This window comes from Microcaecilia unicolor, chromosome 3 (assembly GCF_901765095.1).
Source record: "Microcaecilia unicolor chromosome 3, aMicUni1.1, whole genome shotgun sequence".
In the NCBI taxonomy this organism is placed as follows: domain Eukaryota; kingdom Metazoa; phylum Chordata; class Amphibia; order Gymnophiona; family Siphonopidae; genus Microcaecilia; species Microcaecilia unicolor.
The window spans coordinates 402,523-546,701 of NC_044033.1; the positions used below are offsets into that span (position 1 = coordinate 402,523).

The 144,179-nt window shown below is 44.5% G+C and overlaps 2 protein-coding genes across 2 annotated transcripts in view; one reads left to right on the plus strand and one right to left on the minus strand.

The window, feature by feature from the left end:
* Window positions 1-34,830: 34,830 nt before the first annotated feature.
* Window positions 34,831-107,978, plus strand: GNMT (glycine N-methyltransferase). Its single transcript, XM_030195681.1, has 6 exons — window positions 34,831-35,097; window positions 46,257-46,384; window positions 51,765-51,878; window positions 58,487-58,629; window positions 86,793-86,914; window positions 107,571-107,978. Exons 1-6 carry the CDS (start codon window positions 34,892-34,894, stop codon window positions 107,740-107,742), a joined length of 885 nt encoding a protein of 294 aa, XP_030051541.1. The 5' UTR covers window positions 34,831-34,891; the 3' UTR covers window positions 107,743-107,978.
* Window positions 107,979-129,789: 21,811 nt separating this feature from the next.
* The window catches only part of PEX6 (peroxisomal biogenesis factor 6), a 314,233-nt gene continuing 299,843 nt past the window's right edge, over window positions 129,790-144,179 (minus strand). The window contains exons 18-19 of the mRNA XM_030195683.1: window positions 140,955-141,094; window positions 129,790-130,857 (exon numbers count right to left, since the gene is read on the minus strand). Of these exons, the coding sequence (XP_030051543.1) occupies window positions 130,721-130,857; window positions 140,955-141,094 (277 nt within the window). The 3' untranslated portion in view covers window positions 129,790-130,720. The remainder of the gene's footprint in view (window positions 130,858-140,954; window positions 141,095-144,179) is intronic.

A 144,179-nucleotide genomic window follows, 5' to 3' on the forward strand; every position in this document is an offset into this window, starting at 1 on the left:
GAACTCCCATTTCTCCCGAGGACAAGCAGGCTTATTCTCACAAGTGGTGGATGACGCCAACACACATTACCCGGTCCGGAACTTATAACAAGTATCAGTAGATCTTTGTGGAGCATGAGCCACACTCCACCACACATGCGTGAGTGCCTTCCCACCCGCCCCGAGAACACTGTTTCAGTTCTTTTTCTACCGCATTGAGGAGAGGGCATGTTTTCTTACCATCTCCTTACAACACTCAGTCCTTAAAGAGCTTTTTTTCTTGCCTTTTGGCAATTTTTTCATCCTTAAATTGTGTTCCTAGTTGTTGAACCCCCTTTAGTTTATTTTGCCCAGTTTTAAGTTTCCTCTCTTTTTCATTGTTGTTTGGCCACTTTTAGGCCTTGACTTCGGCCGGGAATTTGCCCTTCATTTTTCTTGCCATGCCTTGTACCTTTTTCAGGCACCATCGCTTCATTTAATTTAACCGAGGAAGTTTTTCCTTCCATGTCCACGAAGGTTCCCGGTGGCTTTAAGTGCTGTACCCAGTGCAGTCAGACAATCTCTGGGAAGAACACCCATTTGTGTGTTCAGTGTCTTGAGTCCGACCATAGCCCCACTAACTATGTTCTTTGTCTTCGCAGGAAGAAGGACCCAGGTTTCCAGAGTCGCTCAATGAGAGAGGATTTTTGGAGCCAAGTCCAGTTCCTTGGCGTCGGCATCAACGTCGAGCTTCGCATCGGTAGTGTCGGTAAGCATGGCTGCTGTTAGACCCTGGGAGCAGTGAAGCATTGAGTTGGTCTCCACCTGCCTCAAGGCCTCCTGCTGTGCCTTGCCCCTGGGACCGTCCATCGTTGGACCTGGCCCAGGGGCAACATGTGTATTCCATGTTGTCCTCGTCTGCACCAAGGAGCCTTGGTGACATGCTTTAGGCGAAGGTCAAGAAATGTCATCGATTGCCCTAGACCCGGGAGCTCCGGGGCATCGAAGGATTCAGCGCCGGGAGGACCTATTCCCCCCCTCCATACAGGAGGTGCTGATGCGTCGGTCTCTCAGCAAAGACCCAGCTCCTGCATCAACCCCGCCAACTCTGCAACCTGCAACTGAACCGGCACCCCAGGTTTTTCCGGTGTCTGCCCTCGAGCGCATCCAGGCCTTGTTCCCTGAGCTGCTGGATAGTGTAATGCAACAAAGTGCATCAGGGGTGCTTGCCTACCGTTGTGGCCCCGCTTGGCCCTCAGCCTGCAGTGCGGCCTCCGACACCAATGCGGCTCCAGTGTTGACTGCCACCCAAGCTGGCACTCCCTCGACATCAGTTGAGGAAGCTTCACCGGAGTCAAGGCGGGAACTGACTTCTGGATGCCATTCTCAAGGGCATGGTTCCTCCACTTTGAGGCAGGTTCGGTCTCGACACTCCCATCAGGTGATATTGTCTGACACCAAAGAGGAGTACTCATGGGATTTGGAGGAGGATCCAAGTTACTTTTCCTTGGATGAGTCCTGTGGAATTGCCTCTGAACCCTCCCTTCCACCTGAAAGGAGGAGGAGACTTTCATTCTCTTCTTTTGTTAAGTCCATAGACCGTTAGTAAATGGACTTGGGGAAAATCCACTATTTCTGGGATAAGCAGTATAAAATGTTTTGTACATATTTGGGATCTTGCCAGGTATTTGTGACCTGGATTGGCCACTGTTGGAAACAGGATGCTGGGCTCGATGGACCTTTGGTCTTTCCCAGTATGGCAGTACTTATGTACTTATGGGAATGGCAGAGTCCTTTGGAAGTGGATGACAAGCCCAGGGCCAAGATGCTCGAGGTCCCTGGACTACATGTCTCCTCCTAGGGAGGCTGTGACTGTCCCTCTTCACAAGGTACTCCAGGAAGCCCTCATTAGAAACTGGGAGTCCCCTCTGTCAGTCCCGGTCATGCCCAAGAAGATTGACACCCAGTTTCGGATCCACATCGCACCTGGTTTTGATAGGCCTCAGTTGCCTCACAATTCCTTGGTGGTGGAATCCGCTCTCAAAAGAGCCAGGAGTTCCAGGGACTATGCATCAGCGCCCCCAGGTAGAGAAGCTAGAACCCCAGATTCTTTTGGGAGGAAGATGTACCAGGCTTCAACGCTCATCTCCCAAATACAGTCATACCAGCTCTTCACGAGCATCCACTTGTGAAACTCGGTGAGCAAGTTGTCATACCTGGCTGAGACGCTCCCTCCGGAGCAGTTGGTCAAGCAGCAGAAGGCATGTCAAAAGTTCTTAGCCAGGGGCACTTACAACACTTTTGATGTGGCATCCAGGATCTCTGTTTAGAGTATAGCAATGCGCAGACTTTCATGGCTGTGTGTTTCTGATTTGGAACATTCTGTTCAGCAGAGGTTGGCAGATGCACCATGCCGGGGGGGATAACCTTTTTGGAGAGAAGGTTGAGAAGGGAGCAGACCAAATCAAAAAACACAGATACCATCTCTCCTCTTTCCTGCTGGGCGCCTTCTGCATCTATCTCCTCAGCTAGGAGGACTTTTGGCAAATCAAGGAGTGCCTATTACTATCAGAGGCATAGGAACATCCCCTTGGCTCGCCAGCCTGTTAAGGCTCATCCCCAATGTACTCATTCACGTCAACAGCGTGCGCCAAAGGCCCCTACTACTCCCTAGGCAATGCATGGGATAAACTTTTGACTGGCTGCAGCAGAGCATAACCACAGTAAAAGTGTCCATCCCGGAAGACTTGCCGGTCTGGGGAAGGCTGAAGTGTTTTCACAAAAGTTGTGGCCCCTTATAACCTCCAACCGAGGGTTCTTCAAATAGTCCATCTCAGATACACACTCAATTGGTATCTAAAACCTCCAAATTGCCCACCAAGAACTCATTCCTTCAGCTCTCAGCAGTTGCAGAGGAACTCTCTGCCCTTCTGAAGGCCCATGTGGTTGAACCTACTACTACTACTTAGCATTTCTATAGCGCTACTAGATGTACGCAGCGCTGTACACGTAAACATGAAGAGACAGTCCCTGCTCAACAGAGCTTGCAGTCTAATTGAACCAGGGAAGGAAGGGTAGGGATTCTGTTTCAGGTACTTCCTTGTACAAAAGAAAATGGGGTATGCGTCCCATCCTAGACCTAAGGACCCTGATCAAATTCCTAGTCTGAGAAAAGTTCTGGATGGTTTCCCTGGGCACCCTTCTCCCAGTGATTCAGGAAAATGATTAGCTATGCTCTCTGGACTTAAAGGATGCATATACTCACATCCCAATACTTCCAGCCCATCGCAAGTATCTTTCATTTTGGCTGGGAACATATCACTTTCAGTACCACGTGTGCCTTTTGGCTTCGCGTCAGCTTCCAGGGTCTTCACCAAATGTTTAGTAGTAGTTGTAGCATCGCTGCACAGACTGGGAGTCCATGTTTTCTCATATCTTGACAATTGGCTGGTAAAGAGCACCACTTCGGCTGGTGCTCAGGAGTCCAAGCGAATGACTATTTGGGTGCTCAAGCTACTAGTGTTTGTTTTAAACTACCCCAAGTCCCATCTTTGCCCTGTCCAGCAATTGGAGTTCATAGGAGCCTTGCTTGATACACAGAAGGTTCAAGCCTACCTTCCATACACGAGAGCAGATACTCTTGTTTCACTCGCCTACAAGGTTCAAGCCTCTCAGCAGGTCGCAGCTTGGCAGAAGTTGAGATTTTTGGGCCACGTGGCTTCCACAGTGTATGTTACACCCTTGACATGTCTTCACATGAGATCAGTTCAATGGACCCTGACTTCTCAGTGGTATCAAGCCACGGGAATTCTGGAAAATGTCATCCAAGTGTCCCCAGAGATTGTAAGCTCCCTTCAGTGGTGGACTATTCGATCCAATTTGACTATGGGACCCATTCCAAATTCCTCAGCTACAGTGCTGATGATGGATGCATCTCTCCTGGGATTGGGGGTCTTATATAGATTGGCTTCACACCCAGGGTCTTTGGTCCACCCAGGAAACGAATCTTCAGATCAATCTGGAGCTCCGGGCAATCTGGAACAGTCCATGCGTTCAGAGATTGGCTGTCTCATCAAATTGTACTCATTCAAATGGACATTCAGGTTGCAGTGTATTACACCAACAAGCAGGGGTGCACTAGATCAAGCCCTCTGTGTCAGGAGGCCGTCTGGAAGTGGCATTAGGTTTGCCAATATGGCATGTTCCTTCAGACTGTTTATCTGTTGGGCAAAAACAATACCCTGGTTGACAGACTGAGCAGGGTAATGCAACCATATGAGTGGTCTCTCAATACGGGCATAGCCCTCGGTGGATCTTTTTGCCACTCAGATCAACCACAAGGTCCCTCATTTTTGTTCCAGGTTTCAGGCCCACGACAGACTAGTGTCAGATGCCTTCCTCCTCAGTTGGGGAACAGGCCTTCTATATATGTATCTTCCCATACCTCTAGTGGGGGAAACTTTGTTTAAACTCAAGCAAGACCACGGAACCATAATTCTGGTCACGCCATGGTTCCCTCCTCTTCTGGAGTTATCCTCCAAAGAACCATGGGGATTGTAGTGTTTTCTGACCCTTATCATGTAGAATGAGGGATCTCTTCTACATCCTAATCTTCAGTCTCTGGCTGTCACAGCTTGGTTGTTGAGAGCCTAGAATTCGCTTCCTTGGGTCTTTTGGCGAGTGTCTCCCTGGTCTTGTTGGCTTTCAGGAAAGACTCCACTAGGAGACTCCACTGTGTATGGCAAGCTAGATCCCTTTGCTTGCCATACACAGACCCTGCTTGAATACCTTCTACACCTTTCAGAATCTGGTCTCAAGGGTTTACCTTATTGCAATTAGTACTTATTAATGTGTAGAAGGCAAGCCCATCTCTGGACAGCATCTAGTTGTTCGCTTCATGAGTTGTTTGCTTTTGTCAAAGCCCCCTATCAACATCGTTCTCACCCAGCTGATGAAAGCTCCTTCTGAGGCACTGAATTCCTGCCATCTGAAGTATTTGACCTGGAAGGTCGTTTTCTTGGTGGCTGTTACTTCAGCTCTTAGAGTCAGTGAGCTTCAGGCATTAGTGGTGGATGCACCTTATAATAAGTTTCATCACAATAGAGTAGTTCTCTGCACTCAACCTAAGTTCCTGCCGAAAGTGGTGTTGGAATTTGTTGGAATTCCATCTGAACCAGTGGATTGTCTTGCCAACATTCTTTCCCCGACTTCATGCCCATCCTGGTAAAAGCACCTTGGATTGCAAGAGAGCATTGGCTTACTACATGAAGTGGACCAGGCCCCACAGACAGTCCGCCCAGCTTTTTATTTCTTTTGATCCCAACAGTATGGGGGTTGCCATCAATGAAATGCACCATTTCTAATTGTTTGGCAGATTGCATTTCCTTCACTTATGCCCAGGCTAGGCTGGCCCTAGAGGGTCATGTCATGGTTCATAATGCCAGAGCCATGGTTGTGTCGGTAGCCTACTTGAGGTTAGCCTCCATTGAAGAAATGTTCAAGGCTGCAATGTGGTCTTCAGTCCATACATTCACATCACACTCCTGCCTTGAGCAGGATACCTGACTTGACAGTCGTCTCGGGCAGACACTGTTGCAGAATTTGTTTAGGGTCTAGAATCCATCTCCACCCTTTTAGGCCCATTTTGTTCTGTTCCAGGCTGCACTCTCACTAAGTTTGTATATAGTTTCAGGTTGATCCGAATTATGTCGTTACCTTTGCGAGGCCCAATTGTCCAATGTTTGTTGTCTTCTGTGAGCCTGGATGCTAAGGATTGCCCACTTGTGAGAATACATAAGCCTGCTTGTCCTCAGAGAAAGCAAAGGTACTTACCTGTAGCAGTGTTCTCGCAATGACAGCAGGCTTTATATTATCACAGTCTTTCCCACCTCCCCTTGGAGTTGCCTTCTCTATTGTTTTTGCTTTATTTTTGCTGTACTATTAAACTGAGGAGACCACGTTCTTGCATCGGGCAGGAAGGCACTCACGTGTGAGCGATGGAACATGTCTCGCACTCCATAAAGCTCTACTTATACTTGTTATAAATTGCGGACCAGGCGACGGTCAGCGTCACCCACCACTTGTGAGACTATAAAGCCTGATGTCCTTGGAGAACACCTGCTACAGGCAAGTATCTTCGCTTTCTCTACTTATAGCCACGCCCCTTTTGAACAGCACACTTTAGAATTTAGGTGTAGTTAATTACAGAATCCGCTTATCAAGTTGTGTGTAAATTCTAATTATTGCCAATTAGTGCTTATTGTTTAAGTACTGTTATCAACACTGATTAGCTTGTTAAGCTATTTAAGTTACACGCGTTGTTATAGAATATGCCTGGATTTTGGCACAGATCTCTAAGCGTGCTATATATAATCCGGCAGTATAGGGTTAAAATGAGTCTTGGCATCCACCATGTGGAGTCCCACAGGGTTCTCCACTGTCACCTGTTTTGTTTAATGTCTATATGACATTGATGGATTTTGGCTTTTCTTTTTTAGGTGTGAAATATTCTTATGCAGATGACATGCTATTGTTAATTCCAGTTGAGAACGGATTGAGTAATATTTCTTCTAAGATTACATTATTAAAAAGTCTTTTATCCATGAACGCTGACAAGACTAATTACTTTGATTAGATAGAAATACTGATTCTGTTCCAGACTCTTTAATCATTTCCAATAGCCTTTCTTTAAAGGTAGAAAGAACTTCTAAGGTTCTTGGTGTTATTCCTGACACCAGTCTCTCTGTTGAACCTCAGGTAAATCATATTACATAAGTTGTATTTCTTAAACTTCGACAGTTACGGAGAATTTATTTTTTTTCCATGTTCAGCATTTTACTGTTTTGGTGCCAGCTCATTGTGATCACTGTAACATTTTATATTTCGCCTACTGATAAACTTCATTCAGAGTTACAAATTTTGCAAAATACAGCAGCCAAACTTATATTGAGACAAAAAATCAGATGGTGCATCTGCTACTCTTATCTCTTCATTGGCTGCCAATTCATGCCCCCGGTTTGTTTAAATTGGCTTGCATAATATTCAAAATGTTTGATGGCTTTGTTCCGGCTTATATTCTTATTTTTTTTTTTCATGTTCTACAGCTAACAGTATTAACAGAACTAGAGATCCATTTTGTTCTTTCCTTCTTTTTCAGGAGTTAGGTATAAATGCTATCTTGAGGATTCTTTCACTTATCGCTCTTCCATCTGTTCTTCATTCTCTGGGGTCTTTATTATTCTTTTCGTAAAAATTTGAAAACTTACCTGTTCATTCTTAGGCTAATTTTGTTATATTATTTCTCTTAGTTGTTACCTGCTTTGAACCACTTTTGTTGGAGTTGGTGGGATACAATAGCTATATTGCATTCAATAAATGAACCATTGGAATATAATTGCAAATAGAAAATACAAAAAAGTTTGACTCATTTCCCAGTGTGTCTATTAGAAATCCGGCTATGCTTTGTTCTGAAAGGGAAGCTAATGATGAGAAGTTTCTTTCAAGTTAAGATAGCTGATGAGTACTGGGTGAGAGGAAGGGTAGAAGTCAGCAGCTTATTTTAGAGGGAACACCGGGGGGGGGGGGGGGGGGGGTCAGCCTCCAAAGCTAGTCCCAGGCTTCCAGCTTAGCACAACCAGCTTCCCCTAGTTCCTTTTATACAGTGTTTAAGCTTTATATCATTTTTCCAGTCAGGTCTGGGCATACAGATAGCCTTCCCTCCTGATTACCAGAAAGCGCCAACAACCCTGGACTGAGAGATCACTCCACCCCAGGACAGATAGGTAAGGGGGGGAGGCCTCCTGCTGAGTGCTCTGGTCCTTCTTAGGGCCCTGTTGCAACCCACCACTCCAGTTGTTTTCTTTTTTCTTTCTGAGCCTTATCTTAGGGTTCTTATCATTAATTCCCAGAAACTTATCTCATGTTTGTCCATTAACACTGTAAGTAAATGAGCAGGTGGTACATTCCATTTAAAAGAATAAAACTTGTCACTTCACTGCCTATACTGTTTAATTATACCAATAAATTAAAAATCTACCTCAATACCTGTCCATACAAAGCTCCAGAACTGCACACACTGCTCAATAATTTCCTCCATTTTATTTTCTATCCTTCTCCAAATACTCGTTAAAATTTGATTTGGTGCTACAGTGAGCTAAGGATTTCAACTTACTGTCCACACTCACTTCAAAATTCTTTTCTTGGGTGATGCCTCCTAAGAAGGAATGTAGCATTGTGTACCTGTATTTAGGATTAAGACACACATTTATTCCCAATTACAGAAGGGGAATTAATGTCGATGACAGATCAGCATCAGCAGTTACATCTGCTATGATTTGGGTGTCTGCCGGGGTACTTGTGACCTGGATTGGCCACTGTTGGAAGCAGGATACCAGTCCATAGCTAGATGGACCATTGGTCTGACCCAGTACTACACTGGAGTTATTAGGGGAAGTTTACCCCTTAATCCCCAGTGGTTTCTGCCTTCCCAGAAAGTCAAACTGGCAAAGGGATACTGGTCTCAGTGACAGTGCTGGGAAAATACACGTTTATATTAATATACTGGAAAAGATAACAGATATGTGCCGGCACATACTGGTTTAAAACTTGTTGAAATTTTCAACATTTATATTTCTAAAATATTTGTCGCATATACATCCATTTGTCCTGTATTTTAGAACCGGCTCTATGTCGGCAGATTCTGTTCTGTAGGCCTGGGAAAGCTTCCGATGTCCTTACCTGGATGTCTCAGTTCTGACTTCTGCATCCTTGCTTAAATGGGTCTGTACGTGTAATTGTTTTGTAACATTTAAATAACTTTGCTGGGATGAGAGGCCACTTTCCTCTCAGTGATTTAGACTTTGATAAACTGTGAAACTTCCAGATCAATCCTGCTAAGGTACATATCTTTAATTATTAAACCTTGGATGGCACTTTTCTGGTTGCTGTAGCTCTCTTTAAATGATTTAACTGCTTTGCAGTGTCCTGTATGTCTCATACTGTTCATATGAAAAGCAGGACTAGATCTTTTATATTCAACAAAGAAGGATTTTAAATGATAATAAAAATTTTCTGTCCTATAAACCTGAACTTGTTATGATTTATCTGTACAATTCCTTGATGTCCTTTACGTGTCCGAGTACAACCTGATCCACTTCTAGTAATGCCCCCATCAGCTTCTTAACCTTTTCTGTCTCCCAGCACTCGTTCCCTCTCCTTTACCCTCACTTATATGCAGCCTTACTCTAGGTTAGGTGACTTAGGACTTAATTAAATGAAGGAAGCTCTGAGATGTTTTAGGCCAGTGGTTCCCAAAGCTGGCCCTGGAGCCACCCCAGCCAGTTAGCTTTTCAGGATATCCACAATGAATATTCATGAGAGAGATTTGCAAACAGTGGACATAATGCATGCAAATATTCATTGTGGATATTATGAAAACCTGATTGGCTGGGGTGCTTCTAGGACCAGCTTTGGGAACCAGTGTTGTACGCTGAAACGAAGGCCACAGTGAACAACTATTTGGGAGCATGGTGGCATATGAATTTGAAAAAAACATATATATTGAGTGGAACAGAGGCTGCACAGAAGGCTGCATTTAACAGCCTATATTTCTTACAGGCCATATGTGCAAACATATTCATTGTTATAGTACATACACAGGGAATCATGTTAAAGGCTGCCTAGATGAAAAGTCCAAAAAGGTGCCTATCAGAGCCAGCACTGACATTGTGCAGATTCATAAGCAAAAACTTTACCCCTTTTTCTGTACTTGTAGCCATGTATTTTATAAACTGTGTGCATACAGATATCATGGAAACACCTACACACAGTCCAGCATGTGTACATTTTATGTGTATCCTGGAAACAGCTACACATGGTCCAGCAAGTGTACATTTTATGTGTATATACCCTGTGTGAATCGTGTGTGTCTGTAAAGCCTCCATCCAACCCTCATACCTGGAAACACCTACACACGGTCCAGCACATGTACATTTTGTGTATCCTGGAAACACCTACACACAGTCCAGCATGTGTACATTTTATGTCTATATACCCTGTGTGAGTCTTTTGTGTGTAAAGCCTCCACTACATCCAAACCTCATACCTGGAAACACCTACACATGGTCTAGCACATGTACGTTTTATGTGTATGCTGGAAACACCTACACATGGTCTAGCACATGTACGTTTTATGTGTATGCTGGAAACACCTACACATGGTCTAGCACATGTACGTTTTATGTGTATGCTGGAAACACCTACACATGGTCTAGCACATGTACGTTTTATGTGTATGCTGGAAACACACACTGTTTAGCACATGTACATTTTGTGTACGCTGGAAACATACACAGTCTAGCATGTGTTCATTTTATGTGTATACACCCCATTTGATTCTTTTGTGTGTGAAGCCTCCACTACTTCCAAACCTAAAGCCTGGAAACACACACAATCTAGCACATGTACATTTTATGCTGAAGTTCCTGGAATCCAATAGGTTACAAGATCCGAGACAACATTATTGTATCAAAAGTAAATTGTGCCAAATGAATATGATTGAATTCTTTGACTGGATGACCAGAGAACTGGGTCGAGGATGTGCTCTCTAGATGTAATCTACATTGATTTCAGCAAAGCCTTTTGCACTGTTGCTCATAGGAAGCTCTTGAATAAACTTGACAGGCTGAAGTTAGGACCTAAAGTGGTGAACTGGATTAGGAACTGGTTGACAGACAGATTCCAGAGGGAGGGTGGGGGTTAATGGAATTCACTCGGAGGAAGGAAAGATGAGTAGTGGAGTGCCTCAAGGATCGGTGCTGGGGTCGATTCTGTTGAATATATGTGTCGGCGACATTGCCGAAGGGTTAGAAGGTTTGCCTTTTGCGGATATCATCAAGATTTGTAACAGAGTGGACACTTCGGAGGGAGTGGGAAACATGAAAAAGGATCTCAAAAGTTAGAAGAGTGGTCTAATGTTTGGCAATTTAAATTCAGTGCAAAGAAGTGCACAGTGATGCACTTAGGGAGTAGAAATCCAAGGGAGACATATGTGTTAGGTAGTGAGAGGCTGATATGCACATACAGGGAGAGGAATATGAGAGTGATAGTATCTGAGGATCTGAAGGTGATGAAACGTGTGATAAGGCAGTGGCTATAGCCAGAAGTATGCTAAGCTGTATAGAGAGAGGTGTAACCAGCAGAAGAAAGGAGGCATTGATGCCCCTGTTCAAGTTGTTGGTGAGACCTCACCTGGAGTATTGTGTTTAGTTTTGGAGGCCTTATCTTGCTAAAGATGGAAGAAGATGTGAAATGGTCCAGAAGAAGGTGGCAAAAATGATATGGGGCTTGCGCCAAAGGAAGATTGGGGTGGGATACCGGTGTCGGAAATGGTATTTCAAGCGGACGAGTCGGAGAAACTTACTGACTTCACGGTAAACCTGGAGGACGTAATGGGGCAGTTCGGCAAACTGAAGAGTAGCAAATCTCCTGGACCGGTTAGTATTCACCCTAGAGTACTGATAGAACTGAAAAATGAGCTTGCGGAGCTACTGCTAGTGATATGCAACTTATCCTTAAAATCGAGCATGGTACCGGAAGATTGGAGGGTGGCCAATGTAACGCCCATTTTTAAAAAAGGCTCCAGGGGAGATCCGGGAAATTATAGACCGGTGAGTCTGACGTCGGTGCCGGGGAAAATGGTAGAGGCTATTATTAAAAACAAAATTACAGAGCACGTCCGAGGACATGGATTACTGAGACCGAGTCAGCACGGCTTTTGTGTGGGGAAATCTTGCCTGACCAATTTACTTCAATTTTTTGAAGGAGTAAACAAACGTGGACAAAGGGGAGCTGGTTGATATTGTGTATCTGGATTTTCAAAAGGCATTTGACAAGGTACCTCATGAAAGGCTACAGAGGAAATTGGAGGGTCATGGGATAGGAGGAAATGTCCTGTTGTGGATTAAAAACTGGTTAAAGGATAGGAAACAGAGAGTGGGGTTAAATGGGCAGTATTCACAATGGAGAAGGGTAGTTAGTGGGGTTCCTCAGGGGTCTGTGCTAGGACCGCTGCTTTTTAATATATTTATAAATGATTTAGAGATGGGAGTAACTAGCGAGGTAATTAAATTTGCTGATGACACAAAGTTATTCAAAGTCGTTAACTCGCGACAGGATTGTGAAAAATTACAAGAGGACCTTACGAGACTGGGAGACTGGGCGGCTAAATGGCAGATGACGTTTAATTTGAGCAAGTGCAAGGTGATGCATGTGGGAAAAAAGAACCCGAATTATAGCTACGTCATGCAAGGTTCCACGTTAGGAGTTACAGACCAAGAAAGGGATCTGGGTGTCGTCATCGATAACACACTGAAACCTTCTGCTCAGTGTGCTGCTGCGGCTAGGAAAGCGAATAGAATGTTGGGTATTATTAGGAAAGGTATGGAAAACAGGTGTGAGGATGTTATAATGCCTTTGTATCGCTCCATGGTGCGACCGCACCTTGAGTACTGTGTTCAATTCTGGTCGCCGCATCTCAAGAAAGATATAGTAGAATTGGAAAAGGTGCAGCGAAGGGCGACTAAAATGATAGCGGGGATGGGACGACTTCCCTATGAAGAAAGACTAAGGAGGCTAGGGCTATTCAGCTTGGAGAAGAGACAGCTGAGGGGAGACATGATAGAGGTATATAAAATAATGAGTGGAGTGGAACAGGTGGATGTGAAGTGTCTGTTCACGCTTTCCAAAAATACTAGGACTAGGGGGCATGCGATGAAACTACAGTGTAGTAAATTTAAAACAAATCGGAGAAAATTTTTCTTCACCAACGTGTAATTAAACTCTGGAATTCATTGCCGGAAAATGTGGTGAAGGCGGTTAGCTTAGCAGAGTTTAAAAAGGGGTTGGACGGTTTCCTAAAGGACAAGTCCATAAACCGCTACTAAACGGACTTGGAAAAATCCAAAATTCCAGGAATAACATGTATAGAATGTTTGTACGTTTGGGAAGCTTGCCAGGTGCCCTTGGCCTGGATTGGCCGCTGTCGTGGACAAGATGCTGGGCTCGATGGACCCTTGGTCTTTTCCCAGTATGGCATTACTTATGTACTTATGCGCCAAAGGACATACGAGAAGAGAATGGAAGGCCTGAATATGTATTACCCTAGAGGAGAGGAGGGATAGGGGAGATATGATACAGACATTTAAATGCTTGAAAGGTATTAATGTAGAAACAAATCTTTTCCAGAGAAGGGAAAATGGTAAAACTAGAGGACATAAATTGAAGTTTCAGGGTGGTAGACTCAGGAGTAATTTCAGAAAATTCTTTTTCAGGGAGCGGGTGGTTGATGCCTGGAATGCCCACCTGAGGGGGGAGGTGGAGAAAAAAAACTGTGGTGGAATTCAAAAAGGTGTGGGATGAACACAGAGGATCTGTAATTAGAAAATGAATGGTATAAAAACAAAACTTAAAGGGTTGCATATGTGTTTGTATGTCAAGTGATACTTAGATGGCAACTCTTGCTGTATCATCTAAGGCTGGTGCTGGGCTGGCTTGTACAATCTGAGTCCTGCATATTGCAGTCTGGTTGTAGGATGGGCTGAACAGAGCTTCATCGCAAACTGCAGTAATTTGGAACGTGAGGACAGGGCCGGGCAGACTTTTATGGTCTATGTCCCGCAAATTTGCAAAATAGATACTTTTGTTCAGTTTTCACAGAGGAAAATCCTGGAGAAGGACCGCAATGGACTGGAAATAGTACAATTGAGGGGGGGCGGTGACGTCACACTGCAAGATGGCGGCGTGAGCAAAGAGCTCCGCATTCCCAGCGAGAAACAACGCATTCTTAAACAGCCGTGGTTTATTCCCCCCAGGTCACATTCATAAAAGCGTCGGAAGCCTTGGTGAGTGCACTCATGGCCGGCAAAGAGTCATCTGGGCCTCGTAAAACTTTAAAAGCTTTTGCTTACCAGCCACAGTCGGAGGGAGGCAATATGGCGGCTGGGTCGAGATCGGCGCAGGCGCTACCCGGGAGGCAGATAAGAGTGGACTGGCGGGAGACGCGGACCTCTCGGTGAGCGATTTTCATGCCCTCCTCATGGAGATTCGAGAGGAAGTGAAAGGCGGGCGCGAAGACATCACAAAATTAGCTGCGGAACTTTGCGGCGAAATAGCAGATATGGGTCGGCGCGTGGCAGAGGTGGACGACTGAGTAGATGAGCAGCAAGAGGCTTTAAGCACAATGAATACAGCTTTTAAGGAACAACAGGAAATCTACAATGCACTATTAGATCGAGTAGAAGATTTAGAGAATCGAGGCAGACGCTCGAACATCCGGGTCCGAGGTATCCCTGAACAGGCAGAGTATTTGAACTGTGAAAAAATTGTTCAACAGATAGCGAGCATGCTTCTGTCGGACGAACAGCATGCGGTGGCCCCGGAGGATATAAAGATAGAGCACACAGAGTGTTGTCACGCGCTCGTGCAAATGTACCTCGAGACATCATAGCCTGCCTCTCGGACTATAAGATCAAGGAGGCCATTATGAGGGAAGCACGAAAAGCAGACGATCTCAAGTGGGATACGCTCCCGATTGAAATATACCAGGACTTGGCGCCTTCGACCTTGCAACGACGGGCGGCCTTAAGGAGCTTCACCAGATACCTGCGTGATCAACATGTACCCTACAAATGGCAATACCCATTCGCTCTGGCCTACAGCATGGATGGAAAATGGCACCGTGTCCGGACCGTGGAGGAAGCTAGAGCTACTTGGCCAGAGGTCGAGACAGTGCCGGAAAGAGTGGATAATACTGCGGATGCTGTGTTGCGATCGATCTGCCAAGGCTGGACACGGGTGACCAGAGGCAAGGGGCGACTCACCAGGCATCAACCCAACCAGCAGCAGAGTCCTACAGCTAAAGACGGACCTTGAGTAATAATATGTGGCAGGGGTTGTGCTAATCTAATTTGTTGGAGGAATATGTTAGGCTATACTTACGCAGAAGTTGATTTGGGGGTGTTATAATTGTATTTCTATATATATATATATATATTCTTATCATAGTGCTGGGTGGGCATGCGGGGGATCACCGTTCTCTCAACTAATGGGTGGGAATAGATTGTCCCACTGGATGCAAAGGGGTAGGGGTGCTGGGGTAACTCATAAGGGAAAGGATCCTAAAGCTTTCGGGAGGGGGACTCATTGTAGGAAAGGATTAAAAGCGCTGTTCATCTGGCTAGACCAATGACCGCACCGATAAAATTGATGTCATTCAACGCCCGCGGCCTAAACTCTCCACAAAAACGGAAGAGTTTTTTTAAAGAGGCCAGTAGGGTAGGAGCAGATATTATACTGGTACAAGAAACGCACCTATTGGAGAGACATGAATATTTGTTGGGTAATCCATGCTACCCGTTACAATACCTGGCATCCAATAGGTTGCAGAGAAAGACAGCAGGTGTGGGGATATTGTTGAAGCAGGGGTTGGCCTGGGACACTATTGATGTGACAAGGGACAATGGGGGATGTTTTGTGATGTTGGTGGGCAAACTGGAGGGCCAATATACAATAGTGAACATTTATGCTCCTAACCAAGCACAGGGTGAATTTTTTGAAAGGGTTAGCTCTCGATTGGTAAAGGTCATTCAGGGAGAGGTATTGTTGGGAGGTGATTTCAATACCACTATGGACCCTAGGGTAGATAATACAGGGGAGGCAACGCACTACGCACAGGCGGAGAGTAGCCGACTAATCCATTTCTTGAATATCTGGGGACTGGTTGATATATGGCGGGCTCTACATGATGCAGAAAGAGATTACACATGTTACTCAGCCTCTCACAATACACATTCCAGAATTGATATGTGGATGGGTAGCGCGGGTTTAATGTTATAGGTTATATCTACAGAAATAGAGACCCGTACATGGTCTGACCATGCTCCAGTGGTTCTTTCTTTGCGAGGTAGACGGGTGATGGATGGGAGGAGAATTTGGCAATTTCCGGACAGCTTGCTAAATGAACCTAAACAGGTGAAAGTAACTGAAGGGGAATTAAAAGAATTTCTTAGCATAAATGATACACCTGATGTCACACCCGAGATATTGTGGGAAACCCTAAAAGTAGTGATACATGGCAAAATGATATCCTTACAAACGTCCTTAAATAAAGATGTTAAACAGCAGGAAATAGCACTGCGAGACACAATACATCGTCTTGATACTAAGGTGAAGCAGCAGCAGGCTGCACCGAATATCCAAGAGGATTTACATAGAGCTCGAGTGCAATTGGCAGCCTTGGAAAATAGGAGCATTCAGGAACAGCTGCAAAGGGTTCAGCAAGAGTACTATGAGTTTAACAACAAAGCTAGTAAGCTATTGGCATACAAATTAAAACAGTTAACCGCAATAATGTTAATAGTATAAAAGATGAGGAAGGTCGGGTTTGGGATCAGGTGGAGGATGTTCAAAGAGAATTTGTGAATTATTATAAGCGGCTATACCAGCCAGAAACCCTCCCAGAAGAGGGATCAATACACACATTGTTGCAGAAGGTAGATTTCCCCACTTTGACGGAAACGGAACGGAACATGTTATCGGCCCCTATTGAGAAGGAGGAAATTGAAACAGTTATAAGGGGATTGCCGGGAGGGAAGGCACCAGGGCTAGATGGCTTTGGCAATCGGTTTTATAAGTGCTTCCGAGCCATTTTATCACCGGTGCTACTACGTGTGTTTAATCATATCACGACGGGGACTGCACTCCCCTACTCGTGGAGGTTGGCGAGTGTGGTGTTGTTACTCAAACCCAATAAGAATCCTCAGAATTGTGGATCTTACCGCCCAATTTCCCTGTTGGGAACTGACTATAAAATTTTCACCACTATCCTGGCGACGCGACTACAAAAAGTGCTCCCACGCCTGGTACATGAGGACCAGGCAGGTTTTGTCGCAACTAGGCAGACTTTTGATAATACTAGAAAAGCACAATATTTATTGGACAGAATACAGCAGATAGGGCAGCCAGCGGTTTTCCTGTCACTGGATGCAGAAAAAGCATTCGATAGAGTGCTGTGGCCCTTTCTTTTTAAGTTGCTAGATTGCGCAGGATTCAGCGGGCAGTTTCTGCATTGGGTCATGGCGCTCTATTGAAAACCACTGGCTCAATTAAAAATTAATGGTAGGAGTACAGCTCCAAGTTGTTCCGGGGCACGCAGCAAGGGTGTGCGCTGTCCCCTTTGCTGTTTGTCTTGTCTATGGAACCGCTGGCACGGATGATTCGACAAGAGCCATGGATTCAGGGCATAAACATAGGGAGCCAGGACACTAAAATCATGCTTTATGCGGACGATGTCCTTCTAACAAGCAAATCCTGAAGAGTCTATGCGCGCAGTGATGGATATTCTTAAAAGATATGAGGAGGTAGCAGGCCTAAAAATTAATATACAGAAATCAGAACTCTTATCTCTGCAGTTCCCAGCAGGATTACAGGAGAGCTTGCAGCTGCTATTCCCATTTAAATGGGCATCAAAGGCCATACGCTATTTAGGGGTTAATTTAACCCCGAACACGATGGATTTGTTTCAGGCAAATTTTGTCCCTAAAACACAAGCTCTATTCACGGAATTAGAAAGGTGGGGTGGGCTGGGGATGTCCTGGATGGGTAGAATCACGGGGGTGAAAATGTCCATACTCCCCAAGCTCCTTTACCTGTTCATGGCAATTCCCATCCAAATCCCGAAACCTTTTTTTAAGATGTTACATCGAAAGGTCTTCGCCTTTATCTGGCGGAAAAGACCCCCGCGTGTTGCTAGGAATGTATTGTATCAATCTAGAAAGGACGGAGGTATGGGGGTACTGAATTTTTGGTTATATTATAGGGCATCATTATTCCAAATGTTAGCTATAGGTCAGAAAGGACTCACCAGACCGTGGTCACATGCGGCACAATGGGGTTTAAAAGGGATCCCCCTATGGGCGGCTCCTTGGCTCCCTATATCGTCATTGAAGAGTCTTATACAGGGAGTTCAGGGCCAAATGGGGGTGGCTCTGAGAGAGTGGATCAGTTGCAGAACAACTTGGTTTCCGGGACGGAAGTATTTAAATACCCCCATAATCTTTGCATTGGATTTCTCAGCGGGTCGGGAGGAGCGTGTATATGGGCAGTGGTCGGCAGCATCATTGCGAGTACTAGACCAGTTTTGGGAGGAGGGATACTGCTGCACATTTGACACTTTGAAGGAGGAATATGGGTTGGTGGACAGGGATAACTTTCACTATATGCAGGTCCAAGATTTTATACAACGGAAAGCCAAGGATGACCTGTCCTTACAAATTACTGAATTAGAACGGGCTATGGACTCTGGGGCAGGGAAAGGCGGAATATCTAGAATTTATAAAGCACTACTGCACCACTCGTTCCCCCTGACTCCTTATATTAAAAAATGGGAAGCTTTACTAGTGGTACAATATCCGCGGGAAAAATGGCTAAAGATCTTTAAAACATTACTGTCCTTTACGGTGTCGACACCACTGGTGGAAAATGGCTATAAGATGCTCTATCAGTGGTATCTTACGCCATACAGGCTGTCCCGTATATTTAAATCAGGGACGTCGACTTGCTGGCGGGGATGTGGGGCACAGGGTACATTTTGGCATATATGGTGGGAGTGCCCGGTAATCCACAAGTTTTGGACGAATTTAATAGCCCAAGTACAAGATAAATTGGGGATTCGGGTTACACTGTCCCCAGGTTTATGCCTGCTCAACATTCCTGAGGCAGGTATCCGTAAGGCACAACATTGTTTGCTGATATATATAGTTACAGCGGCTCGGAACGTGATAGCCAGGATGTGGAAGCAGGTGATGGCTCCTACGGTGGAGCAGGTGCTGGCAAAATTAGACTTTTGCTGTATAATGGACAAAATGACAGCTTCCAGAAGAGGAACAATGGTTCGTTTCCTTAAAACATGGAACACATATATGGAGACGAGAGGTTTGGTGTTGTAATTTATTAGTAAGTCCGGACCTCACGAGTTTGAGATGTATATGTTGAGTTACCTCAGGGGGGGAGGGGGGAGGACAGGGTGGAATGGGAGGCTGGGGGGTAGGGGGTTTGATTCTATTTTCTATAATTAACAGAAGAAGATGGCTTATTGTATTATTTGAATGCTATGTTTGCTGTATTCTGTTGAGTGAAAATTAATAAATATACTGTTAAAAAAAAAAAAAAAAAAATAGTACAATTGAGAATGAAGTGGATAGAGCACCGTTCACGAAAGAAAGTGTGTATCAACAACTTGAAAAGCTAAAGGTGGACAAAGCCATGGGACCGGACAGGATCCACCCCAGGATATTGAGGGAGCTCAGAGAGGTTTTGGCGGGTCCTCTTAAAGATTTGTTTAATATATCCTTGCAGACGGGAAAGGTTCCGAGGGATTGGAGAACAGCAGAGGTGGTCCCTCTTCACAAAAGTGGTGATAGGGAAGAAGCTGGAAACTACAGGCCGGTAAGCCTCACTTCGGTTATTGGAAAAGTAATGGAAGCGATGCTGAAGAAAAGGATAGTGAATTTCCTGGAAGCCAATAAGTTGCAAGATCCGAGACAACATGGTTTTACAAAAGGGAAATCGTGCTAAACGAATCTCATTGAGTTCTTTGATTGGGTGACAGGAGAATTGAATCAGGGACAAGCTATGGACGTAATCTACTTAGATTTCAGCAAAGCTTTTGACACAGTTCCCCACAGGAGGCTCTTAAATAAACTGGAGGGGCTGAAGATAGGACCTGAAGTGGTGAACTGGATTAGGAACTGGTTGATGGACAGACGCCAGAGGGTGGTGGTGAATGGAATTCACTCGGAGGAGGGAAAGGTGAGTAGTGGAGTGCCTCAGGGATCGGTGCTGGGGCCGATTCTGTTCAATATATTTGTGAGTGACATTGCCGAAGGGTTAAAAGGTAAAGTTTGCCTATTTGCGGATGATACTAAGATCTGTAACAGAGTGGACACCTGGGAGGGACTGGAAAACATGAAAAAGGATCTGAGAAAGCTAGAAGAATGGTCTAAGGTTTGGCAATTAAAATTCAATGTGAAGAAATGCAAAGTGATGCACTTAGGGAATAGAAATCCACGGGAGACGTATGTGTTAGGCGGGCAGAGTCTGATAGATACTATCACCCCAAGATCCCTCTCTCCGCCTGTACCTGAGGATTTGAAGGTGACGAAACAGTGTGACAAGACGGTGGCCGTAGCTAGAAGGTTGTTAGGCTGTATAGAGAGAGGTGTGACTAGCAGAAGAAAGGGGGTGTTGATGCCCCTGTATAAGTCATTGGTGAGGCCCCACCTGGAGTATTGTGTTCAGTTTTGGAGGCTGTATCTTGTTAAGGATGTAAAAAGAATTGAAGCGGTGCAAAGAAAAGCTACGAGAATGGTATGGGATTTGCGTTACAAGACATATGAGGAGAGACTTGCTGAACTAAACATGTATACTCTGGAGGAAAGGAGAAACAGGGGTGATATGATACAGACGTTCAAATATTTGAAAGGTATTAATCCGCAAACGAACCTTTTCCGGAGATGGGAAGATGGTAGAACGAGAGGACATGAAATGAGATTGAAGGGGGGCAGACTCAAGAAAAATGTCAGGAAGTATTTTTTGACGGAGAGAGTAGTGGATGCTTGGAATGCCCTCCCGCGGGAGGTGGTGGAAATGAAAACGGTAACTGAATTCAAACATGCGTGGGATAAGCATAAAGGAATCCTGTGCCGAAGGAATGGATCCTCAGGAGCTTAGTCAAGATCGGGAGGCGTGGCTGGTGGTTGGGAGGCGGGGATAGTGCTGAGCAGACTTATATGGTCTGTGCCAGAGCCGGTGGTTGGGAGGAGGAGCTGGTGGTTGGGAGGCGGGGATAGTGCTGGGCAGACTTATACAATCTGTGCCCTGAAGAGCACAGGTATAAATCAAAGTAGGGTATACACAAAAAGCAGCAAATATGAGTTATCTTGTTGGGCAGACTGGATGGACCGTGCAGGTCTTTTTCTGCCGTCATCTGCTATGTTACTATGTCCCGCAAATAACGACCAGTGGTTCCCAAACCTGGTCCTGGAGCACCCCAGCCAGTGAGGTTTTCAGGATATCCACAATGAATATTCATGAGTGAGATCTGCATGCAGTGGAGGCATTGTATGCAAATCTCACTCATTAATATTCATTGTGGGTATCCTGAAAACCTGACTGGCTGGGGTGCCTCCAGGACCAGGTTTGGGAACCACTGAACAAGAAGGATACGGATAGGCTGGAGTGGGCTTTAACAGCAACTTCAGTAGTTGGAACATAAGGCCAGAGGAAGCGGACTTCTACAGTCTGTGTCCCAGAAACACCAAAGAAAGACCATGTTCAAGTATATCACATCACACTCGTTGATTTAGTCTTGAATTGATAATTAAGACGACTGTTGGGCAGACTGGAAGGACCATTCTGGTCTTTATCTGCCGTCACTTACCATGTTACTTTGTAAGTTCCTTCAAATCAGGCCAGGCCACAATATTACTGATGCCTTTTAACTGGGTCTGCAGGTATTGATCAAAAGAATCGGTCTGAAACACTTGACTTCCTTATAGCAAAGAATGCTTTATCATCATCATCGTCGTCGTCATTATCATCTGCATTAGTAGTAGTGCTAATTCATCACTTGCGTCTTAATGTTCATCTTTGTTATCACTGTCATGCTGTCCAATTACAGAGACTGCTTTCACACAGTTGAAATCAGTCTGTTGTTGTCCTAACTATTTTTTGTCTGATGGCAAACTCTGAATATTTTCAAGAACTAATGCAAGAATGTCATGTGTATGGAAACTCTTCAGTGTTAAGGCCAGACAGTGGACTGTTGTGCAAATGTAAAATTGTCCATGGGCTGTCCAACAGTCTCTTGTAATAGAGACATATGTCTGTTCACCAAGAATTGCAATCAGCGTCATCTCCGCTTCAAAGTGACCGAGCTCATCACTGTTCTGTTTGGCTGGAGACTAGTAACCAGTTCAACAAACACAGACAACTCTACTGTTCTCATAGTCTGTAATCCCTGAACACCAAAATTTAAGATGAGATGATCCCAGTGCTTTTTTTGTGCAGTACCGGCACTTCTTTTTCCCAGGGCCGGCTTACCTGCCTGCCCTCATCTCCCCCATAAGAACAGAAAGGAGGGCTGCCACCGCCCTGCATTTAAATCTTTTATTTTACTGCAAGTCGTGGTGGCAGCAGTGAAAGCAGCAGGCTTGCCTCCAGCCTTCTCTTCCCTCTCAGTATCCTGTCCTGCCTTCTTCTGGTGTATTTCCTGTTTCCGCGAGGGTGGAACAGTACACTGAGAGGGAAGGCAAGGCTGGAGGCGAGCCTGCTGCTTTCACTGCCGTGACTTGAGGTAAAATAAAAGATTTAAACGCAGGGCGGCGGCAGGAACGGAAAAGAGGGCTGTCAGGGATGGGGTGGGGATGGGTTGGAACTGGAACTTGGGGGCTAAAAAGGGGGGTGCAGGTGGAGGTTGTGGCAAGTCACTGGACATGGATGGGAGGATAAGGGGGCAAAGGAGAATCGCTGGACATGGAAGGGAGGGGAGGATAGGGGCAAAGGAGAATTGCTGGATATGGAAGGGAGGGAAGAGGAGAATTGCTGGACATGGATGAGAGAAGAGGAGCGAGGAGAACTGCTGGACATGGAGGGGAGGGTAGGGGCAGAGGAGAATCTCTGGACATGGATGAGGGGAGGACAGGGTAGAGAGGAGAGTTGCTGGACATGGATGGATGGAGGGGAGAGAGGAGGAATGCTGGACATGAATGGAGGGGTAGGGAAAACAGGAGGAGATGCACATGGATGGAGGGGAGAGAGTTGAAATGCAGGACATGGATGGAGGGTAGGGAAGAGAGGAAGTGAGATAAACATGAATGGAGGGGAGGGGGAAGAGGAGAAATGCTGGACATGGAGGGGAGGGAAGACAGAAGAGGACATACACATAGATTTAGAGGAAGGAGAAATTCTGGCCATGGGTGAAGGAGAGAGGAGAAATGCTGGAAATGGAGGGGGGACAGAAAAAGCTGGTCATGGATGGATGAGAGGGAAGAGAGAGGAAGGAGATGCATATGGATGGAGGGGAGGGAAGAAAGAGGAAGGAGATGCATACTGATGGAGATTTATTTATTTATTTGTTTGTTTGTTACATTTGTACCCCACATTTTCCCACCTATTTGCAGGCTCAATGTGGCTTACATAGGGATGAGGGAAAGGGAAAAGAGGAGACAAACTGCACATGGATGGAGAAAATAGGCAAAAGCTGGATCCACTCTGTACCTCCTCCAGTCAAGTCCGTGGAGGACCCAGCTTTTACCTATGCATGTAGGGCAAGAAATGAAGAAGAAAGGAGGAAAGTAAAGAAATAACTAACTCCATTTCCAGGGCTTCCTTTCCATATAAGGGAACAGATAACAACAGCAGAATCATAAGTACATAAGTAATGCCATACTGGGAAAAGACCAAGGGTCCATCGAGCCCAGCATCTTGTCCACGACAGCAGCCAATCCAGGCCAAGGGCACCTGGCAAGCTTCCCAAACGTACAAACATTCTATACATGTTATTCCTGGGATTTTGGATTTTTCCAAGTCCGTTTAGTAGCAGTTTATGGACTTGTCCTTTAGGAAACCGTCCAACCCCTTTTTAAACTCTGCTAAGCTAACCGCCTTCACCACATTTTCCGGCAATGAATTCCAGAGTTTAATTACACGTTGGGTGAAGAAAATGTTTCTCCGATTTGTTTTAAATTTACTACACTGTAGTTTAATCGCATGCCCCCTAGTCCTAGTATTTTTGGAAAGCGTGAACAGACGCTTCACATCCACCTGTTCCACTCCACTCATTATTTTATATACCTCTATCATGTCTCCCCTCAGCCGTCTCTTCTCCAAGCTGAATAGCCCTAGCCTCCTTAGTCTTTCTTCATAGGGAAGTCGTCCCATCCCCGCTATCATTTTAGTCGCCCTTCGCTGCACCTTTTCCAATTGTAATATATCTTTTTTGAGATGCGGCGACCAGAATTGAACACAATACTCAAGGTGCGTTCGCACCATGGAGCGATACAATGGCATTATAACATCCTCACACCTGTTTTCCATACCTTTCCTAATAATACCCAACATTCTATTCGCTTTCCTAGCCGCAGCAGCACACTGAGCAGAAGGTTTCAGTGTGTTATCGACGACGACACCCAGATCCCTTTCTTGGTCCGTAAGTCCTAATGTGGAACCTTGCATGACGTAGCTATAATTCGGGTTCTTTTTTCCCACATGCATCACCTTGCACTTGCTCACATTAAACGTAATCTGCCATTTAGCCGCCCAGTCTCCCAGTCTCGTAAGGTCCTCTTGTAATTTTTCACAATCCTGTCGCGAGTTAACGACTTTGAATAACTTTGTGTCATCAGCAAATTTAATTACCTCACTAGTTACTCCCATCTCTAAATCATTTATAAATATATTAAAAAGCAGCGGTCCTAGCACAGACCCCTGAGGAACCCCACTAACTACCCTTCTCCATTGTGAATACTGCCCATTTAACCCCACTCTCTGTTTCCTATCCTTCAACCAGTTTTTAATCCACAATAGGACATTTCCTCCTATCCCATGACCCTCCAATTTCCTCTGTAGCCTTTCATGAGGTACCTTGTCAAACGCCTTTTGAAAATCCAGATACACAATATCAACCGGCTCCCCTTTGTCCACATGCTTGTTTACTCCTTCAAAGAATTGAAGTAAATTGGTCAGGCAAGATTTCCCCACACAAAAGCCGTGCTGACTCGGTCTCAGTAATCCATGTCCTCGGATGTGCTCTGTAATTTTGTTTTTAATAATAGCCTCTACCATTTTCCCCGGCACTGACGTCAGACTCACCGGTCTATAATTTCCCGGATCTCCCCTGGAGCCTTTTTTAAAAATGGGCGTTACATTGGCCACCTTCCAATCTTCCGGTACCACGCTCAATTTTAAGGATAAGTTGCATATCACTAGCAGTAGCTCCGCAGGCTCATTTTTCAGTTCTATCAGTACTCTAGGATGAATACCCATCCGGTCCAGGAGATTTGCCACTCTTCAGTTTACCGAACTGCCCCATCAGAGACTGGGACCAGCATAATCAGACAAACAAAGTCGCCACACCTTAAAAAAGATATAGTGGAACTGGAAAAGGTGCAGAGAAGGGCGCCAAAGATGATTCAGGGGATGGGATGACTTCCTTATGAGGAAAGGCTAAAGCAGCTAGGGCTTTTCAGCTTGGAGAAAAGGCAGCTGAGGGGAGTTATGATAGAGGTCTATAAGATAATGAGTGGAATGGAGCGGGTTGATGTGGAGCATCTGTTTATGCTTTCCAAAAATACTAGGACAAAGGGGCATGCGATGAAGCTGCAGTGTAGTGAATTTAAAACGAATCGGAGGAAGTTTTTCTTCACTCAACGCGTGGTTAGACTCTGGAATTCATTGCCGGATAAGGTGGTTGGGGCGGTTGTCTTAGCGGAGTAAAAAAAAAAAAAAAGTTAGACGGCTTCCTGGAGGAAAAGGACATAGAATGTTATTGACTGGATGTAGGAATAATCCACTATTTCTGGGATGGGCGAGATGAAATGCTTGTTCTTTTGGCCGCTGTTGCAGATAGAGTGCTGGGCTCGATGGACCCTTGGTCAGTCCCAGCATGGCGATGCTTATGTCTTATGCTTAATATGTCCAATTTGAGAATTTACATCTTCTGTCTTATTTTGCACTGGGTATACTGGAGCTGTAACAGCTTATAGAAATTATTTATAATGAAAAAAAAATCACGTTATTTTTTTTCTCCTATACTGGCATAGTATTTTCAATAGAATAAAAAGTGGGAGTGGGAGGGTGACCAAGGATACCAAAGGCTGGAAGATGTGTGTTCATAAAGGATTTTATTTAAGTTTGGAGACTCGACACAGCGTTGTGTTTCGGCCGTTAGGCCTGCATCAGGAGTCTTGTCCACAGAATGCTGTATGACAAGGTTTGCAATTGCAAACTCCTGTTCCAGGTTTTGTTGTTTCATGTGGTTTACCAAGGAATCATCATTTAGGTGTCTCTGCCACTTTTACTTTCAACTGCAACCATCAGAAGTAACTAGGTAAAAGTAAAAATTTGTTTAAAATTATTACTTTAGTAAAACTAAAAATTTTCCTATACTTCTTTACAAGTAAAACAACAAAACTTTAACTTAAGTACAGTAACTAGTTACTTTTCCTTAGTTACCATTCAACATGGGTAAAGAGTAGATGGATTAGACAATGAGTGGTTAACTTATAAAAAGAATACGACTGTTTCTAACCCTGCAATGTACATGCAAGGATTGCTGTGCATTGATTGGCTGTAGGGTCCCTCCTGAGAGAAGGACAAGGCTTGGGCAGAGCAAACCTTTTGTTTACTGCATCAGTTTATACCTGAAACAAGGCAGAATTAAGTGATTTACCTGAGATCTCAAGGAGCTACAGTGAGATTTGAGCTGGGCTTCATGCTCCACTGCTCTAATCATTAGGCTATCCCTCCACTCCAAGTCTTGATTACTGTAAGTGATGGATCTTTTGAAGTGGTCGCAGGGCCCCAGCCTGCTCATCTGCCTAGAAGTGAGGTCTTGATGTGCCTGTGCAGGGAGAGAAGGTGGAGCAGGGGAGGGTGGAAGAGCATGGAGCTCTCCAGTGTGCCTTGGGGTAGGACTTGGAGCCCAGAGCCTGTGCAAATGAACGTGGAGGAGCTGTGCTAGGACCGCTGCTTTTTAATATATTTGTAAATGATTTAGAGATGGGAGTAACTAGCGAGGTAATTAAATTTGCTGATGACACAAAGTTATTCGAAGTCGTTAACTCGCAACAGGATTGTGAAAAATTACAGAAGGACCTGACGAGACTGGGAGACTGTGCGGCTAAATGGCAGATGACATTTAATGTGAGCAAGTGCAAGGTGATGCATGTGGGAAAAAAGAACCTGAATTATAGCTACGTCATGCAAGGTTCCACGTTAGGAGTTACGGACCAAAAAAGGGATCTACTACTATTTATCATTTCTATAGTGCTACTGGATGTACGCAGCGCTTTACACTTGAACATGGAGATACAGTCCCCGCTCAACAGACAGGACAGGTAAGCGATAAGAGAGTTGAAGTGAGGATGATAAGGTGAGGGTTCTGAATGGGCAAGTGGGGGTTAGGAGTTAAAATCAGCATCAAAAAGATGGGTTTTTAGCTTAGATTTGAAGATGGCCAGAGATGAGATTAACCTTGAATTCTCAATCAAACCACCTCCACCCTCCCCTCCCCTAGTCCATTCCCCCAACCCCTCCCTCGTTTTCCGCCTTCTCTGATGTCACTGATGAGGAAACTGCACTTCTTCTTTCCTCTTCTAAACGTACCACCTGCCCCTCTGATCCCATTCCCACTCACCTACTTAACACTATCTCCCCCACTGTCATCCCTTTTATCCGTCATATCCTCAATCTTTTGCTTTCCACTGCGATTTTTCCTGATGCCTTCAAACATGCTGTAGTCACACCGCTCCTGAAAAAACCTTCACTGGACCCTACCTGCCCCTCTAGCTATCGGCCCATCTCCCTCCTCCCTTTCCTCTCCAAGATACTTGAACGTGCTGTTCACCGCCGCTGCCTCGACTTCCTTTCATCTCGAGCTATTCTTGACCCGCTCCAATCTGGCTTTCGCTCTCTTCACTCGACTGAAACGGCACTTGCCAAAGTCTCTAATGACCTGTTACTGGCCAAATATAAAGGTCTCTATTCTCATCCTCCTCGACCTATCTGCTGCTTTTGATACTGTTGATCACACCTTACTCCTTGATACATTATCCTCTCTTGGATTCCGGGGCCCTGTTCTTTCCTGGTTCTCTTCCTATCTCTCCCAACGTACTCTTAGCATATACTCTGGTGGTTCCTCCTCCACATCTATCCCGCTAACAGTCGGTGTACCCCATGGATCTGTCCTAGGACCTCTCCTCTTCTCCATCTATACCTCTTCCCTTGGTGCTCTGATCTCATCCCATGGCTTTCAATACCACCTTTACGCTGATGATACCCAGATCTACCTCTCCGCAGACCAAAGTATCAGCCTGCCTGTCTGACATCGCTGCCTGGATGTCTCGCCGCCACCTGAAACTAAACATGACCAAAACCGAGCTTCTCCTCTTTCCCCCTAAACCTGCCTCTCCTCTCCCCCCGTTCTCTGTTTCGGTAGATAACACTCTCATCATCCCTGTCCCGTCTGCGCGCAACCTTGGAGTCATCTTTGACTCCGCTCTCTCCTTCTCTGCTCATATTCAGCAGATTGCCAAAACCTGCCGTTTCTTTCTCTATATTATTAACAAAATTCGCCCTTTCCTCTCTGAGGACGCTACCAAAACCCTTACCCACACCCTTATCACCTCTCGCCTAGACTACTGCAATTTGCTTCTCGTTGGTCTCCTGCTCAGCCATCTATCTCCTCTTCAATCTGTCCAAAACTCTGCTGCGCGTCTTATATTCCGCCAGAGTCACTATACTCACGTTAGCCCTCTCCTCAAGTTGCTTCACTGGCTCCCTATCCGCTTCCGCATACGGTTCAAACTTCTGCTTTTGACCTACAAGTGCATCCACTCCGCAGCTCCTCAGTACCTTTCTGCTCTCATCTCTCCCTACACTCCTCCCCATGAACTCCGTTCGCTGGGTAAATGTCTCCTGTCGTCCCCCTTCTCCCCCACTGCTAACTCCTGGCTCCGTTTCTTCTATCTCGCTGCTCCCTATGCCTGGAATAGACTCCCTGAGCTGGTACGTCATGCTCAGTCTCTGGCTGTCTTCAAGTCTAGGCTTAAAGCCCACCTCTTTGCTACTGCTTTCGACTCCTAACCATGACTCTCTTACTCAACACCCTCACTTATCACCCCTACCACTGCAATTTCCCCACCCCTAGCTGTCTGTTCGTCTGGCCAATTTAGATTGTAAGCTCTGTTGAGCAGGGACTGTCTTTTTCATGTTGATTTGTACAGTGCTGTGTAAGTCTAGTAGCGCTATAGAAATGTTTAATAGTAGTAGTAGTAGATGAGGCTTGATGTACCGGTTCAGGAAGTCTATTCCAGGCATATGGTGTGGCAGAATAAAAGGAATGGAGTCTGGAGTTAGAGCTGGAGGAGAAGGGTGCAGATAAGAGAGATTTACCCTGCGAGCGGAGTTCCCGGGGAGGGGTGTAGGGAGAGATGAGTGTGGATAGGTACTGGGGAGCTGCAGAGTGAATGCATTTATAAGTCAGCAAGAGGAGTTTGAACTGTATGCGGAAACGGATAGGGAGCCAATGAAGTGACTTGAGGAGAGGGGTAATATGGGCATAACGACATTGGCGGAATATTAGGCGTGCAGCCGAATTTTGAACAGATTGAAGAGGAGTGGGAGACCTGTGAGAAGCATGTTGCAGTAGTAGTAGTAGTCTAAGTGGGAGGTGATAAGAGTGTGGATGAGGGTTTTGGTTGCGTACTCAGAAAGGAAAGGGCGAATTTTATGTTATAGAGGAAGAAACGACAGGTTTTAGCAGTCTGTTGAATATGTGAAGAGAAGGAGAGGGAGGAGTCGAAGATGACCCCAAGGTTGTGTTCTGATGAGACAGGAAGGATGAGCATGTTATCCACAGAAATAGAGAATGGGGGGAGAGGAGAGGTTGGTTTAGGTGGAAAGATAAGGCGCTCAGTCTAAGTCATGTTTAGCTTCAGATGGCGGTGAGACATCCAGGCAGCAATGTTGGACAGGCAGGCTGAAACTTTGGCCTGGATGCCTGCTGACATTTCTGGTGTGGAGAGGTAGATCTGGGAGTCGTCGGCATAAAGATGATACTGAAAACCATGGGATGAGATAAGAGTATCAAGCAAAGAAGTATAGATGGAGAAGAGTAGAGGTCCCAGGACAGATTCCTGAGGTATGCCAACAGACAGTGGGATAGAAGAGGAGGATTCACCAGAGTGTACACTAAAAGTACGTCGGGAGAGGTAAAAAGAAAACCAGGAAAGAACAGAGCCTTGAAATCCAAGTGAGGATAGCGTATCAAGGAGTAGGCTGTGATCGACTGCGTCAAAAGCAGCAGATAGATCAATAAGGATGAGGATAGAATAGAGCCCTTTGGATCTGGCCAGGAGCAGGTTATTGGAGACTTTAATAAGCGCTGTTTTGGTTGAATGAAGGGGGCGAAAGCCAGATTGAAACGGGTCAAGAATTGCTTGAGATGGAAGAAAGTGAAGGCAACGACGGTGAACAGCACGTTCAGGTATCTTAGATAGGAAAGGGAGGAGGGAGATGGGAGATAGTTCGAGGGACAGGTAGGGTCTAATGAGGGCTTCTTTAGGAGTGGTGTTACTGCGGCATGTTTGAAGGCCTCGGGAACAGTCGCAGAGGCGAGTGAAAGATTGAGGATATGACAGATAAAAGGGATGACAGTAGGTGAGATAGTGTTGAGTAGATGAGTGGGGATAGGATCAGAGGAGTAGGTGGTTAGTTTTGAGGAGGAGAGGAGGAGTGTAATTTCATCTTCACTGATTTCAGAAAAGGAAGAAAAGGAGGCAGAGGTTGGGAGGGTTAAGAGAATGGACTAAGGGAAGGAGAGGTGGGGGTGAACTGGTTGAGAATTCAAGTTTGATCTTCTGAACCTTATCGTGAAAGTACTCAGCTAGAGTCTGGGGAGAAAGTGAGGGGGGTGTTGGAGGAGAAGGCACTTTGAGGAGAGAGTTCAGAGTGGCAAAGAGGCGTCGAGGGTTTGAGCCAAGAGAATTTGTCAATTGGATGTAATAGTCCTGTTTGGCAAGGAAAAGAGCAGACTGGAAGGAGGTCAGCATGAATTTGAAATGTATGAAGTCAGCATGGGCACGAGATTTTAGCCAGAGGCATTCGGCAGAGTGGGCACAGGAATGTAAGTAGCGGATTGTAGAGGTCAGCCAAGGTTGGGGTTTGGTACATTTTATGGGACGGGGCATGGGAGGAGCAAGAGTGTCCAACGCAGAAGAGATACAGGAAGATACAGCCTCATTGACGGACTTGGATACCATAGCGGTGGAGAAGAGATTTGAGACATTGGAGGATAGGGTCGAAGAGTCAATAGCCTGAAGATTCCTAAATGTGTTGGTTAGGATTGGACGGGCCTGGGGAGGAGGGTTTGTAAGTGTGAAAGTTATCAAATGATGGTCAGAGAGGGGAAGAGTTGAGCAGAAATGGGAGAGTGAGCAATTTGAGGAGAGGATAAGATCGAGACAGTGGCCATTCTGGTGAGTCGGGGCAGTGGAGCACAGTTGGAGATTGAAGGAAGATGTTACAGCAAGAAACTGAGAAGTGTGAGAGTCAGAGGGATCATTAGCATGAATGTTAAAATCCCCTAGAATGAGAGAAGGAGAGCCAGGCATCAAAATCGGTGAGAAAGGAAGAAGGGGATTTATCAGAGGGTCGATAAATCACTGCTACTCAGAGAGGCAGGGGAGCAAATAAACAGATGGAATGGACTTCGAAGGAAGAAAAGCAGTGTGGACTGTGTTTCCTGCAAAATCTATCTGTAGAATCTATGCAAATAATGGCCAAAAAACCAAGCAATACCAGGCAGACTTATCTGTGGTCTTGCAGTACTGGAGGATGGATTCAAAAGACCTCATGGGAGGCTCCAACTCCCTCAAGCAGAATCTTAAACCACACCTAGGCAATTCAAAACTGTTTAGAGGAAACCAGGTGGGGGAAGGGGGGGCTCAGCACACTTTGATCAGAGGGAAAGATCAATGCAGGGATCTGGGTGTCGTCGATAATACACTGAAACCATCTGCTCACTGTGCTGCTGCGGCTAGGAAAACGAATAGAATGTTGGGTATTATTAGGAAAGGTATGGAAACGTGTGAGGATGTTATAATGCTGTTGTATCGCTCCATGGTACGACCGCACCTTGAGTATTGTGTTCAATTCTGGTCGCCACATCTCAAGAAAGATATAGTAGAATTGGAAAAGGTGCACCGAAGGGTGACTAAAATGATAGCGGGGATGGGACAACTTCCCTCTGAAGAAAGACTAAGGAGGCTAGGGCTTTTCAGTTTGGAGAAGAGACGTCTGAGGGGAGACATGATAGAGGCATATACAATAATGAGTGGAGTGGAACAGGTGCATGTGAAGTGTCTGTTCACGCTTTCCAAAAATACTAGGACTAGGGGGCATGCGATGAAACTACAGTGTAGTAAATTTAAAACAAATCGGATAAAAGTTTTCTTCACCAAACGCATAATTAAACTAATTCGTTGCCGGAGAACATGGTGAAGGCGGTTAGCTTGGCAGAATTTAAAAAGGGGTTAGACTGTTTCCTAAAGAGCAAGTCCATAAACCACTACTAAATTAACTTGGGAAAAATCCACAATTCCAGGAATAACAAGTATAGAAGGTTTGTACATTTGGGATGCTTGCTAGGTGCCCTTGGCCTGGATTGGCCGCTGTCGTAGACAGGATGCTGGGCTCGATGGACCCTTGGTCTTTTCCCAGTGTGGCATTACTTATGTACCTTAAGGCTCTAAACCTATGGAGGAGAGTGTGGAGAGCTCCTGGTCCATTATAGAGAAAGGGAACAGCTGATATGGCAAGAATGAAGTGGATGAATGATATATGAGTGGATTTTATTGAAGCCCAAACACGAGCACAATATCCTCAAGGGAAGTGATTATATTTACTTTGTTAGATAAGCGATTTTATTGCATGTAGTCAGGGTAAAGCAGTATACGTGGGGAGTTTATTTGGTTGTTACCTATCATTGCATATCTCCTTAATATTTTATTTAACACCACGTGTTTATTTAGAAATGTACAATACTGCAACGTAGTTCTATGTATTTAGCTATATTTAGATGCAGCACATGTAGCTTTACATTCAGCTTAGTGCAATATATATGCAGTTTACAGGATTTGGCTATATATACATGTGTGGTGAATATTCTCGAGTTGGCTTTGGTGTATGTACATACGTATTTTGGAGGGGGACATTAAATGTGCGATGATGGTTCCATCTGTGATACTACCACATATTCCCCTTGGGGATATATTGGTTTGAATGGTTATGGTCTGAGCACATTTAGTTATAGGTTGATTAACTTGGTTTTTCTGTATTGTTCTTCCTGTTATATATAGTGATATAGCCATTATAGAGAAGGTCAGGTTGGGAGTCTATGGCTATGCATGAGAACATCTCTCCTGTGCACAGGCTCAAGGTCATTCAAGTGTGCAGATTAAGAACAAAAGAGGCTCTTAGGGGTCCTGCAGCTGTTCAAAGGAGAAGGGAGGATCCCTGGGCCCTGCAGGTGTGCAGGAGAGAAGCCTGAATTACTGTAACATGGAGAGGAAAAGAAGCCCGAGACCTCAGGGAAGTTAGAAACTATGAAAAATTCTGCATTTCAGGTACACTTTGGGCAGATTATTTTTTTTTTTTGGGGGGGGGGGGGACCAAGTTGTCCTGACCTGCTGATGCCTTCCATTCTTTTATTAGTGGGGATGTGGGTGGCAGTGGCATAGCCACAGGTGGGCCTGCGTGAGCCAGGGCCCATCCACTTAGGGTTTAGGCCCACCCAACAGTAGCACTTGTTTAATGGTAGCTGGTGGGGATCCCAAGCTCCACCAGCTGAAGACTTCCCCCTGTTGGTAACAAAAACACTACTCTCCATGATACCGGCACCTGCACATGCTCAGTTTTCAGCGCATGCCTGCTGCAGACTGCCAAGGTGGATAGAAGCGTTTTCCCACCAGCTGAGATTTTTTTTTTGGGGGGGGGGGGGGGGGGGGGGGGGGAAGACTTGGTGTCCACCCACTTCTTGCCTAGGCCCACCCAAAATCTGTTGTCTGGCTACGCCCCTGGTAGGCAGATTAAGTATATTGTACTACCAGGAATCCAGAAAAAAAAAAAACAGTCTCCTATAGATCTGGAGTCCATATTGAAAAGGGTTAGGCAGGGGAGGCTCCTGCCCGATTAAACCCTGCCACGTGATCTGGCAGCTGATATAAGGCAGCACTGTCCTAAGTTTATGCACCAAGTTAACTGGACATCAGTCTGAATATCGGCTTATAGCTTCCAGGCCAGCAGACATAAGCAGATATTCAATTCCAGGAGCTTTGCATGTTTTTTCTTATTAATAAGGGAAGGTTAAGGAGAAAGAACAGAAAAAAAGAACCCCAGGATGATAGTCCAGTTAAAAAAATAAAGCTAGCTTAGAGGGGTGAAATGACAGAACTAAAGGTTAAAAAAAATAACAAAATATAACACCATTGGAGTAATAGACAATGTTTCATCCAAGAGCAGGAACTGTTTCTCTTACAGAAATGAGCAACTTAAGTCCACATTAACCCACCAGCATCAAAGTCACAAGAAACATTTCTGAGAGGACAAGTACCAGAGATCCAGGAAGCCTGTTTGGGATGGATCCATGCTTGCACAGAAGTGAGGGGAAAGGCAGTGATGACCTGCAGTTAGTTAATTTTGTTGCACTGTGAAGTACACTGAGCAGAGTGGTATTGCTGGGTCATGGAAGAGGATTGCTGATATGGACCAGCACTATCGGACTGGTTTCTCTCTGCTCTGGCTCTGTCCTAGATTGACAAGCTGGGACTGAGGATAGAAACAGCTGCAAGGAGGTAGAAAACAAGACTGCAGAAAGCAGTGAATGTCAGGACAGACACACACACACAGGCCCACACATGCCAAGGGGGTGGCACTGTAACCTGCAGTACACATTGGTCAGACCTTGAGACACATTCCAGCAGCTGCTCTCTGCATTGGCCCAGCTGAGGCCTCTCGGTCTGACGCCTGTGCTCTGTTTGTTGCACAATCTGTGTCTGTGCTTCTTCTCAGGGTGTCTGCTGCACTCTTACTCAGTTGCAGGATGGTGGACAGCATCTATCGGACGAGGTCCCTGGGGGTGGCTGCTGAGGGGCTCCCTGACCAGTATGCTGATGGGAAAGCAGCCAAGGTTTGGCAACTATACATTGGGGACACGCGGAGCCGAACAGATGAGTACAGGACTTGGCTCTTGAGACTGCTTCATCAGCACAACTGCCAGAGGGTGCTGGACGTGGCCTGTGGCACTGGGTAAGGGACCTTTGCAGGGGCTTCAGCTGGTCAGTCACCCATGGCCCTAGCTATATGGATCTCTGCAATTTCTGGGGACCTGTGCATTTGTTTAGAAAGAGGGGCCTCCAAGCTTTCCTTTGCTGTTCAAGCAGTCCAATGCCATGTAAAATTTCACACAGAAAATTTAATATATGCAAACCTGCATCTAACCTTCAAAACTTCCTCAGCAAACTTAAATCTGTGATAAGGAGAACAGAATACACCCTTGCAAGATGAGAGAGGAAGGAGATAGGGAGGGCTCCTGCAGAATGAGAGCTGCAAGGGAGGGTTAACCCAGGTGATAGGAAAGAGAGAAGGGTGTATCCCTGCAGGATGAGAGAGGGGAAGCGGGTGGGCTCTTGCAGGTTAGGAGATGAGAAGGGGAGAATGCTCTTGCAGAGTGACAAAGAAAAGGAATACCCTGCAGCGTAAGAAAGGAGGAGGGAGTGCACATGCAGGATGAGAGGAATGTCCCTGCAGAGCAATAGAGATAGCCAGTGCTCCTGTGGGGTGCCAGAGAGAGGGGATGTCTCTGGGAGGTAAGAGGTTGGGCTCCTGTAGAAGGAGAGATGTCCAAAGGAAGCCAGAGAAGATTTCTTAAAAAGATAGCAAGGAAAGAGGAAAGGAGAATCCTTGCAGGAAGAAAGATTGGGTTCTTGCTGGGTTTTGTTTTTTGTTACATTTGTACCCCACGCTTTCCCACTCATGGCAGGCTTAATGCGGCTTACATGGGGCAATGGAGGGTTAAGTGACTTGCCCAGAGTCACAAGGATGAAAGACCACAGTAAAGATCCCCCCCCGTAGGGCAAGAACTGAGGGTAGACTGTAAGGCTGCTGTTGGGAGAAAGGGAGCAATCTGGAGGACGATACCCACAGGACAAGGAGACTCTGGTTCTGGTTGCTTATACTCATAATTTTGGTATTAGAGAAGTGTCTATGACAAGTTCAAATCCCACTACTGCTCCTTGTAGTCTTGTGCATGTGATCTAATCTTCCATTACCCCAGGTACAAACTTAGATTGTAGGCCCTACGCACCCCTCCCCCTCCCGGACTGGTAAATACCCAATGTACCTGAATGTAACTAATTTTGAATTACTAAGAAAGGTGTGAGCTAAATCCAGATCCCTTTTGTCCACTTCCTTCTCTTGTCATTTGCTCTCCCTTGGAGCAGATACCCTGTAAACAATGATGTGAGATATGTGAACAAGATCTGGCTTTTATGATTAGGGATGAGCTACAACTTCAGGTACCCTAGGTCATTTCCTTTTGTTTTGCAATTGAATGAGGCTCCCAGTGTAAAAAGCAATCCGGACAACATTCAGGCAGCCGGGGGGAGGGAAGAGGGTCAGTGTTTTTTTTTTTAATGCATTGACCATCGCCAGCTAAATTAGACCCAAAAATTAATTGGATATTGGGTTCTGACCCAATGGCTTGGCTACTGGAGCTTATGCAGGTCCTGCACAATTTCATTCCTTCCAACTGCATTCCAGTCTCCCCTCCTGATCCCATTGAGAGCCCCCCCCCCCCCCACCAATGTGACCTGACATCCTCCCCACTATGACCTGACCTCCCACCATCATGTGACATTCATCCTTCATGCATTGCCAGGAAAGGATTTCTCTGGGCCCTACCGCCCCCTCCCACAATTCAGCAGGCTCCACTGGGTCTACCTTAACAGCCCTAATAGCATCTGGGTAGAAGCAAACCCCACTCCTGGATAAAAAAACAGTGGCCACAAACTCTAGCGGTAGTCTTAAGGTACTACGACTAGGGGGGTCAGCCTCTAGGAACAGTAGTGCATGATTACTGCTAGAAGCTGTAGTGGCCATTTTTCATCCAGAGCAAGTGGGGTTTGTTCTTGCTCAGGGGACCACTGGACATATGGGAATGTGGAGGGAGCTTTTATTGGGGTTGGGCTTAGAGGTACTATTTCCAGGGGGTTTACAATAGAAAATAAAGTTCATTTGTAGTAGCGGGGGAGGTTGGGTCACATTAGGGGCCTTCCCAAGTTGGAGAGTCAGGAGGAGCTCAGTTCACGTGGGGGGTGACTTCTCTTAGTGGGGGTTGGAGCTTGCAAAGGGGAAACAGAAGGGAGGGGAGATCATCTACAGCTTCAGGCCACTAACTGGAAGTTATATGGGGTGGGGGGGCTGCTGATATTTAGTGCCAGCACTCATGTAGCTAAGCAGGCACAGTTACGACTGCCTTTTCTGCGATCCTATCTTCCTGCTTAGCTCTACAGACACTGGCATTGAACACTGCTGGTACATGTATAGGAAAGGGAAATGGGACTTGATATGCCGCCTTTCTGTGGTTTTTGCAACTACATTCAAAGCGGTTTACATATATTCAGGTACTTATTTTGTACCAGGGGCAATGGAGGGTTAAGTGACTTGCCCAGAGTCACAGGGAGCTGCAAGTGGGAATTGAACTCAGTTCCCCAGGATCAAAGTCCTCTGCACTAACCACTAGGCTATTCCTCCACTCACTACATGCAGACTCCTCCCCTGACTCCACCCATGAATTGCACTACCACTGACTACATCTAGACTCCACCCCTGGACCACACCATCACTGCCTTCATGCAGATGTCTCACCTGGACCACAAATCAGTAAATAAATGCAGACTCCTCCCTTGACTCCACCCTTGATCTGCACAACCCCTGACTACATCTAGTCTCCACCCTGGACCACACCATCACTGACTACAAGAAGACTCCTCCCCTGACCACCCCTGAACTGTACCAGCACTAACTACATGCAGACTCCTCCCCTGACTCCACCCCTTGACCACACTATCTTTCACTACATGCAAACTCCTCCCTTGACCCCACCACCACTGACTACATCTAGACTCCACCCTGGACCACACCATCACTGACTACAAGCAGACTCCTCCCCTGACTCCACCTCTGAACTGTACCATCACTAACTACATGCAGACTCCTCCCCTAACTCCACCCATGAACTGTACCATCACTAACTACATGCAGACTCATAGTAACATAGTAACTAACTACATGCAGACTCCTCCCCTGACTCCACCCCTAGACCACACTATCTTTGACTACATGCAAACTCCTCCCTTGACCCCACCACCACTGACTACATCTAGACTCCACCCTGGACCACACCATCACTGACTACAAGCAGACTCCTCCCCTGACTCCACCTCTGAACTGTACCATCACTAACTACATGCAGACTCCTCCCCTAACTCCACCCATGAACTGTACCATCACTAACTACATGCAGACTCATAGTAACATAGTAACTAACTACATGCAGACTCCTCCCCTGACTCCACCCCTAGACCACACTATCTTTGACTACATGCAAACTCCTCCCTTGACCCCACCACCACTGACTACATCTAGACTCCACCCTGGACCACACCATCACTGACTACAAGCAGACTCCTCCCCTGACTCCACCTCTGAACTGTACCATCACTAACTACATGCAGACTCCTCCCCTAACTCCATCCATGAACTGCACTACCACTGACTACATCTAGACTCCACCCCTGGACCACACCATCAATGACTACATGCAGACTTCTCACCTGGACCACAAATCAATAAATATATGCAGACTCCTACCCTGAGCTGCACAACCCCTGACTACAAGTCTCCACCCTGGACCACACCATCACTGACTACAAGCAGACTCCTCCCCTGACCACCCCTGAACTGTACCAGCACTAACTACATGCAGACTCCTCCCCTGACTCCACCCCTGGACCACACCATCATTGACTACATGCAGACTCCACCCCTGAACTGTGCCATCACTGACTACATGCAAACTCCTCCCTTGACCCCATCACCACTGACTACATCTAGACTCCACCCTGGACCACACCATCATTGACCACATGCAGACTCCTCCTTTGACTCCACCCCTAACTGTACCATCACTGACCACATGCAAACTCCTCCCCTGGACCACATATCTGTAAATATATGCAGACTCTTCCCCTGACTCCACCCCTGATCTGCACAACCGGACTACATCTAGCCTCCACCCTAGACCACACCATCACTGACTACAAGCAGACTTCTCCCCTGACTCCACCCATGAACTGCACTACCACTGACTACATCTAGACTCCACCCCTGGACCACACCATCATTGACTGTATGTAGATTCCTCCCCTGACCCCACCCCTAACTACCATCACTGACTACATACAAACTCCTCCCCTGGACCACATATCAGTAAATATATGCAGCCTCCTCCCCTGATCTGCACAACCCCAGACTACATCTAGCCTCCACCCTGGACCACACCATCACTGACTACATGCAGACTCCTCCCCTGAACCACACCATCACAGACTGCATGTAGACTCCTCCCCTGACTCCACCCCTGGACCACACCATCACTGACTGCATGCAGTCTCCTCCCCTAACTCCGCCCCTGGACCACACCATCACTGACTACATGTAGACTCCTCCCCTGAACTGTACCAGCACTGACTACATGCAAACTCCTCCCTGACCCCACCACCACTGATTACATCTAGACTATACCTCTGGACTACACCATCACTGCATGCAGCCTCCTCCCCTGGACCACACCATCACTGACTGCATGCAGACTCCTCCTCTGACTGCACCTCTGAACTGTACCATCACTGATTACATGCAGACTCCACCCGTGAACTGCACCACCACTGACTACATCTAGACTCCACCCCTGAACCACACCATCACTGATTTCTTGCAAACTCCTCCCCTGACTCCACCCCTGAACTGCGCCACCAGTGGCTACATGCAGACTCCTCCCAACTCCACCCCTGGACCATACCACCACTGACTACATACAGACTCCTCCCCTGACTCTACCCCTGGACCACACCATTACTGACTACATGCAGGCTCCTCCCCTGAACTGTACAACCACTGACTACATCTAGACTCCACCCCTGGACCACACCATCACTGACTAAATACAGACTCCTCCCCTGACTCCACCCCTGGACCACACCATCACTGACTGCATGCAGACTCCTCCCCTGACTCCACCCCTGAATTGTACCACCACTGACTAGATGCAGACTTGTCCCCTGACTCCACCCTTGAATCGCACCACCATTGGCTGGATTTGGCATTGCCAGTAAATAGCAATATTGAGTGGTACTGCCCAGTAAAGTGCCAATTAGTGCTGGCAGGCAGCCTAGTCAGTATGGTTTAAGCAGGCAGGACCCTAGCTCTCTATTACTATAATCAGAACCTAAGTGGGCTGCAGTGTGCGCTCAGGGACATGCCTGGTCTTTTAAACTCTTGCTTACAGTAGTTGTTTCTGCCCATGCTACACTGGAAGCTCTTCTGCCCCCCTCTTGTGTTTCCTGTGCATAGATTCAAATGGAAAGACTCTCGCCACCTAGTGGATAAACCTTATACTGCATTTGACCTACATCCCTCTTTCTTTGTGTTCCAAAAACAGGTTTAGCAACTATTCAGGATGTATCATTTCTGTTAACTTAAGTGGATAAGAAGACTATCAGTCAGGTCTGATTGTATTTTGGGATTATTCTGTCCTAGTACTAGGTGCTATTTCGATGTGGTGTATTTACATTTCAAGGTATATTAGGGATTTACTATCCCGCCCATCATAAAAGTGTCTGAGCAGCTTACAGACTATCAAATATAGGGGAAATAGGACAGACAAGATAGAAATAGGAAAGGGATGAACTACAATATCGAAAGAAAATAAGGAGAAAGGAAAAGGGAAGGACAGTAGTCCATAGGACCTACCTGATCAATTTCAACCTTTGACATAGACTGGATTAGATTCTGTGTCAGTGGGAAGCAGCAATTCCTTGAGGTAATCTCCATTTAATCAAGCACTGAACAGAATACACAAGGTCAGGTCACACCATGGAGCGATACAGAGCCATTATCTTATTATTTACCATCCCTTTCCTACTAATTCCTAAAGGTTATCAATAGAAATCAAACAAAATAAAACATGGAAAAGAAAATAAGATGATACCTTTTTTATTGGACAGAACTTAATACATTTCTTGATTAGCTTTCGAAGGTTACAACTTTCTAGCCCATTATAAACCATAAAGTGGTATTTCTCTGTTTATCACCCTCCTCTCACCTACCCACACCCATCCTGACTATGAACGAAATGAAATGCTTTGATGTCCCCATGCATACATCCTACCCACCCCCACCCTGCTAGACTGTCATTGAAATGCTTGGAAGTTTCACTTATATATTCTATCAGCTAACACATTTGCTTATTTCCGATCTGACGAAGAAGGGCAACCTTTGAAAGCTAATCATAGTAACATAGTAGATGACAGCAGAAAAAGACCTGCACAATCCATCCAGTCTGCCCAGCAAGGTAATTTCCTTGACTACTGCAACCTACTCCTCACTGGCCTCCCACTTTGCCGTCTATCCCCCCTTCAGTCCGTTCAAAACTCTGCTGCACGTCTTATCTTCCGCCTGAACTGGTACACTCATATCACCCCTCTCAAATCACTTCACTGGCTTCCGATCAGGTACCACATACAGTTTAAGCTTCTCCTTTTAACCTACAAATGCACTCGATCTACAGCCCCTCCCTACCTCTCTACCCTCATCTCCCCTTACGTTCCTACCCGTAACCTCCGTTCTCAAGACAAATCCCTCCTTTCAGTACCCTTCTCCACCACCGCCAACTCCAGGCTCCGCCCTTTCTGCCTCGCCTCACCCCATGCCTGGAATAAACTCCCTGAGCCAATACGCCAGGCCCCCTGCCCATCTTCAAAGCCTTGCTCAAAGCCCACCTCCAATGTCGCCTTCGGCACCTAACCACTATACCTCTATTCAGGAAATCTAGACTGTCCCTATTTGACATTTCTCCCATTAGATTGTAAGCTCCTTGGAGCAGGGACTGTCCTTTTATTAATCTGTACAGCGCTGCGTAACCCTAGTAGCGCTCTAGAAATGTTAAGTAGTAGTAGTAGTAGTAATTTCATGTGTGCTACTTTTTGTGTATACCTTACCTTGATTTGTATCTGCTATTGTCAGGGCACAGACTGTATAAGTCTGCCCAGCAATAGCCACGCCTCCCAACCACCAGCCCCGCCTCCCGCCACCAGCTCTGCCTCCCAATCTTGGCTAAGCTTCTGGGGATCAAGGTCCATCCAGTCTGCCCAACAAGATAATTTCACGTGTGCTACTTTTTGTGTATACTGTACCTTGATTTGTATCTGCCATTGTCAGGGCACAGACCGTATAAGTCTGCCCAGCACTAGCCCCGCCTCCCAACCACCAGCCTCGCCTCCCACCACCGGTCTGCCTCCCAATCTTGGCTACGCTTCTGGGGATCCCTTTCTTCCGTGCAGGATTCCTTTATTCCTTAAGTGGTTTTGTATTTAAGTCCTTTACAGTTTGGGTAATGCAAGTTTAGGTATGATTGTGATGATCCAATTCTGTTTCTGGTTGGTAGATCTATGAGGTCTGTCATGTATCCTGGGACTATGCCGTACATAATTTTGTGGACAAAGGTGCAGATTTTGAAGATGATACGTTCTTTGATTGGGAGCCAGTGCAGCTTTTCTCGGAGGGGTTTGGCACTTTTGAAACGTGATTTACCAAATATCAGCCTGGCAGCTGTGTTTTGGACGGTCTGGAGTTTTTTTGCGAGGTGTTCTTTACATCCCACATAGATTGCGTTGCAGTAATCTGTTTCCCAATAGCCATATTGATGATCTAGCTCTGACTGTAATATTTACTGTGCTGTATTTTCCTAGGTAGGGTCTTTGTGTTACTTCTGTATGTTACTGGTGTTATGGTAAAGTAATTTAGCTCTATAGGTCCTGAGTGGTTTTTGCAGCCTTTGTATTACAGGTACTGCACAATATGCCTGAGACAAGAGGGTCTATGTTTTTTGTTTTTTTAAACTGATTACACCAAAATCAACTTTTTTTTGTATGGTGAGTTACTGGGGAAATGCCATTTTTTCTGTTTTGCATCCATTCTTAGTATTACAGTATTTGTTTACATTATACAGTTTAGTTGTGACTTATCACGTACTCGGCTACGGAGACATGTGTGGGAGGTGTGGCTGCAGCAGGCTCTGGCCGGTTCGGGGGTCTGATGGCGATGCACATACCCGGTGCATGCTGGGATGGCGGGGTTGCGGCCGGGCTCGTCTTTTGGCAGACTTCCTCCTTCCTGGATCCTCCCCCAGGTGAAGGCGCATCCTCCGTGACATCAGACACACTCACCTCTTAGGGAAGGGCTGGTTTCTGGTTTGGGGCCTCAGCTACCTTTTGGGAGTAGCACTGGGTGCATTTCTGGTTACCTTTGGTTGCCTCCCTGACCTGAAGCTTGAACCTGGCCATTCTCCTGGATACTGCCTGCCTGACATGAAGCCTGAACCTGACCATTCTCATGGACACCGCCTGCCTGACCTGAAGCCTGAACCCAACCATTCGCAAGTACGTTGCCAGCCTGACCTTTCGCCTGATCGCTGCCTCCCTGTCCTGAAGTCTGTTTCCAACCTCGCTGTCTTCATGGTGCCTGTCCGTATCTGTTATCCTGGACCTGATCCTCCTTTTTGCCTTGCTAGTTCGGTTCCTGCCCAGTCCTTCTTAATTCCTGTCGGCCGCCAGAACCCAGGGGCTCAACTGCTGGGGAACGGCGGTCATCGCAGGTAAAGCTCTGGGCTTTCCGACCACTACTCCAGGAACAGAATCCAGGCTTCTGGCCTAATTCCCCTGCTCTTGGAGCAGCACAAGGGCTCACAACCGGTGACCAACTGTGACGTATAGTGATGGTTTACAAGTGCAGTTTATATTTTGGTTGGAATTTATAATGATGGTTTATGATTAGTAATCAGAATGGACATCAATGGCTAAATTATTTGTTGTAGATTTTTTTTAAATGTATGTTTTAATTTATTGTCTGAATTGAAGATAGTTCGTTATGTTTCTTGTGATCTTTGGTATTGAGTTCCACCATTTGGAACCTAGGTAGTTAAGACCAGACATGTAGATAGATTTGTAGGTTACGTTTCTGCTAGTTGGTAGATGAAGTAGGTAGCTTCTGGATTCTGGGCTTGCATTTCTTAGTGATAGTTCTATCAAGTCTAGCATGACTAATAGACTGAATAATGTTTTGTAGATGATGGTGCTCACTTTGAAGAACAGTCTTGCCTTGATTGGCAGTCAGTGTAGTGTTTCAAGTAATGGGTTGGCTCTTTCATATTTTGACTTCTTGAAAATTTGTCTTGCTGCCGTGTTTTGGTTTGTAGTGACTTCAGTGCGTTTTCCTTGCAACCAATGTATACTGCATTGCAGTAGTCTAGTTGTGATAGAATCGTTGATTGTACTATTAACCTGAATGATTGTCTTGGAAAATAGTCTCTGATGCTTTTCAGTTTCCATAGTGTTCTGAAGCATTTTGTAGTTACTGCTAATATTTGACTATCTAGTGTTAGGTGTTTGTAGAGAATGATTCCCAGTATTTTTAACTGTGTTTCAATTTGGTATGTTTGGTGGTTAATTATGAAGTTTTGGTAGGCTGCAGGGTTGTGTGGACTTGACAGAACCAGGAATTTGGTTTTGTCTCTATTTAATTTGAGTTTGAAGGTTTCTGCCCAGTTTTTATTTGCGGTCCAATCCTGTTTTGACTTTGACCATTATTTCTATGATATTCTTGTTGAAAGGCATATAAATAGTGACATCATCTGCATAGATGAATGAGTTGAAGCCCATTTTCTCCAGTTTTTTTCTGAGTGGAGCCATCAGTACATTGAAGTGTTGGTGATTTTGGACAGCCCTGCGGTACTCCACACTCGGAGATCCAGGATGTTGATAGCTGGTTGGATATCTTTATAATGTAGGCTCTGGTCTTTAGGAAGCTGTTGAACCATGCAGTCACTGTACTGCTGACTCCTATGTAATCGAGCAGGGTCATCAGTGTTGCGGGATCTACTAGGTCAAACGCATTTGACATATCGAATTGCATTAATAGTATATTTTGACCTTGGCTTCTGAACTTCATTATCAGAGTGGTTACGATCATTTCAGTGCTGGGTCTGAAACCTGATTGGGATTTATGCAGGATTGAGAATGTTGCTAAGTATTCCATTAGTTGTTGTATTATCCATCCCTCCACCGTTTTAGTCAGAATAGTATTGGGGCCACTGGTCTATAGTTTGTGAGATCACTAATCTTGTTGGTTGTGTTTTGGGGGATTGGAGTATGATTCCGCCTTTATCTTTTGGGAATTGCCCATCTGTTAACATATATGTGATATGTTTGGTGCATTCGATAAACCATTCTGGTGGGTTTTTCATCATGTAGTTTGGGCATTTGTCTAGCAGACATTTCACAGGTGCATATTTGTCAGTACTGCCTTTACTGTGCTCATTTTGGGTGATTTGAATGTGGTCTAGATTCTGTCTGTGATAGCATGGAAGTTATTGGTTTCGCAGTCTTGTAAGCAGTCAGTGATGGACATTTGCTGTATTGCAAAGTTATATCTTGTCTTTGTTATTTTTTGTTTGAAATATTGAACTAGTTCGTCCGCAGTAGGTGGAATTTCAGTTGATGCCAGTATGTCCTGTGTTTTCATTAGGTTGTTCATTAGCTTGAATATTTTGTTTCTATTAATCTGTTCTGGGTTTGCGTGTGTGTTGTAGTGTTCCACTTTTGCTTTCTTTATGTTCTTATAGCTTTTCTCCATATGTCTTTATTTTCTGCTTTGTTCTTGGCCCATGTTCCTTCTAGTCTCCTGCATAGTATTTTCATTTGCAGTAGCTCATCATTGAACCAGGGTCTCAGTTGTTTTTTATTTCTTGGCATTTTTGTTTTGAGTGGTGTTATTTTGTCCAGTGTGTTTGTGCATGCTACATCCCAGTTCTTCATAAAATGAATGCCATTTGGTTCTAGGTTTCTATATTCATTTTCCACTGTTCCCCAGCAGGTGTGGTTGTCCACCTTTCCTCTGGTCGTGTGTGTGATGATCTTGGTTTTCTCTTCTTTCCATTCACTTTCCATTGCAATGTAAAAGTTAGAGTAGTATGACCTGATTACCACTTTAGTTGCTTCAGTAGTTCCTTTCTTATGGTTTGTTTCGCACTCATTGGGCGTTTATTTCTCACATGCTTTCCTTTTCTGCAGGGTCGACTCCATCATGCTGGTAGAGGAAGGTTTTACAGTGACCAGTGTGGATGCCAGTGATAAGATGCTGAAATATGCTTTAAAGCAACGATGGGAGAGGAGGAAGGAGGATGCTTTTGACAAATGGGGTAAGAATAGTATCGCTGGCTCCTGGTGTCTGTGCTATGCTGTAGGAACAATGTCGTGGGTCTTATGCCTTCATGAGGTGAAGTCTTTGTGTACTGGGAAGGGAGAATGGCATTTGGAAAAATGAGCTCTCTCCCCTGTTTTCATGGATTTGGGTCACTGTTACACATGAAAACAAAACAATTTTTTAAATTCATAATGTACTCCACTGAAGATTGCTTTGTAAAAAAAAAAAGCACAAACGGTGGACAACAAACCCACAAGGTTTAGTAGTGGAAACGTTTTCAGAAAAACCAGTTTGCATGGTACGATTGTTTTAGTAAATAGCTACCTGCATTGCCTCTTGGATATTATGGGGGAATTTATTCCCTAGGTTGGGAGCCATGAAGGAAGAAAATATGGAAGTGGAACAGATATAGGTGAGTAATGGAAGAACAAGCCAGGTGTGATTTACTAACTTTGAACCCCAGTACTCTGGTAAAATTAAGAAAAATGTTGCCAGCCAACTGAATCATTTTTTGGAAAACACAGAATTTGAGGTGCTGCATAGCATGGTTTCTGTCCTTCACATAGTAAAGAAGTCATCTAATGGTGCAGTGGGCTGAGAACTGGGATTGATTCCAAAAACACGCAGTTGAACACAACAACAAAGCAACCCAAAATTGTAATTGAAATGAACCACAACCCATGCCTTACCAAGATCCATTCAAACAGTTAACGACCACCTACCTTTCCGAAAGCTGCTAAAAACTTACCTCTTCAAGCAAGCCTACACAAATGATCTGACTTAAACTACGAGTTCATCTGCACTACCTGGATCAGATTATGAAGAAAAACCTGGAATATGTCCCCTGTTTAATCCTTTCTAGTACACCCCTTTTCCTGCTCCTTCCTGCACATTCTAGTACATCCCTCTTCTAGCCCTCCCTTACATTCCCCCATACTAAACAACACGCTAATCCCAATATACACCCTCCACATTCCCCTACATCTACCATCATCCTTCCTTGCCCATCTTACCTATCCATTTCTAATCGACCACCTCTTTATTTGCTATACTCCAGCTGCATCCATTCTATGTTACTATGCTAACCTGAAATACTATGTCAGCCGCATTGAACCTGCTAATGAGTGGGAAAGTGCGGGGTATAAATGTTATAAATAAATAAATAAGAGGAAAAAAGACTTCAGAAAGACTACACTATCATTTTTCTATGTTCAGTTCATTTTCTTTCATTGGTCTTTTAATAAAAACCTCTATTTTACTTACTGTTCACGCACTCACTGAAGGGGCGCCAACTGGCATAAATAAAAGAGGCGTACTTAACTCAAATGTGCCAACAGGGGCAGCTGTTGATCAACTGCTGGCTTCCTCAGGAGGTTCTTTTCCAAACCCTTTAACATGCTTCATTCTGAACAAGAACCCAAAAAGGAGGATACCAAATATGCACTAAATAATGTGAACTATGTAGGACAACACCTAAGACCCAATACCACAAACATTTGTATTGTTGGAAGAGTCCTCAGTGTGGCACAAACAATAGTGAGGGATGGACAAAGCCACTGTCACGAATAGCAGAGTAAACCTGATTCAGAATTTATGGTTTATTTATTTATTTGTTACATTTGTATCCCACATTTTCCCACCTATTTGCAGGCTCAATGTAGCTTACATAGTACCGGAAAGGCGTTTGCCGTTTCCGGTGTGAACAAATACAATGTGATGATGTGATAAGATGTAATTTAAATGGTAAAGTCACAGTAATAGTCGTAAGGTGGGAGAGTAGCGTTGTGTTCATACATGCTTAGGTTTTCTTGTGTAGCCAAGGTCAGTCCTTTAGGTTGAATCGGGAGGGTATGCTTTTTTGAACAGGGTGGTTTTTAGTATTTTCCGGAAGTTTAGATGGTCGTAGGTTGCTTTTAAGGCTTTTGGTAGTGTGTTCCACAATTGTGTGCTTATGTAGGAGAAGCTGGATGCATAGGTAGATTTGTATTTAAGACCTTTACAACTTGGGTAATGTAGGTTTAGATATGATCGTGTTGAATCGGAGGCGTTTCTGGTTGGTAGGTCGATTAAGTCTGTCATGTACCTGGGCGCTTCGCCATAGAGAATTTTGTGGACCATGGTGCAGATTTTAAAGGCAATGCGTTACCTACAGCCTCTCTTTGAATACATACCATCATTGGACTAAGCCTTGTGTACCAATAATATGTAATTGTATACTAAATGATAAAACTCCAAAAATATATAACACAAAACACAGTCACTATGTGGTCCCTGTATAACAGTCCAGCTTGACTACACAAAGTATAAATGCAGATGTTAACAGAGAGACTGAATTCCTTCACAATTTGCAAAAGTAAGGATTCCCACTTATCTCCAAAAAGGATGAGATGTCTCCACAGTGTAGGCTCTACAGAACTCCATTTCAGATGCTTCTTCAGGAACCTCGCCTCTGGGCAAACACATCTAGTCTGCAACTCCAACGCTTCAGCGTAGATGTGTTTGCCCAGAGGGGAGAAATGCCGCACATGAAGGGAAGAAGAGAGAGGGGAGAAATATTGCACATTACTACTACTACTACTATTTAGCATTTCTATAGCTCTACAAGGCGTACACAGCGCTGCACAAACATAGAAGAAAGACAGTCTCTACTCAAAGAGCTTACAATCTAATAGACAAAAAAATAAATAAAGTAAGCAAATCAAATCAATTAATGTGAACGGGAAGGAAGAGAGGAGGGTAGGTGGAGGCGAGTGGTTACAAGTGGTTACGAGTCAAAAGCAATGTTAAAGAGGTGGGCTTTCAGTCTAGATTTAAAGGTGGCCAAGGATGGGGCAAGACGTAGGGGCTCAGGAAGTTTATTCCAGGCGTAGGGTGCAGCGAGACAGAAGGCGCAAAGTCTGGAGTTGGCAGTAGTGGAGAAGGGAACAGATAAGAAGGATTTATCCATGGAGCGGAGTGCACGGGAAGGGGTGTAGGGAAGGACGAGTGTGGAGAGATACTGGGGAGCAGCAGAGTGAGTACATTTATAGGTTAGTAGAAGAAGTTTGAACAGGATGCGAAAACGGATAGGGAGCCAGTGAAGGGTCTTGAGGAGAGGGGTAGTATGAGTAAAGCGACTCTGGCGGAAGACGAGATGGGCAGCAGAGTTTTGAACCGACTGGAGAGGGGAGAGGTGACTAAGTGAGAGGCCAGCAAGAAGCAGATTGCAGTAGTCTAAACAAGAGGTGACAAGGGTGTGGATGAGGGTTTTGGTAGAGTGCTCGGAAAGAAAGGGGCGGATTTTACGGATGTTGTAAAGAAAGAAACGACAGGTCTTGGCAATCTGCTGGATATGAGCAGAGAAGGAGAGAGAAGAGTCAAAGATGACCCCAAGGTTTCGAGCTGAGGAGACAGGGAGAATGAGAGAGCCATGAACAGAAATAGAAAACGGGGGGAGCGGGGAGGTGGGTTTGGGGGGGAAAATGAGAAGCTCGGTTTTGGTCATATTTAATTTCAGGTGGCGTTGAGACATCCAGACAGCAATGTCAGACAAGCACGCTGAAACTTTGGTTTGGATGCAAGGTGAGATATCAGGTACATTTATAGGTTAGTAGAAGAAGTTTGAACAGGATGCGAAAACGGATAGGGAGCCAGTGAAGCGACTTGAGTAGAGGGGTAGTATGAGTAAAGCGACCCTGGCGGAAGACGAGACGGGCAGCAGAGTTTTGAACTGATTGGAGAGGGGAGAGGTGACTAAGTGGGAGGCCAGCAAGAAGCAGATTGCAGTAGTCTAAATGAGAGGTGACAAGAGTGTGGATGAGGGTTTTGGTACAGTGCTCGGAAAGAAAGGGGCGGATTTTACAGATGTTGTAAAGAAAGAAACGACAGGTCTTGGCGGTCTGCTTGATATGAGCAGAGAAGGAGAGAGAAGAGTCAAAGATGACATGAAGGGAAGGGAAGCAGGAAGCGGGGAGAAACGCCGCACATGAAGGGAAGGGAAGCAGGAAGAGGGGAGAAACGCCACATGTGAAGGAAAGGGAAGCAGGAAGAGGGGAGAAATGCCACACATGAAGGGAATGGGAGAGAAATGCTGCACACGAAGGGAAGGGAATGGGGAAGAAATGCTGCATATGAAGGGAAGGGAATAGAGGAGAAATGCTTTTATTTATTTTCTACATTTATACCCCACATTTTCCAACCTATTGGTAGGTTGAATGTGGCTTACAGTGAACTTAGAGTACAATGGTTACAGGTTTTGAAGCAGATAAAGGTGACATATGGTTAGTTCAGTTCTGACCATGATCTAGATAGAGGAGAGTTGCCAGTGTTCTGTTTGACTAGGTGGAGTCTTCGGGATGGAGTATTCTAAAAAAAAAGTAGGCTTTCAGGTGTTTGTGATCAGTTAGATAGTTATTTATTGATTTTAGGTCTTTTGGTAGGGAGTTCCAGAGTTTTTGGTGCAGATGTAAGCGAAGCTGGCCAGGTATGTAGATTTATATTTTTGACCTTGGGATAGTGGAAGGTGAGGTAAGATCTTGCACTTCTGATTGCGTTCCGTATTGGTAGATCTATTAGGCCAGTCATATATTCTGGTGTAAGACCGATGATTATTCTGTAAGGTAAAGAGCAGATTTTGAAGGATATGCATGCTTTGATAGGTAGCCATGTAGGATTTGGAGTATAACTAAAAAATTTGCTTATGATGACCCTAGTTGTCTGACAGGTTGATATGAAATTAATACCAAATGCAAATATTGTGGTCTGCCAGTAATTATTGCCTAAGACAAAACTAAAATTTTTTATTTAATTCAGGTAGCAACTTGTAGCCAATGTTGTTCTCTCAAAAGCTGTGTCTCATAATCCCTAACCTTAACATCAAACAATCTGATCGCTGTGTTTTCAATCAACTGCAGCCGATTCAGTTGAAATAGTAGGACATCCCACCAAACAACGCAATGCACTAATCTACCTGTGTCATGACTAAAGCATGCAAGAGGATATTCTTCGCTCTCCTATCCAAAAAATATTGTAAAGATCTAATTTTCCTTAAAAACAAAAAGGAGGGATAAGGCACAAGTAGCCCACAGGAGAACAGAGGCTGCTGCAATTGCAGTATTCATGAGGTAAATCTGCACATATTATCCCACACTTATTCACTGTGGATATCCTGAAGGCCTGACTAGGTGTGGGAAACCCTGGACTAGAATATTGAGGTGTATGATTGCTGGGAAGGGTGCACAGTTGTCTGACTTTGTGGAATTGAAATAAGGGTACTGAGTCTGTCTGTGTTGATGGGGTGAGGTCAGAGTGTTTAGTACTGGAAAGGGTGCACTGTCCTTGCATGCACAGTCTCTCATTTCTATTCATTCTTGTGTTATTCTCTCTTTTCTGTACAGTAATTGAAGAAGCTAACTGGCTGACACTGGAGGAAGATACATCCAAGCTAGGACACAAATTTGATGCAGTTATCTGTCTTGGGAACTCCTTTGCACACCTTCCAGACTTTAAAGGTAAGTCAGCCATGAAATAGTGTCCAAATCAGGAGACCATATTTCCAAAATAGATAGAGCAGATGCATCCAGTAAAGGGCTCCCAAAAGAGTTCAGGGTCTACCACCCAGCTCTATGAAATAGGAATAAGGCCCCTACTTACTAAACTGCATTATTGTAATTATGTGCATTATAAGCCAGTTAATGTAAGTTAATAGCTAACCAGGGGCAGGTCTACAATTAGGGCAACTGAGGTGAAGGCATCACCCATGGAGGAAGAGCCCTATAAAGGAGCAGTGAACAGAGAGCAAGAGCCAACACAATGTGTGCTGAACATGCAGCACTTCAATGCCCTGTTGCTCTCTCTTTTCTGTTCTTGCCACCAACCTACTGTTCTTCATTGAGTACTTATTCCCTCGCTGCCTCAGAGCATGCCCTGCTCCCCTCCCCAGTCCAGCATCTCTCCTTCCATCCTCTCCCTGATTCATCAATTATTCTTCCATCTTCCCCCCTCACCCCCACAGTCTGGCATCTCCCTTTCCATCCTCCCCCTCCAGTCTGCTACCTCTCCTTCAATCCCTCCTCCCCTGGTCATAAGAGCATAAGTAATGCCATACTGGGACAGACCAAAGGTCCATCAAGCTCAGCATCCTGTTTTCAACAGTGGCCAATCCAGGGTACCAGTACCTGGCAAGATACCAAAACAGTACAATACATTTTAGCCGCTTATCCTAGAAATAACCAATGGATTTTCCCCAAGTCCATTTTAATAATGGCTTATGGACTTTTCTTTTAGGAAGCGATCCAAACCTTTTTGTAACCCCGCTAAACAAACCGCTTTTACTACATTCTCTGGCAATGAATTCCTAAGTTTCATTACACATTGAGTGAAGAAATATTTTCTCTGATCCATTATAAATGTACTACTTTGTAGCTTCATTGCATGCCTCCTAGTCCTAGTATTTTTGGAAAGATTAGTCCTAGTATTTTTGGAAAGATTAAAAAAGTGATTCATGTCTACCCATTCCTCTCCACTCATCATTTTATAGCTCTCTATCCTATCTCTCCTCAGCCGTCTTTTCTCTGAGCCGAAAAGCCCTAGCCGCTTTAGCCTTTCCTCATAGGGAAGTTGTCCTATTCCCTTTATCATTTTTGTCGCCCTTCTCTGTACCTTTTCTAATTCCACTATATCTTTTTTGAGATGTGGTGACCAGAATTGAACACAATATTAAAGGTGTGGTTGCAAAATGGAGCAATACAAAGGCATTATAATGTCCTCATTTTTGTTTTCCATTCCTTTCCTAATAATATCTAACATTCTATTTGCTTTCTTAGGCACAGCCACACACTGAGCAGAGGGTTTAAATGTATCATCAACGATGTCGCTTAGATGCCTTTCCCAGTTGGTGACTCCTAATGTGGAACCTTGAATTAATGAAGCTACTGTTTGGGTTCCTTTTTCCCACATGCATCACTTTGCACTTGCTCACATTAAACGTCATCTGCCATTTAGATCCCCAGTCCCCTAGCCTCTTAAGGTCCTCTTGAAATATATCACAATCCTCTTGCAATTTAACAACTTTGAATAACTTTGTGTCATCAGCAAATTTAATTACCTCAGTAGTTACTCCCATCTCTACATTATTTATAAATGTTAAAAAGCAGCGGTTCCAGCACAGACTCCTGGGGAAGCCCAGTATCTACCCATTTCCATTGAGAATACTGATCATTTAACTCTACTCTGTTTTCTATCCTTTAACCAGTTTTTAAGTACATAAGTACATAAGTAATGTCATACTGGGAAAAGACCAAGGGTCCATCGAGCCCAGCATCTTGTCCACCACAGCGGCCAATGCAGGCAAAGGGCACCTGGCAAGCTTCCCAACGTACAAACATTCTATACATGTTATTCCTGGGATTTTGGATTTTTCCAAGTCCGTTTAGTAGCGGTTTATGGACTTGTCCTTTAGGACAATAGAACACTCCTCCTATCCCAAGACTCTCCAATTTCCTCTGGAGTCTTTCATGAGGTACTTTGCCAAATGACTTTTGAAAATCAAGATGCACAATTTCATCCACCTCACCTTTATCCTCATTTGTTCACCCCTTCAAAGGAACGTAGTAGATTGGTGAAGCAAGATTTCCCTTCACTAACTCCATGTTGGCTTTGTTTCAATCTATGCTTATGAACATGCTCTGTAATTTTGTTCTTTCGGTATATTAAAAGCAGGAAGCCGGCAAAAGAATCGGTTGGGCCGCTGGATGACTGAGGGGTAAAAGGGGCAATCAAGGAAGATAAAGACGTAGCGGAGAGATTGAATGAATTCTTTGCTTCGGTCTTCACCGAGGAAGATTTGGGTGGGATACCGGTGTCGGAAATGGTATTTCAAGCGGACAAGTCAGAGAAACTTACTAACTTCACGGTAAACCTGGAGGACGTAATAGGGCAGTTCAGCAAACTGAAGAGTAGCAAATCTCCTGGACCGGATGGTATTCATCCTAGAGTACTGATAGAACTGAAAAATGAGCTTGCGGAGCTACTGTTAGTGATATGCAATTTATCCTTAAAATCGAGCGTGGTACCAGAAGATTGGAGGGTGGCCAATGTAACGCCGATTTTTAAAAAAAGGTTCAAGGGGAGATCCGGGAAATTATAGACCGGCGAGTCTGACATCAGTGCTGGGGAAATGGTAGAGGCTATTATCAAAAACAAAATTACAGAGCACATCCAAGGACATGGATTACTGAGACCAAGTCAGCACAGCTTTTGTGTGGGGAAATCTTGCCTGACCAATTAACTTCAATTCTTTGAAGGAGTAAACAAACATGTAGACAAAGGGGAGCCGGTTGATATCGTGCATCTGGATTTTCAAAAGGCGTTTGACAAGGTACCTCATGAAAGGCTACAGAGGAAATTGGAGGGTCATGGGATAGGAGGAAATGTCCTATTGTGGATTAGAAACTGGTTGAAGGATAGGAAACAGAGAGTGGGGTTAAATGGGCAGTATTCACAATGGAGAAGGGTAGTTAGTGGGGTTCCTCAGGGGTCTGTGCTAGGACCGCTGCTTTTTAATATATTTATAAATGATTTAGAGATGGGAGTAACTAGCGAGGTAATTAAATTTGCTGATGACACAAAGTTATTGAAAGTTGTTAAATCGCGACAGGATTGTGAAAAATTACAGAAGGACCTTACAAGGCTGGGAGACTGGGCGGCTAAATGGCAGATGACGTTTAATGTGAGCAAGTGCAAGGTGGTGCATGTGGGAAAAAAAGAACCCAAATTATAGCTACGTCATGTGAGGTTCCACGTTAGGAGTTATGGACCAAGAAAGGGATCTGGGTGTTGTCGTCGATAATACACTAAAACCTTCTGCTCAGTGTGCTGCTGCGGCTAGGAAAGCGAATAGAATGTTGGGTATTATTAGGAAAGGTATGGAAAACAGGTGTGAGGATGTTATAATGCTGTTGTATCGCTCCATGGTGCGACCGCACCTTGAGTATTGTGTTCAATTCTGGTCGCCGCATCTCAAGAAAGATATAGTAGAATTGGAAAAGGTGCAGTGAAGGGCGACTAAAATGATAGTGGGGATGGGACGACTTCCCTATGAAGAAAGATTAAGGAGGTTAGGGCTATTCAGCTTGGAGAAGAGACGGCTGAGGGGAGACATGATAGAGGTATATAAAATAATGAGTGGAGTGGAACAGGTGGATGTGAAGCGTCTGTTCACACTTTCCAAAAATACTAGGACTAGGGGGCATGCGATGAAACTACAGTGTAGTAAATTTAAAACAAATCAGAGAAACGTTTTCTTCACCCAACGTATAATTAAACTCTGGAATTCGTTGCGGGAGAAAGTGGTGAAGGCGGTTAGCTTAGCAGAGTTTAAAAAGGGGTTAGACGGTTTCCTAAAGGACAAGTCCATAAACCGCTACTACATGGACTTGGGAAAAATCCACAATTCCGGGATTAACATGTATAGAATGTTTGTACGTTGGGAAGCTCGCCAGGTGCCCTTGGCCTGGATTGGCCGCTGTCGTGGACAGGATGCTGGGCTCGATGGACCTTTGGTCTTTTCCCAGTATGGCATTACTTATGTACTTATGAATACCATAAGGTTCAGACAACTGAGTTTGATTCCCACTTCAGGCACAGGCAGCTCCTTGTGACTCTGGGCAAGTCACTTAACCCTCCATTGCCCCAGGTACAAATAAGTACCTGTATATAATATGTAAGCTGCATTGAGCCTGCCATGAGTGGAAAAGCGCGGGGTACAAATGTAATAAAAAAAAATTGCTACTCTTCAATTTGTCAGATTGCCCAATTACATCTTCCAGGTTTACAGAGATTGGACTTGTTGGCTTTGAATACCATTTCTGGCACCGATATCTCTCCCAAATCTTCCTTGGTGAAGACCGAAGCAAGAATTCATCTAATCTCTCTGCTATGGCTTTATCTTCCCTGAGTATCCCTTTTATCCCTTGGTCATCTAGCGGTCCCATTGATTCTTTTGCTGGCTTATTACTTCTAATATACCTAAAAAAATTTTACTATGTATTTTTGTTTCAAACACAATCTATTTTTCCCAAATCTCTCTTTGCTTTCCTTATTAGAGCTTTGCATTTGACTTGACATTCCTTATGCTGTTTCTTATTATTTTCAGTCGGTTCCTTCTTCCATTTTCTGAAGGATTTTCTTTTAGCTCTAATAGCTTCCTTCACCTCACTTTTTAACCATGCCGGCTGTCGTTTGGTCTTCCGTCCTCCATTTTTAAAACGTGGAATATATCTGACCTGGGCTTCCAGGATAGTATTTATTTTTTCACAGCATCCACGTCTGATGTAAATTTTTGACCCTCGCAGCCGCTCCTCTGTTTGTTTGTTTTTTCACTCATCTTCTCATTTTATCATAGTCTCCTTTTTGAAAGTTAAATTCTTACGTTTTGGATTTCCTGTTTATATTTACTCCAAAGCTAATATTATACCTGATCATATTATGATCACTGTTATCAAGTGGCCCCATCACCATTACCTCCCACACCAGATCATGTGCTCCACTAAGGACTAGGTCTAGAATTTTTCCTTCTGTTGTCGGCTCCTGTACCAGCTGCTCCATAAAGCAGTCCTTGATTTCGTCAAGGAATTTTACCTCCCTAGCATGTCCAGATGTTACATTTACCCAGTCAATATCGGGGTAATTAAAATCACCCATTATTATTGTGCAGCCCAGTTTGTTAGCCTCCCTTATTTCTAATAACATTTCTACATCAGTCTTTTCATCCTTTCCAGGTGGACAGTAGTAGCCTCCTATCACTATCCTTTTCCCCTTTACACATGGAATTTCAATCTGTAGGGATTCCAAGATGTGTTTTGCGTCCTGCAAACTTTTTAGTTTATTCGATTCAAGGCGCTCCTTAACATACAATGGTACCCCTCCACCAATTTGATCCACCATATCACTATGATGTAATTTGTACCTTGGTTCATTAATAGCCGCTCTGTGGACCAGAGACTTTCACTGGCTCCTTAGTAGCTCCACTGCCTCCTCTATGATATTCACTGTTTGCCAGTGCCCTGTTCTGCTCTTTTGCGGTGGAGTGAAGCCCCTACCCTCTATTTGTTGGCAGGTATACAAACAGATTTACATGGATGAACATGCAGAGACACCTCCCATAAGATGTTATTTCTGAGAAATGCACCTATAAAGGATTGGATAAGTTTCTAGAGAATAGGTCCATTAGACGTTATTCATAGTAACATAGTAGATGACGGCAGAAAAAGACCTGCACGGTCCATCCAGTCTGCCCAAGAAGATAAATTCATATGTGCTACTTTTTTATTTGTACTGTCCTCTTCAGTGCACAGACCGTATAAGTCTGGCCAGCCCTATCCCCGCCTCCCAACCACCAGCTCTGGCACAGACCGTATAAGTCTGGCCAGCACTATCCCCGCCTCCCAACCACCAACCCCGCCTCCCAACCAGATGGATAACTTTAGGTGTCTCCATCTTCTACTACCTGGGATAAGTAACATGGATTGGACTTTTCCTTTGGGATCTGATGGATACCTGCAAGTGATCTGGACTAATCACCATCAGACAGGATACTGAGCTCAACAAACAATGGGCTGACCCAGCCTGGTATTTGCTATATTGTTACACGTTCTTATTGTAGAAAGACTTACATGAATGGCAAAAGGATCAAAAGTATGGGCGGGGATGAAGGAAAATCCATGTTTTCCTACTGACAGAATCTGAGAGGATAAGTCCTTGACTGAGTAACTGGCTGAATGTAGTAATCTTGGTAAGGTGGAATGTTCCTGTGAGAGTCCAGAGACAGCGCTGCTACACAACCTTATTCAGATCATCCAGATCTGATGTCTTTTAATGTTGAAAGGGAAACTATGAAAAGACACTGTTTTAAAATGGCTATTGATAGAAAATACACAGGGACACTCACATCTACTTTTGCTGGAAGGTTTTAAACTGCATTCTCTTTTCAATCTTTTTTCCCCTCCTAAAAATGCCTCTGGGAAGGTCTCTTCTTCATATGGGTTAAAGTCTGCTAGTTATATGGGGAATGACTGGTGCAAAGCCTACAGTACTGCTATCATCCATCCTTTTCTTCCAGGTGACCAGAGTGATCACAAGTTGGCACTGAAGAATATTGCCAGCATGGTGAAACCTGGTGGGATCTTGGTGATCGACCATCGGAATTATGATTACATTTTGGCATCGGGCTGTGCTCCTCAAGGCAAAAACATTTACTATAAGGTAAATAATGGTTTCAGCCTTACAATGCAGAATAACTTACATAAGTACATAAGTATTGCCACACTGGGACATACCAAAGGTCCATCAAGCCCAGCATCTTGTTTCCAACAGTAGCCAATCCAGGTCACAAATACCTGACAAGATCCCAAAAAAGGTCAATACATTTTATGCTGCTTATCCAAGAAATAAGCAGTGGATGTTCCCCGTCAATTTAATAATGGTCTACGGACTTTTCCTTTACGAAGCTGTCCAAACCTTTTTTGAATCCCGCTAACTGCCTTTATAACATTCTCTAGCAACAAATTCCAGAGTTTAATTACATGTTGAGTGAAGAAAAATGTTCTCCAATTTGTATTAAATTTACTACTTTGTAGCTTCATTGCGTGCCCCCTAGTCCTAGTATTTTTGAAAAGAGTAAACAAACGATTCATGTCTACCCGTTCCACTCCACTCATTATTTTATAGACCTCTATCATATCTCCCCTTAGCTGTCTTTTCTCCAACCTGAAGAGCCCTAGCCGCTTCAGCCTTTCCTCATAGGGAAGTGGTCCCATCCCCTTTATTTATTTATTTGTTGCATTTGTATCCCACATTTTCCCACCTCTTTGCAGGCTCAATGTGGCTTACAATATATCATGAATGGTGGAAATATATAAGAAAATAGACATTCTCTGTACCCTTTCTAATTCCACTATGTCTTTTTTGAGATGCGGTGACCAGAATTGAACACAATATTCGAGGTGTGGTCGCACCATGGACCAATACAATGGCATTATAACATCCTCACTTTTGTTTTCCATTCCTTATAATACCTAACATTCTATTTGCTTTCTTAGCTGCCGCAGCACACTGAGCAGAGGGTTTCAACGTATCATCATCAACAACGCCGCTGCCGTTCCTTTCTTGGTCGGTGACTCCTAACATGGAACCTTGCATTACGTGGCTATATTTCGGGTTCCTCTTTCTCACATGCATCACTTTGCACTTGCTCACATTAAACGCCATCTGCCATTTAGACGCCCAGTCTCCCAGTCTTATAAGCTCGTCTTGTAATTTTTCACAATCCTCTCGTGATTTAACAACTTTGAATAACTTTGTGTCGTCAGCAAATTTAATAACCTCACTAGTTATTCCCATCTCTAGATCATTTATAAATAGGTTAAAAAGCAGCGGTCCCAGCACAGACCCCTGGGGAACCCCTCTATCTACCCTCCTCCATTGAAAATACTGACCATTTAACCCTACCCTGTTTTCTATCCTTAACCAGTTTGTAATCCACAATAGGACACTACCTGCTATCCCATGTCTCTCCAATTTCTTCTGGAGTCTTTCATGAGGTACTTTGTCAAATGCCTTTTGAAAATCCAGATACAATCAGCCGGCTCGCCTTTATCCACATGTTTGTTCACCTCTTCAAAGAAGTGTAATAGATTGGTGAGGCAAGATTTCCCTTCACTAAATCCATGTTGACTTTGTCTCATTAATCCATGCCTTTGAATATGCTTTGTAATTTTATTCTTTATAATAGTCTGTACCATTTTGCCTGGCACTGACGTCTACCATTTTGCCTGGTCTATAATTTCTCGGATCCCCTCTGGAACCGTTTTTAAATATCGGCGTTACATGGGCTACCTGCCAATCTTCCGGTACCATGCTCCGCTTTAAAGATAAATAACATATTACTAACAATATGTACTTTTGCCAGTCAAGGACTGCGATTGACTGGCAAAAGTACATATGAGAATGGAGTGGATATAGCACCGTTCACGGAAGAGAGTGTGTATGAACAACTTGAAAATCTAAAGGTGGACAAAGCCGTGGGACCGGACGGGATCCACCCCCAGGATATTGAGGGAGCTCAGAGAGGTTCTGGTGGGTCCTCAAAGATTTGTTTAATAAATCCTTGGAGACGGGTGAGGTTCCGTGGGATTGGAGAACAGTGGATGTGATCCCTCTTCACATAAGAAGATGGATAGGACTTGGGGAACAGAGCAGAAGGTGAGTGGAACTTGGTGACTGAGTAGGAGAGTGTTGGGGGAGGGAATTATGGATGGGAGAGATGGAGATGGAATTTTGAGGAGACAGTAGGGACATTGTAATTTGTAGGTCTGAGTAGGGGGATATATTGAGGGGTTGGAAGAATGAGTGAGGGTGTGAAATGGGGGAGGGGGTAAGAGAAAGTGGATGAACTGTGGGGAAAGGCAGAAACAGTATGAATGACTTGGAAGACTGGAGACAGGATAGGAGGTAAAATGTGCGGGTACTGTGGTGGGACATGAAAGGAATGGGATGGGTCTCTGAAGGGGTTAAGTGAGGATAGAAATGTGGTGAAAGAGAGGCAATAGCAGTGATCTTTGACCACCAACTCACCTTCAAACCACAGATTGACTTGGTTCTACATTCTTCCTTCTTTGTTCTCAGATCCATTCTTCCATCCTTTGCTATTTGCTCACTAGTCAGCCTTCTGAAACCACAATTTTACTACTGCAACTCCCTGTACTCAGGTTTGTCACTTTACCCCATAAAACATCTTCAGCTTGTACAGTCTACTGCAGTCCATCTTTTTCATAATTTGAAGCCTTTTGATCACATCACTCCCTTTCTTCAAACACATAAGAACACAAGCATGGCCATAAGGGGACAGACCGAAGGTCCATGAAGCCCAGTATCCTGTTTCCAACAGTGTCTAATCCAGGTCACAAGAACCTGGCAAGATCCCAGAACAGTAAAACAGATGTTACGCTGTTTATCTTAGAAATAAACAGTGGATTTTCTCAAGTCCATCTGAATAATACTTATGGACTTTTCTTTTAGGAAACTATCCAAACCTTTGTTTAAACCCTGCTAAGCTAACTGCTTTTACTATGTTCTCTGGCAATGAATCACAGAGTTTAATTACACGTTTAGTGAATAAATATTTTCTCCAGTTTGTTTAAATTTACTACTTAGTAGCTTCATTGCATGCCCCCTAGTCCTTGTATTTTTGGAAAGAATAAACAAGCAATTCACCTCACCTCTTTTGGGTGCAGAAACCCAAAAGAGACATACCGACCAGGAGGGGAGAGATTAGTAAGCTTGTCTCAGGAGAGAGACTTTGGGGTGTTGGTGTCTGAGGATCTGAAGGCAAAGAAACAATGTGACAAGGAGACGGCCTTGGCCAGAAGGATGTTAGGCTGCATAGAGAGGGGTATAACCAGCAGAAAAAAATGAGGTTTTGATGCCCCTCTACAAGTCGTTAGTGAGGCCCCACTTAAGTATTGTGTTCAGTTCTGGAGGCTGTATCTTGCTAAAGATGTAAAAAGACTGGAAACGGTGCAAAGAAATGCTATAAAAATGGTATGGGATTTGCGCTGGAAACCGAACGAGGAGAGACTTGCTGACCTGAACATGTATACCTTGGAGGGGTGACATGGTACAGATGTTCAAATATTTGAAATATTAATCTGCAAACAAACCTTTTCCGGTGATGGGAAGGCAGTAGAACTAGAGGACATGAATGGAGGTTGAAGGGGGGCAGACTCGGGAATAATGTCAGGAAGTATCGTTTCACAGAAACGGTGGTGGATACATGAAACCCGTTTCAGCATGCATCAATTTCAAAATGCTCAAGCTGGTCTTCAAGGGGCGTCACTAATCAGCTCCTGATTACATCCATCTGATCATCCCATACAATCCCTCCAGGACACTTTGCTCCACCAGGTCTGGAGAACTGGCACTCCTGCCACCTTCCCTTTTCCATCTGGACATCATTGGTGCCTCTGTCATTACGTGACCACGTGAACTACGTCTTGTTTTATAGACCACCAGGTAATTGGAACGAAGCCCAGACTAAATTCATGGACTTCATCTCAGACACTTGCGCAACCACCTCCAACATACTAATAGTAGGAGACATTAACCTTCACCTAGACGACCCCAACTCTATCAACGCACAAAAATGCAAGGAATTCCTCCACTTATGGGACCTCAAATGGCCACATATGGAATGGGAATGGGGGGGGGGACTAGGGAGTGGGTGAAAGATTGAGGGATAAGAGACTGGAGAAGAAGGCTTGAGGGGGCAAGGGGATTGCTGGAGAGGGGATGAGAGGGATATGGGAAAAGCTGATAGGTAGGTGAAAAGGAGACAATGAATATGGTGAAAAAAGAATCAGGGTAAAATCAAATGGGTGTATAAAAACGCAGAGAAAGTGGAAAAAAAAGCACAAAAAGAAATCAGTGGCAGACAGATAAAGAAAAGGAAAACAAGAGGAGAGAAGAAAGGGAAAGGCAAACCTAGAAAATAATAGACTGACACAAGGAACGTGGAAATGAAATTGAGACCTGCCCAATCAGAAAAATAAAATGCCCAATCTACAAAGGTAGAAAAGAAAAATACTATTTAATATTTTTTTAAGATTGGGACATGCCCACTTTGGGAAATGTACATCTATTCTGATTTTGTAGAGAACAGGAGACAATGCATTTCTGTTTCTCTTTTACCGTTGTCTTGAGGCTAGAGTAGTAGACTTCAAAGGATGTTGTAGAGAAGTCCCACCTCTATTCTGGTAGCTCCTGTGTTGCCTTGGAAGAGGGAGGTCTCCTAGGAGGAGAGCATCACCCTGGTGAAGGAGGAAGTACTCTTGTAGCTAGGACCTGTCCACCAGGGAATGCACTGTCTTCTTGCACAGAGGATATGTCTCCTAGAACTTCTGTCCAGGCGGGAAGGGTTAAGGACAGTAGTAGTTGGTGAGTCGATCATTAGGTAAGTAGATAGCTTGGTGGCTGGTGGACGTAAGGATCACCTGGTCTCTTGCCTGCCTGGTGCAAAGATGGCAGACCTGGCGCATCACCTGGATAGGATTTTAGATCGTGGTGGGGAGGAGCTAGCTGTTTTAGATACAAATGACATAGAAAAATATGGAAGGTTCTGGAAGACAAATTTAAGCTCTTAGATAGAAAGCTGAAGTCTAAATCCTCCAGGGTAACATTTTTAGAAATGATCACTGTTCCAAGCACAGGACCGAAGAAGCAGGCAGAGCTCTGAAGTCTTAATGTGTGGTTGAGATGATGGTGCAGAGATGAGGGATTTAGATTTATAAGTATTGCCATACTGGGAAAGACCAAAGGTCCATCAAGCCCAGCATCCTGTTTCCAACAGTGGCCAATCCAGGTCACAAATACCTGGCAAGATCCCCCCAAAAGTACAAAACATTTTATGCTGCTTATCACAGAAATAAGCAGTAGATTTTCCCTAAGTCCATTTCATTTATTTATGTATTGCACTTGTATCCCACATTTTCCCACCAATTTGCAGGCTCAATGTGGCTTACAAAGACCTGTTATGGCATCGCCATTCCAGGTAAAAGATACAGTTGGTAATACAAGAGATCAAGGATGACAGAGAATTATAGAAAGGCGTCATTCAGAGTAAGGGAGGAGTGGTGAAGTATTATAGTTGAGCTATGGATTCTCGTGGTAGGCCTTGTTGAAGAGAGAGGTTTTCAGAGATTTGCGAAAGTTGGTGATTTCATTAATTGTTTTCAAATGTATTGGTAATGCATTCCACAGCTGCGTGCTCATGTAGGAAAAGCTGGTAGCATGTGTTAGACTGTATTTTAGGCCTTTGCAGCTGGGGAAGTGTAGATTAAGAAATGTGCGGGCAGATCTTTTAGCATTTCTGGGAAGTAGGTCAACGAGGTCTAGCATGTAAGTCGGGGCATCTCCGTAGATGATTTTATGAACAATCGTGCAGATCTTGAATGTGGTCCGTTCTTTAAGTGGGAGCCAGTGTAGTTTCTTTCTTAAGGGTTTTGCACTTTCATATTTTGTTTCTCCAAATATGAGTCTGGCTGTGGTATTCTGGGCTGTTTGAAGTTTCTTGACGTTCTGTTCTTTACAGCCAGCGTAGAGTGCGTTGCAGTAGTCCAGGTGGCTTAATACCATTGACTGTATCAGGTTGCGAAAGATGGATCTTGGGAACAAAGGTTTTACTCTCTTAAGTTTCCGCATGGAGTGGAACATCTTCTTAGTTGTATTCTTCACGTAGTTATCGAGTGTGAGATTTCGATCAATGGTGATTCCAAGAATTTTCAGTGTATTTGAGACTAGTAATTGTCTATGGACTTTTCCTTTAGGAAGCCGTCCAAATCTTTTTTAAACCCCGTTAGGAGTTACGGATCAAGAAAGGGATCTGGGTGTCGTTGTCGATAATACACTGAAACCTTCTGCTCAGTGTGCTGCTGCGGCTTGGAAAGCGAATAGAATGTTGGGTATTATTAGGAAAGGTATGGAAAACAGGTGTGAGGATGTTATAATGCTGTTATATCGCTCCATGGTGCGACCGCACCTTGAGTATTGTGTTCAATTCTGGTTGCCGCATCTCAAGAAAGATATAGTGGAATTGGAAAAGGTGCAGCGAAGGGCGACTAAAATGATAGCGGGGATGGGATGACTTCCCTATGAAGAAAGACTAAGGAGGCTAGGGCTTTTCAGCTTGGAGAAGAGACGTCTGAGGGGAGACATGATAGAGGTATATAAAATATTGAGTGGAGGTCACGTGATGTCGTGCTAAAGAGGCAGACGTCGGTGGGTGAGGCTCCCGGTCCCGACCGCCAATTCTACCTAATATAAAGATAAAAAACGGATGCCCCGCGCATGAAAAGCGGAGAGAACGTTAGAAGAACACCTGGTGTGCCTGGAAGGAGATCGGATCAGCGCCGATAACCGCACTTGCGACTCGTAGAGACAAAGAAAAGCTAGCTAAAAGCGGATCCAAGATGGCGGCGAGTAGTAGCGAAGGCCCGAATTCGGTCAGCTCCGCGTGGGTGGCCGAGATCGTGGCAGAGGTCACCCAGGCCATAGATGTCACATTAGACAAAAAATTGCAAACTTTATCCGCCAAGCTTGATAATGTAGACGGCAATGTAGAGGCGCTCAAAGGAGAGTTTACGGCATGCACGCAGCGAGTCTCCGACCTAGAAGATAAAATGAAACAGCTGGAGACGTTGACGGAGAAGCTGCAAAATAAAGTGCGAGACTTAGAAGATAAGGCAGATGACATGGAAAATCGATCCCGAAGGGGAAATCTGAGACTTGTGGGTTTACCCGAATCTCTCCCAGAAGCTGATCTGGGTAAGTTCTTGGAGGAATGGCTGACAAATACTTTAAGGCTATCACAGAATGGGGGGCCCCTTCGAATTGAAAGAGCACACAGACTGGGGCCTCGTAGGGCACCAGAGGACAGACCCAGAGTGGTCATCTGTAAAATCCTAAACTATGCTCACAAGGTGGACATCTTGAGGGCTATTAGAACAAAGGGGCCTCTGAAGTATGAAAATAAAACTGTGCTGTGTTTTCAAGACTTTTCAACAAGAGTGTCAAGTATGCGGAAAGCATATGCGCCGGTATGCACAGAGCTACACAAACGCCATATTCAATTTGCGTTAATGTATCCTGCCCGACTGAAAGTGTTCCAGGAGGGTAAGGCACAATTCCATGACACCCCAGAATCTGCAAAAATATTTCTTCAGGGACTGTCAGAGAATGATGCCAGCACAAGTCGCCATAATGCATCTAATTGAAACTGGGAAATACTAGATGGAACTCTGAATTGAGAACCGGGGATGCTGGAAAAGGAAATAAAATAAGACAATGATGATGTACTAGTCTGGAGGAAAAATAGATGGTGTGCATGAAAGTTTGGAATAAGAACAAAGAATATGGAAGAATAAATACCCTTGTAGAGCGGAATATGAAGGATTACAAAAAGCTACAAAACAGATTTTGTGTATACTCATTGGAAACTCACATAGACATGCATAAAGATAGAAGTGTGCACGGAATGTTATGAAAATGGTGGTAAGAGGCCCAACATGGAGAAAGAAGCCACAAAACTAAATAGAAGGGACGCGATTGAGGGTGCTTTTGGGGCGGCTGGCCTTCCGGGGTTCCATAGAAATCTGTGGGACTCTGGGGGGCTGGGTGCGTTGGAGGCATTCCCTTGTGTTAAAAGACAGAAATGTGATATACTTGTGATACCTGGAAAGGATAAGGAATAAGGATGGGAGGTTTTTACCTGATAGATACGCATCTTTCGAAATGGCATGGTTATGAAAATATTAATATATGAATAGAAACCTGGATAAAAAGTATTCACAGATGAATCATGCTTTGCTTTTGCTGGGCAGACTGGGATTAGATAAATAAGGTGGGGGGGGAGGGGGGGGAGGGGCTGAGAGATCACTCACATGGGCCTTGTCCATTATAGTTAATGGATAGATGTGGGAGGGAGGGGAAGGAAACAAGGGGGATTCAAGGGAAGGGAGTAAGAGGGAGGATACAAAATGAATATGCTTTACCAGATAATGGCAGAGGTGGAGGGGGGAGGGGGGGGAGGGGGGAGAAGAAAGTCATAGGGTTTTCTGTACTAATGTGCTGTATGTGGTAATGTTTTGTGTTTTTTGTTGTGGTGGGGGGGAGGAGAGAAGGAAATGATGGAGGAAGAAGGGGTCGGGGGCTGATGGCTGGGACAGCCCTAGACCAACCATAATATTATGGAATGGAGACAAACTCACAAGGGATGAGGTAACATGAAGCTGTTAAAGTTTATTTCCTGGAATATTAGTGGAGTGTCCTCACCAATTAAAAGGAAAAAAATAATGAGGGATTTGAATAGACATGGGGCAGATATCGCATTTTTGCAAGAGACGCACTTAACAACGGCGGAACATCTCAAATTTGGAGGTTGGTGGGTGGGTCAGATAGCGGAGGTGTCAGCAATAGGAAAAAAGGCGGGATTACTGATATTGATACGGAAGGGTGTAGATGTAGTAATACAACAGACGTGGAAAGATCCACAAGGCAGATATTTGATATTACAGGTATTACTTAATAAAATGCCCGTGTTGCTTTGTAATATATATGGGCCCAATACATACAACCAAAAATGGGTGCGAGGACTAATTGGTAAGATCACTAGTCTAGGGGAGGTGCCACTGATAATGGGAGGAGATTTCAACATGGTACATGATTCCACTCAGGATAAATCCAGGGAACCCCTGAAGGCTAGTAATAATTTAGATAAAGATATTGCATTGTTCTGCACTAGATTAGAATTAATAGATGTATGGAGGATCTTGCACCCAACTGACCGGGACTACACACACTTATCTAGAGCACATGGCACACAGTCTAGAATAGACTATTGGTTGATATCTAGAGAGATGTTTTCACGAGTAGGGGAGGCAGGTATTGGGCCATATAGCATATCGGACCATGCATTTGTATGGTATACATTAGAATTTGGAGAGACTAAAGATAAGCAATACATATGGCGTTTCCCGTTACAACTATATAGAGATCCTCATTATAGAGAACATATTTTTAAAAAATGGGAAGAATATCAATTTTATAATGAAGAATATAAACAACAACCAATATTATATTGGGAAGCAGCAAAAGCGGTATTGAGAGGGGAGACAATAGCATACTGTTCTTTCCAAAAGAAGATGCGAGATAAGGAAATTATACGTTTAGAGAAACGGGTGAGAGCTGCTAGAATTCAATATGGGAGATATCCCACTCCCGTGAATCGCACTCTATTACTGACACTACAGACTAGCTTGAATGAGCTTCTCCATGAAAGGACAATGAAATCCGTCAAATACTATCAATATCAACTGTTTTTACATAGTAATAAGGCAGGCAAGCTCATGTCAAGGTTGATAAGGCAGGCAGGAGGATCAAGGATCATTACCCACATAGAAAAAACAACCGGGGAATTGGTGAGAACTGATAAAGAAATAGCTGAAGTATTCAGTAGATATTATCAACACTTGTATGGTAGGACCCATGAGGAACCCATGGATGGAAATATGTATTTGGATAATTTAACTCTGCCAGAGTTGGGAGAGAGGGAAATAAGCAAACTGAATGAAGATATTACAATAGAAGAAGTAGAACTGGCTGTTAAACAAAGTGCATTATACAAGGCACCAGGGCCAGACGGTTTTAGAGCAGAATTCTATAAGTTGCTCTCTCCCCTGATTATGCAGACATTGCAAGCATACTTTAAATTCTATAAACAAAAAATGGTTTGGAAAACTCAAAATCAAAATAACAATAGGTGTGTCACCCCTCTCAACTTTTAAATCCCTAATCAGGATCTATAATTACATATAACAAAAGAACCTCAAACCACCTCATGGACACCCATCGCTAATTTAGCTAGGTTTGCCATTCAAAAGAGGAGTAAAGTATTATCATCAGTTTGGATTTAACGTTCCCATGGAGTCCTGCGCTATCAGCAATCAGATAAGTGACTTTTGAACTGTTTGAATCAACCAGAGAACAAGAGAACGAGTTCAATGTTGTGAGACTGGATTTTTCAGTTATGAGAAACCGTTGCAGGTTTGAAATACAATAGCAGGCAGGGAGTGAAAGTCTAGGTAGCTGCAAAAGTCCAGGTGGCTGTGAAGGATAATCAGTGGGGGTGTATTTAATAGGGGAGGTATACCCATCTCAACTTTTTTTGATAGTGGAGGGGTGAGGAGTTTTTAGACCATCCGGTTTTCTCAAATAAATTTGAGTTTTTTCGGTTGGCTTTTTTCCTCCACTTCTCCCCACTTGAACCAGTGATAGTACTTTACTCCTCTTTTGAATGGCAAACCTAGCTAAATTAGCGATGGGTGTCCATGAGGTGGTTTGAGGTTCTTTTGTTATATGTAATTATAGATCCTGATTAGGGATTTAAAAGTTGAGAGGGGTGACACACCTATTTTTATTTTGATTTTGAGTTTTCCAAACCATTTTTTGTTTATAGAATTTGAATTACACGGGTTTTGGAGTTTCCCAGCATTTACATATAAAGCATACTTTAAGCAATTTGTGATAGATGGTACTGCACCGCAATCACTTCAAGTGGCCCAGATAGTATTGCTACTGAAATCAGAGAGAGATCCAAAAAAACCATCATCATATAGACCAATCTCGCTGTTAAATGTCGAAATGAAATTATATGCGAAGATTCTGGCCAATAGAATGGCCAGAGTGCTGCCTAAACTGGTTCTAGAACAGCAAGTGGGATTTGTGGCGGGACGCACGGTAGCGCATAATATGAGGCAAATAATGCTGTCCATGGAACATGTAGAAGTAACGAAAAAGCCATCTTTGTTGGTCAGCTTTGACGCTGAAAAAGCGTTTGACCGTGTACATTGGAAATTTATGTTTACAATACTTAAGAGATATGGCTTTTCAGGATTCTTCTTAGACGCCCTGAGAGTGCTATACAGATCTCCTAGAGCTAGGATTCAGGTGAATGGAATGCTATCACCTGAATTTAACATACATCGGGGGACTAGACAGGGATGTCCCCTATCGCCTATGCTTTTTATATTAACAATGGATCCCCTGATTAGAGAAATTATGAACAATGTAGAAATTAGAGGGGTGGAGATAGGGAAACAGATGTTTAAGGTCTCTACATTCGCAGATGACTTGTTAGTGCATCTGGTGGACCCCCGAGTGTCCTTTCCGGCGCTGATGGAGTGTTTCAAGGAATATGGCGAATACTCGGGGTTTACATTGAACCTAGAAAAATCCATTGCAATGCCCACGGAGCATGCCATGAAAGCGAGCTGGTTAGGATCTTTTCCAGTAAAGTGGGAATACAACTCGTTTAGATATCTGGGAATTCAACTATCGAGGTGCACTTGGAATTTATATAGAATAAATATAGATGCCCTATTGGAGCATTGCAGAAGGACTTTGACATCTTGGCAAAAACTACCTATTTCATTACATGGCAGAGTTCAGTTGTTCAACATGGTGCTATTTCCGAAATGGTTATACATTATACAACTGTTACCCTTTAAAATACTGAGGAAAGATTTGAAGAAATTTCAGAGGTTGATCTCGCGGTTCTGCTGGGCGGGGAAAAAACCACGCATGCAATTTAAATATTTGGTAGGAGCGTGGAAATATGGTGGAATAGGCATTCCAGATCTATCCCTATATAATTATGCATGCCTACTTCGACACCTAGGGGATTGGATCCTGGGAGAAGAAAAGTACACGCCCAGGAAATTTGAGGCGGCATACTACTCCCCATGGCACTTTAACTCATTATTGCACTGCCCACAAGTATCCTTGCCAAATAGACTACGACAGAGTAGATTACTTAGAGCAATGAGAGAGACATGGAAATTTTTGACAATGTTGTTGGGGGGCCGAGCAGATGTATCAGATCAACTCCCGATAAGGGGAAATGTTAATTTCATACCGGGAAATGACAATAGTAGCTTTGCTAGATGGGCAGTAAGAGGCCTCACTTTAGTACAACATGTGATAGATGAGGAAGGAAAATTATATAAGTGGGGTGCTTTATTGGAAACGGGAAAAGTAGAGCATAAAGATTTGATGGCATATTTGCAATTAAGACATTACATAAGGACTATAGAGGGAGGGGCCTTGATCCCGTCTTTGGGACTAAAATTACGGGGGTTCTTTGACACATTTCAAGAAGGGGAACTTTCAATATCAGGGTTGCATAGGGCAATACAAAGGGAGGCTAGAGAAAGGACATTTGAGGACCTTGTCGCCAGATGGACTCCAGAAGTAGCAGGGAGACTGGAACCATTGAAACTAATAAAGAGAATTCCAGAGATTTCGACTAATGCAACCCTGAGGGAATGTCAATTTCGAATTGTACATAGGGCCTACTTTACACAGGAGAGATTATTTAAAATAGGAGCAGTAGATTCACCTATATGCCAAAAATGTAAAAAAGAGACTAATTCTTTGTTTCACTCCCTATGGGAATGCTCTCAAACAAAAATTTTTTGGAAAGAGATATTTGGATACTTAGCACAGTTAACTGGATGTGTGGTTAGGCTTTCACCAAGGGCCATATTGCTAGATTGCTATGAAGATTATCATTTAGAGAAAAAAGCATACACGCTATTAATGCGGAAAGCAGGAGTTCTAGGGAAGAAAGTGATCTTAGGAGTGTGGGTGGGAGATGAGGCCCCATCTTTTTGGGTGTGGAGAAATAAATTTCATGCCTTAATGGCTTTTGAACATAGATATGCCAAACACATACCCAAGAGGTTGAAGCAATTCCATGAAGTATGGGGAGCATACGTGGATTCTCTGCCACATAGAGCAAGAAGTTTGCTGCTAAATGTGGGTTGAGAAATGTAGGACTAAAAAGAGGACACTCCAGGAAGACAAATGATTTGTATAGGAGGGGGGATGAGGTCCCCCCCCCCTTTCCTTTTTTTTTTTTTTTTTGTGATGTGTCTTAGATGGTAGTGATTTGGGGTTTAATGTCAAATAAAAATTGATGCAGGGAGATGGCGATTGGGTGGGAACGGGAGGGAGGGAAAGGAAATAAGGGGGAAGACAAAGGATGCTAAATGGAAAATATACTGGACACATTATAAGCTAGAGACATTGATGGGAGTTTTAAGTATATATTCATCTTGTTTCCAGCGTAACTTTGAGCTCGCAATAGGCTCAATAATGCCCAGCTGGTGGGCGATCGATGAGGTGGAGTGGGAGCTGGAAATTTGAAGATAAGTGTGAGCTGAATATACGTATTCCTATATAGTTATGCCTGTTAAATTATTTTAGTTGATTGAATTGTTCAAACACACTGTTTCCAGGGGAGGGAGGGAGGGAGGGTGGGGGGAGGGAGGAGAAGAGGAAAGGGGGGGAAAAATTTGATGACTACAAGGAACAAGCTGTTGTGGGGAGGGGCTAAAATATTAATTTTGATGACAATTATTATGGATGTATACTGATGACGTTTGTGATACAATGCTTTTGTATGCGATATAGTGAAATTGTATATTTGTTTTGGAATATGTCATCAATAAAAATTGTTGAAATAAAAAAAAAAAATATTGAGTGGAGTGGAACAGGTGGATTTGAAGCGTCTGTTCACACTTTCCAAAAATACTAGGACTAGGGGGCATGCGATGAAACTACAGTGTAGTAAATTTAAAACAAATCGGAGTAAATATTTCTTCACCTAATGCATAATTAAACTCTGGAATTCGTTGCCGGAGAACGTGGTGAAGGCGGTTAGCTTGGCAGGGTTTAAAAAGGGGTTAGACGGTTCCTAAAGGACAAGTCCATAAACCGCTACTACATGGATTTGGGGAAAATCCACAATTCCAGGAATAACATGTATAGAATGTTTGTACGTTTGGGAAGCTTGCCAGGTGCCCTTGGCCTGGATTGGCCGCTGTCGTGGACAGGATGCTGGACTCGATGGACCCTTGGTCTTTTCGCAGTGTGGCATTACTTATGTAACTGCCTTTACCACATTCTTTGGCAACAAATTCCAGAGTTTAATTATACGTTGAGTGAAGAAAAATTTTCTCCAACTCGTTTTAAAAGTTACTACTTTGTAGCTTCATTGAATGCCCCCCTAGGAACTGGGCAACAATCTGGGAAAGGGGGAGCCTGTACTGAAAGTGACTCCACCTTAACTGGGATGGAACCAGGCTGCTGGCACTTTTAAATAGGAGATACAGTAGCTTTTAAATTAAAATGGGGGGGGGGGGGGGGGGGTGAGGGGAGAAGCCCAAGAGTTCATGGTTCGGTGTGGAGTCTGTTTGAAGGATACTATTGAAACAGGAGTGTCTAATGTGAAAACAGAGTAAAGGATGCAAATTATCCCAATCAACTTCAAAGCATCTTGAAGATGCAAGGAGAAACACAATTTGAAGTGCCTGTATACAAATGTTAGGAGCCTAAAAAGATGGGAGTATATAGCACTAAATGATGAGGTAGACATAATAGACATTTCAGAGACTTGGTAGGAGGAGGACAATCAATGGGACACAGTGTTAACACAAATTATATCGCAGTGATAGAGGTGATCATTTTTTTTTTTTTTTTGGGGGGGGGGGGGGAGGTTTGTGCTATATGTTAAAGAGTAAATTGAGTCAAACAAAATAAACATGCCACATGAAACAGAGAGCAGAATGGACTCACTATGGATAGAAATTCCACGTGTGAAGGGAAGGAGTATTATTGTAGGGCTGTACTACCAACCACCAGGCCAGAATGAACAGACAGATAAAGGAATGTTAACAGAAATTAGGAAAGCTGGCAAAGTGGGCAACAGTATAATAATGGCTGATTTCAATTACCCCAATATTGACTGGATAAATATTACATCAGGGAGTACCAGGGAGATAAAATTCCTAGATGTAATAAATGATTGCTTCTTGGAGCAACTGGTCCAGGAACCGACAAGAGGGGGAGCCATTTTAGATCTAGTCCTTGGTGCAGTGAATGAGCGTTAATGGTGTTGGATCCACTGCGAAACAGTAATGAAGACATGATCAAGTTTGAGCTACTATGTGGAATGAAGCCACAAAGAAAATCTACTGTAACAGCATTTAATTTTCAAAAGGGTGACTATGATAAAATTAGGAAAATGGTTAAAAAAGCTAAAATGATTGGCTTCAAAGGTTAGGACATTAAATCAGGCATGGATGTTGTTTGAAAATACCATTTTGGAAGCCCAGACCAGATGCATTCCATGTATTTACAAAGGTGGACAGAAAAGAAAGCAACAGCCAGCTTGGTTAAAGCACCTTAAAGCAATACCATTTGTAATTCTGTTACCCGGAAATTGCAATCGCCATTACGCCAAATATAAGCCACATTGAGGCTGCAAATTGGTGGAAAAATGTAGGATACAAATGCTACAAATAAGTAAATGGTTAATAGGTAAAGTGAAAATGGAATGGCTATTAGAACCAAAAGAATGTCCTTCGAAGAATGGAAAAAGGACCCAAATGAAGAAAATAAGAAGCAACATATGCACTGTAAGCAAGATGCAGAGCAATGATAAAGAAGGCTAAAAGAGAATATGAAGAGAGACTTGCTGCAGAGGCAAAAACTCACAGTAACAACGTTTTCAGGTACATCAGAGGCAGAAAGCCCACCAGGGAATCTGTGGGGCCGTTGGATCATGAAGGAGCTAAAGGGGCACTCAGAGAGGACAAGGCCATAGTACAGAGATTGAATGAATTCTTGGCTTTAGTTTTTATCAGACCTGCCAAGTCTCCTGCATTGTGTACATAAGTATTGCCACACTGGGACAGACCAAAGGTCCATCAAGCCCAGCATCCTGTTTCCAACAGTGGCCAATCCAGGTCACAAATACCTGGCAAGATCCCAGAAAAGTGGGAGACTCCCGCTTTGGTGAGTCATCTCCCACACTCCTATCAAAAGGGGGAATTCTCCCACTCAGCGCTGACACTGCACCATTGCACCACCACTGCTGCTGCTCCTGATGAACAGCAGCTGTGGCAAAACAGCAAGCGCAGGGCCACAGCCTTCAGGCATGTGCTATCAGCTCTGCTGGTCCCCTGTGACATCAACTTCCCGTTCCAGGGCAGAGGACTGGCAGAGCCGATAGCACCTGCCTGAAGGCCACGGCTCCACGCTTCCTATTTGATGTTTTCTTGCACTGCTGCTGTTCATCAGGAAAAACAGCAATGGCCAGCCCAGGATAGACAATGCCTTGTAAGGGAGGGAGGTGGTGTGGAGAAAGAGGCAAGAGATGCTGAATGGAGAGAGGGGAGGAAAATGATATAAAAGTAGGGACCTGGATGGAAGAGAGCAGGGCCGTGCCGATGCGGTAAGCGCCGCAGGGGGGCGCCCACCTCTGGAGGGCGCCACCGCGGTGCTTACCCTCGCCCCGCGCCCCCGAGGACTTTAAATTACCTCGGTCGCAGCCGCTGCAGCAGCGTCGGTGAAAGCGCTGCCGACGTCTCCCTTCCCTTGCACTCATTGGTTCCCTCAGTGTCCCGCCTTCTTCTGATGTCAGAAGAAGGCGGACACTGAGGGAACCAAGAGCGCGGTGGGGGCGATGCGCCCCGGGTGTCAGCGGGTGGGGGGGTGCTCCGCTCCCGCTGCTCCCACCCTACCTTCTTTTTAAAAAAAAATCAGTAAAGCGGCGTGGCAGGCAGCGCAGCTTCGCGTCTGCCCTGCTTGTAAAACAAGTAGATCTCCTCATCGGGCCTTCGCTCACTGGGTCCCGCCCTCCTCTGAGGTAACTTCCTATTTCCTCGAGGGCGGGACCCAGTGAGCGAAGGCCCGACGAGGAGATCTACTTGTTTTACAAGCAGGGCAGACGCGAAGCTGCGCTGCCTGCCACGCCGCTTTACTGATTTCTTTTTTAAAAGAAGGTAGGGTGGGAGCAGCGGGAGCGGAGCACCCCCCCCCCACCCGCTGTCATCTCGACGGAGCTGGTAGTCGGGTCGGATCAGGGGTGCCCAGATGGCAGATGGGAATGGGGTGGGGAGCCCAGATGGGAGAAGGGGATGGGGTGCCCAGATGGGAGAAGGGGATGGGGAGGGGAGCCCAGATGGCAGAAGGGGATGGGGTGCCCAGATGGGAGAAGGGGATGGGGAGGGGAGCCCAGATGACAGAAGGGGATGGGGAGGGGAGCCCAGATGGCAGAAGGGGATGGGGTGGGGAGCCCAGATGGCAGAAGGGGATTGGGTGGGGTGCCCAGATGACAGAAGGGGAGGGGAGCCCAGATGGCAGAAGGGGATGGGGTGGGGTGGGGAGCCCAGATGGCAGAAGGGGATGGGGTGGCCAGATGGGAGAAGGGGTTGGGGTGCCCAGATGGGAGAAGGGGATGGGGTGCCCACATGGGAGAAGGGGATGGGGAGGGGAGCCCAGATGGGGTCTGGGGCTGAAAGGGGAGGCCCTAATGCAAGGCATGTGGATGAAGGGAGCTGGAGCTGGAACTGGGGGCTGAAAAGGAGGGTAGGTGGGATAAGGGGGCTAGTACTGGGACTGGGGGCTGAAAAGGGACAAGAGCTGAAACTGTGGGGACTGGGGGCTGAAAAGAAGACAGGGAGAAGTGGCTGGGGCTGAAGCTTGGGACTAGTGAGAGAAAAGGGCTGGGTTTGAAACTGGGGGCTGAAAAGGGGACAGGGAGAAGAGGCTGGGGGCCGAAGCTCAAGACTGGTGGGAGAAAAGGGCTAGGGCTGAAACTGGGGACTGGTGGGATAGTGGGGCTGGAACTGGGGGCTGAAAAAAAGGGGCAGAGAGAGGGGACAGATCCTAGATGGAAGGGGGAGTGAGAGGGAGGGCAGACCTTAGATGGATGGGAGAGGGAGGGCAAATGGTGGATTGAGCGGACAGAGAGAAAGGGCAGACAGTGGATGGAAGCGATAGAAAGGGCAGACAGTGAATGGAAGGGGGAGAGAGAGGGCAGACAGGGGCAGATGGTGGATGGAAGGTGCTGAGATAGAGGGCAGATGTAGATGGAAGGGGCAGGGAGAGAGGGCAGACATTGGATGAAGGGGACAGCAGAGAGGGCAGACACTGGATGGCAGAGAGAGAACAAAGACAGATGCTGGATGGAAGGAAGGAAGACAGTGAAAAGAAGATGAGGAAAGCAGAAACCAGAGACAACAAACTGTAAATAAAATATTTACTTTTATTTTTTTTGCTTTAGGATATAGTAGTATTGTAGCTGTGTTAATAAATGTTTATAATAGGTAATCTTTTTATTGGACTAATTTTAATACATTTTGACTAACTTTCGGAGAACAAAACCCCCTTCCTCAGGTCAGGATAGGATACTGTAACAGCACTATACTGTATTGACCTGAGGAAGGATGTTTTGGCCTCTGAAAGCTAAATGTATTAGTCCAATAAAATGGTATTATTTTATTTTCTATATTTGTTTTATTTCTATTTGTTAATTTGTAAAGTGGTGATTGGTTCTTGTTAGTTTTTTTCAAATTTACATCTGCAGTCTTTATATTTTGCACAGTACTAGGGGACATTTTCTGTTTCTGTGGTGTTGCATTGTATGCAGAGTCTGGCATCTTGGGGGTTCAGTTTAATTTTTGTCTAGCGTTTGGAATATGTCCACTTTGAGAATTTACATCTGCTATCTTATTTTGCAATGTATAGCAATTTGTTTCTAAGAATATTGCTGACAATTCCTGTCAGTGTGGCAAGTGGTGAGCGATCATTTTCACCGGGGGGGGGGGGGGGGGGGGGCGTGATCATTTTCACGGGGGGTAGGGGCGCCAACTGATAGTCTGCAGGGGGGCGCCAGAGACCCTAGGCACGGCCCTGGTAGAGAGAGAGAGGTGATGAGGGGTACGAAAGAGGGGACACCGGTGGAAAAGGGCTGAAGATGCTGGGGAGACCCTGGATGGAAGGATAAAGAGAGAAAAAGATGACTGATGGAAGGAAGGAAAGAGGGAAAATGCTGGAAGGATGGGGACAGAAAGAGGAGAGACGCTGGATGGGAGAATGCAGAGGGAAGACACTGGAAGGATAGGGAGAGAAAGGGAAGATACTGGCTAGAAGGGTAGAGAGAGAAAAAGGAGACACTAGATGGAAGGATGCATAAAAAAAGAGGGGGAGACACTGGAAGGATGATGAGAGAAGAGGGGAGACACTGGATGGAAGGGTAGGGGAGAATGAAGATGCTGGATGGAAGGGGATGGAGAGAAAGAAGATGCTGAATGGAAGGATGCATAGAGAAAGAGGGGGAGATACTGGATAGAAGGGTATTGAGAGAAAAGAGAAGGGTAGTGAAAGAAAGAAGACACTGGATGGAAGGATGCAAAGAGAAAGAGGGGGAGACACTGGAAGAATGAAAGAGGGAAGACGCTGGATGGAGGAGTAGGAAACGAAAGAGGGGGACATGCTGGATGGAAAGGAGGAGAGGATAGAGTTAGTGAAAGACTGGAACATATGAGGAAGAGAGAGGGGAGAACAAGGGTAAGGGAAAGATGAAAAGCCATAGGTAGATGAAGTAAAAAGAGGGAAATTAAAGACTGGATAGTAAGAATAAATTAAATCTGGACAGAGAGGCAGAAAAATACATTGAAAACTGAAAGAAACGAGGGGGGGGGGGGGAGAGAAAAATGATAAATGGACAGGAAACTCTGGCAAGAGAGTTTAGAGAAGACAAAGGAAAGCAGAAACAAGAGAATGGGAGCAAACAATTGGAAAAAGTAAATAATCAGACAACAACGGTAGAGAAAATAATTTTATTATTAATTTAGGATAAAATAAGTACATAAGTAATGTCACACTTGGAAAAGACCAAGGGTTCATCGAGCCCAGCATCCTGTCCACGACAGCGGCCAATCCAGGCCAAGGGCACCTGGCAAGCTTCCGAAACGTACAAACATTCTATACATGTTATTCCTGGAATTGTGGATTTTTCCCAAGTCCATTTAGTAGTGGTTTAGGGACTTGTCCTTTAGGAAACCGTCTAACCCCTTTTTAAACTCTGCTAAGCTAACCACCTTCACCACGTTCTCCGGCAATGAATTCCAGAGTTTAATTATGCGTTGGGTGAAGAAATATTTTCTCCGATTTGTTTTAAATTTACTACACTGTAGTTTCATCGCATGCCCCCTAGTCCTAGTATTTTTGGAAAGCATGAACAGATACAAATAAAATAGAAAATAAGATGATACTAATACATTTCTGACTAGTCTTCAGAGACCAACACTTCTTTCCTCAAATCATAACAGCAGTGATCTGACCTGAGGCAGGAGGTTTTTGGAAAAAGGTATTAGGTTAATCTATACTATCATCTTATTTTCCATTTTCAAGTGCCTGATCTGAATATATGCAAGAGGTCTGGCAATGGTGACTGAAGCATGCTGCCAACTGCTGCACTGCTCAAACAGCATGGTAGGGGGTTCATGCAGTGGCTCTCGTCAGCTAGCGGGGCTTGGGCGTCTCTGCCAGTGATTCAACCAGTGACACAATTTTGGGTGGGCTTAAGCTCAAAGTGGGGAGGGGGAATCGAGGCTCCCTTGTGGTTATACTCCTGAGGGGACTAGATGCTGGATAGGGGGTATAATAGAGTGAACTGAAACACTCCCTCTTACCCAGTCCCAGCGGTCACTGGTGTACTTAAAATATTTTCTGCAAAGGCTGTGGGACTGAGGTGTGTCAGGGGGCGGAGCCATGAGGTACAGTGGGCAGTACCCAGGCAGGGTGTGGTGGGTCTGGGGGCATGTACTAAAATCTCCATCTCGGGACCCCTCGGCTGCTCTGCTTTATAGAAGATGATGTAAGAGATCTACCTGTGCCAGAAATGGTTTTAAAGGGTGATGATGGGAAGGGAAAGGGAGGATGGTCTCAATTTTAGTTTGGTCTGCATGTTTTATGTGGTCCCCTATTTAGTTTCAGGTGAGCGTCTGTTCATGATCTGCTTTTGTGACTGAGGTGAAGGATTCTGCTGGCATGCTGTGTCTGTTGTAATCAATACAGGACATGCCTCGACAGGACCTAGCTACCAGAGGGAGCTTCTAGGGTGGAGGACTGCTGTAAATCTGCCCCTGACCGCTTCATAGCAGACCTCAGATCCCACCTAAACTTCATGCTACAACAAGGTCTCTTCCCCGAGGAATATAGTAACATACTACTCATCCCAATACCAAAAGACACCAAGAAAAACACAAATGATCTCACCAACTATCGCCCAGTTGCATCCATCCCACTAGTAGTCAAACTGATGGAGAGCTTGATGACCAAACAGCTCACCGACTACATGGACAAATTCTCAATACTACACGACTCACAATCAGGATTCTGTTCCCACCATAGTACTGAAACTGTCCTAGTCACTCTCCTGGCCAAATTCAAGCAGGAAATAGCTACAGGTAAAAGCATACTTCTTCTCCAATTCGACATGTCGAGCGCATTTGACATGGTAAACCACAATATACTAATAAGACTCCTTGACCACTTCGGGATTGATGGTAATATACTCAATTGGATCAAGGGTTTTCTAACCTCCAGAACATGTTAAATCAAATACAAACATATCATCACCGTGGAGAGCAGTCTGCAGAGTACCTTAAGGATCACCACTGTCACCAATACTCTTCAACATATTGATGATCCCACTGACAAAGTCTTTATCCAATCAAGGCCTCAACCCATTCATCTATGCAGATGATGTTACAATCTACATTCCTTTCAGACATGACTTGTCAGAAATAACCAATGAAATCAAAGCAGGTCTGAATACCATGGACAAACTCATTCCAATTGAAACTGAACACTGAAAAAAACACATTGCCTCATCCTCTCATCTCAACACAACAAAAACAAACCCCAGAACACACTCTCCCCATCTCAGACAGCCTCAAAATACTGGGTGTCACACTTGACCGCAACCTCACTCTTGAGAGCCAAAAAAACTCTGTAACAAAGAAAATGTTCTACTCAATGTGGAAACTTAAACACGTAAAACCTTTCGTCCCAAGGGAAATATTTCGAACCTAATACAATCAATGGTTCTAAGCCATGCAGATTATTGCAATGGAATCTATGCGGGATGTAAAGAACTCACAAAAAAACTCCAGACTGCCCAAAATACAGCGGCCAGGCTGATATTTGGTAAAACACGTTTCGAAATTGCCAAACCCCTCCGAGAAAAGCTACACTGGCTTCCAATCAAAGAACTGATCACCTTCACAATCTGCACCCTGGTCCACAAAACTATCGACGGTGTAGTCCCAGGATACATAATAGACCTTACTGACCTACCAACCAGAAACAGATCCAGATTATCTCGCACATACCTAAACCTCCACTACCCAACTTGCAAAGGACTCAAATACAAAACAACCTACGCATCAAGTTTCTCCTACATAAGTGCACAATTATGGAACGCACTCTCAAAAGCTGTGAAAACAATCCACGACCACCTAAACTTCAGAAAATGACAAAAAACCAACCTCTTCAAAAAGGCCTACCCTACAGATCCAATGTAAATCCCCACAACCGGCCACACAACTAAACCAGTGATCGCACTGGACAATATACAACCTCCATCCTTTCGACCCTAATGGAGTGTGGAACACACCTACCTACTCGAACACAACACAACCATGTATCTGTTCTCTACTGGATTTGGCAAACGCCGTTACGGTACTGTGTAAGCCACATTGAGCCTGCAAATAGGTGGGAAAATGTGGGGTACAAATGCAAAAAAAAAATACTACTACTACTTAACATTTCTAGAGCGCTACTAGGGTTACGCAGCGCAGTACAAATTAGTAACTAAAGACGGTCCCTGCTCAGAAGAGCTTACAATCTAAAGGACGAAATGTCAAGTTGGGGTAGTCTAGATTTCCTGAGTAGAAGTGTTGTGATTAGGTGCCGAAAGCGACATTGAAGAGGTGGGCTTTGAGCAATGATTTGAAGACGGGCAGGGAGGGGTTTAATGACCTGAAAGGAGCCACTACAAGATGCTCAGGAGTAGAAGAAGCCTGCTTAGATGGGTAGCGACCACTAGAGGGCATTCTAATGGTGGAGGCCCTTGTTTTATTTAGTAGAGGCCACTAAGGGGAGCCCTTTCTCAACAATAGCCCAGACACAGATAGCTACGGAGGTGGAGGGGCCGAGGTTACTCTTGTGCTAAGTTGAAAAGGGAGGGCCCAAGGCTGAAGGTAGGAATAATCCCCTTAAGAGGGCAAGCCCATTGGATAAGGTTCTGTACGTTTTCCAGAATATAGGAGCCCAGGAAGGGGTGGGGTTGGTAGGAAGCAGCACTTTAAAAACACCTTTTTCCAAGGAGACGGGGAAAGAGAAGGAGCCCTCCAAGAAGATGACGAAGGATGCCAAGCAATGAATAACTGGACACCAAAGGAAAGGATCTCTAAATAAAGACAAGGTACTTACCTGATGTTCAGAATAATGGGAAGGATAAGGAACTTTGATTTGACCACAGTGTGGAAGGCATACTGTGAGCATTGATATAAGACTAATATCAACAGCCAGGGGTAGAGGACAGGATTGTAAAATTGACGTGAAGTAAAGTCCTGTGCAAGGGGTGGAGGCTGTTTTATCTGAGACCCTCGTTGATTTTGCTGCATACTTTGCCAACAAAATTAAAAATCTCCGCCAGGATTCACAGGCAATCCCACCCAGTCCCCAACCAGTCAACCAGGGGTGCACAAACTCACCCCCTCCTAACAGAGAAAGATGGGACACCTTTAACCCAATGACAGAGGAGAGCCTTGAAAAACTCCTAAGAGACCTTCGACCAACTACCTGCTCCCTCGATCCCTGCCCAGCAAAGATATAGTGCAGCAGGGCCTTATAGAAGGCGCCACAAAAGTTGTGAACACCTCTCTTTCTAATGGGCAGCTACCAACAGCATTAAAAAGGGCAGTGGTCCGCCCTATGCTGAAGAAAAATAACCTTGACCAGGACAAACTTGAAAATTACAGGCCAGTATCCAACATCCCCTTTCTAGAGAAACTCATAGAACAGTCAATCTGTGTTCAACTTTTAATGACTGGTTAGAAAAGAGAAACTAGCTAGATCCATGTCAATCTGGATTCAGACCTGGTTATGGTACAGAAACGGTCCTTGATCTTCACAGAAACCGAGACAAGGGATTCGCCTCAATGTTAGTACTGCTTGACTTTTCATCAGCTTTTGACACCATGGATCATATCATGCTAGCACGACTGACAGAAACAGATATCAATGGAACAGTACTTGCTTGGTTCATATCCTACTATCAGACAGGCAACAATCCATAATGTTTGGCAGCAACTCATCACCAACATGGACAATGACCTGCAGGGTACCACAAGGATTGATACTGCCACGTATTCTGTTCAATATCTACCTCAAACCACTAGCTGAGCTGATTCATTCAATGGACACTCAGTTCTACATCTATGCGGATGATGTGCAGCTACTCATACCCATTGAACCTGACTTACCTACAGCCTTGAATAAACTGATTACCTAACATCAATTCAAGAATGGGCTAAACACAACAAACTTTGCCTGAACCCAAGTAAAACTGAGCTTCTCTGGGTCCCTAACACAAGTGGATACATACCTGACATCAAAATCTCTTTTTGGAAGTATGAACTCCCCCTCAAATCACAAGTCAGGAACCTTGGAATACAGTTAGATTCAACACTTACTCTGATTCCCCAAATCCAAGCAACCTTCAAGAGCTGCTTCTACTATTTGCGACAGCTACGCTGCCTCTCTCCTTACATCGAGAAGGTAAATCTTATCCCAGTTGTGCATGCCATGTTAACATCAAGACTAGATTACTGCAATGCACTATACAATGGTCTGACTACAAAGGGCCTGCACCAGCTCCAGTTGATTCAGAATGCAGCAGCAAGACTCATAGAAGGTTGCAAGCGACATGACCATATCACACCATTTTTGCAAAAACTTCATTGGCTACCAGTACAATACAGGGCTAAATTTAAAACTCTGTGTGGGCCTGAAAGGAAATGACCCTGAGTACCTGAAAAATAGGATGATCCTCCACACACCGCCAAGGACACTAAGGTCCTCCCAAGGACTTTCACTAACCACGCCCTCTCCAAAAGACATTACACGATGTGATACCCACAAGCGAGCCTTCTCCGGAGTAACCCCCACACTCTGGAATGCACTGCCTGAAAGGCTGCGCTTAACACAAGACCATCTGTACTTCAGGAAGCAGGTGAAAGCTTGGCTCTTCAAACAGGCCTTTAATAGAAGAAATAACTAACTTGTTAGTCTCGCTCACACACACAAGGAATGACTCAGGCTGCACATACTGCAACAGGACATGTTTATCCACTCCTACCCTAGCTGAGATAATATTTAACCATTTCTCTGACCTTATGTGCAACTTTAAGTCAATCACCTTACTTTCTAACTCTTCCTACTTTCTTACCTATCTATATGTTAAATCTTTGCTTTACCCTTCGCTATCAATTATGTTCTATTATGTATTGTGTTGACATTGTAAATAGTATATCATGCCATACTTTGTATTGTTTTTAAATATTTTTACTGCTGTAATTCTCTATTGCTCATGTTTGATCTATTCTTATTGTACACCACCTTGAGTTAATTCCTTCAAAGACAGTAAATAAATCCTAATAATAATAATTGTTTGTTGAAAAAAGAGAGTACCCCTACAGAGTGGTTAACAGAAGCTAATTGGAGTGGATTTGCCTTTAGGATGGTTAATTTGCATATCCTGGGAAGCTGGCTAACCAAGTATTGTATAACTGACCCCACACGTTCCCTAGTAGAGGGCTCAGTTCAAAACTGCTTGCTAAAAAGCATACCCCTTCAGAGTAATTAAAGTATAGCCTGTGAGAGAAGGATCCATCCACAACGCTCACATACTAACAAAAGGAATTAAGAGATTGTTACACTGTAAGAGGATCCACACACAACTCAACACTCCCATACTAATATGGGTTATTTTTTCACACAACAAATAGTTAAGCTCTGGAACTCTTTGCTGGAGGATGTGGTAACAGCAATTAGCATATCTGGGTTTAAAAAAGGTTTAGACAAATTCCTGGAGGAAAAGTCCATAGTCTGCTATTGAGACACACATGGGAAGCAACTGCTTCCCCTGGGATTTGTAGAATGGAGTGTTGCCACAATTTAGGTTTCTGCCAAGCACTTGTGACCTGGCTTGGCAACTGTTTGAAAAACAGGATACAGGGCTAGATGGACCACTGGTCTGACCCAGTATGGCTACTCTTGTGTTGTAACAAAAGGAATAAGAGGTTGTTACACTGTAAGAGGATCCACACACAACACAACTCACATACTAACAAAAGGAATAAGAGGTTGTTACACTGTAAGAGGATCCACACACAACACTCGTACTGTGATAGAACAGTGAGTTTTAAACCTGTAAAATTACCTTTATTAACTCTTGAAGTGTATTTCTCTAGTTTGGCCAGGAGGTGGTACACATTTTATCTTAAAGCTGATATAGAAAAGTGTATGCCCTCCTTTAGTTTCACATAGTGAAGAAGTGAATCTACAGTACTGTGAGCAGTATACTTTTAAAATTTGTTGACTGGGCTCTGATTGGCCTGGAGTTTGAAATTACCCAGCAGCTGCTGCTGCTTCAGTTTCAGCCCGGCTGAAGCTCTGTGAACAGCTGTATGCCCTGATCTCCCCAGGTACTTTCTAGGAAGTATGCAAATGTTTAGTCAGTGTTATAATTGATCCATATTTCAGTTACCTGTTATTTTTTGGTAATTGCACTATTTTGTTCCACTGTTCAATTTTTCAAAAACAATAAACAATATTTAGTTTATTGCCTCTGTCTGGACTGATAAAGAATCCTGGTGGTTTGTGTGTTGGGTCTGTGAGTGCTTTCTGGGAACTGTGGCCCCAGTAACCTAGAAATCAGTGGGGATAATCTGAGAGTGGGAGACTCGCCCAGAGGTGGCTGAGATCCAGTCGGTGGGAGGAAGATGGCTAGTGTAGAGCACACCAACAAATTTAATAGTCCCCGATTTATTTCTCAATGCTTTTTCACCATATTGCTTAGTAACGTCTCAAGCTTGTCACAATCTCTCAACATATCTCTTGTATTTCAAATTTTGCCTCAGAGGTGCTTAATTGTCCAATAATAAGTTTCTGGCAATTACTTTAGCACCAAAGGTCCTCATCGGCTTCTACATAATTTTTAGAAATATTTAAAGCACTTAGCTTAAATATGCTTGGACTGGGGGCTCAACGCTGTCCGACATGCTTGTTTCACCTCCCGGCTGTCAAGGACTTCCCCTGAAACAGATATTCACTGAAACGTCTCAGGTCATGAGTACTACTTTTAATCTCATACGAAATGCCAAATCTACCATCCAATGATTTATTTATAGTTACCCTTCTGTCGCTACTAGCGCCAGCTCGACTCAATTATTTCCAGGATTACCACTGTCAAGATGGCGACGGTGTTCATTCAATGCCTTTTAAACGCTTCACTAATGACGTATCAGGCCCCCTAGTTCCCATTGGACAAAGCACAAGCAGCAGGTGTAGGCGGACCTGAGGTTTGCTGGCGATAGACCCTCTAAGTGGCCACGGGGTAACCCTGGGAGGGTAGCTAGACATTTCATGACACATACTATCAAAAGAAATCAGAGGTTGTTACCATGGAGTTGCAAGGAATTGGAGATACTTAGTGCCCTTACTGCCCCCTCCCCCTATTGATTTATATAAATACAGCACAGTTATGAAGGCTGTTTCCCTGTTTCATATGTTTTTATTCAGTTGACTTCTTCTAGGTGTGCTGTAATATATTTCTTAATTAAAGAGCCATGAGAAGAAGGATGAAGACAAGCAAGCTATTCTTTATTCTCTTGCAGAGTGAGCTGATAAAAGATATCTCCACCTCAGTGCTGTGGGTGAACAATAAACCTCATATGGTGACACTGGATTACACTTTACAGGTTCCCTATGAGGACCAGGATGGAACTGCAGAGCTCAGGTATCTCTTGTCCTTATAAGATAATGGTGAAGTAAGTGGTGATGAGGTTAATTCTGGTCTGTAAGATGCAATGAGGAAAGGTTAGCAGCGCACAGTATTTCAACTGTCACATGGACACATCTGCATCTGATTCCCAGCTCAAGTTTTTCAATGGTTACTAGACATCTCCTGTTTCAGCCTTGTATCCACGTCCTCCTTTTTTTTGCCATGCATTCTGCTTCAATTCTCATACAGGCAGCTGTAGCAGTACCTCCCATTCAACACTCCCCTCCCCCCCCCCCCCCCCCATACACACACTATCCTCCAAAGGTTTGTGGCCAGTCAGTACTGGGAGTGGGGAAGAGGCGAAGAGTTATCTCTCACTATCTGCAAAAGCATTGCAGCTCAGCAGTACCCAGAGGTGAAGATCTGCTTCTCACCCCACATAGTTTCCCCCTTGTAAATTGCCTGGAAGTGACTGCTTGTTTATAAAATGCTTACTTCCACTATTTTGTGAAGTAAAAAAAATAAATCTCTTACATTATCTTGCAAAAATCATTGGTTTGGATTTTATAAAAAATGTTCATATAAATAATTTACTGAATTCTATTTTATAAATATAATCCATGTAAGACCATCTGCAATTAGCAGCAGTGTTTAGATAATGCACTTTCAACTCCTCTCTGATTGCTCTGGTACAATTGCAGTGTTCTTCAAAGCAAGAGCTCTGGGGTGGCCCCCATTGTGATTCTGGGTTTCCTGCCTCTCTACCCAAAGTTGTGACACAAAGGGGGAAATGGATGGGGTAAAGAGCCATATACATTACAGACAAGGCACTTCTAAACAGAAGAGGAGATAGCATTTGGAAACACCCACCTTCTTGGAGTCACTTTAAATGGAAAATTTGAAGGGGGACTAGACGGGATGGATGTTATTGACACACATTAGATAGCAGTGATGAGGTCCTACCTGTTTTCCTCTAACCCACACATCCGAACAACCAAAACATCTCACCAATATGCTCTTCCTAAATATACTCATCATTATCCACTCACTCACGATCATCCACGCAACATTCACTGCCCCCCCCCCCCCCCATCGGAACTCAATGTTATACCAGCTCTCCACCACCACAAAAGAACAACCAAACTAATCACACCCCCACGAACCAATAACAACCAAAGAAACCCACCATCACGCAGACAGCCATCACAAAAAACAACCTAACCTAAACCCAAAACAGCTATAACAAGACAACTCACCAATATCCACCCATCAATCCCATATGATGAACCATACCGAACCATCTGAGTGGGTTACATCAATCAGCAGTTAACAAAACTGAAATCCTCACAGACTGGATTAAGTCAGACAATCTTGACCTCTTATTCATCACAGAAACTTGGGTTCATGACCCAAAAGACCCCATCATACTTGGCCTATGCCCCCATGGCTATAAAATTTCACACTGGGCCAGAAAAGAAAAAGAGGCGGAGGCATAGCGCTCATCTACAAATCAAGCTTCTCTGCTGAACCCATTTCTGAAACCATTACACCACAACTTGAAATAGCCTCAATCAGACTTCACAGCCCTATACTCTGTGACCATCTAACCTGTATCCTACATTATAGACCTCCCACTAACTGAACAACAACCAATCCACCTTCATGGACTTCATATCAAACGTATGCATCAACAATCCCAATGTACTTTTAATTGGGGACTTAAACCTACATTTAGAGGATTCCAACTCTGCACACACCCGCGAATGTAAAGATCTCCTTCACCTTTGCAACCTTGACCTCCCTCCTATACAACCTACCCACAGCAAAGGTCACTCGCTCGACATCATCTCTTACAAGTTCTCTACAGACCAAAACATCTACATATCCGATATCAACTGGTCTGCCACCCCCTGGTCGGATCATCTCAAATTGACACAATTCCTACACTGGCGAAAAAAGGCCAGCCTAAAACACAAGACCCTGTAAAAATTATCACTAGAGGACGGATTGACAAGGAAAAGTTCTGGCAACAAATTTACAACAATTGGTCTACAGAACCAAACTCAAATTACTTCCTTACAGAATGGGATAACAGCTGCAAACTTATACTGGACGAAATAGCCCCACTACGCACTAAACCTCTACGTAGGCGCAACCCGTCACCATGGTTCAACGACCTACTAAAAAACCTAAAGTCACAAACCAGGAAACTAGAAAAAAACATGGAGTAAATCAAAAAATAACCTCACCTACAATGCATGGAAGCAGTCACACAGGAATTACAAAAATGCCATTAAACGAGCCAAAAGATCATACTACACACAAACAATCACAACCAGTGGCACAGACATAAAAAAAACAATATCAACTCATAAAAAATCTTCTTAACACCAACCCAATCACATCCTCACCCTTAACTACCCCATCTGCTAACCAACTGGCTAAATACTTCATCGACAAAATTACCAATCTTTGCAGCACTGTACAAATATCAATACCTTTCTAGATGAACTGGACCCCTACATGGACGAGATTCCAGCCAATCGCTCCTGGACAAATTTCACCCTCCTCACCACTAAACAAGTTCCTATGGCGGTCACCAAGCTCTCCAAATCTCTAAGCCATTTCGACCTGTCCCAACTACCTAATGAAAGGTGCCCCAGAACGCTTTATCACAGATCTCACCTCCCACCTAAACTTCCTGCTACAACAAGGCTCATTCCCTATTGAACATGGCAACATACTACTTACTCCAATACCTAAAAACCCCAAGAAACCAGCGAGTGATGTCACCAACTACTGCCCTGTCGCCTCCATCCCCTTGCTAATTAAACTGATGGAAAACAGAGTGACCTCTCAAATCAACGACTATATACAAATATTCTCCATTCTTCATGAATCACAATCGGGTTTCCGTCCAGCCCACAGTACAGAAACCGTCCCACTCACTCTGATGAGAAGCCAGTGAAGTGACTTGAGGAGAGGAGTGATATGAGCATATCGGTCTAGGCGGAAGATAAGACGGGCAGCAGAGTTCTGAACGGATTGAAGGGGGGATAGATGGTTAAGTGGGAGGCCAGTGAGGAGTAGGTTGCAGTAGTCAAGGCGAGAGGTAATGAGAGAGTGGACGAGAGTTCGGGTGGTGTGCTCAGAGAGGAAAGGGTGAATTTTGCTAATGTTATAGAGGAAGAAGCGACAGGTCTTGGCTATCTGCTGGATATGTGCAGAGAAGGAGAGGGAGGAGTCGAAGATGACTCCGAGGTTGCGGGCAGATGAGACGGGGACGATGAGGGTGTTATCAACTGAGATAGAGAGTGGAGGGAGAGGGGAAGTGGGTTTGGGTGGGAAGACAATAAGCTCGGTCTTGGCCATGTTCAGTTTCAGGTGGCGGTTGGACATCCAGGCAGCAATGTCGGATAAGCAAGCCGATACTTTGGTCTGGGTTTCGGCAGTGATGTCTGGTGTGGAGAGGTAAAGCTGGATGTTGTCAGCATAAAGATGATATTGGAAACCATGAGATGAGATCAGGGAGCCCAGGGAAGAGGTGTAGATTGAAAAAAGAAGGGGACCAAGGACAGATCCCTGAGGAACTCCAACAGAGAGCGGGATGGGAGTGGAGGAAGAAACATGAGAGTGTACTCTGAAGGTACGGTGGGAGAGATAAGAGGAGAACCAGGAGAGGACAGAGCCCTGGAACCCAAATGAGGACACTGTGGCAAGAAGTAAATTGTGATTGACAGTGTCAAAAGCGGCGGATAGGTCGAGGAGGATGAGGATGGAGTAGTGACCTTTGGATTTGGCAAGGAACAGGTCATTACAGACTTTAGATAGCGCCGTTTCTGTCGAGTGTAGGGGGAGAAAGCTGGATTGAAGCGGATCAAAGATGGCATGAGAGGAGAGAAAATCAAGGCAACGGCTGTGAACGGCGCATTCAAGTATCTTGGAGAGGAAGGGTAGGAAGGAAATGGGGCGGTAGTTGGATGGACAGGTAGGTTCAAGTGATGGTTTTTTGAGGAGTGGTGTGACTACAGCATGCTTGAAGGTGTCAGGGACAGTTGCAATGGAGAGAGAAAGGTTGAGGATATGACAGATGGGGGGGAGTGACGGTAGGAGAGATGGTGTTAAGTAACTTGGTGGGGATGGGGTCAGAGGAACAGGTGGTGCATTTCGAGGAGAAAAGAAGATAGGCGGTTTCCTCTTCGGTGATATCAGGAAAAGAGGAGAAGGCGGCCTGGGTTGGTTGGTTGAGGGAGTGGGTTATAGGGTGAAGAGGAGGAGATGGTTTGGTGGTGAATTCTACAATTTGATCTATCCAGTGCATTTGACATGGTAAATCACAATATTCTAACCAAACTACTGGATAAACTTGGGATCGGCGGAAATATCATTAACTGGATAAAAGGCTTCATCACCTCAAGATCCTACCAAGTTAAATCAACCTCAACTATCTCATCTCCCTGGTCACCAAATTGCGGTGTACCTCAAGGATCGCCTTTATCCCCTATCCTTTTCAACCTTATGATGATCCCCCTAGCCAAAGCTCTATTCACACATGGTCTCAACCCTTTCATTTATGCCGATGTCACCATATTTATTCCCTTCAAATCTATTCTAACAGAAATCTCTGACAAAATATCCTTGGGCATGAACATCTTAACCTCTTGGGCCAACGCCTTCATGATGAAAATAAACAAAGAGAAAACACAATGCCTAATCCTCTCATCTCAACACTCCACACTCCTCCCAATTAATCTTAACACCTCTGACATCACAATCCCCATATCTGATAACCTGAAAATCCTCGGAGTGACATTAGACAAACACCTCTCGCTCGAATATCACGTAAACTCCACTACAAAAAAAAATGTTCAACATGATGTGGATACTGAAACGCGTAAAACCATATCTTCCTCTGAAAACATTCCGGAACCTGGTGCAATGTACGGTACTTACCCACACCGACTACTGTAATAGTATCTTCTTAGGCTGCAAGACCCATATCCTGAAAAAACTTCAGACTGTCCAAAATACAGCAGCAAGACTAATTTTTGGCAAACCACGATTTGAATGTGCAACACCTCTTCGACAAAAATTTCACTGGCTCCATATCTGAGAACGAATCAACTTCAAAGTCCACACATTAATCCACAAGATTATCCATGGTGAATCTCCGGACTATATGATCAATCTGATTGACCTTCCCACCAGAAACATGTCTGAAAACTCGCGAACTTACCTCAATCTACATTACCCCAATTGCAAAGGACTCAAGTACAAAACCTACTATGGATCCAACTTCTCCTTCTTAGGCAGCCAACTCTGGAATGCCCTCCCCAGACCTATCTGAGTTTGATTCCCACTTCAGGCACAGGCAGCTCCTTGTGACTCTGGGCAAGTCACTTAACCCTCCATTGCCCCATGTAAGCCGCATTGAGCCTGCCATGAGTGGGAAAGCGTGGGGTACAAATGTAACAACAAAAAAAACCCAGGAACTATCTACCCTTCTGGAAATCATTAAAAACCCATCTGTTCAAGCAAGCCTACCCAAATGAACCAAACTAATCCTATGAACCCATTTACCCAACACTTGCACATCTCTACCCACCTATATCTTCTATTATTCTGCTTTACTTAACTTATATTTTTGCGGACAATACTAAGATTTGTAACAGAGTGGACACCCGGGAGGGAGTGGAAAACGTGAAAAAGGATCTGCAGAAGCTAGAAGAATGGTCTAAGGCTTGGCAATTAAAATTTAATGCGAAGAAATGCAAAGTGATGCACTTAGGGTGTAGAAATCCACGGGAGACGTATGTGTTAGGCGGTGAGAGTCTGATATGTACGGATGGGGATCTAGGGGTGATAGTATCTGAGGATATGAAGGCGATGAAACAGTGTGACAAGGCATTGGCCGTAGCTAGAAGGTTGCTAGGCTAGCTAGAAGGTTGCTAGGCTGTATAGAAAGAGGTGTGACCAGCAGAAGAAAGGAAGTGTTGATGCCCCTGTATAAGTTGTTGGTGAGGCCCCACCTGGAGTACTGTGTACAGTTTTGGAGGCTGTATCTTGCTAAGGACATAAAAGAATTGAAATGGTGCAAATAAAAGCTACGAGAATGGTATGGGATTTGCGTTACAAGACGTATGAGGAGAGACTTGCTGACCTGAACATGTATCCCTGGAGGAAAGGAGAAACAGGGGTGATATGATACAGACGTTCAAATATTTGAAAGGTATTAATCCGCAAACGAACCTTTTCCGGAGATGGGAAAGCGGTAGAACTATAAGTACATAAGTAATGCCACACTGGGAAAAGACCAAGGGTCCATCGAGCCCAGCATCCTGTCCATGACAGCGGCCAATCCAGGCCATGGGCACCTGGCAAGCTTCCCAAACGTACAAACGTTCTATACTTGTTATTCCTAGAATTGTAGATTTTTCCCAAGTCCATTTAGTAGTGGTTTATGGACTTGTCCTTTAGGGAACCGTCTAACCCCTTTTAAAACTCTGCCAAGCTAACCGCCTTCACCACGTTCTCCGGCAACGAATTCCAGAGTTTAATTATGCGTTGGGTGAAGAAACATTTTCTCTGATTTGTTTTAAATTTACTACACTGTAGTTTCATCACATGCCCCCTAATCCTAGTATTTGTGGAAAGCGTGAACAGACGCTTCACATCCACCTATTCCACTCCACTCATTATTTTATATGCCTCAGCCATCTCTTCTCCAAACTGAAAAGCCCTAGCCTCCGTAGTCTTTCTTCATAGGGAATTCGTCTCATCCCCGCTTTCATTTTAGTCGCCCTTCGCTGCACCTTTTCCAATTCTACTATATCTTTCTTGAGATGCGGCGACCAGAATTGAACACAATACTCAAGGTGCGGTCGCACCATGGAGCAGTACAACGGCATTATAACATCCTCGCACCTGTTTTCCATACCTTTCCTAATAATACCCAACATTCTATTCGCTTTCCTAGCCGTAGCAGCACACTGAGCAGAAGGTTTCAGTGTATTATCGACGACGACACCCAGATCCCTAGAGGACATGAAATGAGATTGAAGGGGGGCAGACTCAAGAAAAATGTCAGGAAGTATTTTTTCATGGAGAGAGTGGTGGATGCTTGGAATGACCCTCCCACGGGAGGTGGTGGAGATGAAAACGGTAACAGAATTTAAAAATGCTTGGGATAAACATAAAGGAATCTTGTTCAGAAGGAATGGATCCTCAGAAGCTTAGCCGAGATTGGGTGGCAGAGCTGGTGGTGGGAGGCGGGGCTAGTGCTGGGCAGACTTCTACGGTCTGTGCCCTGAAAATGGCAGATACAAATCAAGGTCAGGTATACACAAAAGGTAGCACATATGAGTTATCTTGTTGGGCAGACTGGATGGACCGTGCAGGTCTTTCTCTGCAGTCATCTACTATGTTACTATGTATTAATCATGCACCTCAAATGCTAAAATGTCTTTTATAATTTTATTATCAACAATCTTTGAAGCACATTTAAAATCCAAAATCAGCAACCCCAGTACTTAACTGACACCAAACTGACACAGCACTGAGGGTAAGCAAAACTCCTGATGCCCACTACAAAAAAAAAAGCATGGTATTTCGGTTCCACAGAACCTGCTTCTGGGGTGATTTCAAACCAGGTCGCTGAATACTGAAAAACTGTGAAAGAATAATGAGAAACGTTCTGAAAAAAAGAAACACTGAACATTTTAACACAAATTGAATGCCACCACTAGTGCTCAAAAGCAAATTAATCAACTTAATTAAAGTACTTACTACTACTACTACTTAACATTTCTAAAGTGCTACTAGGGTTACGCAGCACTGTACAGCAGGGGCGTAGCCATGGGTGGGCCTAGGCCCACCCAGTTTAGGTCCAGGCCCACCCAGCAGTGGAGGCAGCAGAGCGGAGGGAGCAGGTTGCGCTCCGATCCTGCCTCCATCTCTCTGACGGCAGCACTTCCCGATCGCAGGATCTACCTCCTCCCTCAGCAGAGGAGACGCTTCCGGGTTAGACGCAGGAGGCAGCGTGTTTGAATCGCTACCGCTGCTGCTGCTGAGACAGAGGGAGGAAGTAGATCCTGCGATCGTGGCGGTGGTAGGCAGCGTCTGCGGAGCAAAGATGACGTAAAGAGAGCCTTTTTACCATATTTACTCGTGGAGCTGCCTTTGTTTCCAGCTTCTAAAGCTTAGTCTTTTTCTTAAGAACCAGTGACCTCTAATGGAACCTTAGCAGCACTACATGTATAGTAAGAAAAACTGCTATGCTCCAGAAGAGAGAGAGAGAGAACAGTAGGTAGGGAAAGAAGTAGAGAGGGGACAAGCAAAAGAGACAAAGAGGACAGAGGCCAAGAAAGTGAGAGAGGAGGGGGAAAGAGAGAGCCAGGGTGGGCAGAGAAAAAGCAAGGGGAAGAGAGGAGAAGGTAAGGTAGGAGAGTGTGTGTGTGCACGTGCGCACAACCGGAAGCGCTGCTGTCAGAGGGTGGGCAGATGGAATGGGAGGGAAGGGGCAAGCTCCTATTTGGTGAAGATTTGGACATGTAGGTAAAAGATCTTGGGGAGGTCAAACAGCAGACGCTGCCAGGATTAAAGGGCAGGCAAGCGTCCATTGTCTGCCCTCTCTGAAATTTGCTCAGTTATCTGCTGGTGATTAAGACGCTCCTAGTAAGACCAGCTGCAGTGTATTGGTATGTGGTGGTCTGGTGATTAACAGTTTCCATTTTGTCCAGGCATGAGAGTTTGCTCTGCCCCTACTCCTTAGTAATTCCCTTATCCTCTTGTTTGTCCTATTTGTCTGTCCTAATTAGATTGTAAGCTCTGGAAGGATGGAGGTGAAGGAGAATCACTGGAAATGGATGGGAGGGCAGGGCAGGGGAGAGAGGAGAGTAACTGGGTATGGATGGATGGAGGGAGGGCAGGGGAGAGGAGGGTTGCTAGACATGGATGGAGGAGAGGGAAGGGAGAGAGAAGAAATGCTGGACATGGATGGAGGGGATGGAAGAGTGAGGAAGGAGATGAGATGAGGGAAAAGGAAAGAGAGGAGAAAACTGCACATGGATGAAGAAAATAGGCAGAAGCTGGATCCACTGGACAGTCAAGTCTGCGGAGGACCCAGCTTTTACTTACGGATGTAGGGCAAGAAATGAAGAAAGGCGGAAAGTAAAGAAATAAATGGAAAGGAAGCCTTGGAAACGGAGTAAAGAGGACAGATAGCAGCAGAATCAGATACTGGGCCAGCATGATCAGAAAAACAAAGTAACCAGACAGCAAAGGTAGAAAAAAATCATTTTATTTTCATTATAGTGTTTGGAATATGTCCACTTTGAGAATCAGGTGCTCAACATTAAAAGTTTATATTTATTTACTTATTTATGGCATTTTAACCCACATTAAGGTAAAATTATGTATCATACCTGATAATTTTCTTTCCATTAATCATAGCTGATCAATCCATAGACTGGTGGGTTGTGTCCATCTACCAGCAGGTGGAGATAGAGAGCAATCCTTTTGCCTCCCTATATGTGGTCATGTGCTGCCGGAAACTCCTCAGTACGTCGATATCCAAGCTCCATCCGCAGGACTCAGCACTTAGAGAATTACACCCACAAAGGGACACTCTGCCCAGCTCACCATCGCCGAAACGGGGGAGGGGAATTAACCCAGCTCATCCCCACACAAGTGGGGGAGGGGAATCCGTCCAGCTCATCCCCGTGGAGCGGGGGAGGGACACCACACCCGCCGATGCGGGGGGATCTGGCTTATCCTGCAACCGCAACCGCGGGAGGAGCTGACTGACCCTAACACCGCCGAAGCGGGAGGGGTACAAAGCTGCCCTACTGCCGCACGAAGCGGGAGGGAGCGCCGGCAGAATTTAAGTCTCAATCCAGCCCCGTAAAACGGAGGGGAGAGGAATGCAGCAGCTCACTGTAACACAAATTCGTCTCAACTCTTGAAGAATCCATTGAAAAACTTGAACACGAAGTCCTCCTGAACAGGAACTGAAGACTAAACTTGAACCTGAAATGCAACCAGAATATAAACAATACAGATATCTGGGAGGGGCTATGGATTGATCAGCTATGATTAATGGAAAGAAAATTATCAGGTATGATACATAATTTTACCTTCCATATCATCATGCTGATCAATCCATAGACTGGTGGGATGTACCGAAGCAGTACTCACCCAGGGCGGGACATAGAAATCCCTGACCGCAACACTGAAGCTCCAAACCGGGCCTCCGCCCGAGCAGCCACAGTCAAGCAGTAATGCCTGGAGAAGATATGGGCCGATGCCCAAGTTGCCGCCTTGCAAATCTCGTCCAAGGAGACGGACCCGGCCTCTGCCATCGAGGCCGCCTGAGCTCTAGTGGAGTGAGCCTTCAGCTGGATAGGCGGCACCTTCCCCGCGGCCACATAAGCCGCTGCAATGGCTTCCTTGATCCATCTTGCCACTGTAGGCTTAGCAGCCTGCAGACCCTTACGAGGACCTGCAAACAGGACAAACAGATGATCCGACTTCCGGAAATCATTGGTCACTTCCAAGTATCTGATGATGACTCGTCTCACATCCAGATATTTGAGAGCAGAGTATTCCTCTGGGTAGTCCTCCCTACGAAAGGAAGGGAGACAGAGCTGCTGATTCACATGGAAGCGAGAAACAATCTTGGGCAGGAAGGAAGGCACTGTGCGAATAGACACTCCTGCCTCAGTGAACTGCAGAAAGGGCTCTCGACATGAGAGTGCCTGGAGCTCGGAAACTCTTCTGGCTGAAGTGATAGCCACCAAAAAGACTGCTTTCAACGTCAGGTCTTTCAGAGATGCCCTTGACAAGGGTTCAAAAGGCGGCTTCTGCAAGGCTCTTAGCACCAGGTTGAGATTCCACGTAGGCACCACTGAGTGCAGAGGAGGGCGCAGGTGATTAACTCCCTTGAGAAAGCGCACCACATCTGGCTGCGAAGCCAGGGAAGCACCCTTCAGGCGGCCCCTGAAGCAAGCCAGAGCCACTACCTGGACTTTAAGGGAACTGAGCGACAGGCCTTTCTCCAGACCTTCTTGCAGGAACGCCAACACTGAAGAAATTGGAGCAGTGAAGGGAGAAAGTGAGCCTGCTTCACACCATGCTGCAAAGGTACGCCAAACCCTGGCGTAAGCAGTAGAAGTAGAGCGCTTCCTCGCTCTTAGCATAGTGGCGATGACCTTGTCTGAGAAGCCCTTCTTTCTCAGACGCTGCCGCTCAATAGCCAGGCCGTAAGACCAAAGGGGGAGGGATCCTCCATCACCACGGGACCCTGATGCAACAGGCCCTGCTCCACTGGCAGCCGCAGAGGATCGTCCACTGAGAGCCTGATCAAGTCCGCATACCAGGGACGTCTGGGCCAGTCCAGACCCACCAGGATTATCCGGCCCGGATGCTTTGCCACCCGGTCTAGCACCCTGCCCAACATGGGCCAGGGCGGGAACACATAGAGAAGCTCCTGTGTCGGCCACTGTTGGAGAAGAGCATCTACTCCCAGGGATCGAGGGTCCCGTCCTCTGCTGAAGAAGCGCGGCACTTGGCAATTGGCCGATGACGCCATCAGATCTAGGCTCGGCTGGCCCCAGTGCTTCGTGATGTCCAAGAACGCCTGAGCAGATAGCTGCCACTCTCCGGGATCCAAGGTATGGCGACTGAGAAAGTCCGCCTTGACATTCATGACTCCGGCAATGTGGGCCGCTGACAGCTGTTCCAGGTTCGCTTCCGCCCACTGGCATAGATTCATGGCCTCCTTGGCTAGAGGGGCGCTCTTGGTACCTCCCTGGCGGTTGACATAGGCCACAGCCGTGGCATTGTCCGACAGGACCCGTACTGGCTTCAACGCCAGTACCGGGATGAACTCCAAAAGCGCCAACCGAATGGCTCTGAGTTCCAGGAGGTTGATAGACCACTTTGCCTCTGCAGGAGACCAGAGCCCCTGCGCTGTCCTTCCCAAGCAGTGGGCTCCCCAGCCCGACAAAGAGGCGTCCGTCGTGACGACAATCCACTCCGGGGTCACCAGAGGCATTCCTGCAGACAACTTGTCTGTCTGCAGCCACCAGCTCAGCGCCTTGCGCACTGCTGGGTCCAAGGGAAGGCGCACAGCATAATCCTCCGACATCGGAGTCCAGCGCTGCAGTAGAGTGTTGTAGTGGTCTCATATGAGCCCTGGCCCAGGGCACTACTTCCATCGTGGCCGTCATAGAGCCCAACAGCTGCACATAGTCCCAAGCCCGAAGAGGAGAGGCTACTAGGAACTGGTCCACCTGAGCCTGAAGTTTGACAATCCGATTGTCTGGCAGGAACACTCTGCCCACTTGGGTGTCGAATCGAACTCCCAGATACTCCAGGGACTGAGTCGGGCGCAGCTGGCTCTTCTCCCAGTTGATGATCCACCCCAGGGAGCTCAAAAGACCAATCACCCGGTCCACAGCTTTGCCGCACTCTGCATAAGAGGGGGCTCAGATCAACCAGTCGTCCAGATAAGGATGGACTTGTACTCCTTCCTTTCGCAGGAAGGCCGCGATGACCACCATTACTTTGGAGAAGGTCCGCGGAGCAGTAGCCAACCCGAAAGGGAGGGCTCTGAACTGGAAGTGTCGGCCCAGGACTGCAAAACGCAGAAAGCGTTGATGAGGAGGCCAGATGGGAATATGCAGGTACGCTTCCTTGATGTCCAAGGAAGCCAAGAACTCCCCTGCCTTCACTACCGCTATAACAGAGCGGAGAGTCTCCATGCGAAAGTGCCGCACTTTCAAGGCCCGATTGACCCCTTTGAGGTCGAGGATAGGCCGGACAGAATCTCCTTTCTTTGGTACCACAAAGTAAATGGAGTAACGTCCCTTGCCAATCTGATTTCCTGGCACCGGAACGACCGCACCCAGGCGTATCAGGTTGTCCAAGGTCTGCTGCACTGCCACAGCTTTGACCGGAGACTTGCAGGGAGAGAGTACAAACCCGTCTCTTAAGGGTCGGCAGAACTCTAGCTTGTAGCCGTCTCTGATGACTTCCAGCACCCAAGCGTCTGAAGTTACCCTGGTCCACTCACCCAGAAACGAGGACAGGTGTCCTCCAATCTGCACTGGGCCATGGACCAGGACCCCGTCATTGGGTATGAGACCCTGGGGGAGGACCGGAGGGCGCACCTCCGGGACGGCGGTCTCTGCGAAAGGAATGCTGCTTGGGGGAGAAGTTCCTCTTGAAGGAAGAGGGGGCAGAGGAGCCCGACTTGCCCGGGCGGTACCGACGGGCTTCTTGAAACCGTCCTCTGGAGTTACCGGGGCGAGCACTAGCCCGAGCCCTGACCTCTGGTAACCTCTTGCCCTTAGACGTGCCGAGATCGGTCACAATTTTGTCCAGCTCGACCCCAAAGAGCAGCTTGCCTTTAAAAGGCAACTTAGCCAGGCGGGACTTAGAGGCGTGGTCCGCAGACCAATGTTTCAGCCAAAGCCACCGCCGCGCAGAGACTGTCTGAGCCATACCTTTAGCCGAGGCTCTCAAGACATCATACAGTAAGTCTGCCAAATAAGCCAAGCTCGATTCCAGGGCCGGCCAATCAGCCCTCAAGGAAGGATCCGAGGGGGAAGCCCGCTGCACAATCGTCAGGCACGCCCTGGCCACGTAGGAGCCACAAACTGAGGCCTGCAAACTTAAAGCAGCCCCCTCGAAGGACGACCTTAAGGCCACCTCCAATCTTCTGTCTTGGGCGTCCTTTAGGGCCGTGCCACCTTCCACCGGCAACGCCGTTTTCTTAGTCACCGCAGTAATTAAAGAATCCACGGTAGGCCAAAGAAAGGTCTCCCGTTCACTTTCAGGCAAAGGATAGAGGCGGGACATAGCCCTAGCCACTTTGAGGCTCGCTTCCGGGACATCCCATTGAGCCGAAATCAAGGTGCGCATGGCATCATGCACGTGGAAGGTTCTAGGCGGGCGCTTCGTCCCCAGCATAATGGCGGAGCCAACAGGGGCTGAGGGAGAGACGTCCTCTGGAGAGGAAATCTTCAAAATGCTCATGGCCTGCATTAACAGGTTGGGCAAGTCCTCTGAGCGAAAGATCCGCGCTGCAGAGGGGTCATCCGCTCCATCCGAGCGGGAATCCGTCTCCTCCAAGGAATCCCCAAAGGACCGTTGGGAGAACTCAGATACGCTGCCCTCATCTACATCAGAGGAGACAGAGTCCTCTAAGGCCTGGAAATCCACCCGAGGGCGTTTACTTCCGGGGGCCTCAATCCCTTTATCGGGCAAGGGAGCAGGGGCAGCGTCTTGCATAAGGAAGGCCTGATGCAGCAGCAAAATAAACTCGGGGGACAAACCCCCCAGACTGTGCACTTCAGCAGCCTGGGCCACAGCCCTAGACGCACCCTCAACCGGCGCTCGCAAGAGTGGGGGAGAAACATGCTGCGCATCCAAGATGGCGTCCGGCGCGACACTCCACGAAGGAGCCGCGCGGGAAGAACGGCGCTTAACTTTAGCCGCTTTTCTGCCGTCGCCCAAATGAAGGGCGGCCATGGCATTAACGTCTCCCACCTCAAGGGCGGCCCAAGAAGAAGCCATCCGAGCAGCGTGGCCGGCCAAGATGGCGGAGGCGAGCAGCGGGGGATGGGCGTTTATGGTGGGAAAAACCGCCGCACCGGAGGAAGAACCGGGACCCTGACCGGCCTCCAAACTGACACCCAACAAAGGTGAATCAGACTTTAAAACCCCCGCATCCCCACTAGATGCGCACACGCGGTCCGGGGAGCGATTCTTTGCGCCCTCGCCCTCCGACGCCATCAGCCACGTGGAGATCAATCGGGGAACCCCCTGCCCGCTACAAAAAAGGTAAAATTACCTGCTTTCCGCTCCGAGCTGTAACGACCTGGTGTCCCAGTGAGTAGCTGCAATAAACGTTTAAATAAACGTCGAAATAAACGCCCTTAAGGACGTCCAAAATTTTTTTTTTTTTTTTAAACGGAGCCAGCGGGAGGGGGGAGAAAAGGAGGGACCTGGCACCACCAGGTTTGCACTTGCTCAAGAAGAGCCCTCAACCCCAGGCACTCAACAAAACCTAAAAATTAGGCTTGGAGGCCTAGCCAGAGCTGCTGCTGTGTGTGACCACCACCTGCTGAGATAGAGAACATACTAAGGAGTTTCCGGCAGCACATGACCACATATAGGGAGGCAAAAGGATTGCTCTCTATCTCCACCTGCTGGTAGATGGACACAACCCACCAATCTATGGATTGATCAGCATGATGATATGGAAACATGAATTAGATTGGAACCTGGGATCATTTAATGTTTTTTTTTTCCTGGAGAGAGTAATGCATTGCCTCCCCCACCCCCCAGGCTCTCTCCCCAGCTATAGCCAGCTCTCCAATTTTGAGGGGAGGTGCACAGGTGGATGGGGGGGGGGGGCGCAGAGGTGGACCGGGGCGAGAGCCTGTTGTTAAACATTTATCAGCACACCACTGTCTAGTGCCCACCCATCCAACCTGTTGGCCCACCCAAAAATTGACTTCTGGCTACGCCACTGCTGTACAGTTTAACAAAGAAGGCCAGTCCCTGCTCAAAGGAGCTTACAATCTAATGGATAAAATGTGCAGACAATCAAATTGGGGCAGTCTAGATTTCCTGAATAGAGGTATAATGTTTAGGTGCTGAAGGCGACATTGAAGAGGCTTTGAGCAAGGATTTGAAGATGGGCAGGGAGGGGGCTTGGCATATGGGCTCAGGAAGTTTATTCCAAGCATAGGGAGAGGCGAGGCAGAAAGTGCGGAGCCTGGAATTGGCGGTGGTGGAGAAGGGTGCAGAGAGGAGGGATTTGTCCTGAGAGCGGAGGTTTCGGGTAGGAGCGTAAGGGGAGATAAGGGTAGAGAGGTAATGAGGGGCTGCAGATTGAGTGCATTTGTAGGTTACTAGGAGAAGCTTGTTCAAGACACAACACTCAAGCGGCAATTGTCAAGGAAAGGATCCTCAGGAGCTTAACCGAGATTGGATAGCAGAGCCGGTAGTGGGAGGCGGGGCTGGAGGCTGGGAGGCAGGGATAGCGCTGGGCAGACTTATACGGTCTGTGCCAGAGCCGGTGGTTGGGAGGCGGGACTGGTGGTTGGGAGGCAGGGCTAGTGCTGGGCAGACTTATACGGTCTGTGCCCTGAAGAGCACAGGTACAAATCAAAGTAGGGTATACACAAAAGTAGCACACATGAGTTGTCTTGTTGGGCAGACTGGATGGACCGTGCAGGTCTTTTTCTGCCGTCGTCTACTATGTTACTATGTCAAACTGAGGCTAAAAGCATGGGGAGAAACTTCCTGGCAATTAAAGGAGACATTATGACGTAGTAATGTTGAAAGCAAATATGTAAAATAGTTATATGTTTATAGGCAAATTAACTACATTCAATTGACTCCCCATATAAGCTGAGCTAAAAAGCAAACTAAAAAAATGAACAAAGGGGGTGAAAATTTTTTTTTTTTTAAATGAAAATAGAAAACTCATGAAATACAGTGTGATCCAAATCTTCTTTGTAACAAACTTCCCGGATTAGGCATCATATGCTCTGTTTAAACCCTTCGGGTCAACGGTGGAAAGGTGATGGATCCACCGATGTTCTTTATAACGAAGACGAGAATCCCAAATCACCACCTTGTGGGTTCTGCAAAACTTGTTCTAACACCACAAAGGATAATTGATTAAAAGAATGATGCTGAATCAAAAGTGCTCCACCAGAGGTGCTGTCACATCTTGACATTTGAGGTGAGTCGTGTTCTAAAATACGTGCCTTCATGGAACGTAAAATTTTGCCCGCATACACAAACTGACATGGCCACCAAATGGTGTATACAACCCTCAAGGGCTTCTCCATGTCTGTCTCAATAGCAGACTATGGACGTTTCTTCCAGGAACTTGTCAAAACCTTTTTTAAACCCAGAAATGCTAACTGCTGTTACCAAATCCTCTGATGAGTGCCAGAGTTTGACAATTTATTGAATGAAAAAAATTGTGTGCCCCCCCCCCCCCCCGGTACTTTTTGGAAGAATAAACAATTGATTCACGTTAACACATTCTACACCACTCAGGGTGGTCCATGCCTTGCATGGACTGAGCATGACAATTTGCAAAGGCTTTTTAATGTTCCCTTTTCACATCAGTTAACATCCACTTATCTATGCAAAACTATTAAAGATTGCACCTATAGTGACTGATTCCTCATTGGTATTGCAGGTGGTTAGTGACCTGTTCCTCTGACCCCATTCCCACCAATCTGCTTACCAACATCTCTCCTACAGTTAACCCCTCAATCTGTCACATCCTCAACCTCTCTCTCTCCACTGCAACTGTCCCTGACACCTTCAAGCATGCTGTAGTCACTCCACTTCTCAAAAAACCATCACTTGACCCCACCTGCCCCTCCAATTACCGCCCCATCTCCCTTCTACCCTTCCTCTCCAAATTACTTGAACGCGCTGTCCACAGCCGCTGCCTTGATTTCCTCTCCTCTCAGGCCATCCTTGATCCGCTTCAATTCGGCTTTCGCCCACTACACTGAACAGAAACAGCTCTCTCCAAAGTTTGCAATGACCTGTTCCTTGCCAAATCCAAAGGTCACTACTCCATCCTTATCCTCCTCGACTTATCTGCCACCTGTGACACCGTCAATCATAATTTACTTCTTTACACACTGTCCTCATTTGGGTTCCAGGGCCCTGTCCTCTCCTGGTTCTCCTCGTATCTTTCCCAAAGCACCTACAGAGTATTTTCTAATGGCTCTTCTTCCACCTCCGTCCCGCTCTCTGTTGGGGTTCCTCAAGGATCTGTCCTTGGACCGCTTCTTTTCTCGATATACACCTCTTCCCTGGGCTCACTGATCTCATCACATGGTTTCCAGTACCATCTCTATGCCGATGACACCCAGCTCTACCTCTCCACTCCCGACATCACAGTCGAAACCCAGGCCAAAGTCTCGGCCTGCCTCTCAGATATCGCCGCCTGGATGTCCAACCGTCATCTGAAACTGAACATGGCAAAGACTGAGCTCCTTGTCTTCCCACCCAAACCCTCCTCTCCTCTTCCCCCACTCTCTGTCTCTGTTGACAACGCCCTCATCCTCCCCGTCTCGTCAGCCCGCAATCTCAGAGTCATTTTCGACTCCTCCCTCTCCTTCTCTGCCCATATCCAGCAGACAGCTAAGACCTGTCGCTTCTTCCTCTATAATATTAGCAAAATCCGCCCATTCCTCTCTGAACAGACCACCCGAACCCTCGTCCACTCACTCGTTACCTCTCGTCTTGACTATTGCAACCTTCTCCTTGCTGGTCTCCCGCTTAGCCACCTATCCCCCCTTCAATCTGTCCAAAATTCCGCTGCACGTCTTATCTACCGCGTGAACCGATACTCTCATATCACCCCTCTCCTCAAGTCGCTTCATTGGCTCCCGATTCGCTACCGTATTCAGTTCAAGCTTCTCCTAATGACCTTCAAATGCACTCAATCTGCAGCCCCCCATTACCTCTCTACCCTCCTCTCCCCCTATGTCCCCACCCGTAACCTCCGCTCTCAGGACAAATCACTCCTATCTGTACCCTTCTCCACCACCGCTAACTCCAGACTCCATCCCTTCTGCCTCGCATCACCTTATGCCTGGAACAGACTCCCCGAGCCCATACGCCATGTGCCCTCCCTGCCCATCTTCAAGTCCTTACTCAAAACCCATCTCTTCTCCCTTGCTTTTGGCGCCTAACCACCTTCCCCATTCATGATACACTGACTACATAGTTTGTTACCTTTACATTGTAAGCTCTCTTGAGCAGGGACTGTCCTTCCCCATGTTTTAACTTATACAGCGCTGCGTAACCCTAGTAGTGCTATAGAAATGCTAAGTAGTAGTAGTAGCAGGTGGTTAGTGAGGCAAAATAGTCCCTGGTGTCTGTTTGCTTTAATTGATATAGTTGAGGTGAAGGATGAGAAATATCTTGTACTTGTATATGAAGCAATTGTGATGGTGCTGGAGGCCACTGGAGATGCCACTTTTAAAATGGTGATAGATTTATTGAAGTCTCTATGGAAGTCTGCCATCATTACTGTGGATCAAATGAAAGGAGGTTATGATCGAATTTATTGTGAAATCCCCGACATAAATCTAGATGTACCACAAGCATATTCAGTGCTTGAACGGTTTGTTGAGTGCTTTCAAGCTGGAATTATTTCCAAACAACTGAGAGACCTTTGTCCTGCAGGGGGAAGAAAGCGCTTTGTAAGTGAAGGAGACGGAGGTCGACTTAAACCAGAGAGCTACTGAAAACGAAAATTCTTCCAACTTCTATGATATTTAATATATTGAATTATTTGAGTTGCCCTGCACAGTTTATGCTTTACAAAAGCACTTGTTTTGGAAACATAACATTTTTAAAATTGTTCTATAAAATTCAAACTTCGAAGGAAAAGGTTTTCTTTCTGTGGGCAGGTATATGAGAGGGAAAGCCAGTTTGACCACATGATAGTGGTGTGTAAAAATAAGCTACTGCTTTGTAATTGCCATATGTTGGTGATCTAATCATTCCATGTTCTGCATTGAAGTCTGACTGCCAATCTTTTCTTTCAAGGACAGTTTTTGTAGTAAAATCACTGGTTTATGCTATCTGTGGTTGTACAGGATTCAGATGCACCTTGGATTTACTGATTTAGATTTTGCACACAGTTTTATTTTTTTTAAGTAGTAGCAAGCTGAGTTACATTCAGGTACACTTGTTGTTGTTATTAATTTGAGCTCTGAAGTTGCTCCAGCCTTACTCAAGCTGTCTCACTTAAACAAGGTAAGGGCCTGCACTACAGCTTCTGCTCTAACACCAGTGACACAAAAGCCTCAAAAGAGGAGGAGGAGTGACTGCAATTGTATTATCATTGTAGAGGAGTGGAGGAGTGACCTAGTGGTTAAGGTGGTGGACTTTGGTCCTGGGAACTGAGTTCGATTCCCACTTCAGGGACAGGCAGCTCCTTGTGACTCTGGGCAAGTCACTTAACCCTCCATTGCCCCATGTAAGCCGCATTGAGCCTGCCATGAGTGGGAAAGCGCAGGGTACAAATGTAACAAAAATAAAATAGATACTATTGGAGATTCTACATGGAATGTTGCTACTATTGGAGATTCTACGTGGAATGTTGCTACTATTGGAGATTCTACGTGGAATGTTGCTATTCCACTAGCAACAGTCCATGTAGAAGGCTGCGCAGGCTTCTGTTTCTGTGAGTCTGATGTCCTGCACATACGTGCACAGAAGCAGAAGCCTGCGCGGCCACATTGGTGATCTGCAAGGGCCGACTTCTACATGGAATGTTGCTAGTGGAATAGCAACATTCCATGTAGAATCTCAAATAGTAGCAACAGTGGAGGAGTGGCCTGGTGGTTGGGGTGGTGGACTTTGGTGCAGGGGAACTGAGTTCGATTCCCACTTCTGGCACAGGCAGCTCCTTGTGACTCTGGGCAAGTCACTTAACCCTCTATTGCCCCATGTAAGCTGCATCGAGTCTGCCATGAGTGGGAAAGCGCGGGGTACAAATGTCTCCTCTGATGAGATCAAAAAGGGTCACTCCCAATACTAGCTGCCATTAGACGCCATGATTAGTCTTCCTCTAGATCTGTGATCAAAGATTTTTTTCTTTTTCTTGCAGTAAATTCCGTCTGTCCTATTATCCTCACTGCCTGGACTCCTTTACAGAGTTGCTGAAAAATGCTTTTGAGGGGAAATGTGAGCATAACGTGTATGGGGATTTCCAGACCTACAAGCCTGGCCAGGAGCAGATACCCTGTTACTTCGTCCATGTGGTAAAGAGAATGGGATAAGGCGCACTGCAGCCCACTGTGCCCTCAGGCTAATCAATACACAGAGGAAAAGTTCACTTCTTCTTTCTTCAGCAAGAAAATGTTTAAGTTTTTCTGCCAGAAGCCTGGGAAGTACGAAGCTCTGCTGACTCTTGAGTAGCACTGTCTCTTCAGATATCGGATATTTGAAGAGTAGCTCAACAAGAACCTGTGACAATGTCTTATAAATATATATAAATTCACATGTTAAAAGTTCAGCAAGTCTAGAAATCTGTTCAGACTCGGCACAATGTGGATTCAGATTTATGCAATATCTTAGCTGTTTAATAATGCAGACGATGTGGGATATTAGGATGATTATCGGGTGGGCCTGGTCTGGTGCTAAAACGCTACTAAACCTATGCAAGTGTTGAGGTGAGCAGCAGCAGTGTGTCTGAGGGACTGAGAATCTCTAAAGTACCTTGGCACAGGGAAGAGTGATTCATTTCTGTCATGCAGTGCACACAACAAACCCATTTGGAAGCATTACACTGAGTGAACTATTTATAAGGCTCAGGAACATCAAGCAGACTGCAGTCACACAGGTACTTTGGGGAAAACAAAAAAATTACATGCCAGCCTGGCTTCACCATTTAGCATAAGGAGTGGACAGACTGCAACATGGGCGTAGACTGGGGGGCGAGGGGGGGGGGCAATGCCCTCCCAAATGACGACGACGACTTAATCTTCTTGCCCGCAGCGGCAAATGGGCGGACGTAAAGGCAGCAGCAAGCAGCCAGGCTCGACTCCATCCTTCGCTTCCTGCCCTCTCTCAGCATCCCGCCTGCCCGAAAGGAAATGACATCATGCGGGATGCAGAGAGGGCAGGAAGCGAAGGACGGAGTCGAGCCTGGCTGCTTGCTGCTGCTTTTACACCCGCCCGTTCACCGCTGCAACTTCGGGAGTGGAGTGAGCCAGCCTATCTAGTCCACTGTAAGTAAGGAAGCCATTTGGTTAATCTCAATTTCCACTCCCCCGCGCAGCCGTCACCGTTCACTCAAAACACAGCAACAAACCTGTGAGCTGCTGCATCCACGTTGTCGTTCTTGGTAGATGCTGCGAAGGGGGAGAGAGGGGGAGGGAGACGCTGGTTATTCCCCAAAAAAGCCAGGTTTTTCCCTTCCTTCCTCCCTCCATATTAGCATATTCATTTGAATATAAACATATGCTAATATGCTCCGCCCTCCTCTCCCCCCCCCCCCCCCAAATGAAACAAACTACGCCCATGGAGTGCAAAAGTGAGTGAAGTACAAGTATAAGCCAGCAGTGGATCAGAGGGGTTAGGTGGGAGAAAGGAGAAGGGATCAGGATGACGTCAGAAGAGGGCAACTCCGATTGCCTGCCCAGTTATGATTATACTCTTAATTAACAAAAAAAGCAACACTGGACCTTTAAGACTGGGACAATTAAAGTTCTTTATTAGTGAGTGACCGGACACAGGCCGTGTTTCGGCGTTAAACAACGCCTGCTTCAGGGGTCAAAGAATAGCTCTGTGACATACACGTGGTGTAGATTCAATGCCCCAAAATTAAATGGTTATAATCGCAGTTCGCCGCACTCGCGAAGGTAAAACTCTGTGACGAGCCTTCTGGTTTGCATTTCTACATTGTTAACTCTCTTTTATGTCAGGACTGTGGAATGGGTATTAGCTTCTCCTAGAGTGAAGTAAAATATAAGCTGCACTGCAGCATTTCAACATTAACTCTCTTTTGCGTCAGGACTATGGAGTGGGTATTAGCTTCCCCTAGAGTACAGTAAAATATAAGCTGCACTGCAGCATTTCTACATTGTTAACTCACCTGTGTGTCTGGACTGTGGAGTCAGATACTGATTTAGCCCAAGAGTCTAGATATAATCACATGTGATGAATGCACACACACTTTATCATTCAAAGCATATGTACATTAATCATTTTTCTTCACTCAACGTGTAATTAAACTCTGGAATTCATTGCCAGAGAATATAGTAAAAGCAGTTAGCTTAGCAGGGTTTAAAAAAAAGGTTTGGCTGGCTTCCTAAAGGAAAAGCCCATAGACCACTATTAAATGGACTTGGGGAAAAGTCAGGTATTTGTGACCTGGATTGGCCACTGTTGGAAACAGGATGCTGGGCTTGATGGACCTTCGGTCTGTCCCAGTATGGCAATACTTATGTACTTACTGTATTAGAATAAGGCAGAGCTTGTTCTGGGTATCCCACAGCCAGCTGAGCTTTCTGGTTATTCATAATGAATATGCATGAGAAATCTGCATATGTTAGAAACCCAGTATATGTCAGTATACCTTGTGCATATTTATTGCCAATATCCTCAAAACCTAACTGACTGATGTCCCAAACTGAGTTTTCAAACTCACCTGCATAGGACAATCTGAGCCAAGGGAAAGCATGGGCATTTCTCCCTGTTAGGCCTGAATTGTTCAAAGTTAAGTGCTATCATCAAAACACATATTTAGTGACACTAAGCTTTTGAGGAATGGGCTGAATACACATATAAGCAGCAACTGTGTCAGTGACTATCCAGTTATAGTTTAGATCCACTATTCAGCTGTCCTAAATTAAATTTGCAGCTAAATGTCACTATAAAATGGTTAATTGCTAGGTCCTAATTATATGTATAAAAATCTGTCCATTCAACCATTTGAATTTGTAGATTTTGTCCACAAAAGGGGTAAAAATATATGGATATGTGAGTTATGAGTTTGCAGCCTGCCAGAAAAACACCACCGATGTTAAAAACTTACAATGAAGAATTACTTACGAGGGGTCCCTATCTATGGGGGGTTTGTATGTGTATATATGTATCTAAAGACAGAGAGGCCACTGCAAAACAATTGTTCACTGTAAATTGGAGTTACAGATATGGTATATAATAGCTGCGGGATGTAAACTACACATTGACAATATGTGTACAGAGAGAAAGGGTCTCCTGGAAGCAGGAAATAAAGATTGGAGCTTACAGATTACTAAACAACCAGTGCATCCACGTCTATATTAAACATTTAAGCCGTTATATTCCACAGAAAATGGTTCCCAAAGCTGTCCTGGGGGTGGGGGATCCCCCACCAGCCAGCCAACCGAAGTTTCAGGATTATCTACAATGAATATGCATATCTGTACATGTAAATCACCCATGAATATTCGCTGTGGGTATCCTGAAAACCTGACTGCCTCTAGGATCAGGTTTGGGAACCACTGTCCTAATGGTTTCATTTTTGCATAAAATCTGGGCTCCTAAGGAAGGATTCCCTGTACAGGGTGCTTTGTTGAACCTTTCATCTGTTTACAGCAGATAAGTAATTTGAGTGATACTTTAGAGTAGCTGGTACATAAGTACATAAGCACCGCCATACTGGGAAAAAACCAAGGGTCCATCAAGCCCAGCATCCTGTCTGACAGCGGCCAATCCAGGCTTCAAGAACCCAGCAAAACCCAGAAATTTTTTTTTTTTTTAAATAATGTTCAATGGACTTTTCCCTCAGGAATATGTCCAAACCCCCTTTAAATTCCGTAAGGCCAGCAGCTGCTGTCACTACATTCTCCGGCAACGAGTTCCAGAGTCTAACTACACGCTGAGTAAAGAAAAACTTTCTCCTATTTGTTTTAAATCTACCATATTCTAACTTCATCTTGTGTCCCCTGGTTCTATTATTGTTTGAAAGTGTAAACAAACGCTTCACATCTGTCCGCTCTAATCCGCTCATTATCTTGTAGACTTCTATCATATCACCCCTCAGCCGCCTTTTCTCCAACTGAAGAGCCCTAACCTTCTCAGCCTTTCCTCATAGGGAAGTCGTTCCATTCCCTTTATCATTTTCGTCGCCCTTCTCTGCACCTTCTCTAATTCCTTTATATCTTTTTTGAGATGCGGCGACCAGAATTGGACACAATACTCGAGGTGCGGTCGCACCATGGAACGATACAACGGCATTATAACATCCTCGTGTTTGTTTTCCATCCCTTTCCTAATAAAGTCCCTTCTTGATGATCTGCCTCGAAACTAGTGTTGCTGGAATTCTCAGGAGCCTTCAGACACTGTGGATCATAATATCATGCGTACAACACTGGCATCAGTAGCACAGTATTTACGTGGTTCAAATCCTATTTGTCAGACAGGCAACAATCAGTTCTGTTCAGCAACAATACATTATTACTTTGGGAACTGAACTGTGGGGTGCCACAGGGATCCATACTGTTTCCCATTTAATTTAATATCTACTTCAAGTCTCTGGCTGAGCTGCTTTGGTTGATGGACACAAAATTTTACGTCTATGCTGATGATGTGAAACTACTCATACCCACTGAACCAGATCCATCCACAGCTCTGAGTACACTGACTGCCTGTCTAACTGCAACTCAGAAATGAGAAAACATCCAACTCTGCCTGAACCCAAGCAAAACAGATTCTTTGGTATCTAACACAAGTGGACAAATATCTGACTTCAAAATACCTTTTGGGAAGTATGAACTCCCCCTAAAATCGAAGGTCAGGAATCGTGGGATACTGCTACACTCATCACTTACTCTGATCCTGCAAATTCAAACAACCTTTAAAAATTGTCTCTATCACCTATGGCAGCTATGACATTTCTCTCCATATATTGAAAATATGAGTCTCATCACTGTGGTCCATGCCATGGTAACATCACGACTAGACTACTTTAATGCCCTGTACACTGGACAAACCAAAATGAGTTTGCAACAGCTCCAACTAATTCAGGCCCTCATGATCAAACGCAAACTCCAGCGCTAGAGGCTGTTAACGCCATACTAGCGCCGGAGTTTGCAGCCGACCCATGATCAGAGCCCTCGAACGCCTGAAATAACGCACTCGAGGGCTCTTAGCGCAAGTAGCATGCAAATGCATGCTAAACAGGGCTCTCAGCGCAATTAGCTTGCAAATGCATGCTAATCAGCGCTTAACGCATTCATCCCCAATGATCAGCGGCCAGTGCGCCAAAGATTGGGTCGCTGGCCGCAGCAAAATCAACGCCAGCTCCGAGCTGGCGTTAGACTTTGTGGATCATTGGGGAGGAATGGTGAGCCCTGTCCAGCATGCAGTTGCATGCTGGCAGGCCCCCGTTCCCCCCCAAAAGCGAATGCGAACAGGGGGCTGGAGGTCCGGTGGGTCTCCAGCCCCCCCTCCCCCAGAAAATGTCATTGCCGTCGCCGGCTAAACGCTCTCCCACCCTCCCACCCAGCGATGGGGGGGGGGGGCTGGAGGTCCGCTGGACCTCCGGTCCCCCCGATGACTCAACACCTTCCATGTTCAAGGAGGGCTGGAGATCCAGCCCCCCCCCCCCCCAAACCCCCACAAAATGTCGTGGCCGCCGGCCAAACCAAACCCTCTCCCACCCTGCCACCCAGCGACGGGGGTGTGTGTGCTGGAGGTCCGGTGGACCTCCAGCCCACCCCAACTCCTGCCCCCCAGCGTTCTTTCAATCTTTCAAGCTTGGACCACTGCCCTTCCACTTCTCGTATGTCCTCCCAGACCATCAGCTCCTTCCTCAGGTATTCCTCCATTTTACTAAAGTCAGCATGCTTGAAATCCAGGACTTTGAGTTTTGAGTGGCTGCCCTCCACTTCAGCTGTCATATCAAACCAAACTGTTTGATGGGCACCCACTCGGACATTTGACACACTATCCTCATTTGTGAGCACCAGATCCATCGTCGCTCCCTCCCTCGTGGGTTCTGTCACTATTTGTCTGAGCAGAGCACTTTGAAAAGCATCCATGATCTCTCTACTTCTTTCCGATTCCGCAGATGGAACTTTCCAATCTACATCCGGCAGATTGAAATCTCCCAGCAACAGCACCTCTCTTTCTTTCCCAACTTTTGGATATCTGTAATCAGATCTTTATCTAGTTCCTCTGATTGTGTTGGAGGTCTGTAGACAACACACCAGGTGGAAAGAGGTTGTATCATCTCTTTTTAAGGTGATCCATATCGCTTCTTCCTTTCCCAAGGCCCCTGTCATTTCAGTCGCTGCAATATCATTTCTCACATACAGAGTTACACCTCCACCTTTACGACCATCTCTATCCTTCCTAAATAGATTATAGCCTGGTACGTTTGCATCCCATCCATGGGAATCGAGCCATGTCTCCGTGATTGCAACAATGTCTAAGTCTGCTCTAACATCAGGGCTTGCAGGTCATGAACTTTATTGCTTAGACTGCGAGCATTTGTGGTCATTGCTTTCCATCTATATTTCAGTGGCATTTTTGTCTTTTGTTTAGTTTTTCATTTAGTTAACCCATTGGTGCCCAATGTTCCCATATTTGTTCCCACATATGGGAACATTGGGCACTAATGGGTTAAAGAGACAAAGCTGCTGTTTCCTTATTGTGTTATAGTTGGTTGAGTCTATTAAAAAGGGAAGTGTGGTTAAGTCTGCCCTATGCCTGATTAAGAAGACATTTGTCTAGTGCACACAAAGTAAAGGTCGTGCATAACAAAAGAACAGTGTAGCTCCCTGGCAGTCTTACTTAGGGATCTTATTGTGTCAGCCCAGTTGACTTCAACTTGAAAGTCTAGTGAGGCCCTTGTGGCCACAGAGCCTGTGGAGTTAAAGGCCCAGGCTACCGGTAATGATGCACCTGAACAAACTATAGCTGCAATGGACAATGCTATCACTGTAAACAGTATGTTGTCCGGTAAATGTAACCTCCTTCACTTGGCGAGTATCGATGTGATGGATGGAAGGAGGTGTAAAAATGGGGCGGCACTGAGGGCAGCAAATGTGCATATAAGTTGCAGGGTGAGCTACACACCTCATGTGCAGACCTTGAAGGGGTGCGAAGGGAATGTGATGCCCTCCATGCTCAAAAGAAACAATTAGCAGATGCATTGAAAGTGGCAAATGTGCATATAAGCAAGTTGCAAGGGGAGAATGAGGCCGGAGGTTCAGGAGGTGACAGATAAACTATAGGAGCTAAGATATTAGAGCACTGACTTGGTAAAGGCCATGACGATCTTGGAGACACAGTATAGCTCACTCCATCAGGAGACTGATAATTTAAAGGAGGAACTCAAGAAACGTAAACAAGGAAAGTGTTTGTTAAAGGCCGGGGCATCACTCAAGTCATAAATCAGCTCTATCTGAAAGTTATATAATGGTCTAGAGGAGGATCATAAGTTAATGTTCGAGCGGAAACAGACACTTGAACAAAAATGCTGACAGTTGTGCTTTCAGAATCAGACCCTGGAAGAAAAGAATGCTATGCTAACGGAGACCCATTAAGCAAGGGCTAAAGATGTCTTTTTGTTTTGACCAGTGTACAGGGCATTATAGTAGTCTAACTGTGATGTTATCAAGGTATGAACCACTGTGGTCAGACTCATCAATACATGGAGAGAGATTTTGTAGCTGCTGCAGGCGAGAGACACAATTTTTTTTTTTAATTTTTAAATCATTTATAATTTTTCATTTTACAAGGGTCACTTGCAAACAGTAATACAGAGATGACTGTACAATAATACAATATTAGAAGAAAACAATCTCAACTAGATAAATGGATTATATACAATCTTTCTCTTTCTTAGACCACAAAATAAATAGGGAGAATGAAACAAGACAAGGAGATCAATTAAACAGTAAACAAAGTAAACAAAGAAAATCATTATTCCACATTGATCATCTGGTTGGCTTCTTCAAATCCAAGACAGTGTATAGTCAATTAATTTCGTTGGAAACATACTTATTGTCCAATATTACTGGAAATAATACACCTGATTTCATTTTTTCTCTTTTAAAACCAGAAATTATTTAACAATGCAAACACTTGAATCTCTAAACCAATTCTCACTGATTAAGGTAATCCCAGTTTCACAGGCTTCACTCCTTTTGAATTAATATACTAAGAGGAATCATTTCAGAGGGAAAAAAACTTTAGGAGTCATACCTGGAACTCTGGGGGAAACAACAATCTCGATATTAATCATCTGTAATAATATTCATTTTGTTCAAATTTTTCTGGTCTATTAACATTTTCAAAATCTTAACCGTTTCCTACTCCTGTAGAACTTCATTTGCTGTATCAATTTTTCATTCTTTAAGGATTTGATTAGATTATCCATGTGGCTCACTAATAAAATTATATCTGAAGCAAAATTATTTACTACCATCGTTAGGTCCTGGCGCGACTTCCAGATGATATTCAATGTAACCTCCACGGGAGCCAAAAACTCCAAGCTGATAGCTCTTACGGGTTTGGGAGTGGCACCGCCGACACGGGTTCAGCTGTAAACGACTTCCGTTTCAGCGTACACTCCTAACTCACTCCTCCACTCCTTTGGGCATGGTGGTTAAATGATTTGTGAGCGATGAAGTTGTTTCCAGGTCCAAGAGCATTGACGCTCCTTCGCCGGTGCTAATCAAAGGACTCATCAACCCAGTCATCTGTGGGCAGCTCGTGCACAGGGGACAAAACGCTGGCCATCGGCGGCTGACCCCCCCATTGTCCCCTTCCTGTCAGTTAAGGCAACTGCAAATGCAAAGAGGAAACTTCAAGTAAACAAAGACAGAACTTCAGAGGACAGCTGGGCCATTGAGTGTACGAGCCTCAGGTCACCATCTTTCCACTCTCCCTAGTTTGGGACACTCTGTCTGGTTTCTCCTCAGAGGCCTGTCTGATATGGGAAACCCTTCAGCATAGCCCCTGAGTCATTGAAACACGGAAGCCCCTCCATCACTACAAGGTGGTGTCTCTTCGGAGGGGGAGAGAGACAATTTTTAAAGGTTTGAAATTCTGAGATTAGAATGAGATATGAATTTAGCAGTAACCCATGATTCCTGATCTGTGATTTTAGGAGGAGTACATACTTCCCAAAAGGTATTTTGAAGTCAGGTATTTGTCCATTTGTGTTAGGTACCCAAAGAATCTCTAGTTTGCTTGTGTTCAGGCAGAGATTGTTGTTGTTTTCCCATTCCTGAATTGCAGTTACAAGTCAGTCAGTTTACTCAAGGCTGTGGGTAGATCTGGTTCAATGGGTATGAGTAGTTGCACATCAGCACAGATATAGAATTTTGTGTCCATGAACCGAAGCAGCTCAGCCAGAGGCTTGAGTTAGATATTAAATTAAATGGGAGACAGTATGAATTCCTGTGGCAACCCACAGATCAGTACTGTGACAGAACAGTGTGTTTCAAGTCTGTGATAATTGCTTTGATATTTTCCTGCAATGTATTTCCCTAGTTTACATAAGTACATAAGTATTGCCATACTGGGCCAGACTGAAGGTACATCACGCCCAGTATCCTGTTTCCAACAGTGGCCAATACAGGTCACAAGTACCTGGCAAGATCTCAACAGTACAATAAATTTTATGATGCTTATCCTAGAAATAAGCAGTGGATTTTCCCCAAGTCCATTTTGATAATGGTCTATGGATTTTTCCTTTAAGGAAGCTATCCAAACCTTTTTTAAACACCGCTAAGCAAACTGCTTTTACCACAATCTCTGGCAACAAATTCCAGAGTTTAATTACACTTTGAGTGAAGAAATATTTTCTCCGATTTGTTTTAAATTTACTACTTTGTAGCTTCATTGCATGTCCCTTAGTCCTAATATTTTTGGAAAGAGTAAACAAACTATTCACTTCTAACTGTTCCACTCCACTCATTATTTCATAGACCTCTATCATATCTCCCCTCAGCGGTCTTTTCTCCAAGCTGAAGAGCCTTAGCTGCTTTATTCTCTTTCCTCATAGGGAAGTCATCCCATCCCCTTTATCATTTTCGTTGCCCTTCTCTGTACCTTTTCTAATGCCACTATATCTTTTTTGAGATGTGGTGACCAGAATTGCACGCAATATTCAAGGTGCAGTCACACCATGGAGCGATACAAAGGCATTATAATGTCCTCATTTTTGTTTTCCATTCCTTTCCTAATAATACCTAACATTCTATTTGCTTTCTTAGTCGCCACTGGACCCTGAGCAGAGGGTTTCAACGTATCATCAACGATGACGCCTAGAGCCCTTCCCTGGTCAGTGACTCCTAATGTGGAACCTTGCATTAAATAGCTATAATTCGTGTTACTCTTTCCCACATGTATCACTTTCACTTGCTCACATTAAAAGTCATCTGTCACTTAGATGCCCAGTCTCATAAGGTCCTCTTGTAATTTAACAACTTTGAATAACTGAGTCATCAGCAAATTTAATTACCTCACTAGTTACTCCCATCTCTAGATCATTTAGAAATAGGTTAAAAAGCAGTGGTCCCAGCACAGACCCCTGAGGAACACCACTATCTACCCTTCTCCATTAAGAATACTGACCATTTAACCCTACTCTCTGTTTTCTATCTTTTAACCAGTTTTTAATCTGCAACAGGACAGTACCTCCTATCCTATGACTCTCCAATTTCCTCAGGAGTCTTTCATGAGATACTTGTCAAACGCCTTTTGAAAATCCAGATACGCAATATCAACCGGCTCACCTTTATCCACGTTTGTTCACCCCTTCAAAAGAAATGTAATAGATTGGTGAGGCAAGACTTCCCTTCACTAAATCCATGTTGGCTTTGTCTCATTAATCCATGCTTTTGAATATGCTCTGTAATTTTGTTTTTAATAATAGTCTCTACCATTTTGCCCCGCACCAACAGGCTGTTATGATTGGGGTCAGAACCCCTCTCAAACTTACCTCTTTCCTGGGGGTCAACTTCTTAGCTAGCTTCTGTTTCTTTTGTCTGTCCTGTCTGAGCTGGCTCTGTCTCTCTGTGCTGGCAGCTTCCAGCAGCATGGGGTTAATTGTTTCATTTTACCACAGCTGTGTGGGTGGACTGAGTTAGCTCTACCTGTCTTTGGGTGTACTGGCTTCAAGTGCTTCACGGTTTTGCATTGGTGTGGGTTGGGCCTCTATGGGTTTCAGTGTGCTCTCTGGGTCAGTGTGCTGTTGCCTGGGTCTAGGGAGTGTGACATCATCAGGGAGGGCCTTGATAAGGAAGTGGTGTTGTTTCCTTCAGAGCCTTTGCAACAGTGGTGTTTGCTTTAGGTAGGGTGGTGCAGTGTGCACTTCTGACTTTGTGTCTAGTTTCCCTGCTTGCTTTTGTTAAGGGCCAGGTTAGAGTTAGTGCAGTGTGCACTGGTGACTGTGTGTTTAGCTTCCCTGCTTTTCCCTCTTGGTGTTGGAAGCATTGCTATGTGTAGGGCTTTGGAAGCTCTGTTGTTGATAGAAGTACTTCAGGGTTTGGTGTTGTTAGGAACACTGCAGAGTTTGCTGTTAGAAGTACTTCTGGTGTTTGTGCTATTGGGAGCATTGCAGTCTTTGCTGTTGCTGTTTGTGTTTGGTGCTTTAGAAGCACTTTTGGCTTATGTGTTAGCTTCCCTGTTTTTCCTTGTGGCTCCCCTGTCTTCCCTTTTAGTGCTAGGAGCTCTTCTGGTTGCTTGCCAGAGTAGTGCTTAGGTAGCTTGTTAGTTTTGTGTTTAGCTTATTAGTGTAGAGCTCTGCTTGTAGTTGGTGCTTAGTAGCACCTGTGTTAGCTTTGTGTTTAGTTCCCTGCTCTGTTAGTTTAGGGCTTAGGAAGTCCCTTTCTTGAGCAGGGCTTAGGAGCTCCTGTTTAGTATAGGGCTTAGGAAGTCCTTTTGTCAGTTTACTGTTAGGAACACTCCTGCTGGTTTAGGGCTTGGGAGCACATAGATCAGTTTAGGTTTAGGAGCACTTCTGTTTCCAGTCCTGGTCCCTGTGTCATCCGGTATCCAGTAAGTCCTGCCGGCTACTCGAACCCAGAAGCTCAACTTCTGGGGGGCTTAGTAGCTAAGCGCAGGTGAAGCTGTGCGGACCAGTCCAGTGTGCTCCAGTCCGGTGTGTGTTCCAGTCCGGGGGATTGCAGTCCAGTGTTCCAGTTCTGTGTCCTCCAGTCTGGGGGATTCCAGTCCATGTGCTCCGGTTCGCTGGACAGTGCCTGCAGTCCCTGCCGGTGTGCTTACCCAGTGTTGGTTGGTGGGTTTTGCCTGCTGCTGTCGCTCCTCGGCAGCAGCCCAAGGGCTCACGTTTGCTCCAGAGCCCGGCCCCGCGGGCTCTGAACCTGAGAACCTGACACAGGCTCACCGGTCCATAATTTCCCGGATCTCCTCTAAAACCTTTTTTATATTTCAACATTTTTATTGAAAACAAAACCAATTTAGCACATTCACCATTAAATACACAAAAGTCCAACATATATATGGTATCCAGTGAAGCGCAAATATTTCATACCATCAGCAAATGTTTTTCTGTTTTATCCCTATCCCCCTTTCTATATATAGTGTCCATATATTCATTAATGAAAATCACTACCATTATTTATCCGTCAGATATCAATCCGTTCTAAATGAATAACATGCATATTACAGACATCATTAACCTTATAATCTTCCCATCCCCCCTCCCTTCCCCCTGCTCCCCTACCACCCCTCCCCCATCCCCCCTACCCTGAGCATACCTGTGTATGAGTGCGTGTGTGTGTGTGTACATAGATGTGTTCCTCCTTGTGTTGGAGGAGTGGCCTAGTGGTTAGGGTGGTGGACTTTGGTCCTGGGGAACTGAGTTCGATTCCCGGCAAAGGCAGCTCCTTGTGACTCTGGGCAAGTCACTTAACCCTCCATTGCCTGCCGCATTGAGCCTGCCATGAGTGGGAAAGCGCGGGGTACAAATGTAACTAAAATAAAATAAAAAAATAAAAATAATAACTCAATCAAGCGCGTTGAGGATATAGCTTCTTCCTCTCTGAGTTAATGTTCCCAGAAAAGTTCCCCAAATTTGTAGAAAGCATTTTTTTCGCCAGCATGAGCCTTTTGCCTCTTGTGCCTCCCATGCCATCAGCTGATGCACCTGATTGCGCCAGTGCCAATATTCAGGAGGGCTTTCTGACACCCATGCTTGCAATATACATTTCCTCGCTACCAGACCTAATTTACGGCATAAAAGTGTACTTTCCGCAGTGTATAAATATAGTATAAGCCTGCGGCCTACTACCCAGCTTGGGGCCTGCTGGAAGAGCTTGGCCCAGCCTAAGGGCTGCTGGGAAAGACAGGCCAGGTAAGAATTAATTGAAATCAGAAGAGCTTATAATAAAAGTTTCTAACTGGCATAGTTTGTCAAGTTGATAATTGTGAAACAGAAATAGCTCAGAACCTAGTGTACCAGGTGGGGAAAGCAAAAGTACAAAGTTTGTGGTCAAAGACAGTTGCCCATCTGCCAGAAAAAGGTGGGGGATTTTTTCCAAAGGTAAAAATATCAAAATCTGCAGTTAGTGTTAAGAAAAAACTGCCATCCGGCCATCTGTGCAAAAGTAGTTTTTCTTAGAACTCCATAGAACCTAATGTAATGAGAATATAAATATGGTTGGCAACTGACATGGGGGGGGGGGGGGGGGGGGGGAAGAGTCTGAGGCTAGAGGTTGACCTGTCAAAGATCTCCCCATAAGAATATCTGCTCATATTCTTATAAATCAACGCTTCATATGTAACCTGGCTTTGGTAAACAATAAATCCTATAATTGAACCTGTCTCTAATTCTCTTTACTTCTTACTTATGGGGGATTTATTACAATATATGAAATCTGACATAGGCATGGAAAAAGGCTTAACTAGAATAAAATGACAATCTGTCTGGGTCTGCCTGGGGAAGTGCACATCCCTAGGAAGACCCCTGACAGAGTTGGAAGATCATAGTAAATTGCTCTATGAACTTCTACTGTACTGGGTGACATGGATGGTCCACAGTTAATCAGTTTTGAATGGAATTCAAAGGGTTCAGTGATTGGAGTCAGATGGAATTGGTAACAGCCTTCCCTGTAGAATCATAAGATTTAGGGGATATAAAAGCCCATTTAATTCAGCAGACATACCCCGGAAGGCCCCCGGGCAATCCAGAACTAACTGGAGTGAGGTGCCCATTATCTGTGTGGGCATGATTGACGACATGAAAGCCACCACTCTCCTCCATTATCTCTGTACCTTTATGCATTCCCAAAATGCATGATGATAAGTGTTTTCCTGTTGGCGACATTTCAAGCAAATTGGTGTGTGAATTCCCCCTATTCTAAACAGTTGTGTTTGCGTGAAATATGCTCTATGTGTTGTCCTAAATGCACACTCCCTGTACCTTGCTCCAGTAACTAACTTAGGGATCCCCTTGAGTTTAAGTGTCAATGTCCCAGCTGGATAAATCTATTCCCATTTCTGCCAGATCTGAGACAGCCCCACCCGCGGCCTCATAGTCCATAATTTCTTTTGAATGCAGGAAATGGTCGGGGCCTCCTGCGATGCCTCATCAAAAAAAAATTTTAGTTTCTCCCCCAGCTCTAATTTAAGTACTCCCTTATCCAAGGATTGAATATAATGCTGGATCTGATGATAAGCTGATGTGTCCCCCCAAGTCCCAGCGTCGGGTGGTATTAATTGGTTTAATGGCTTAAGTTTTCCTTCTGTATCCAGTATGTTTCTTAAATGAGCATAGCCCCTGCTCTCCCACTGTTTTCCATTCCAGGCAAGAATTCTGGGTTCCCTCTTATTGTTATCAATTCAGATTTGCTCGAACTGCCCCCCAAATCTGTCCCCAGAACTCTCCATGCTTCCCTTAAAGGCAACAATAGAATACTTTTTCGAAAAGCTTTTGGTAGCGCGCGTCTATCTACTTGTAGCAGAGTGACTAAATTATAAGGCTGAAAGTATTCCACCTCCAGCTCTAAAGGAATATAAACACTGGATGAAAAAACCCACTCTCTCATTGATCTCAGGAGGCATTCAAGATGATATTGCTTTAAGTTAGGTAGGCCCAATCCCCCTTGATTCCAATTCCCTAACAAAAACTGCAATTTGAGTTTCGCCTTCTTTTTCGCCCAGCAAAAACTCGCCACAAGCTTATAGAATTGTCTAATATCTTTTTTTTTTATTATTATTTTTTTATTTTAATCATTTATTTATAATGTTTTCATTTTACAAGGATCACTTGCAAAACAGTAAAACAGAGATGATTGTACATTAAAACAATATTAGAAGAAAACAATCTCAACAAGATAAATGGATTTTATACAATCTTTCTCTTTCTTAGACCACAAAATAAATAGGGAGAGTGAAACAAGACAAGGAGATCAATTTAAACAACAGCAAACAAAGAAAACGTGGTATTAACCCGATTATCCCCGGTTACTATTTATCTAAATCATTATTCCACATTGATCATCTGGTTGGTTTCTTCAAGACCATAACGGTGCATAGTCCATCAATTTCATTGGAAACATGTCTAATATCTTTTTTAAGAAGCTGTATCGGTAATATTTGTAGCACATATAACCATCTGGGCAGGATCACCATTCGAATAAGGCAGATAAGTCCCACCAAAGGCACGGTCAACATATTCCAAATTTCCAATTGCCTTCCTATCTGTTCCAACAACCTATTGACATTTATTTTATAGATATCCTCAGTTTGGCCTTTCAACAGAACCCCCAAGTATCTAAAGGAATTATCCACCCACTTCAATGGGAAATCCCCAGTTCACTGAAGTCGAGTGCTCCTTAGCACCAACGCTTCTGATTTATCCAGGTTCAATTTGAGTCCCGAATAGTCTCCAAATTCCCTGAAAAGTTCTAAAAGAGCCTCCAGTGACATCCGAGGTTGTGTAACGATTACCAACAAATCATCGGCAAACGCCGCGACTTTAAATTCCTTCTGCCCGATCCCCTCCCCTGATAGCCCTACATGAGCTAACGTCTCTAATCATAGGATCTAAATAGAGTGCAAATAGCAACGGTGACAGCGGACTGCCTTGCCAAGTCCCCCTACTAATCTCAAAATCCTCCGAACACCCTCCATTAATCATTACTCTAGCTCGGGGTGAGGAGTATAGGGCCTGAATTGCTTTCACAAACCAGTCCGTGAATTCATAGGTATCCAAAATGGAGAACAAAGTGGCCACTCAACGCGATCAAACGCCTTCTTGGTGTCAAAACTGATCACTATTGCCGGTTCCGAGTATCTCTTTAACCTCTCTAAAGATGTCAAGATACTCCATAGGTTCTTAGTTAGTGATGGACCCTGGACAAACCTCACCTGCGCTTCATCAACTAATCGGGGCAGTACTCGTCGTAGCCTGTTAGCCAGGATCTTTGCAAACAATTTCACTTCATGGTTTAAAAGTGATACAGGGCGGTAGGAGGATACCAACCTAGCATCCCTATTAGGCTTCGGCAGCATTATGATTTGAGCTAAATTCAGTCGATCCGGTAATCTGCCCCCTTCCACCCATTCATTAAATGCCCTAGTTAACGAGGGGACTATGGATTCTCCCATCATTTTATAAAACTCTGCTTTATACTCATCCGGTCCAGGTGCTTTCCTTAATGGGCTCTGTCCAACAGCCCATGCAACTTCATCACTACTAATTGGAGCATTCAGTTTTTTTGCACTCATTTTGTGTCAATATGGGAGTTGCCATGTTTTGCAGATATTACGCACTCTGCAGACCTTGTGACTCCCCTGCCCCATATAGATTCTGGAAGTAAAGATGAAAAGCTTCCCGTATCTTTTTATCCGAGCAAACTATTCCCCCTTCCTTACCTTTAATAGCTATGATATGGTTGGATGTATATTGTGGCGCTATTACTTTAGCTAAAAATTCCAACCCCCCTTGTCTCCGTGTTTATATAATTGGTACCGGAAGTAAGCTTGAGATTTTACCGCTCTCTCATGTATTATGGAGTTCAGCGCTGTTTGAGCTGAGGTCAAGTCCTGTCTTACTCTAGTACTTGGGGCCACTCCATACTGTCTCCGCAACCTCGCTATTTCCTTCTCCAATCTTATAATCTCCCGGTGTTTAGCCTTTTTGCAATGACTAGCATAGCTAATAATCTCCACCCTTAACACAGCTTTAGCTGCTTCCCAATAAATAGAGGCCTCCTTTACCGTCCCCTCATTGAAATGCCTATATTCCTCCCATTTTCCTAATAAGAATTCCCGAAATTTGTCATTTTTATAGAGATAACTGGGAAATGACCATCCCCGAGAGTCCTTTTCCATATCTCCTATTTGCCAATTCATCCATACTGCTGCATGGTCTGAAATTATACAGGGACCAATTACCACCTCACTGATGTTTGTAAGGGACGCTTGCATTATTAATAAATAGTCAATCCTTGAATGAGTATTGTGGGCTCTTGATTGATGCGTATATTCCCTATCCCCTGGATGCAATGTGCGCCATACATCTATAAGGCCTAGGGTAGAGCACATGTCTGGTAAACCCTTTGTTCTCCTACTCCCTCCATCAGGAGATGGATGTGATCTGTCAATCTGCGGATCCCATGCCATGTTGAAGTCTTCTCCAAGCATCACAGGGAGTGTTTCATTTTTACTGAGAATCATAACTATTCTTTTATAAAATTTAAGGTCTAACGTGTTCAGGGCGTAAATGCTACCCAACACTATCTGGCACTTTGCAATTGTGGCATTACAGAAAATAAATCTACCCCCCGGATCTTTATTTATCTTGTGAATCTGTGATACAACCCCTTTCCTGAAAAGAATAGCGACCCCCCCCCCCTCTTTTCTACCCTCCGCTGCAGATCCTATACAGTCCCCTACCCACCATCTTACCAATTTTGCATGTTCATTATCAGAAAGGTGTGTCTCTTGTAGAAGAACTACATCTGCCCTAATTCCCTGAAGATATTGCAAGATTTTCGATTCTTTCATGGGTGAGTGAATACCACCCACATTCCAGGTGACTATCTTAATCCCGCCTCTCAAACAGATCACAGAATATCAACTGTTGGTCATTTGCATTTAACAAGAGGAGCCATCCCAGTCTTTGGCTCCCCTCCTCCCCATACTGCAGGCTCTGCATCCATCCAGCTACAAAAGGCAAAATAATAATCGTTCGCTTTCATCTACTCCATCCACACACACACCTTCCACCGTAATACTCCCCTCTCCCTTCTGCTTGTTATGCTCCCCACCACCACCCCACCACCCCTAACCCTCCCCTCCCTCCCCCTCGGTCCCCTCTCACAACTGCTTCCCTAAAGAAAGCCATCATGATTAACGCTTACCTAACCAATCCGCTAAACCAATTTCCCCCCCTGACTCCCTACTCTTCACTGCCTATCCTTCTGTATGTGACCCCCACAATCCTACATGTCCCTTCTATGCATTTCCCTCTCTCCCCCCCATTAATGTGCCTTCTTTTACTTAATATAATAAAGCACCTCTTAAGCTCCCTATACATTCTCCCCAACTTGTTTCCAAGTCCAGTTATCACTACAGGTATTAACACTTTCAGCTATTAGCCAACACAGACAATTAACGTCTCTATATACTCGCGGTCAGAGCTCCGTTGTTGTGCTCAAAGTGTTGTCCGCCTTCCGTGCCTCTGTTGGCTTCTGCTTCCGATGAGGATCTGTGCAGTCATGTCTGTCCGCACTCCTCAAGCTCCAACCACACGCGTTGATTTGCTTAATCTTTTGCCATTTTGTCAGATGAAAAAATTGTTTTAGTCCTTTTACGTGTAGATCTTAGCTCTGCCGGAGACTGCCAAGTGTCCCAATTCATCCCCTCCAATAGTTGAGACCACACCGGGGAAAAAGCGCGCCTCCTCCGCTATGCCGGCTGAGTGATCCTGATTGTAACAAATCTCTGTTCTTTCAGTGTGGTGCATTTTAGTCTCCAAACACCTCTGCTTCACAAACTTTAACATTAAAACAACTTTTATATGAATACCAACATGAAGAATCTTCAGTTCTTTTGTGGTCCCTGCAAAATTTCAACTTTTTGCTTTTGACCTTAGTTCTGCATGCTCAAATGGCCATTTTCAGTCGCCCTCTACCAAATAGAGCCGCTTCCTTTTCTCCACTACCTTCCTTCATCTTCATGTCTGTCCGCCATCATCAGCTGCTATTGTCTCCGAACTCTCCAACTGCTCTCTATATTTTTTCGCTTCCTTTGCGGACAGAAAAGATCTAGTTGTCCCATTGTAGGTAATTTTCAGGGTAGCGGGGTATTGCAGTGTGAATTTGATTTTCATAGCAATTAACTGGGAACACACTGGTGAAAAAGCTCGCCGCATAGCTGCGATTCCCGCTGAATAATCCTGGAAACAAAGAATCCTCTTTTCATCGAATTTCAAGAGCTTATCTGAGCATGCCGCTTGCAGTATGAATTGTTTATGGGTAAAATTTAACACTCTGCATATCACTACCCTCAGTTTGTTTCTAACAGCCTAGCGTACTCCCAGCCGATGAGCTCTCTCTATACGCAGCAGACCCAGTTCCACTGGGAAATCAAGTGTTTTTGTTAGCCATTGTTCCAGTATTCGTTTCAACGGTTGCCCTCCAATAGCCTCCGGGAGCCCAACCAGGCAAATGTTATTCCATCGGGATCGATTCTCCAGGTCTTCTATTTTAGCTTCCATCACTTTAAATTGAGTCATTAAGTCTTTTTGTTGTCCCTCCACTACGGACATTTTTTCCTCTACCTCTTGTAAGCTCCTCCAGTTTACTGCTTAATTGCTCAAGTTTATTGTCCAACTTCTTATCTAGCGGGGCGAGGCGACGTTCCAATAGTTCTTCCATCACCATGGTCATCTCCGCTGTAATCTCCCCTTATCCAAGCCGAAGACACCGACAGGCCCATCTCGGGAGGAGACGCCGCCATCTTGTATTAGTTTGCTTTGCCCCGAAGTTTATCTTTTTGTGCTGGTTTTGCTGCCATACTTCAACTCCGTGACGTTCCAGCTATCGTATTTCTTTGATTGTCGATTTCTTTACTCAAGTACCCTCTGTTAGGGGTTCTGATTCTATGTCAGGATCCTGAAACAGCAGTTAGGTATCGGAGAGAAGCTCACCCACGTCCTCTCTCCACCATAGCATCACGTGACCCTTAGAACCTTTTTTAAAAATCGGCGTTACATTGGCCACCCTCCAATTTTCTGGTACCATGTCGATTTTAAAGAAAAATTACATATTACTAATAGCTCCGCAAGTTAATTTTTCAGTTCTATCACTATTCTGGGATGAATGTCATCTGGTCAAGATTTGCTACTCTTCAATTTGTCAAATTGCTCCATTACATCCTACAGGTTTACAGAGATTTCATTCAGTTTCTCTGACTCGTCAGCTTTGAATACCATTTCTGGCACCGGTATCTCTCCCAAATCTTCCTAAGAAAACATAAGCAAAGAATTCATTTAATCTCCCCGCTATGGCTTTGTCTTCCCTGAGTGCCCCTTTTACCACCAGTCATCTAGCGGTCCAAACGATTCTTTTGCCGGCTTCTTGCTTTTAATATGCCTAAAAATATGTTTTTACTATGCGTTTTTGCCTCCAATGCAATCATGTTTTCGAAGTCCCTCTTTACTTATCAGCATTTTGCATTCGACTTGCCATTCCTTATTTTCAGTTGGATCCTTCTTCCATATTCTGAAGGATTTTCTAGTAGCTCTAATAGCTTCCCTTCACCTCACTTTTTATCAATGCTGGCTGTTTGGTCTTCCTTCCTCCTTTTTTAATACACAGAATATATTTGGCCTGGGCTTCCAGGATAGTAGTTTTGAACAGCATCCACACTGGATGCAAATTTTTGACCTTCGCAGCTGTTCCTCTAAGTTTTTTTTTCACTGTTCTTCTCATTTTATCATAGTCTCATTTTTGAAAGTTAAATATCATATCTGATCATATTATGATCACTGTTATCAAACAGCCCCAGCACCATTACTTCCTGCACCAGATCATGGCCACCAGGTGGTGCATATGTATGCTTAAAGCTGATACAGATTACTGACCTATTCAGTTTATTGCCTCTGCTTGTCTGGACTGATAAAGAATCCTAGTGGTTTGTGTGTTGGGTCTGTGAGTGCTTTCTGGGAACTGTGGGACCACTGGGAGTGCGGTTCTTTTAAACTAGAAATCACAAGATAATTTGAGAGCTGACTCATTCTGAGGTGGTTATGACCTGGTCGGTGGGAGGAGGGTGCTAGTGTAGAGCACAAGCGGCAGGTGCAAGCGGACCTGAACTGTGCTGGGGATAGACACTCTAAGAGGCCGTGTGGTAACTCCAGGCGGGTGACTAAGCCTTTTTGTGACAAATATGGAAATATGACTTCACATACTGCCTTTCTGTGGTTTTTGCAACTACCTGGTGCAATGGAGGGTTAAGTGACTTGCCCAGAGTCACAAGAGCTAGAGTGGGAGTCAAACCCAGTTCCCCAGGATCAAAGTTCGCTGCACTAACCACAAGGCTACTCCTCCACTTGTACCCAAGGTGATGTGCTGCTGTTGAACAAAAATTATCTGTCTGACAAATAGGATTTGAACCATGCAAATACTGAGCCACTGATAGCGGTTTCTGCCAGCCTTGTAAGCATCAGATTATGATTCACAGTGTTGAAGACTGCTGAGAAATCCAGCAACGCTAGTATCGAGGCAGATCAAGAAGGGATACAAGAACTGACTCTGTTCCATACCCAGGTCTGAAGCCAGACTGACATGGGTCTAGCCAATTACTTTCAATTAACCAATCAACAACAACAACAACAACCATTTCTAAAGCGCTACTAGGGTTACGCAGCGCTGTACAATTCAAACATAGAAGGATAGTCCCTGCTCAAAGAGCTTACAATCTAAAAGACAAGAGAACAATCTAAAGACAAGTGAACAATCTAGAGGACGAGTGAACAGTTAATCTGATAGGGTGGATAGATTGGGGTATTTTATATTTCTCGAGCGGTTAGGCGCCGAAGGCAGCATTGAAGAGGTGAGTTTTAAGCAGAGTTGAATGCAGACTGTTCTATACGTTTTGTCAAGAAAGCAATGTTAGAGACTGGTCAGTAATTTTCGAGTTTGTCCTTTACCAAATTCAGAGTAGTTAAAACAATAAACATATATACCACATCCTACAGATAGAAGACCATGCCAAAGGAAAAACAAACTAGATTTATTCCCCCACTGACTCCCTCCAAATCCAACAGCCACAAATTCCAGGGCTTATACCCTGAAACCCTTCAAGTTTCAGCATCTAATGAGGGGGTGGGGGAGGAGGATTCTTCAGGGCCAAATTTACTAAGCTTTTCCCCCACAGAGCCAGAATGAGCAAAACATCTTAGTAGAGCAACCCTGTTAGTGTTCAAGGTCAACAAATAATGATAACCAGTGAGATACGTTCCAAGAGTAGAAAATAAAATCAATTTATTTCCATTCTTAAACATGTAAAGTACAGAGATTGTAAGGCAGGTATAACAAAAAGTACTCCTCCTCCTATAACGAAAAACTAAGAATGAAACATGGCCTTCCTTCACACTGTAAGTGCACGGGTGAATTTGTTTTGGAAAACAATGGTGACAGGAAGGACATTTCTTACTGTTACATGGGGTAAAAGTGAGTTCTTGGCTAGAAGAGAGGCAGGATTGTCCACCCACAGGAGGGAGGAACAAAGTGCAGTTTAGAGTTATGGATGGGAGCATTTGTTCATAGAGTAAGTCAGTATCTGTGGAGTTGGTGACGTAAACCATTGCCCATCACAGTAGTGCAGGATACTGCTTTCCAAGGATAAAAGGAAAGGGTGGAAAATAGATGGTTTTGTTAATAGGAAGGCATTAAAAAAAGGCAGATCTTTAATTAAAAAAAATAAAATAAAAAGGAAACAAGGAGCGAAGCCTTGGTCACAAGAAAAGACAAGGACAGAATAGTCCTTACCTAGGGTGTGGTGCTGTAGCCAACTGGGGAATAAGTGTGTTTTGTGTGTATGTGAGAAGAGAGGAGGCAAACACTGTGTAAGATACAGAAAAGTCATACATGTCAGGTGCAGGATGCATTCTCAGGATGAAGTATTCTTCACATTGGACAGCCAGGGTCATTATGAAAGAAATCATATTACAATCAGCAGGGTCCTTATCCTGGGCTCATCTTGTCACCTTCCATACGGCTTTGGTTAAGTCACCTGATCTGTAGACAGATGCTGCTGGGACTGTAGGTGGAAATACTACCTTACAGCTAAATTCTGGTGCAGGAACCTGTAGTGGAGCAATTCCTGCTCAGAGAGAGAAGGTTGGAGCTTTGCTGCAGCTTGCAAGAAATCCTCTGTGCTGATAACAAGTTCAGACTTCTCCGTGTCCAGCCCTAAAAAAAAAACAGCACAGAAAAAAAGTCAAGAAGTTTGCTATATTTACCTCGTCTAAAAGAAATATGAGCAGTAGTAGGTAAGGTTATTTGAGTGTTAGTCTAACTCTGGGACAATAGGAATAGGGAGAAACTGAGAAAGACAGGATACCGAATAAGTACATAATAAGTAATGCCACATTGGGAAAAGACCAAGGGTCCATCGAGCCCAGCATCCTGTCCACGACAGCGGCCAATCCAGGCCAAGGACACCTGGCAAGCTTCCTATTCCCATATTATGTAAACTAGGTACGTCAGAGCCTCACTGAAATACATTGGACTATGATGCTTTCACAAAAGATCATTTTTAGTCACATACAAAGCTCTCTAGAAAAGTGAGGGGAATAAAGAAAATATTAAAGCTGCTTTTACTAAAACTACCTTAAAAATTTTCCCAAAGTATTCACTTCATTTATTTAAAAGATTTCATATACAGTGCAATCCGCTTAAGTGCAAGGGTCTGGGACCAAAGAAATACATGCAGTTAACCGGAGCGTGCACTTAACCGTTGTGACCCAAAGAAGCTTGACACCTGATAAACATAAGTACAGTACTGTTTATTATATGTACAGTATATAGTCTCCGTTAACTGACGTTAGGCTTACTTGAAGTAATCAGTCATAATCCTTCTCTCTGTACACTCTTGTGACTGTGAGTTCCATAGGCTATGTCTGCCAGACAGTAAAAACTGTCATAGCACTGACATCAAGTGGCCTCCAGATAGGCCCGAATGGTGTTGAGACTCTCCAGTGCTCTTGCAAAAGTGACAGGAGGTTGTTGAATGTCGTCAGCATGTGCCTCGCTGCTCATTTCATCATCTGTTTCATCATCAGCCGTTGCCTGCGTGTAGGCGCATATCTGGACATCAGTGCTGTCATCAGCTGTTTGTAGATCGTAATCAACAGCTACGTAGTGATGAAACTCCTCTTCAGTAACACAGGCTGGGATGTCAATAGCCTGTTCATCTGACGTGTTTGCAACAGCTGCATCTGATTCGTCCCTCTCCATATCCCTGACAAAGCTTGCCCGCTTGTAGCAGTTCACAATGGTTGCCTGTGTAACATGATTCCAGGCTTGTTTCTGCATATGTAGGGAATCCAACAGTGATAGATTACGAGCCAGTTCAACAGCACGTTTATCCTTGCCAGTCTGGTCATCCATAATGCTCATCAGACAACGCAGCACAAGAGCCCGATAATGTTGTTTGAAATTGGCTATTATGCCCTGATCCATAGGTTGGATCAGAGAGGTAGTGTTTGGTGGCAGGAAGACCACCTTGACGTTAGACAGTCTGATATCATCACTGTGTGCAGCACAATAATCAGAAAGCAACAAAATCTGATGCTTTTGTGCCCGCATACTAGTGTCTAACTTCTTTAGCCACTGCTTCCAAATTTCCCCAGTCATCCATGAATTTGCATTAGCCTTGTATGACACAGGAAGTCGCTTAACATTCTTGAAGCAAAGGGGCTGTTTGCTCTTTCCAATGACGAGTGGTTCCAACTTCTCACTCCCATCCATATTGCAGCAAAGGAGGATTGTCAGTCAGTCCTTCCAACGTTTTACCTCCTGTAGTTTCGGCTTGTTTGAATGCAAGTGTTCCATCAGGAATCGCTCGCCAGTAGAGACTGTTTTTGTCAGCATTGAAAATGTCACGAGGTGCAAACTAGTTCAAGATGGTAGAAAGAACTGAAACAACCCAATTTTCAGCACCAAAGCCATCAGCGTCTTGTTTCTCACCATGCTGTTTCTTGAATTTTATGTTGTTCCTCTTCTTCCATTTTTCCAACCATCCAACAGTGGCTTTGAATTCAGTTAGTCCAAGACTTTCAGCTAGCTGATTAACTTTCTCCATAAGCAGCGGACCACTGACAGGAAACTGTCTGCTCCTGAGAAAACCACCGAAGAAGAACATGACTGTTTGTTTTCTAATTTTTTAAGAACTTCTATTCGTTCAGCCAGTGTTAAAGTCTTACAGTTGCGCGACGACAACTCCAGTGTACATTCTAACAACATTCTTTCGCTTATTCTGCCTGTGGCAATTAAAGGGGCGGTAAATCTGAAATCTCGTTGGTTGTCATGCGTCAATCGGCTTCCATATTCCATGCGCGCGATTATGCGGATTCTTTCCTGTAGAGGAACGGTCTTAAACCATGCATATAAGAGAATCTTGCTCTTATCAGTGGTGTGCTAAACCGAGCTTTGTCCCCATAGAAATTGATGGCGCCAAAAACGGGACCGAAGTACGGCATGCAGCTAAACAGAGCATGCGCTTATCTGACATGCACTTAAATGGAGTGCACTGTACTGTTATACTGAACAACCTTCAAAGACAGCGTAACAACAAAACAAACATATACTTGCAATTCACTGTCTCATCTGTGACTGAATCTCATGCAGTCCATCATTTTTAGTGCTGCTACAACTTTTTGCAATCTACACTGTACCTGAATGCTGGGAAGCCTGAGTGATGCGGTGCTAAACCTGCCTCTTCTACACTATCATCAGTACCAGCCTAAAGTTTCAGCTCATAAGTGCGCTACCCTTGAGGCGTAGTGCCCCTTAGCGTGTCCCTTTGTGGGCATAAAATTGTTACTATTAAGTTAACTTTGTTTTGACGTTTACGTTTGATAACCTGTTTTATTTATTACAATATTAGCTTTGGTTTATGTTTTAGTCAACATGCACTGGTGGATTTTATGTCTGTTATACCACCTATGGTGGGGAGGGTCAAGCATTTTTAGACAAGATACTGCAAATGTTTTCTATATTCCTATGATTTCTTCACACGTTCGTAGAGATAGATATAAGAGGATGGGTATAGTTTGTTCCACTGTTATGCCCTAATTTATTAAGAGACCCTTTTACAAAGGCACGTAAGGGGCTATGCGCATCCAGCATGCACCAAAGTGGCATTACTGCCTGGCTACCACTTACTCACAGAGATGTCCTCTTCTCTCAGAACTTCTCAGACACAGTTCACTATATGATGTTATTTAAGTTGCCTTAAAATGGTTCAGTGAATTTTTATTCAACAGACATTATAAAGTTGAAATGAAAGATGAGCTGTCAGAATTGGATGCTTCAATATGGGGTACCTCAGGGATCTCCACTTTCACCTATATTATTCAATGTTTATATGAACTCATTTGAATATGGTTTTGCTGCTCTTGATGTGAAATTTTACTTGTATGCTGACAATATGTTTCTGTTAATTTCTGTAGATGACATTCCAATTATCACTCAATCTAGTCTAATAGTATTTCGATAATTGAGAATTATAGCAAGATTCATGGGTTTAAGCATAAAAAGGACAAGACTAACCTTCTTTGGGTGTGTCATTCTGACAAATTTGTTCCCGATGAGTTAACATAGTAACATACATAGTAACATAGTAGATGACGGCAGAAAAAGACCTGCATGGTCCATCCAGTCTGCTCAACAAGATAAACTCATATGTGTATACCTTACCTTGATTTGTACCTGCCTTTTTCAGGGCACAGACCGTACAAGCGGGGATGGGACGACTTCCCTATGAAGAAAGACTAAGGAGGCTAGGGCTATACAGCTTGGAGAAGAGACGGCTGAGGGGAGACATGATAGAGGTATATAAAATAATGAGTGGAGTGGAACAGGTGGATGTGAAGCTTCTATTCACGCTTTCCAAAAATACTAGGACTAGGGGGCATTCGATGAAACTACAGTGTAGTAAATTTAAAACAAATCGGAGAAAATTTTTCTTCACCCAACGTGTAATTAAACTCTGGAATTCGTTGCCGGAGAAAGTGGTGAAGGCGGTTAGCTTAGCAGAGTTTAAAAAGGGGTTGGACGGTTTCCTAAAGGACAAGTCCATAAACCGCTACTAAACGGACTTGGAAAACTCCAAAATTCCAGGAATAACACGTATAGAATGTTTGTACGTTTGGGAAGCTTGCCAGGTGCCCTTGGCCTGGATTGGCCGCTGTCGTGGACAGGATGCTGGGCTCGATGGACCCTTGGTCTTTTCCCAGTATGGCATTACTTATGTACTTATGTAAGTCTGCCCAGCAGTATTTCCCGCCTCCCAACCACCAGTCCCGCCTCCCATCACCGGCTCTGGCACAGACTGTATAAGTCTGCCCTCTACTATCCTCGCCTCCCAACCACCAACCTCTCTTCCCCCACCTGCTCCGTCACCCAATTTCGGCTAAGCTTCTGAGGATCCCTTCCTACTGCATAGGACTCCTTTATGCATATCCCACGCATGTTTGAATTCCGACAGGCCATTGCTTTTTTTCTTGGCATGTTTGGGTACTGGGGTAAGTAAGATGTTTCCATAGCTTACAGGGAACTTGCCATTACCAAGCATGAAGTTGAGATGTAGCGTCAAGTCAGTTAGAAAGCAGGTAGGGGCACACTGGAGTAAGTAGTCTGGGCAAACATCCAGCTTGCAATATTTCCTGGAAAATCTGTGGAACTCCTGCTTAACGGAATCTACAGAAAGAGGTGAGAAGCGTGAAAACGAACGGTCTGCATTTAACAGATGATAATTTTCTAATGGTGGAACGTACTTCTAAGGTTCTGGGTGTTCTTTTGAAGCACAGGTCAAATTAAATTGTAAGTACTGTTTTTTGTTTAACTGCACCTACTTCATAGGATCCGTCTACAGAACAACACTTTTCTCTACTTGTTCAAGCACTTATTATAACTCATCTGGATTATTGCAACAGTTTATATTCTACACTTACAGCTAAGTTTCAGATACTTTAAAATACTGCAGATAACTGATTTTTCATTTGAAAAAGTTTAATACTTCTACTCCAGCTTTGATCCACTTACACTGGTTACCTCTACAGGCTCGTATTAATTTTAAATTGGCATGTGTGATACATAAAATTTTTGACGAGTCTAGTCCATAATACTTGATTACTTTGTTCTCCTTTCCTAATAGTTCCAGATCTACAGTGGGCATCTCCAGGCCATTCAAGTATGGTGTTCTTCACCAAAGGAATTAAGAATCTTGGGGGCCCTTTTACTAAGCTGCGTAAGCATCTACACACGCCCAATATGCACCAAAATGGAGTTACCGAAAGGCTACCGCATGGCTCTTGTGGTAATTTCAATCTTGGTGTGCATCCGGACACGGGTATTGGATGTGCGCCAAGTGGCACTTGACATGCGTAGGTCATTACGGCACGGTTACTGCGCAAGTCTTTACTGCTAGGTCAATGGCCTGCGGTAAGGTCTCAGACCCAAAATGGACACACGGCAATTTTGATTTTGCTGCACATCCATTTTCAGCAACAATTTTAAAAAGCCCTTTTTTATAGGTGCACTGAAAAATGGATCGACGCGCGCCCAAAACCTGTGCCTACAGTACCGCAAGCCATTTTTCAGTGCACCTTAGTAAAAGGACCCCTCAAATTCTTATTACTCCTTCTAGAAATGTCTAAAGAGTTATCTACTCAAGAAATATTTATTGTGATTTCCTTCCTTTTTGAATATATTCTCTTATTTTTGTATTACTACATAAAATTGTAATCCGCTTTGAACCTTAAGTTTATGCTTATTAAAACTTACAATTGGATCAGTATAGATTACGATATGTGAAAAGCTAGGCCAACCCTAGGAAGTAACATTATGCAAAACTTACATTAAAGTAACATAACTCCTAATAAAAAAAAAGTAAAATATCCGATATACCAAAATTTAAGTATCTCCTCCATCAGATAAATACAATGAAAAAAGATGGGTCTTTAACAGCTTACAAAAGTCCAGGTAACCTGCAGTCAATCTCCGTTCAAAAGGAAGGAGTTTCAACACAGAGCAGAGCTATAAGCAAATCCCGCTGCACAGATGGATTTGTACTTTACTTTTTTCAAAGTAGGGAACTGTACCAGACCATTATCCCTTGACTTAAGTGGATGATCTGTTGTTCCAAAGATTAACAAACTAATCAAGTATTCAGGGTCAGAACCATAAAGTATTCTGTGCACTAAAGAGCATAATTTGAATTGGCAGCAGGCCCTCCATTTGGGAGCCAATGCAGGCTCTAGGGGTGTAAGATGGTCAGATTTCCGTTTACCAAAGATCAGCTTGGCTGCTGTATTCTACAAAACTTGCAAACGCCAAAAAGATGATTTAGAATAGCCCAGGTAGAGTGAATTGCACTAGTCAAGCTGAGATAGCTCTAGTGCCTGTACCACAATTTGAAAGTATTCTTGATTTATAACATTTTATATGCTGCAACTGCCTCAGTTTGACAAAAACTCTACTGGTAAGTAACTTAATTTGGTTCTTCACGGTTAAATGACTATCCACAATTATGCCTAACAAATGAAATACCCGAGATTAATAATAGAGAACTTGGGGGTTCCCTGAATGGTGAAGTCAAACTGAGAAACTTTGTCTTGTTAGTATTCAACTTCAGTTTATATCGAGCATCTAGTTATCTCATCAATGCCTTCCTGAACATTACATTACAGGACACTTAAACCCCACATGTACCTCATCAGATCAGTGTGGCTTACATAATGAAGAGACTGGGCATTCCCAGGAATAAGTTACATTTTCATCTCATATCAAAGCACATAATTAAAACAATGACCAAACATAGCGCTCAGCAATTACTGGGACAGCTATTTTCTGAATAAAGATTTTAACATCTTCCTAAATTTAACACAATCAGCTTGACCTCCGATATTGCAGGGAAGATATGCGCAGGTACTACCATGATAGTTCTTGTATTTAATTCTCTTAGGGTTAGGGAAATGAAGCAGCGAGTTTGAACTAGAGTGCCTAACAGATAAATGGATAAGGAGGCTACATAAAAGGGCGCCAAACCATGAAAGGTCAGAAAAACTAAGGAAGATAACTTAAATATTACACGTGCCTGCATAGGCAACCAATGTAAATGTACAAGCAATAGGGCGATTCTCTCAAACTTTGGTACCTTATAAATCAGACAATTTTCTTAATTAGCTTATCTCTACAGCCTATATTACAATAGTCTACCTGGGACAGTATCAAAGTCTGGGCTATCAATCTAAACATTTCCTTAGAAAAATTAGATCTTTATGTATTTATTTATTTTAAACACTTCTAACCCGCCTATAAACTAGGCAGTTTTCATAAAAACATACATACCAAAGTAAAACAAAATATTATATTAGATTGTAAGCTCTTTGAGCAGGGACTGTCCTTCTATGTTTAAATTGTACAGCGCTGCGTAACCCTAGTAGCGCTATAAAAAATGTTAGTTAGTTAGTTATATAATATTTTATATGTTAGTAACAGAATTATAATATAAAATACTACTAAAATAATCCAACATAAGGTGCTGATGTCATAACTTCCAAAACTGCACTATATCAAAAGTATGCTTTAACAAAAAGCTGTGATTTTAATACTTTCTTAAATTGCTGGAAACTAGTAGTTAAGCAAAGCTGCCCTGGCAAGGCATTCCACATTAACGTTCCTGTATAGAAAAAGCAGAAACCCAAGAAAACTACTACTACTACTACAAATCGACACCAATTGCAAACTTAGTCATTTTGAGAAATCTGATCTTAAAGACCTTCCTGATGTAGACAGAGTGAAAACATGGCCAAAATACCGAAGTACCAGAAGACTTGAACGGGCATGGAGAAAGCGTCAGGACACTCATCATCTCACTGCATGGAAGCAGTCGCAGAGAACGTACAAATATGCACTTAGGTGAGCTAGAAAACTCTACTACAAAACCAAAATTGGGCCGGACTACAAAGACACGAAAAAACTCTTCCATTTTGTTCACAAACTAATGGATACCACTGCGCTCACATCATCCAGTACAGACATCCCATCTGCTGCTAGCCTGGCCAAATATTTCAAGGAAAAAATTGAAACGTTACAGAGTTCCTTACCTCAGAAAAATTCTAGCGTGATTTCATCAATGGCCTGGATCCGGGTACAGTAGAACACCCAGCTGACCGCTCTCTCTCAGACTTCAAACCCCTTTCCGAGGATTCAGTCAAGCAGGAGCTCCGCAGATTCTCCAGGAAGTTTTGCAAACTAGATATTTGCCCGACTTACTTGCTCCCTCGCAGATTTAACACTACATATTAACTTCATGCTTGGCTGTGGAAAGTTCCCAGAGCCACCTATTCCATAGTAGCCCAGAATGTCCCGCAATAACAGAGATAGGGCAATACACTCTCTTCTGATCTCTCTTCCCCTTACTCTCACCACACTTAAAACTCTACCCACAAATGGAACTGTTAAACCCTAATGTTCTCTCGCCATTGTTCTATCGCCGATCACTTCCCCATTGTTACATTCTACTGTTCCACTCCCAAACTATGTTTGACTTTGACTTGTTTCCCCAAAATATGTTTGACTTCGACTGTCTTCCCATAACTCCTCTCTATATAACCCATAACCATATTGTAACCAATGTAATTCCATGACTCACAATGTATTGTAAGCCACACTGAACCCGCAAACAGGTGGGAAAATGTGGGATACAAATGCAATAAATAAATAAATATCTCATGGTCCAGTAGGTCGAAAGCACTAGACATATCGAATTGCTCATTATAAACCATAGAAATGTACTGCTTTGTTTGTCACCCTCCTGCCTCCATGCATATCTCCCTCTCACCTATCCACTCCCATCCTGTTAGACTGTCACTGGAATGCTTTGATGTTTCACTTATATATACTGTCATCTACCAGCATTTGCTTATTTCTGATCTGACAAAGAAGGGCAACCTTTGAAAGCTAATCAAGAAATGTATTAAGTTATGTCCAATAAAAAAGGTATCATCTTATTTTCTTTTCCATGTTTTATTTTGTTTTTATTGATTACCTTTAAAAGTGGACTAACACGGCTACCGCACCTCTCGTCATACAGGATGACTAATTTCTTACCGTACACCACCTTGAGTGAATTCCTTCAATAAGGCGGTAAATAAATAAATAAATACATGGTCTTTCTTGCATCTCTCATGCTATATCATTGGTGATATTGACCAACCTGCAGCCCTTAATGTTGCACAGGCTATTTGGTTTGACAACACTTTGCTTTATTGACTTTCCAAACCTCACCTTTGGCCTGTTGGTCTCTTTCCCAGGCCTATATGGGTGTTAGGGATTTCTACCACACCCTTCCTTTTGGGACACTGATGGGAAAACACAGTATCATAATACAGTTCATAAGACCTCTTGCTGGAAGGAGTGGGGAGACCACCTTTTTCACTTTACAGGGGCAGGGGGTTGAGTGAACAAATATTCATTTGTTACATTTACACCCAACATTTTCCCACCTATTTGCAGACTCAATGTGGCTTACAAAGTACCGTAAAGGCGTTTGCCATTTCGGTTGATAAATACAAGATTGTGTTGTGGTCAAATGAGATAGAGGTGAATCAGGCGTCATAGGTCGAGGGGAAAGAGGATAGTAAATTGTCCAGTACGATCTTTGATTATGTTGTGTTGCTGGGTGTAAGGATTTTTGTTGGATCGTTGGGATAAGCTTTTTTTTGAAGAGGTGGGTTTTTAATGACTTCCTGAAATTTAGGTGGTCATGTACTGTTTTCACTGCATATGGGAGTCCATTCCATAGTTGTGCACTTATGTAGGAGAAGCTAGATGCATAAGTTGTTTTGTGTTTTAGCCCTTTGCAGTTGGGGTAATGTAGGTTTAGGTATGGTTGTGCTGATCCGAGTCTGTTTCTAGTTGGTAGATCTATTATTAGGTCTGTCATGTATCCTGGGACTACACCGTAGATAATTTTGTGGACCAATGTGCATATTTTGAAGATGATCCATTCTTTGATTGGGAGCCAGTGCAGCTTTTCTCGAAAGGGTTTAGCGCTTTTGAATCGTGTTTTACCATATATCAGTCTGGCTGCTGTGTTTTGGGCAGTCTGGAGTTTTTTTGTGAGTTGTTCTTTACATCCCGCATAGATTCCGTTGCAGTTGGTTTATGAAAGGTACCCCTCGGGAAGAAAGGTTTTATTCGTTTGAGTTTCCACATTGAGTAGAACATTTTTCCTTTACATCATACTGAAGATGGGGGAAAATAATGATCACACTCACCTTGTTCTAGGCTTTTCACTTTTCTCTTAATAGCAGACATCATAGCATCAGAACACAGTGCATACAGATCTGCCCCTGTCAGCTGCTGAGGGCATTTTTCAATGATGCATGAAAGATTCACAAATGGATCCAGTTTAAACCTAAAGTCAAAATGGAAAAGCCCAGAGGTAACAGCAGAAGCATCAGAAAAAAAAAAAAAGAAAAGAAAAGAAAAGAAAAGAGGGTACATGCTGCTATATTATGTGGTATACTGTTAGAACTTGTAAGGTTACACTATTCATTTTCACAGGAAAGCAGGGACTCCATGTTACTAGTATGGCAAAGGTCAGTCACATTACAGTAGGCTTGGCTAGGTAAAAATACAGCTGTACTCAGAAATATGACAGGGCAGCAAAGGACCTGCTGCAAAGAAATCTTAACATTTTTATATTTTTTGTTATCTTATCTTCAGGGTAGTTTTCAGCAGGCTGCAAGCTGCGTTACTCTTGCAAAAATGGCTTGGCTGCTGGTGACACAGGAAGGCTTCTCTATTCAACTACTGCAGGAATAAAAGTGTTCAGAGAACGCAAGGAAGGTGGCAGTGTGAGGATTTTAAAATTAAATCCCAGCACAAACTTTAAATGAAGTGCCACATCCCACTGATTTCCCCCATGGGAGAAGGCAAGTTTTGAAAGGAGAGTGGTGAATGGGTAAACCCCTTTACTTGTAGGGATTCATTTGAAAATTACCCACATCATTATTAGAGCCCAGAACTCCAAGAAAAGCAACAAGAGTGATGCTGAAAAATGTTCTTAGAACATATAGTAGACAACCAAACATCTAGCACAATGTTATCAAAATATCAGCAACAGTGCTGTTATAAGAATGATATAAAAGGCATCAACTCAGCCTATCACAGACATCAATAACCTCATGTTATCTTATCTGTCATGACACCACCGCCTCATTGATCTTCACTGAACGGGTGAGACTGGTTTTATCATGAATGTCCTAAGTCAAGCTCTGTAATTACTTTCCCTTGGGTAATGAATTGATGGTCTAATTTTGTGCCATAGGGAGCTGTGTTTACTTGTTCTAACCAACATCTGCTTAGTTCAGTACATATTTTACTTTTATTCTGTAATATACCAACATGTTCATAGCCTAGGTATTTCTGTATTTATTTATGTGTTTGTACATTATTCTTAAGTAGAGGAGTGTGGTAGCCGTGTTAGTCCACTGTTTGATACATTATTCTTATAAATAGTAATTTCTTAAATGTAAATAAATTCTTTGCTCACACTTTCCACCACAAGTGTACCAGTGAAGAGTGGGAAATGGGCCTGGATCCCCTTCTTTACAGTGCACTGCATCAACCACTAAGCTACTCCAGGGACCTGCCTGCTACTCTACTAGGACTGGCCATAACATCTGAAGCTGTCATAGAGGCTGGTATGTACCAGTAGCATAGCTACATGGGGCTGTGGGGACCTGCCCCCCCCCCCCCCCCCAAAAAAAAAAAAAAAAAAAAATTTCCTCTGGGCCCCTGGTTTTGCTGGCGGGGGTCCCCAAGCCCCACAAGCATAAGCCTTGTCCAGCACCTGTCTCCAGCGCTGCCGCATTGCCTGCCCTGCTCTGTCTTCCCCTCACGTCTGGTATGCTCAATTTCATTAAAAGGAGTATGCAGGATGTGAGGGGACGAGAGAGCAGGGCAGGCAACGTGGCGGTGCCAGACACTGGCGCTGGACAAGGCTTCAAATGGCGAAGGTTGGGGACCCCCACCAGCCAAGGTATTTGCTGCGGCAGTGGGTGGGGAGCAGCAGGGTGGTGAGGCAGCAGACCAAAATGTGCCCCCCCCCCCCACCTCTGTCCCCCTCCCACTGCGAGGTCTGGTTACGCCCCTGGTATGTACTGTTTCTTTCACATCTTTAGGGGGTGGGAAGGGGGTCACACCTTAATCTCTGCAGTGGTCATTTAGGGCACCTTTTTCTGACATGGTTGTGATTGAAACAGGTCTAAACCAAAACATCTAACTTTTAGCTCCAGGCATTTTTGCTTTGTTCTAGAAGTCTTGCAAGTTGGATAACTGCCCATCATATTTGTTGACATTGATTCCTATGAATCTGGTAACTTGGTTAACAGTACTACTGAGATCACTTTCACAGGATGGTTCCCATTTTGATTCTATTTCTGGTATAATTCTTACCCCTATTCCTAAATATACTAGTGAAGATTTATCTTTAGTGGATAATTACTGTTCAGTTGTGCGTATCCCTTGGGCTGCTAAACTCATGGAGTTTCTGGTATATCAACAATTTCAGGAATTCATCTTTGCTAATAACTGTTTACATTTCACTCAACACGCTTTCTGTCCTTTACATAGTACAGAAACCTTGCTTCTTACTTTAACATCGGAGGTAAAGGGCATATTGAGTAGAGGTGGTCAAGTTGCTATTTTGCAGTTTGACATTACTGCAGCTTTTGACACCATTGATCATTTTTTATTGCTTCATAGACTTGCAGAATCGACAAGTAATAAAATGGTTCGGATAGTTTTTGATTAAGAGTACATTTATTTTATTTGTTGCATTTGTATCCCACATTTTCCCACCTCTTTGCGGGCTCAATGTGAATAATGAGAATACATGAGGAAGTATGTGTGGTTCATAAAAATGGTGCCTTTTCTGATTCTTGGTCACCTGGCACGGTGACCCTCAGGGGGGCTCACCTTTATTCCCTCTGCTATTTAATGTTTACATAATGCCACTTGGAACTCTGCTTATGAGGATGATTTTTTTGTGTGTCCAGCAGTAGAAATGAAAAGTATCTCTATGATTGACTCAAGTTGAATAGGCAGAAGATTAATATTGTTTGTTTGGGAATTATGGTTTTTTTGTCTCAAACATTTTTACAACTTGCTACAGGTGAAACTTGACCACTTACAAATAGGTTTAAGGTCCTGGGCATAATTCTATATTTGAGATTGTCCTTTGACAAATAAATTACAGGCCTCGTGAAAAAGCTTAATTTTCACTTGCATCAGCTTACAGTGATACGATCCAGCCTCAGTGTTGAAAGCTTCAGAAGTATAGCCCAGGCTGTTCTTCTGCCGAATCTCGAATACAAAGCTATACGAAGATTGCAGCTTCTTCAGAATACAGCTACTAGACTGACTTTTAGAATTAATAAATTTGAGAGTGTATCTCCTCTTTTTAAAAAGTTACACTGGCTTCTGGTTTCCTCATG

Excerpts from the sequence above, each read along its gene's own strand:
- GNMT (XM_030195681.1), top strand. The coding sequence starts at position 34,892 with ATGGTGGACAGCATCTATCGGACGAGGTCCCTGGGGGTGGCTGCTGAG. Across the intron at positions 51,879-58,486 it reads ACACCTTCCAGACTTTAAAG|GTGACCAGAGTGATCACAAG; the intron begins GTAAGTCAGCCA and ends CTTTTCTTCCAG. Across the intron at positions 58,630-86,792 it reads GCAAAAACATTTACTATAAG|AGTGAGCTGATAAAAGATAT; the intron begins GTAAATAATGGT and ends ATTCTCTTGCAG.